Source organism: Glycine soja, chromosome 17 (assembly GCF_004193775.1).
Source record: "Glycine soja cultivar W05 chromosome 17, ASM419377v2, whole genome shotgun sequence".
Taxonomy (NCBI): domain Eukaryota; kingdom Viridiplantae; phylum Streptophyta; class Magnoliopsida; order Fabales; family Fabaceae; genus Glycine; species Glycine soja.
Genome location: NC_041018.1, coordinates 11,419,328 through 11,544,439, shown reverse-complemented (window position 1 = coordinate 11,544,439; position 125,112 = coordinate 11,419,328). Strand labels below are relative to the sequence as shown.

The following is a 125,112-nucleotide window of genomic DNA, read 5'->3' as shown; positions in this document are numbered from 1 at the left end:
CCTTCATGTGTCCTATAAAAAGTGCAAAATAAACCGTTAAATATACGAAGCGAATGAAAATATCCCTACATTTGAAATAGTGCATTATTTCATATTGTCTGTTCCTAATATATATAGTTCATGATTTGCATAATCTCATATCTTTTTGGGTTTTCTTATTTATGACACTTTTTGTAATTTGTTATGTTATTTTGAAAGTAAATACTTAACTGAAAAGCGGTTTTAAACATCAATTCTGTTATTATATGTCTTGTTTTTCTATTTCTTATAATTCTGTTTTTTATGTGCTTTTTTCCTGTTTCTTATTTACGCGTTTATCAAATTAGTCAAGCATTAGTCAATATACAAAAAGTCATATTGGAGGACGTTTGCATTAGTTTGATTATATTAATCATTCCATGAAGAAAAAAAAATCTAATTTATGCATTAACTAAGTATTAGCTTATGGAAAATAAAAATCATAATAAGTTAAAATTAGTTTATTTATAAATAAATAAAATTTCTCTCCATTAACGTCTTTAAAAGCTTATTTCTAATTTATGCATTAACTTAGTATTAACTTGTGGAAAAACTTGTTTTACATGTCCTTATTTTCTTCTCTTAAATATATTTATGGAGAACTTTATTCAATATATCCTAATTCTATTTTCTTTTGGTTCGATTCTATGGTCAATCCCGTCACCAATACGGATTTCCCTCCTGGACTCCAATTTCGTATTTATTATTGCAATCTAATGTTTTTTTTGTTTTTGGTCTCTGCAGTGCCGATAAATTTCATTTATAAGTTGTCTTATATATATATCAAGATGTGGATCCTCTCAACTTTAAGTGACTTTAAACTTATAATTTCATCCGGGTAATTACATCCAAAGGCTGAAAATGATGCTGGAGAGAACTGGAGAGGTAAGCTGCAGGAGAGGATCCAATTTCTATATATCATGAATATCCAATACAATTTGATAATGTATAAGCTCAATGTGGAAGACACCATTATATTGCCTCAAAATTGCATTCTACTCAGTTCAGAATGTATAAATACTTCATTTAGAAGCAAGAAATTTTCTTTTTCAAAATAAAAGAAAAAAAAGACGCAAGATACTTTATCGCCTAAAATACAGTTTGAATCGTACAAATGAATTGTGAAGTCCCTTATATCTGCAAGGTCTAAAACTCAGCCGAGCCAGGAGTTCGAGGAAAAGGAATAACATCCCTTATATTGTCCATTCCAGTTGCAAATTGGACAAGTCTTTCAAACCCCAAACCAAAGCCTGCATGAGGTACTGCATTCAAGAAGACACTGTATCATGTCATATCATGAGTCAAAAAAAGTACAAATAAGAACAAGAATGGCATCACCCATTAGTCTTTTGAAGATTTCTATCAACAAATTAATTCCTCATAGAAATGTTTGTCCTTGCGAAAGACACCAACATTAGTATGAATTCTGTAACTGTTTTATATACTCTAACTTGATGATAATATTGTAGAGGATTTGGGAAATGAGATTTTTTTTAATTAAATGACATAATTTTAGACTAGGGCAAAAGACCCAAAAGATGGAATGAGACCGTTGAAATTAAAAGAGAAACAAAGCTGGTTAGCAAAAGAATGGGCGATCTATTGTTTTGAAAATGTTTTTTGTCTTATACACAATGTGGTTCAAATAGGAAAAGAGGCTCAAAGGGGAAGACATCTGACCTGAACCATATCGACGCAAATCAAGATACCACCAATATGCATCCTTGTTCAGCTTTAAATCATCTAAACGAGCTTCTAGATACTCAAGCCTTTCTTCTCTTTGGCTTCCACCAATAAGTTCACCAATCTAACAAAGCGACAAACACATCATAAGGACATATACACAAGTATGCATTGTCCATAAATAAGAACATAATACCGGTATATAATCACAAGGCTTAACCCCAAATCAAAGAGCTATATACCATGGAACTCCCATGTTATCCTATCAGGCAAACATGCCAGGCCCCAGCTTAATAACATTCTGACACAAATAAGGTTCTTTTTTTATGTAATATCAAACCTAAATCACTATTCTTTTGGATAGTACTGAAAATTTGATATTCTCAAACACTACTTGATGCCTATAGTAAAGGAGATATCTTATAGATTACCCCTGGAACCAACATGTCCATGGCTGCAACTGTCCTTCCATCATCATTCTGTCGCATATAGAATGCTTTAATATCCTGAAAAAAATAAAAGTCAATAACTTCATTTCATTTGGTTCAATATATGTGTGTGGAGCATATTTAGTAAGAGTGTCAATAAATCTTGACGGTTGGTTCATTTCATACTACTTAAGTGTGTGGTGGTGACCTTAGTAAAAAGATGACAAACCGAAGGTAAAATTTTGCATTTTTTTTCCTTTATAGTTTTTGAGCAGGGAAAGGAGAAGGGGTGTAAGTTGAGCAGAAGAAAAAAAGTTTAGAAGAATGTTACTTCTACTCTATTTTCTCAGCCACTTCTTTCAGATTTTGTGGATTGTATATCTTGCCTCCAAGGTCAAAAGTTGTTGGTCTTTCTTTTACACTGACACTCTTTTTAAAAAATAGGCTTAATATGTTTTAGGTCCCTGATAAATGATCGATTTTTATTTTAGGTATCTAATAAATTTTTCCATTACATTGGATCCCTAATACATCAAATTTTTTGTTGAGTCTGTACCGTCAATTAAGTGATGATGTGACACCATTTGAACCACTGATTATATTGAAAAAATTTATTCACAAGGTGTCACATCATCACTTAATTAACGACACAGATTCAAAACAAAAGTTTTGATATATAAGGGATCCAATGCAATGAAAAAATTTATAAGGGACCTAAAACAAAACAGTCATTTATGAGGGACCTAAAAAATAATTACAATGCCATCCTCTAATGTCTTCCATATGCCATATCCAAAAGATGAGGGGAAAAGTAGCATGCCTTTGGATAGTCTCTAATTATCACAGGGCATCCACTGAATACCTCTTCAGTTATATAACGCTCATGTTCACTCTGAAGATCACTACCCCATTTCACCTGTGTATGCAAGTAGAAAATATGTCAAATACTGACAAGCTTATATGTTGAAAGAAAGACGTGAAAGGAATGCATCTGAATTGTATTTTTTACTTGTGTTTACAGAGATTACATATGATATTTATAGACTTTATCTCACCTAGTCAAGGAAATAAAAGAATAAAAATTATACAAATCAAATCAAATCACATCAAATTTTCCTAATTTTAGGAAATGCAAATCATCCTAAATCTTTGGGCTAATTACAAGAATGATCTTCAGCTTAATTATAGGAATTTTTCCTGATTACATTTCAACATTATACAACAATGACAACAAAACTTGAGTCACATTAGTTAGAGCCAGATACAAGGATCAATGAACAACATTGGGAATAATAATTTTAGCAGATAACACATTCTGAATGAAATGCAGATTAGAATTGGAAGGGGAATGTCCAAGGGTTGGTGGGTAGCAACAAAAGAGAAGTTACAAGACATCCTCTTGGTGTGTTTGATTTGCTAAACAATAAACACTACAGCACAAAAAAATACTTGTTTCATGTTTGATTTTAAAAAATGGTCATGGGATAGAATAAAGCAAAAGCACTGTACAAAAGTAACTGCACATTCATCAGGATTACTGAAAATGATAAAAAAATCTATATTAGTGAGTTACCGGGAATTCAAATTTCTTATTTGCTCCTGACAGCAGATCTATCGCTTCAGTGTAGGTTATTTGCACAACATCTTTATCTGCTACATCCTTTTTTATAATAACATCAAAATAATATGAAGAGATCAAACTGATGATTAAAATTAATATGCCCTAGTATAAATCAGATAAAGGACAGCAATATGATGGTTACACTGAGAACTCATACACTCAAGCGATCAATGATTCCTTTATTAATCCATGCATCGAAAAACTCCATGTCTTCCTTGCAGTTATCGAGAACATGTCTTATCTTCAAGAAACAAATAAATGAAGCGCACAAACTTTAATACGAAGAAATAAATCATAATATAAAATTAAGCTTTGCAGAAATAATCCAAAGGCCATAACAACTTTGTAGTATTTGTGGAATGTAACATACTACAAACTGGAGATAAGCAGTTGCACAAGCCATGTCATCATTTAGATCAGCAAATGCAAGCTCCGGTTCAATCATCTGAACAAACAATGTGATATATGTCCTTTAATTATTGTTCCATTACGATTACACATGCATAACAACAACCAATAAGAAAGACAGAGTAGCTTAGAAACAAAAAGGGATGCCAACACCAGCTTCCTGTTTATTCAAATTGAACACGTAAGAAAAAAAGAAATCACTGACCCAAAATTCAGCCAAGTGCCTAGAAGTGTTAGAATTTTCTGCTCGGAATGTAGGACCAAATGTATACACCTTCATAAGTACAAGATTCAAAGTTTATTTCAATTATCAATTTTAAAATACTAGATTCTAAAGAAGACAAAAACAACTACTAAAATTTAGAGAGAGAAGATGACTATGTACATCAGAGAGAGCAGTGGCATAAGTTTCACCATTGAGTTGACCTGAAACAGTCAAGAATGCTGGTTTTCCAAAGAAGTCCTGATGCACAGAATGCTTCAGATTAGTACATAAAATACAATAACCAACTTGCACACTAATTGAACATTGACAACTTGTATCAAAATAGTAGGGACATTGATCTTACTCACTTGTGACCAGTCAATTAATCCATCATTTGTTTTTGGAATAGCATCAACAGGAGAATCATTAGTTTCATGAGAACTTGGTATCTGTAAATTGAAGAGAGAAAAATCTAAAACTAAATGCTTAACAAGACAAGAAATCGGTGCTTAACAGACTTATGAGTTACAACACTATCATTGCACCATTTTTGAATTACGGAAACGAACTTCCTTTGTTGAGGGGAAAAAATTATCAAAGGACCAATAGTAGTGAGTTGTGACTACTGAGTACTGACTAAACAAAGTAATAACTCTGCATGTCCTCTGTAGAATTTAAAGATTAAAGTTCAAAAACTAGATGTATTAAAGAATTCAAATAAAATCTGACCATATAAGATTTGTTAATTTTGAATTTTTTTTTAAGTATTGAGAATATTTTCCAGACAAGAGTGACTACATAAATGAAAAAATTAGGAAAAACCATTCAAAAGGCTTTGCTCCAAATAGTTTTACTAAAAAAATTGTTTATGAGGGAGTTCAATGATGTTGATTGACACATGTGGCTGATTGCACATAATGAGATTTGGTTGTTGTTGCTAAATTAATATTAACAAGTGTTCTTCAATAAGCCAAAGAGCAGCACCCCATAGGCCATAGGTCCCCTCCTACTCCAGAATCTAGCCTAAAACCAAACCTTAGTAAAGGACAATATAATATTCTCTTTTAAAGATTTAGTTTGCTCTATAATGTGAATTGCATGAGTTATTTCTTCTATTTCATAGTAATTTGGGATGCAGGACTTCTTCCCCCGCAACCATTTGTTTTGTAACAAATTTCCCACTAATGAGATTTTTTGGTGGGACAGGGAAGAGGAGGGAAAAACTGAGCCCTTAAGTATTCAAAGTGCATCAATAACATAAAATTTGATAAAAAAATATTAATATAAAAAGTAAGCAGCTCGTAAAATTGTGAATACCAAGGTAGTAACGCAGAACTGTTCACCCGCACCCTCGCAATCTGATGCCGTGATGATAGGACTGGAGACCCATACAAACCCATTTTCTTGGAAGAACTTATGTGTAGCATATGCCAATGCATTCCTAACCCTTGCAACCTGAATACATTTTGCATCACAAAAAGAAAATGATAATAGTAAAAATATAAAATAAGGTAACTTCCTAGAAGAAAATAGTAACAGAACTTATATGAGTTAATACCCAGTCAGACTTTTATGCATAAAGTACATTAAACATCAAAACATTATATGTAATAAAAAAATATGGGGAAGGAAATTAACAACCAGCACCTAAAAACTCATTGCCACTGTACGAATTTTCTTCATGAACATATGAAGATTATGTAAACTGATTGAGTACCCTCTTGGTAGATAAATTGCAAAAACTACTAAGTAGCTGCAATGAATTTAATTGATAAGGTACAAATTGAAGAGACAACATAACTAGTTAGGTCAGACTATTTTTTGCACTCCACATGAAGCATGATCAACATCAATGGCATCCCACCAGTAAATAGAATGCATCAAATTTTTGGAGATGCCTACCCCACCCCCACCCTCAAACAATTTTTGCTCGTAAAGAAATTCTTCATGATGAATGACAGGAAACCAGCTGCATACTCAATCATCTAGAAATTGGCATCACATAATAGGATAGATGAAAAACAAGAATATTTGAAGAATTTTAAGACAAATTTAAACTAAAGAAGATTAAGGAATTGTTCCTTTTTACATAATGAAGTAAAGGTGTAACTAAGCAAGCAGGTTAAGGTATAAATATGCCAAAAAAAGGGAAACCATACTGCACCAAAAGTATTTGTCCTCGCACGAAGATGTGCTTTTGTTCTTAGAAATTCTCTGCTGGCTCTTTTCTTTTGGATGGGAAAGGAGGGATCGCTTTTGCCAATCTGAAAATATAACCATACATGGCAATTTCTGATTAGTTGACGGCGCAAAAACTGCATTTACTACTTACTCTATGTTAAAAGACTGTTAAGAATGAAGGAGAACTAACCAGTACTATTTTGTTGACCTTCAATTCAACTTTCTGTTTCGATCCTTGACTCTTCACCACAACTCCTTGCACCCACACTGAAGCACCAGTGGTAACCAAGCCAGATTCTACCTAATAACAACCTCCAAACCTTCAATTCAAGAGAGACAGTAATAAATAAAAATCCACAAACAACAACATAGCAAAAAGCAAGCATACCTGATCGTAACCTTCAGCCTCCGAATTCAACACACATTGCATGTTAGAAAGGCAAGAACCATCGTTAATCTACACACAATCAACAAATTACCACTCAATCAGTAATTACGATGTAAGTATGAATGCCAACTGCGATAGAAATTCATTTGCCTAATAATGCCTTGCCTCGAGGAAGGTGACGCTACTCTGAATGCGAAGCGTGCGGACCCAGCCCTGCACGACTAGGTTGCGGCCGAGCACGTCGGCGCCGTCGCCTTCTTTGATTTCGGAAACCCTAAGCTTCCTGCGGAACTGTTGCACTCTGTTGTCGGAGGTGCGAAGCGTCGCGGCGCAAAAAGCGCGGCGAGAGGAGAAGGGAGAGGAATGAGGGAGGAAGAGAGGTTTGTGGAGTGAAAGAAGAGCAAGTGCTGTTGTTGTTGCTGCTGCGTAAGGTTTTGTTCGGAGGTGCCTAACTGCTATTGCGATTGATATGGCTTTTGCGGCGCCAACGCCAATGGTAGCAGCCATTTGCTTGTTGGTGGTGGTGGTGCCTCGCCGACCACACCCTACTCACTCTCCGACAAGTCGTCTTATCCCCCCGTTTAGTTGTTTTCACTGTGTAAAACCAACTCTTTTTTCAGGTCCTCGCCTTGTTTTTGTAATAATTAAATAATTATTAATGTTTTTTTAGTCTGAATTGTGAGATAGTGGGATATTTCTAACCAGATTTATAATCAGGATGTGAACCGCTATTGATAAATAAATAAATATTATTGTTGATTGTTTGCATAAGAAATTAATTAATTGATATTAGTATGAATAAATAGTTTTTTAATATATGAATTAAATTATAATTTATAATAAGTAAATAACTTTGATTATATAAAATATGTTTTAGATTTTGAATAAATAATTTAAATTGAGAGAATTTGATGAGAAGATGAGGCAATATTACACAATTGAGAAGTGTGAAAATCCTCTTAAATTTTATGAATAAAGATAAAGATACAAGTGCAACATAATGTCTAAGTCGAAGAACTAGTTTGAATAATGACATATTTAAATAATGACTCATTTGAATACTGACTACTTTGATTAATATCATTATATCATGCGATTCCATATTTTTCTCTAATTGACTTACATATCTTCTCATAATCTTGCAGTTGCCTCTCCGTTAGCTTGGATGTATCTTTGCAAAGGAGCTTCAACTCAAACTCCATCTCCTTTATCTTCAACTCTCTCTCCTTCATCAAGTTCATCTCCTTCATCATCAGCTCATGCCTCTTCAATCTCAACTCTCTCTCCCTCAACTTGATTTCTAGCATTGCAGTTTTCTCAACAATAGTAGAAGAAGATGCTTCATTTACTTTTGATTTTCTCTTTCTTTTTCCTGCCTTTTGCTCTACATTAGCATCTGGTGATGTGTTCGGATGAAAAGATGGTAAATATGGATGGTCATCATTTATTAAATCTTCGATGAGTTTCCACTCAAGCGTTTCTTCAGGGTCTGAATCACTAGAGTCCATTGTGGAAGGATACTTGGAAACTTAGCCTGGTTTAAATGAATGAAAGAGGTGTGAAAGTGAAAAGTAGTGAAATATTTAAATTTAAGTAAATTGTAGAGGTGAAAGTTTTAAACCAAACACTACCTTTGAGTTTTGAAAGAATTTGATAAGAAATGAAATAAGATTGCACACTAGTTTGAATAACAGTTAGTTTGACTAACAGATATTTGAACAGTAGCCAATTTGACTATCGACTAGTTTAAATGACGACTAATTTGACTAACAATCAATGTTAATAATGACTAATTTGAATGACGGTTAGTTTGAATAGCGCCTAATTTAACTAAAAGTTAGTTTAAATAATGACTAATTTGACTAATGACTAGTTGTTTAGTTTTAACAATGACTAGTTTAAAGTTTGAATAATGGTTAATTTAACTAACATCATTACATTACATAGATTCATAGTTTTAACAATGAATAATTTTAGTTGTTTCTTCGTATCTTGATTATATCCTTGATGATGGATTTGCTCAACAATTGAGTTTGATCGAGTTCCGACCCAAAATTGTCCATCCAACCACAATAATTCCATACCTAGCTAATTCCAGGTGTTTGGCCTTCAACTAAGGCAAGTTTCAAATCAAATCTTTTGAGTTGTGTGGGTTAGTTGATTTGCTTCAAAACAAGTTGGACCTTTATTGGGTCAGGATTATCGGGCCTAAAACAGTTTTTTAACAGCTTCTTATGTTTTTGTTTACTTTTTTCAAAGTTCATTTAATTTTACACACACTTTGTTCTTGTTTAAAGACCACGCGAGACAAAATTCTTTGATAAGCTTAATAGAAACTCAGCCCAAATCATAAGCTTGATAGCAACAATCTAAAATTCATCAAGATCAAATTGAACTGAAAACATGCGCAACTGAGAGACAATTTTCTGGAATAAATGTATCCTTATTTGCTTTTATTTTTCTCCATAATTAATAAGTCAGCAATAAAAGGAACATGATGAATTTTACCAATTGAAATTAAAATATGCAATGCAATGATCTAGCTCATAAGGACATTATCACACGATTAACAGTAAAGATTTTATGAAATGATTTGGCCAAACAATGTTTTCCAACACTAACTATCTCCGTAGTAACAATGGTTTTATGGAGTACTGTATAGAAAAGTGCAATGAAGGAAAGTGAAGCATAAAACATAACTAACCGTGCTTACAGTTGTTTGTTCAGTGATTGTCAATGAGTTCTCTGAAGGCCTCCAGTATTCTCATGTTCTGATAGTTCAAACGTGTAAAATCTTGAATTTAAAGGGTATGAACTCTCCTGCATATATAAAAATGGAAAAAATTTATGCTTTTTACTTGAATACAATGAATCTTTCTAGTAGCCTTCCATTAAAAATGAAGGGACAAAAACAAAGTTTCTGATCAAATAATGAAACACAACTACAGGATATATATGTACATTGAAAAAGAAAGAAAATAAACAGAACAATTTGTATCAAATAAAGGCTTATCTAAAAAAAAATTAAACAATGTATAGATGACACTCTTTTTGTCAGAAACCTGAGCATGTGAAGCACAAAAAAAAATGAAGCTGAATGTTCCTAGTGTAGGTGAGACCTTAAAAATATTCAATAAAGCTTCCTACTGTATTATAAGGATAGTTATTAGTTAATGTTGTTGTAGTGAAACTCAATGTGTAGGTTCCAACTCTCACTTTGATTCCATTCTATCAAACAACTGAACAAGCTACTCTAGAGTCTGCATAGTGAGTTGAAAGCAAATTAAATAACAAGAATCAGTGCAAAGTCGATGAAGCACACAAACACAAAACACAAGCTTCTCAACACTAATATCAATCTACATACAAATCTTTTTAAATCTCGAGAGAACTTTGAATCCAAACTTCAACAGAGCTCACTGTTCCTCCATAATTATGAACACTGATAAAAATAAAGCATAATAACTTACAAAAAATGGAGGCCTTAGAGCACGAAGCGAAGGCAAGCCGAAAGAGATGGAAAGACCGAAGCCAACAGTGGTGGTGTTTTGTTGGAGATGGAAGGAGTGGAGTTAATGAAGTGAGCGAAAAAGATTAATGAGAGGGAAATTTGGACTCAAAGTTCAAAGGACACAGTGTGGAGTAAGACAAGAAACGAGTGAGTGCGTGCGGCACTAGCCGTTGTGCTACCAGATTAATCCGTTAGTGTTTGCTTGTTTGGCGGTGAAAAAGAAATTACTATTCATGAGTAACTTAAAAAAAATTGTGGTTTTGGACTTTTTTTTCTGATTTATTTCAAATAATTGTTCTCCATTCTTTTCCGTTTTTTTTTTCACTACCACAAAAACAAACTCACTCTTAATTTTAGTGAGGTTGTTTGAAACTTGAAAGATCTCAACCCACCAAGTTGTTAATTTCATGTTGTTTTAACTGGTTAAAAAAAAAAAGGCAGTTCATGTGGATCGAGCCGACCTATCAGACTTTTATTATTTTGTACATATTCATATAAATAAAAATTATTAACCACAAAATAATACTAATTATTTTTAATTAATTTGCATGTCTTTAAATTATTTGACAATTTTTTTAAACAAGTCTATGAATTAATTTTTTTTCAACAACTTTTATTTCTTTTTTTTCAATTAGGTCTCCGTCATCAATGACCTTTTATTAATTTATGAAAAAATTATAAATTTGGTCCTTCTATTTGTTTCAGAATTTAATTTTGGTCCCCTTATAATTTAATTTACGAATTTAGTCCCTCATTTTTTGTAATTTCATTATTTCAGTCACCAATCCCAAAATTGGACTTTTGTTAATTACTTACCTTGACTACCACGTATTGTGTTTTTATTGGACGTTGACTTTCACATATCACGATTTTATTGGAGGTTAACATTAATTAAGTACACGAAATTAATGTTCAATAAACGCGTAACACATGACAGTCAATGTCTAATAAAAGTACAACACATGATAGTCAACCTCCAAAATTAATGTCAGGACTGAAATAATGGAATTACAAAAAAATTGGGGGACTAAATTCCTTAATTAAATTATAGGGGGATCAAAATAGAATTCTAAGACAAATAGGCAACTAAATTTGCAATTTTGCCTTAATTTATTCATATTTATATAAGATTAAATCGATTTGAAGGTTGCCATACTTTCACATATTTTCTAATTAGGTCCTTGAACTTTTTTTAATTGGACCATTTTGTTTAATTGTCATTTTAGAAAATCAACCACATACATCTAATTATAAGTACAGACACAAAAACGATCATTTGATGCTTATGGAAAGTGTTATAAGCACAACTAAATTAATTATGAGAAATTTTTGCAGAGTTTCAATCTTTACATGTCAATTCCACCTAAGTATTATATTACAAGACTCTTATAATTGTTTGACTCTAGAAGAGATTGAAACTCTACATAAACTCTCACAATTGACTCAATTATGCTTATGACACTTAAGGGTATCATTCCATTGTTTTCACCTCTGAATTTGTGTTTATGGTGAATTATTTGAAATGATAAACATCTTTATATAAATAAGAATTGTAATAAATAAATATTTTTTTAATATAAATTATATTCTTTCAAATTAATAATAAATAAATATTTTAAATATGTAAATTATACTTTAAATTTATAATAAATAATTAAAATTATGATATGAGAATATTTTTATTTAGTGAATTTTTTAAAATATATTAAAATTAATTTATAGATAAAGGGTAAAAAAATAATAAATTAAAACAATTAAGCACTCGAGAAGGTATATTATGATAAAAATTATAAAAGAAGTAGTTTTGGATGCCTGAGACTCTAAGAGAGACATTTCCAAAAAAAACTAGTTGAGAAAAATTTATTGAGTTTTTTTTTGTCAACAAAAGTTTATTAAATATTAATCATCTTTTTATCAATAATGTTAGTTTGGTTTGAACGTTATTTTTTTGTTTGCAAAGGAAATTGAACTTGCCATCCTTTTTTTTTTGGTTCTCTTTTAATCACCAAACTCATCTTGTATTTCAAATATTAATAATAGGTGAAATAAAATGCACATTTTTTAAAAGAAAAAGCCACTCATTAATATATAATTTGTGTACGGTATAGAAAGGACATATCATATGAATATAAATATTTTATGTGAAAATGAGAATAATTAATCTCAATTATTAAATTAAAATAAAATATCAAGATTAACACATTTTCAATTAAAATTAAAAATTATAAGAGATAGGATTACCTCTATCCTTGTTTCTCCATGATGAGTTTTTTCTTATCGCACCAAAAGAGTATAGGAAGAACCACTAGCTCCATCGTTCGATATTCTTGGAACCCTAATACCAAGTTCACCCTCCATCCCTGCTTTGTGATGGATTTCTTGGAAGAAAGATGAACCAGCTTGCGAATTACCTTCATCTCTACTTCGTGATGAAGAGTTTCTTGTTGTCACACCAAGCCAGCAAAGGAATAACCACCAACACCATTTTGCGACATTCTTGGAACCCTAATACTAGGTTCATCTTCTGTCCCTATTTTGTGGTGATGGGTTTCTTGGAAGTAAGATGAACCAACTTACAAAATTACCTTTGTCTCTCCTTCGTGATAATGAGTTTCTTGTTGTTGTACCAAAACAACAGAGGAAGAACCACCAACTCCATTGTTTGACATTCATGGAACCCTTATGCCAGGTTCATCCTCCGTCCCTGCTTCGTGGTGATGAGTTTCTTGGAAGAAAGATGAACCAACTTGCAAAATTACCTATGTCTTCGTGATGATGAGTTTCTTATTGCACCAAAACAACAAAGGAAGAGCCACCATACCATACAAGCTACAATATTAATATAAAACATATTTTAAAAGGAAAATAAAGCATTTATAATATTTAAAGTATGCCCCTCAACTAGAAAAATTATTAGCATCTAAGATCATCATCAATAATCTTGATCGGTGATATATACATAATTTAATATTTTAAATTGATAAATTCCTTAAATTAAAGAATAACACATTTTATTTTTGTTAGATGATTAATGAATATTTTTAATTTAGTGAATATATTTTTTATTGTTCACACATCAAATAATTATTATGAGGGATCGTGAATAATATAATAATCTTTAACCATCTAATAATTTTTTTGATAGATATATCTTAAAAGTTTAAAATAGTAATAAAAAGGAAAAAAATCTAAAGAAATTAAATAAAAATATTAATATGAATATGGATGAGAACCCAGAAGCAGCATTGCATAGGGAGGGATTATTTTATTCCCTCCATTGGCCGTAGTAGCAGCGTTGTGTGGCGGTGACAACCATGGCCGACTCATCTCAAGACCTTGACCAACTCCTCGATAGTACGCTCTTTCTTCCCTACTCTCTATTTTTTAATCATTTTTTTTATCTCTATCTGAGATTGCTCCATTCGATAATTTCAGGTGCTTTGGATGATTTTCAGTCCTTCAACCTCAATCCTCCCCCTCCAAGGTTTTCCCCCTTTGTCCCTGCAATTTTATCATTATTATTATCATACTGAATTTTGAAGGTCGTTGTTTAATTATTATGTGATGTTTTGGTAGTGGGGAAGCAAGTGCGAACAAGAAGAAGGAGAGTCCTTCTTTGGCGTCGGGGGTGCAAGGATTGGGCATGGGTTTACCCGATTTGAGAACGAAGAAAAAGGGGAAACAGAAGGCTGCTTCCAAAGACAGCCACGTGTCGGAGGCGCTCAACAAGCTCAGGGAGCAGACCAAAGAGGCTGTTAAAGGGCTGGAGTCTATTTCCACACCCACTGCCGATGATTTGGGGAAGGATGCCTTGATGGAGGATTGGGTGAAACAGTTTGAGCAGCTTGCTGGCTCTCAGGTATTCTTTTTTTAACTTCTTCTAACCAATTTGTTCTTGAATTTGATATCAGTTATTAATTATTTCTCTTGTCAAAGCGCTTTAAGTTTGTTATCTATTTGTTTTTATCGGCAAATGTTAGTGGTTAGAATGTCAGTTTTGTTAGGAGAGGGGATCAAACCCACAACCTTTCTCCCCTATCTTTCTCTATTAACCATCCAACTCGCCTTATATCTCCATGTTATCTATTAACCATCCAACTCGCCTTATATCTCCATGTTATCTAGTTGTGAGGTGAATATCGGTTGTGGATTTAACGGGCAGTTGATTGTGTTTTGCATATTCTCATGGGGTCTTACAGTTTGAGAATGTTGTGTTAGATAACAAAAATTAGAAAACCAAAACAGCAAGCATAGCAGTATTATTTAACAATATTAACAATAGTAACCAGAATTCTAAAGAGAATGAGAGAAAGCACATGCACACATGCAAACACAAGAGATTTAACAAGGTTCGGGAAGTATGTCTACGTCCTTAGGAGCAAAATAACTGTTTCTATTTCTTATTCATAAATAGTAAAGTTACATCACAGTATATAATATCACGCATACCATGGGCTTTACCCATACCCCAACCTGCTTCGTAATCCAACAAAAGGTGGCCCTTACGCTCCACTCCAATATTTGTCCGACCCATAAAATATGAGCCATACACAACACACAGAGAATCAAACACACAAGGAATGCTTATAATAACAATCAATTAATACATAGGATAAATATAACAGAGGAAGAGTTTAGATTAGCTTGGGTTGAAGTGCGCAATGTATTGTCCTTAGATAGAAAACACCTCACTGAGCTAGTAGAAAAAAATGTTTTCCGCTCCTCTCCCAGGAGATTAGTCTCTCACCTATTGGGTGGGGATACTCTGGAAAATTGGAACAAGATTAAATTTTGACAATAGTGTCATTTGTTGTGTTGTACTTGTGGTAATTAATTTGCCTGCTGCTGCATTGGACAATCGTGAACTGTGGCCTGGTTGGCATGTTCTGTTTGTGATAGAAGTGTGTGTTTTGTTAAGTATGGATTGGTGGTGAAGAGATGGTTATTAAGGGACTTCATCTAAGATGCACTGATACGATACAGGTATTAGATGCATATCTATCTGGTGAGAGGAGTGTCTTATTGTGAGAGGTGAGATCATTAAATAGATATGTGGTTGAGATGTAATTTCTTAACAAAATTCCTTGTCTTTCAGTCCAAAATCTTTTGATTCACCTAAGACTGCATTAGCAACCTTCGTAACATTCTTAGGCATCTCATCCCAAATGAGGTTAGTACTACCTTGTTGTCCCCAATTACCTTCAATCATTTTCTAAAAGTTAAATGTTGATCACTCTTGAGCAACCACCACTTGATTCTTGGATTTGTATCTTGTCGAGTTTGATGTTTATGATGCTTTAAATGAACATCAAGGATTAAAACCATATGTTGTACTGTGACATTCTTTCTTACTCATATTAGAATTCCACTTTTATAAGTGATTGTTCTTCCGCTTATTAAAACATGCGTTTATGCATATCTTAAAATATTAACTTGCAATGTTGGTATATTTAGGGTGAGATGTGGGGTGGGGGAGGGCAAAACAAAAAAAAGAACTTAACCATTAATAGCTCTGGTATTTTGGAGTGGTCCACCTATGAGGTGCTTTTGAACTGATGCTTGCTAGAACCTACTTTATTAAGGAAATGGATTGCTCATATATAGCCTTTATTCTATTATGCTCTCTGTTTATATTTAAATTGAAAATTGGGTTATTACTTATTTTTTATGTAATGACAAAATCTGAGTGCTAATACTTTACAAAGCTTTGGTACTACCATTGTGATGGCTTACTACGTTTTGTATTTTCTGAGTTTGTATGCCTTGTGAAATTATGCATTCAGTTCATCCTAGATTTTGGCACATATTTTGGGGATGTCAAGTTTTTCTCTAATGGAATGCAGTGATCTTATTTCTTAATGTAATACCTCTGCTTCATATATTACATTCAGATGGGTGTCTGTCATCATGATTGCAAATTATTTTATTTGTTTTTTATATTCAATTTATAACTTCCATTTTTCTTAAAGATGTCCAAAAATATATGAAGAATTCAAGTTGGAATCTATTAATTAGGAGAATGAAAATTAAGAGAAATTTGGACCGTATGAACTTTGATGTGACTTTTTCTGGGGTTCGCATGGAAAAGTGATTAGTGATTGATGATAGTTGAGCAGAGCAACCAATACCATTGGGGCCTCAAATACTGCTTTCATTTACAAACTTGGCATCTATTATATCTTCTGTGAAATGAGATGAGGGATAAGTGAATTAAACTAAACCAAAATAATTCGCCAAGTTTGGTTATAGATTTTTACTATGATGAAGCAAGTGATTAAGGTCATCAAAGATATTTTAACTACTTATGGTGCTATTTTAAAATTCTTCATGATGGGAAGACCATGTCTTGACTTCCTTCCCTGGATTTAATGCTAACAATGTTATCAATTTGTTAGGACATGGAATCTATTGTGGAGACCATGATGCAGCAACTTCTGTCCAAGGAGATTCTTCATGAACCAATGAAGGAAATAGCAGAGAAGTATCCTAAGTGGTTGGAAGAGCACAAATCCAGCTTAAGCAAAGAAGAGTATGATCGCTATTCACACCAATATGAACTGATACGAAATCTTAATGAAGTTTACGATAATGATCCCGGAAACTTCAACAAGATTGTTGAGCTTATGCAAAAAATGCAAGAATGTGGACAACCACCAAATGATATCGTCCAGGAGCTTGCTCCTGATTTTGATTTAGCCAGTCTTGGCCAGTTGTAAGTCCCCTTGGAATCTTGAATATGCAAGCTTAGGGCATGTGCTGTTGTTTATTACCCTATGTATGTAACATTAATCTTTATTTATTTATCTTGAAATAAGACCCTCATTAGAAAATATGCATTGTTTATTTTTAGCTCCCTAAATACTCAAGTAAATGATTTGTCTTGCATTAATAAGAGTTATAAGTTAACTGTAGAGCTGCTGTTTATAGGTGAAGCTTATTATATCATATCAGTTGAAACTTATAGTTGATAATCAGTACTCACCCAAATAAAATGGCTACTTACAATCTGTAAATTTTTTTTTTTTTTTTTTGGGGGGGGCGGGGGGTAGGGTAGCATTATATGTCACATAAATGCAGTAGGAATTCAGTAATCTAACTTGGGAGGAATTACTACTGCTGAAATGGGTATTAAATCATCATATAAAAGCTACAATTTCATGCAGGATTGACTAGACCCTAGTTGAGGAATGAACCACCAACATTAAACGTTTGATCCTCCACTGGGCAGCATGCATTGTCATTCTATTCTTTTAGCTTTTCTGGAAACTTACTTTTTTAATATATATATATATATCATGTAGTTTTCAACTACATTATTGTATCTGCATCAACTGAAAGGAACATTTTCTTTTGCAGATCTCCAGAGATGCTTGAAACTCAGCCAAATTGTTGCATAATGTGAAGCTATTTCTTCCCTTTTACTATGTTGCAGCTGCTGGTTTACAGTTTTTTAGGAATATTTAATTTTCACTTGTCAGAATAAAATAGTTTTATGCGCTACAATGTTTTTTCCTACTTACTATAAGGTTATGAGGAATCCACAATTAAAGCCTCTTTTTAAGGTTGTATATGATGAGTGCTTGTCTATCAATATTTTCTCTGGAAGCTAATAGATTACGAGTTGCAAACGAAATTTGCTTTCTGATATTTTGAGAATCATTTCCTATCATTCCCGAGATCCCTGAATCCTTGAATATGATGATGTCCATAATAAGTAACATAAGCTATTTGATTATAAGGCACTAATTGGTGATCATAAGAGTATCTTTACTGTATGATCTTGGAGTGGGTTCTTGCACACAAGAATGGTTCTTCCCAAGAACCAGCAATAGAGAGTGATGCAGGTTCTACACTGTGTAAGAACTGATCCTGAAGAAGAACCCCGAAGAATCTCATTGTTTTTTTTTTTTTAAAAAGTATTTTTTAATGTCCATTGTTTAATGACTTCTAGAGGGAAACGACTAACTCAAGAGCCAAAGAAAGAACACCAGATCAAAATCAAATACAGTCCAGGCAACAAGAACAATTCATCCAACAACAACAATCAAAATGATAAATAATAAAAAAGAAAAGACAAATCTAATGCACGAACAGGTTTTCCCCCAAACTGTCATTCCTTGACAGAGGAGGTCCGATGATCTTGATTCCAGAAATAGAGTAGGGTGGGGCAACAGAGGTAATTGTGTGGGAATGAAAGAAAAAAAAAAAAAAGTGGAGGAGGAGGAAGAGGAGGGCTCATGTGGGAATTGGGGGGGAAAAAAATAAAAGAAAGTGGAGGAGGAAGGTAAAGTGTCATTGTGAAATGTGTAGTTGCTTGTCACTCAGATAACCAGAGTAGGTGAAGAAGAGAATGTTACAAAAATCTACACTTTACTCATAAAATTTAATCGTTTGTTATTAGGGCATCTGATCAGTATTGTGTATTTTCTCTTTCTTATTAAAATATTATAAAAGTAGATACCAACTTAATCCTATAAATTGAGAAGATTGGTGATCACATGTATCCCAACTATTATTCTCATTCTCATTCTTAATTTCTCAAACTCAATTTTTTCTAATCTCATTCTCTTGTTTTAGTTTCATTTTCACAATCTATATCTCAATTCATTTTTTCCCTCTAAATGGATCCTCATGAGTTCAATTCACACCCTCATCAATCTAGAAGAGCAAGCGAAAAGAAGTTACAACATCTTCTAAATTCTAATAATATCAATTTGTGTGGTACGGAACAATAAAAATGACCGAGACAAAATAGATAGAGAACATAATGATGTTATATGATATCCTAATGAAGGATACATTTATCATGTGTGGAAGTCAACGATTAAACTATAAATTGTATATTAGGTGTAAGTTAAGTAATTAATTTAATGTTGTAATTTTTTTTTTAATTTCCCTATCTCTCTCAAGGTTATGTATTTCTAATTTCTAATCAATTTAATTTTTAATGATAAATAAAAAAATATAATATTAATTTTTTATTTGTTGTTTGATAATTAAAATGTTATATAAATAACTATTTAAATTTAAAATAAAACTATAAAAATGTAAAATCTATTGTGGGACTAAAAAAAAATAATTTAAGTACTCAACATAGGTTCTACCGTTATAGAAAGATGAAGATACTAAGGGCTTGTCTATCAATATTTTCTGAAAGCAATTACATTACGAGTTACTGCTAGTTGCAAACAAAATTTTCTTCTAGTTTTTGCCTTGTGGCCTTTATTTTCATTCTCATAAAAAAAAGTTGCTTTCTGATTTTTTGACAAACATTTCCTATCATTCTCGAGATCCCTGAATATGAAAGTGATAAGAGAATGTATTGAATTAAGATAAACACAACGAAAAAGTTTATTCATGTAAGAATTAAGAATTTATTGCATTTGAAAGTGATCAAAGAATAATCAATATATCCATAAAAAATAAAAAAGAATAATCAATATAAAATCCAGGCCATCGAGTATATTTGTCAGTTACCTAACAAGAAGAAATATCTCTTATTAAATATTGAATGAATGAATTTCCTATGGTTAAACCCAGAAAAAAAGGAGATAATGACATCAATAGTATTGGATAGACTGTAACTGTGCAATTTCCTATGGAGTTTTTTTTTTTTTCTTTGGTTGATTGGAATATTATCAGTTAACTAAGCATCAGAGGGTGCAATCCAGTGTCTTCCATTGACAAAACTCTTGACAAGGAATGGATGTGCAGATTCGAAATCTAGCTCTTGGGCCAATGGGACTCCACGTATAGCCGCTGCTCCTGGTCCCCAGCATTTGTACACTCCAAAGAACACAGTCCTGAGGCAGTGGAATTCAATATTAGCCCAAATCATAATAAAATACCATAATTAGTAAAGTGATTAATTATATGTATAGTATGAACACGTACAAAGAAGTGTGCTATGAATTATAGCCAAAAGAAAATTTGCATGATCTAACACGATTAGTAATATTCTCTAGCTTATAATAAAAAAAAGGTTGGTAAAAGTTAGGTCTTACTTGTTATTGTTGGAAGTGTTCCAATCAATATCATCCCAACCACCATGTGCAACTATGCCGTCAAAGTAAGTGTAGGCATAGACAATCCTGGAGTACTGGCCCATTGCACGGCCCACGTAAATTGGGCCTGTTCCTGTCACCTTGCACCGTACGAATGAGAAGCCCGTCTTCTCGTATGGGAATTGCCTGTCTTGGGCTGCTATTGACCCAAACCTCGTCGCAATTGAGTGTAGCCTGCAATCCTGGACCAATCTATACTCTCAGTTACCCCAACAACTAACTAAAGGCTTGTTTAGATTATAATAACCCAAACATGTTACTCTATCAACTTTATATTTAGATTATGGTTTAGAAAGTATTTTTTTACAAATTTCAATTTACAATAAGGAATTCCAATGTATTAAATAAAGAAGAAAAAAAAAATTAGGCTTATATGAGTACATCTTACAATTGAGCATAAATGAAAGTCACGTGTGCAAGCAGGTAAGAAAATTCAAAAAGAGTTTACAAGACTCTTTCCCAAAGAGCCAAGGGCGATGGAGCATTCCAAATATCAAAAGCCACAGACATTATGAAACCAAAAGCCAAAACAGTAAAGCTGTAGAAGTTAGAAATCTGCACCCGGCTTAAAAAAAATGACAAAAGAATCTAAAGTGCGTGACACATTGACATTTTGATAAGTGATGAGTCTTCTGAAACAAAGGTTAAAGGTACATTAATATATGTCAAATTGGCAAAAAGCTCATACCCTTTTTCATGCAACCATGTCGTGCCCCACTAACACCCTAGCCAATTTAAAACTACTGATCTTACCCAAATGGATAAAAAAGATGGAACAATAATTTATTGAAATGTTTGTTTCATTATATATAAATATATAAGAATAGTGTGACGAAAATAATTTTCTGCAGACAATAAAATAAAAATAAAGAAGTAAAATAGTATATAAATACACAAACACCAGTGAAATTGATTAATGAATTACCTTGTACATGGACCTGCCATTGCCAAAGATGAAATCTATGGAGCCCTCGATGTAACATTCTTTGAAATAATGGCGGCCAGCGTCGTCGCAAAGAGTGTCTTGTGCACCGTAGAATCCACAGCCGGAGAAATAGGCTTTGTCTCCGGATATGCGAAACGCCGCCGCTTGCCACCCCTCCATTCCCGGCATGGGTGCCGGTGCTGTGTTCTGCACCATTTGATATTAATTTATTGATTAATTGCTTCTAAAGTTTTGGCGGAAAAGGAATCGCACTCTACATATTCAAAGTTCATAATAGTATGAAGTAGTGATTCATGGAAATGGACCCATCTATGACTTAATTATTGACTTTATGATATCATCTTAGCTATACCGCAACTCAAGCTTTGCACATTAAACTCCACATTTATCCAGAAGAAAAAAAATATATTAATACGGAACCCTAGCTACTTTTAAAAAGACGCAACAAGGGAATGTTTTTCTCTTCTGTTCTTTACAAATAGCTAGGAAAATGATTTTTGTACAATTATTCTGTGTATAACAGTTCCTTTGATTTTTGTGAAATATTTTTTTGATATACATGTTTATGAAAAAATAAAATTTAAGTGAGAAATAAAAAAAAAATCATATATGATAATGAGATAGGATCGAAGTTTAAAATTTGATGAAACCTTAACCGCAGTGTTAGTAGTAAAAAGAATCTTTACACATGCAACAAAAAGTCGCTAACTGCTAATAAATATATCGATGGTGACAAGACATAGAGTACAGGCTTTGGGGTTGTTAGTTAAAACATGCTTCACATGACGTAGTAATTACAAAAAGACATATTGAAGAAGAATAAGAGTGTCATTTTAAGGAATTCGATCATTTCAAAAAATATTTTTGGACATCTAAAAACCTATTTGACAGCTAAAGAGAGAATAAATAAGCATGATAATTAGTAATAATGTGACTAAGAATAGAAATAATGTAGTGTTAAAAAATGACAGCTGAATTGATTTTACCTTGAAGCTGATATTCCTGGCAGAGAAATAATTGGCAAAAACAGTAACAGAAGCAGTTCTGTAAGTACGCAGTTGTTGGCCGTTGGGACCAGGGTCACTAGCCCTATCATGCCATTCTATCACCGTCACATCCCTTCCCGCACCTTGAAACGTAATGTACGGCTTCGTCACGGGCACTACCACCTTCTCTCTACACCCACAAAACCCAACAGCAAAACTTATTATTAGTTACTAATTATATCATTAATTGTCAGAATTATTATTAGTGAAGAGTGAGCTAATAACACTGAAATAATTAAACAACTTTCTAGTGTAAACACTTTGCGCTCATACACTGTGGAAACAATCTATTTAATGAAAATCGTTGGGACCAACGATCATGAGAGTATTACGAGCAGAATTAATCTATGGTAGATGCCGACCAAAAAATAAGTTGTAATGTGTATTAATTAATTAGTGGAAGAATAATAGTACATGTAATATCCGGCGCTTATTTGAATAAGGACGTTCATTCTGTTGTTCTCCGGGACAGCATTGACGGCGGCTTTGACTGAGCGGAAATGGGCTCCGCCGTTAACGTCAACGGTGATTACTCGGTGTCCGATGGGCCCCACCCACTTAGAGGAGTTTGTAGAAGGCACTGTTTTGGGGGTGCTGTCGTGGTAAGTTGTGCATGTGACATGCAATAATATGCAAGTGAAAACCAGAAGAAGCATTTGCATTGAGATGAAGAGAGGAGCCATAAGGTAGGTAGGGAACACTATAATAGCATCGATCGAAAGCGCGCGCGGAGAATATACAGAGGTTGTGTGTAGCTAGAGAGAGAATGAAAGATAGCTATAGTAGAAGAAAAAACACACCAGATGCAATGTGGAAGTGGAAGTACAAATTAAAACAGATCAATTGGCGAGAGGGGTATTGAAATTTATAGCCTGAGGCTATTTGGGTACCTTGTGGCTAGCTGATTAATACGATCACTGCAGTGTTAGTGTTACTCTATATATCTCTATATATATAATATAATTTTCTATTTTAAGAACATATATAGACGAAGATATATCCTCGTCTTTCCAACGGTCACTTTTTGTTAGGGTGTATGTTGTTTCGACACACAAACAATTCCATTTTTTTTATTCATAATAATAAATTATTACATTTAATTATTGTAATAAAGGTGTTTACAATATATATATAAATATGAGGAGATATCATCATTTTTTTCAATATATCTTAAAAAAATAAATGATAAAGATGAAAAATAACTCTAAAATAATTACTTTTGAAATAAATGAATCTCTTTTCTACATATATTATGATTACATTAACAATTTAATCCATTAAATTTTAAATTGTTTTCTATTATAATAAATAAATAATAATAATTCAATTAGCCTAATTACACATTTCTTAATTATTTTGTTCAATTACTATAACAAAAATAGAAAATTACAATTTAAAATTTCTGACGCTAATTGTATATATTAGTATTTAGTAATAAATATTTTATTCATTAAGTTGTGTCTAATAGGTGTATATCAATTCCTTTTTATTTTTTTATTCATAATAACAAATAATTATTACATGTAATTATAGTTATTAAGATGTGTATATAATAATTCATATATATATTATGATTGCATTAACAAATCAATCCGTTAAATCTATCATGATAAATAAAAAATAATTATTCAATTAGTCTAATGTAATCAAGAAAAATATATTTAATAATAAATATTTTATTGAAAGTTCTATTGTTATTTACTAATAAATATTTTACTTTATTAGCATGCATGTAGTAATAAATAGAATAAACTTAAATATTCTATTAATAATTATACTAATTATATTCACAGTTATTCTATTATAAAATAATAAATATTTTATTATATTAACGGATATAAACCGGACCCCTGCTTGCATCAGAACAAAAAACAATAGTTCCCTCCATTGATTTTACTTACATAGTTACAAACGGATAGATAACGTGTTTTTGGTCTAATGACATGCTTAGCACTAGCTTAATTAGAGAATTTGAGATTTGAGAACGTTGATTGGGGTGGCAGTGCGTACAAAGTCTAATACCCTAAGACATGTGGGTCATCTCCTCCCAGCCTCAGGTACTGTCGTCATGTCCTTAAAGTCCAACTATTATTAACCCGTGACTCTATTTGATAAATTCCCCATTTCACTCTCCACTCTTGGCATTTGTAAATTGCAATTCTGGCCATTAGGCTAATTGTACTATACACATTAATACAAAATATTACTTCTAAACTTTCCTATAAATCTTTCTATTGTTTTATGAAAATATTAAATGAGAATAAATATATTTGATGGGATAGAAATCTAAAACGTATTCAACATTTATTGTAAAATATAAGAAATTAATATAAAAGTATTTATAACTATTCTACATCAACTTTTCACAAAAGAATTTTGATAACTAAATTTTCACTATTAGTGGTTAGTAGTGGTCTTCACTTCAAATCCTTAAAAAAAAAACAGTTGAATAAAAATTTGGCAAGGAAAATTGTATTTTATTATCCGTAAGAAAAATGTATTATTTATAATAATTTTATTTAATTAAAATTGAATTGCTTAAATATTTAACGTGATAGTTTAAATACACATAACATTTTATATATAAAAAATAAAAATTAGTTTTAAAAACATTACTTGATGCAACTTAATTAATACTCGAGTTACTTAAAGAAAGTCCAAGTCTAAAGATTCATTATTCATCACCGTTGTGATATTAATTAATATTCTTAATAAAATTCTTTCAAAATATAATCCTTTTTATAAAATCAATATTATATTAAATATTTTTTTCAAAATTACCCTTAATCAATACTTCACACATTAATATAATAGTCTTTTTAAGTCTATGTGAATTCTTTTTTCTAAGTCATTAATATTTACTTATACATTTATATCATTAATTAATTCCAAAAGTTACTTGTTTTTCACTAGTAACACCAAATACAATAAATACTTTTTAATTAATTAGGTGAGGTGAAAAGTTCTTAATCCATCAAATTTGTATATGAATTTGTCATTAATAATGAAAATTTTGTATAATGAAAATAAATGAGTAAAAATACTATTTAATTAGAGATAAAAATATATATTAAAAAAATTACTGATATTTGTTTATGGAATTCAACAGATTAATTATTTTTTAATAGTATTTTCCTTGTCCACGTCGAATGAAGTTGCCAATTGCCAATGTCGTAAAGCATGTGTTTTTGTGCTTCAAACGGTCATTTGGAGTAGTGTGTGCATAACACATGCATGATATGGTCCCAGCATTATGAATAGTAGTATTTTTTGGTATCCTTCCATAAAACCTAAAGAAAGTGATGAACAAACCTTTTTATCTTTCTGGGCAGACAAGTTGGCCCCCACTTAACAATATTTTCGAACGTTGAAAGTTGGAAACAGAACCACAGTCTACGATCCTCGATTTGGGTAATTGGGTTAATGATAATATTTATGATTCTTTGCCTAAAGTTTTCTAGAATCACTTTTAAGACAAAAAAAAAATGAATTTCTTTCTAAATTGTAATTAGTTCTTTATTAGTTAATCATAATTAATTTATAGATATTATTTCATTTTTTTAGAAAAATTATATGAGTGACATTTTACAACAAATTAGTTAATAAAAAATTAATTTAAGTTATGAAAAAAAATTCATTTCATTTTTTTATTTTAAAAATACTTCTAAAAAAAACTTACTCAAACACACATTATACTACATACTTTGTAGTGTTTTGCTGTCGGAGAAAATAGATGTAAATTTCGTTGTGTATATATGCTTAATTTAAAAGTGAAATGGGCAGCAGAGGTCAATGACATTCGACAGTGATCATGGAAATAAAAACAAAAAAAATTAAATAAATGATTGTAGTTTCATCATTTCATGGAAGCAGTTTCGAAAATACTAGTGGCTTTTGGCTGTTAACAACAAGTATTATTCTAGTAAGACTTGAAACTGTTGTAAATCTTGATACCATATTTAATTTATATTTAATTCTTTCGGATAAAAAAATATTATTCTTAATCTATAATCACGATTTCAGGTAAACATTCTAAAATGAAATGTTGACAGGTTTGGAATTTACACCATATATATAGCATTAGGTTATCAAGATTTTATGGATTTCGATAAACATATGAATTTATTGTAATTGATTGTATAAACTATTGCAAAATCACCCTAACAATATCCAATCAGGTACCAGAGGTGATTTGTGATTTTCTTCACTAAATCACATTAGTTTTTCAGTGGGATCGACGTTTCTCTTCTTAACGAGGAATATAAAAATAATATTTAGCTTTTTCTTTTTTTAAAAAAAGAGGATTATAAAAATACGATGTTATTTGTATAGGGTTCTTATAATCTGTTAACGAGTTAATATTGATAATTTATTCATTAAACCACACATTAATTTTGGAACTTTATGGAATTACTAAATTAGACTACTTAAAATCAAATAGAAACTAATCAATCAATTCAAAGATCCTTTCTGTGAAATTGAAGGTCTCATTACTAGATGCAAAACTAAAATAATGAAAGAGATTTTGCAAGGCTTAATTGTGGAGATAATTAAGGAAAGTTAAAATCAAAGTAGATTAAAGGCTACAATAATGAATAACTTTGATACAAGTTGACTATGATTAGAGTCCAACTTGAAGGCAACATCAAAAATTTAAATTCACATTATCAAAGTGGATTAGAGGTTACACTACTAAATCACTTTTATACAAATTGATGACGATTTGAGTTCAACTATCACTTTTATACAAGTTGATGACGATTTGAGTTCAAAACAACATGAAAAATTTAAATTCATATGATCAAGAAGTATTCACATGATCAAAGTGGATTAGAGGCTACACTGGATCACTCTTATACAAGTTCATGATTATTTAATCTCAACTTGAAGACAACATGAAAAATTTGAATTCACATTATTATCAAGAAACATTCATGGGTTGGAGTTTAATTAGTTTTTTAGTTGAATAGTTAGTTCCAGTTTCTTATTTTTAATGTAATTTTGCACTTATTTTTCTTGTAATAAGTTCATATGCCTTTTTAATTATTCCATTCCTAAATATAAGATATTTTTTGAAATATTTTTATTCTTTTATATAGGACAAATTCAACACTACTTACTAAATTAATGAACTTTTTTAATAGCTGTAAATTAATTATAAGTATATTATATTTAAGGATGGGTGTGAAGTATTTTTTTCCTAGGTTAGTTTTACTATTTTTAGGCTTCCTAAACCATCACGATGGTTAGGGAGTCTTAATGAATCATTGTAATGGTTAATTAGTAAGAAATTATTTCTAGTGAGAAATAAACGTCTAGTATGATGCTTAGTAATAAGTCATTGCTAGTAAAAAATTAATTTCTAGCTAGTAGAGTGTTAATATAAATTTATTTCTTGTCCTTCAAGAGGTGCTTAGTATAGCCTATAAATAGTAAAAATCGTGAGAACGGTAATATTCACTTGCACATATTACCTCATTTTTTTTCATTATAAATAAATAAATAAATAACTGTATTATGCTCTACAATGACAACAAAAAAAACTATAAATATGGTTTAAGTATAGTTTGAAGTAATATTAGCATCTAAATAATTAGCTTAAATACGTTTCTGTTTTCTATAAGTCTATTATTCTTTTAGTTTTAATTCATATAAAAATGTTATTCTTTTTTTAGTCTATTCAATAATTAATGTGTTGTTAGTCTTTCATTTGAAATAAAAAACGTACATGATTTTACAGTTCAAAGATTAAAAACATTTTTTTTAGTAAAAGCTGATGTAAAAGTATCAGTTTAGAAATTAAAAAGATTTAAATATATTTTGATCTTTGATTTCACTTTTTAGTTTTACTCCCATTTTTTTTTTGGTATTACAACTTTTATTTATTTTAGTGTCCATAGTTTTGGATCCTTTTCTTTTTAATTTGCACTTGATAGTACAGAAGTAGTCGATAGGAACTAAAAAAAATCAAAATCACAGAGATTAAAATAAAAAATGTGAACGACTAAAAACGGAAAAGATCAAATTAGATGAATCATAAAAAAGTTTAAGCCAATTAAAAACTTATTTAAGCTTAGAATTGTTTAACAGAACGTCTATACCACTGCTATGCTGCAATATTAAAATTTAGGCCCATTAATTTATTTCAGGTCTTGAGGCCTAATTGGACGCGTCTTTGGGCTCCCTCGTCCTATGGCACCTTTTCTTCCATCTCAGCTAGTACTCTATCATTTTTTTGTTGCTGTTGAATAACAAGTAGTCTAGCACACAATAGATAACCAATTAACGATTGCCAAAAAGTCAATCAAATAATGACCGGAAAACAGTTTTATAAAAAACCCTAATAACACACGTTTATTTGTGATTGAATTATTGTATAAAATTGTTCTATAACAGTACTTAGATATTAAACTTTTTTACATAAAGTAAAAAAATTATGCATTGACAGTGTAAAATAATGTACACTGTCATCCAATTACAACTCAAACAATGATTTATGATGACTGAATAATAGTATAAAATTATTTTACATTAAACTCTTTTATATATGGCTAAATTGCAATTTGAAGAGAGGTTGAGTGAAAGAGGTCAGGATTAATAGTCTTTGATTTTTTTTTTGCATAGAATAAAAAAATACTAAAACCATAAATTTTAAAAATTAGGAAGATTAAAATTACAGTTTAGCATGTATTTTTAAGTAAATTTTCTTATTGATTATATTTCTACTAATAACGAGTATTTAATATGATTCATGAAATTTTAAGTTAGTTTTAGTTTATAAGAGTATTTATTTTGGTACACCATTCCTCTTCTTCTTCTTCTTTTTCTAACATACCATTCCTCTTTTTTGTAAAGCATAAAATCCTGGTTTCACTATTAAAGAGTCAGTTTGGACATTGAAGCTGTTGCGTTATGAATTCGTTCGTCCATTAGTTCATGCGTGCATGAGTATGATCCTTAAGTTCCCCTAAGTTTGCCTCTGTAATCAACATTGACCTTTAAGGCTTGATGCAAATATTTATTATGCGTTATCAAGATAAAATTCCAATTCTAATTGGAGAAGCGTACTCGGAGGACGCATGAAAGTACATCTAACTTTTGTCCAATATTAATATGTTTTCATGACTGTGATACATAATTGAGACGAGTTTTCTTCAGTTTTTACTAAGAGTGCCAATAATATAGCAAAGAAATTCATTGGTTGTTACTAATTTTACTAATGCAGAACTCTCTCATCTTATTTAACTATCTAATAACAATTTTAAAAATTTGAATACAAGAACCAATCGTGCAATAATTGATACAGATGTATGCGAAAAAATTGCAAAACAATCTATGTACACACTAAGTCCCCGATGTTCCTCCTCCTAGTAAGTGCAGCATGGCCATCTCACTCCAAAAGAATGTATATAATTTCAACCGTAACATCATAAAGGTGCTAAATCCATGGCACTTCCTCCCCTTCAATTTCCAATGAGCTTCTCAATTGTCATCCATGTCCCCAAGCATTCAATCATGCTCAATTAGACAACTCAGTACAACTTGTTAAACCAAGAAGGTGGTGAGGATTCTCCTAATCTTGGCAAAAAAGCTTCCCTTTCTAGAGACTGATGAAGCCCTGCCATTATCCTAGTCATAGAAGCCCACACAAACGGTGCAGCACAGAATGCATAACCAAAAACACACAATGCTCTCACCACCCCATCTGAATACCAAGGAAAAGCCATGACAATCAAGGCACCGGCGATCCCGAGCCATGGCATCAGAACCGGCAACATTGGCAGCAGAAAGGCATTGACCGTAATTGAGCACAATGCAAAGACACCAAGCAAGTAGAGAGGCCATCCCAACAAAGGGTGAACCGTGGGAGGAATGATGAAGAAGGGTGTTGTGTAAGCCGCAAGAATGCTCCACAGTGCCACAAATTTGAGGATGTTCTGCACCAAGTTGATGCTCTTGTCGGAACGCCTATAGCATAGCTTTGAGAGACTTGGCCTTGCAAAACGTTTCATTGCTATTATTCCCAAGTATATTGCTGATTGAATGAGTATCACAGCCATCTCCGCACCATACCTGTAGTAAATTATAGACCAATTGTTACAATGACTTAATATTTGAGGGGAAGATCATTTTAAAAGGGTTAAAAATTAACTCAAATTATGTGACAGAAATCAAAGTGCTACTATATAAAATAAAATAAACATAATAATCTGTGGATTTATCTATGTGTTTATAGAAATTGGTCTTGCTTGAATAAACTTTTCAATAAACACTTAGAGGATAATTTAGTTTCCTAACTTATACACTTCAACTTTTATTGCAGTTTTCTCGTTTAACTTCTTCAAAAGTTGATTTTAACTTATAATAAGCTAATTTTAACTTACCAAAAGAAGTTTAATTTATTTTCTTTTCTTGTAAGTGTCTGTTTATTGAAAAGTTTATTAAAACAGGATCCTATTCTGAAATTCAGTGTTTTCAAGTTAAAATGTACTAGTAAATCACAAAAGATCACCATCACTATTTGTTTGCAAAAAAACAAAATGCATCCAATATCGACCTTACCCCAAAGTTTGGCGACGTTTTTCGTGCCACTGGAGGCCTAATGGCAGAACAGGCCAGGACCACCAATACCATGGCTTCAACCATGGTGCCCCTGGGAATGTGATCACACTATTTGGTCCACAGGGTATGCTCCAGCGAAGTTTAAGATCTGAAGAAGTTATAGGACTCATATTAGCATGAACTGGGTTGATCAGAATTGCATTAAGCATTCAAAAGTGCAGCTTCAAAAACTAAGGTATATACTTACAATAGTAAGATGCATCCATCTGATAACCTAAAGGAAGCCTATATGTTCCATCAAGCTTGGTGGCATTAGGTGGTGGGTGAAACATTGGCTTATCAAGCAACTCTGGGAAATAGCTAGCTATGAAACCCTGGTCTGCACCATCAGGATTTTCTCTCCCATTCCGTAATTCATGAACCATGTCCTTGAACACGGCCATTGATGGCTGCAAATATCAAATAATTAGAAACTATAAAATAGAGATAATCAAGTGTGTGTTTGGTTTCATGTGTAATTGCTTTTAATATGATTTTAGATAAATGTTCTCATGTTTAATTTTATATTGAATAATTTTTTTTTCTTATGACATATTCAACAATTAATTTTGATTCAGAATTAATTTTAAATTAAAATAATTTCGATAACTTTTATATTTATACTAAAATAAAAATATACAAATATAGATAACATCACTTTCAAAATTAATTTTATAAAATTAATTCATTCAGAATCGAAACTCCCCGAAACATTTAACACAAAAAAGTGTGTCATGCTAGTTAAGGAGTAGCATTTAATATACTTTACTTTATAGATATCTACCACAGATATTCGCCAACGGTATAAAAAAAAAGAAGAAGAAGATATTTGCCAACTGACATGTGATCTATTAAATGCTATCAAATCAATCAAGACTGAAATAATTTTCTTAGTATAATAATTTTATTTAATTGAATACAGTATTTTCTTATTTTCCTGACGAGTCTCCTAAGTCCTAAGAGCACCTATCAACAAAACATTTTCCTTTTTTCAAAGCACTGATAATATTACTTTCTTCAGCTTATACTATTATTTATCTTTTGAGGTAATATACACTATTAAAACGATTAATCAAATCCATCCAAAAGGGAGTCAATATTTTCCTTCCCCGTATATGAATCACCTTAATTAGAATATTGATTTATTAAGCTGCTTTACACCATAGAGAAGGACAATATTGAAGCATTAATTTAACACGATTTAAAGGTAGCAATAATTTATGTGAAATTTGGAGCTATATTGCAGTTTAGTAGATAGTTAAATTGTAGGGTTTTTCTTTGGAAAAATGAAATGGTATGTACCTTCAAGACGAAGAGTCCTGTGTGAAAGACACAAGGATTGATAAAGACCGCACAGAATTGTCCACATTGAAACAACTCGTCCGTGTTTTGGAGGAAGAGGTTATCAGCGTCCAACATCACCACCCTGTCATAGTCCACTAAGCTCCACGCGTAGAGTTTGTTCAACGATAACTTGAATCTCTTGTCAAAATTATCTTGATGCTTGTAAGGATTGTCCAGATTTTCCACTCTTACTACTTTCGCACCATCTTCCTTTTCACTACACGATCCACCAATAAAAAACATCAAGGCTAGTCAATTATCAATTCATCAAATTAATGCCAATAACACGTCCATACACGCGACGCAATTATGTCCAATGTACAAAATAGTAAAAGGCAATTATACTTCAAGTTGTGCACTGTCAGACTCAGGGGTACTCCAACAAATTGGTTTTCTTGCTGATTTTGATGTGTCCAATATTTATAATCGTCCTTTTCTTCTTCTCTCATTATTTTTCATTGAGTGATTAGCTTTTGTTTTCAACAAAGTCGCTTGAGTGACAAATTGTTCTGATAACTAATATTATAATGTAATGACTTCCAAGTGTAAAACTAGATGTTGAGAGTTCCACTAGCCAAGGGACTAGGGATCAAATCAAAATATGATTAGTCATTCATTAGTACTTGTTAGCTAAAGTTGTGAAAATTCAGATAAGACAAATAGCCGGCAATCAAATTAGGCACCATGCTCGTCTTCATGATTCCTCCATGCTTTGGACTTTGGAGTAATTGATTAAACTAAATGATGAGTAAGCCTGTTCTCAAAGATTAAAGAACCCTTGTTAGCACATCTAAGAAGGAGCAGTCTCGTACTCTACAAACAAGTGTGGAGATGTCCCCACAAAATTTTCATCTACTATCTAATTAATTATGGCATGAAATTAGGGACCACTGCACACGACCGTCTACAGCCCTAGCCATCAATTTCATTAAACCTGTCACAACTCATTATGAAGCCTCATTAATAGTAATATTATTAATTAGTAAGCACGTTATTACTCCTATCTAACATCTTTAATATTTCTTACGTCCCTAAACTAGAGATATTTTAGCATTTTTTATTTATTCAAAATTATTAATTTTTACAATTTAAGATTAAATTTATAACTTCTTTCACCTATTTTTTTTTTTATGCTGAATGAAATAAATTTCTTTCAGCTATACTTCAACTACACCTTTACTTATCAATTATTTGATTTTTATTGCTATCTAAATTAGACATTAGTACCCAATCCAAATGTTCACTTATGTTATCTTCAACAAGTCATTTCAATTGGTTTCTATTTTTTTATTAGTTAAAAGTTTATTTAATTATTTGATAAATAAATATTTTTAATAACTTTTAACATTTTTAGAAGACTATTTAAAATAATGTCTTTTAAAATATTAATTTCTAATTTTTAAATTTTTACATTTTAAATTTTTATCCTTAAAATATTTATTAATTTTTTATTATCCTTTTCTAAATAAAACAAGGTTTTCGAACAATTTTATATTAGACAATTTATTTTCACTATTACATTAATTAACATAATAAAAATAAAATGAAACTCTGCAAAAAAATATCTACTTAAATGTATGTTTTCTTTATTTTATTTTAAACTTGATTAAAAATAATTTAAAAAATAATAGTTGAAACTAAAAATACAATGAAAATAATTTATCCATAAAAAATATAAGATTTTAAAATTATAACACCTCATAATATATTTTTATCTATAAAATAAAATTAAAATTTACATAGAAATATCATAAAATATGTTCATTTAATTTATTTTATATTTTTCAGCTGGTTCAATTTACAAACACTTTAATTTAATAAAATAACTTAATAACTTTTGACAAAGTTTTTCAACTTTAAACTTTTTTTTTTCAATTTTAACCTAATTTTTTTAACTTTTAACTAAATTTTTAGAAACTTTCTATTTTTTTTTTGTCTCGGGAACTTCCAATTTCTTTTTCTCCATAGTGTATATATATCTTAAAAGAACGTCAAACAATTTTCTTAATAAAATAATTGATTAAAAATTGTGAAGTAATAAAAGAAAAATTTAAATATAGTTTATTATATTATTTTCATTTAAAATTTACTTTAATAACTTATATTGATTTATAATGTTTTTTAATACATAAACTATTAAAATAAAATTTCAAAATTCTAATTAGATTGACGTACCAAAACATATTTGGACTAAGTTTTATCCTATTAAAATTCAATGCATTTTTTTGTTGACAGAGTAGTACTTGCCGGCCGCAAGAAACAATAACCAAACAGGAACAAGACACGAAAGAACCTTGAACAACCATCCCATTTCTCAAGGACGTTGAAACCATCGTCAAACACTCTTCACTCTTGAACTTCACGCGCAATCCTAAAGTCCCTAAGAACACCATCGCCCCTCACAACAAACAACACATAACACTTGATGTGACAACTTACACTTAAAAAAGGAAGGAAAAAAAATACTAACTTATTATATTAAATTTTTTTAATATTTTTTTATCTAATCATCTAATTAAAAATTATCATATATAATAACAAAATTATAGATAACTACTTGATAATACATTTTCATAATAATAATGTCATTTTTTAACTAATTTAAAAATTAAACAACCTGATATAATTCTTCATTTATTGATGAATAGTGTACAAATTTTAGACAATCCATATAAGAGGAGTGTAACAGCATACACGGCAAGACACTCTTACTATCATTGGATAATTGACTACAAAATTAAGAGAAATATTCATTAGTCAAAATGACAAAAATTAAGAGTGTGTTTTCTGTAAAAATAAAATAAATTATTATGAGTGTGTTTATAATATTTTTCATTAATAGAAATTATCATTTCAAATTGACTTGAGTGGGGGCAAGACTCTTACGTGGAAAAGAGGGACTAAATTTACAATTTTTTTTTAAAAAATTAAGAATTATCTGTATTGTTTGCCTTGCATATCTCAAAGGATGAAAAGAAATCCATAGAAATTAAACTCCATTGAAAATCCGATCCTAGCTCTACCCTAACACAGAAAGTGAGCGTGGAGCCAGGCAAAGTAGTTAACGGGACTTGAAAATTTTCAAATCGGACTAGGACATCAGCATCTATGCCCATAAATCCTTTAAGGCATTAACATTATGGGTTGTCACTAGTCACTACACAGTCAAATCGACCCAAACCGAACTAAGGGTCCCAATTCCCCAACCAGATCCTCATTTTTTATGATATGAACTCCTTTTCATTTTCCTATTATTTTTCCTCCTTTTATTCAATCTCTATCCTTGGCGAGGGACAAAGATTTTAAGTTTTTAAGTGATTGTTCCTCAGTTTGATAAAGGTAAAAGAGAGCTGAAAAAAATTAAATGAAATAAACACTTAAATAAAGTGGAAAAGTAATTTAAACCGAAATTTAAACTTCTTTAAGATAAAACTTGGTGTTTGTGGATATTTTAGTTGAAAGATTTTAAAATTCAAGAAATTTTAAACAAAAATTTCAATTGATTAAAATTAAGGAATTCTAAATTCTAACTAAAAGGAAAGAATTTGAAAATTCTTGTTATTCTCGTTCGCTCTTTCCTCTTTCCTGTGACCTTTCCTCAAACTCTTGCTCGACTTTCTCTCACTCTCTCGCTCGACCCTCACATTCACTATTACTTTCACAATTCCGTTGCTCTCTGGTTCGTTAATTTCTTATCTTTGTTTTTTTTTCCTTCTCTAATCTATGATTAACATGGCTCTTCCTCTTCGCAGATCGATCCGGTGCCGACAGTGGTGCTGCATTGACGAGCAAAGACAACATCAGATTTCACTCCATTGTTTACTTAGTGAAAACCATTCTCTTCATCTTCAAAACCCAAATCCAATGAAACTCACTCCAGATCTCTCGTAGATCTTGCAACCTCAAAAAGGACAAGCATGCTGAAGTTGACATGCCGGCTGCACCAGAAGCTGCTGAGCTCCCATCCTCGAATCGAAGTCAAATGAACTCGTAAGCCGCGGATTTAGTCATGGAGGCAAAATCAAGTGCGGTGAAGGAGCAAGATAGTTACAAGGAGGTGGCAAACCTTTTGATGACAAAGGAGACCCACATAAAGGAAATTGTGAACCCCATGCAGCTTTGCAACTAGATTAACAAGGGGCTGTGACATGGACTTTTTTTTTGTTAATTTTGTTTGTATAGAGGAGATGTTTGTGTTGTGCTTGCAAACGCATGAATGATGAATCGTATTGTGCAGACTACTTGCACAGGTTAGTTTGAATTTGATTCAAGTTTGAGGGTTGCGTTGTTACCAAACAAATATAATGTTTGTGCTTAAGAAATATTACTAATCGAATGTGCACTTGAAGTTATATTTTTTGTGCTTAAGAAATTCAATTAACATTTTCAAATAAAATATTTCTTAAGCACAAACATTATATATTTTTGCCATACACAATATTTACTGATTCATGGTGGCAATTAGTACTTTTTTAGTTAAAAATAAACAAATTTAATTTTTTTTATCTAAATACAAAATTTTAAAAATAAAAGAATTTCAGTTAAAATATTTAAAATTTAATTTCTTTACTCAAACACACTGAGAATATATGAAGAATTTTAATAATAATTAAGTTAGTATTCCTAAAATCTTTTTCCTTATTTTTCAAAAATAAAATCCTACGAGAAAGTCAAATGATCTTTGTAAGAATACTTCGAAGTCCTACAATAATGGCAAAGTTCTTAATTACTACTAAATAAATCTCTTTCCTTCTTTTTCAAAAATAATAAAATCAACCAAATTCCGGGGTGAATAATAAAGCAACACATATCCGAAACCAAATGCAAACACAGGTTACAAATAATAATATAATAAAAGTAAATAAAAATAAAGTGGCAAATGATGGGGAAGGAGTGGGACTTACAGAGCTCGAATCCATCGAGGAGGAACATCAAGGGAAGCAATGACAACAAGATCGGCTTGAGCGTCGAGCGTAGCCAGCGATTTGAGAAGCACGCGTATGGCTATGTAGAATTCGTAGTCCCTCGGCGTACCTACGTACATCATCGTCGCGTAAGCATTTCTTTTTCCTTCTTTCACACCGGAAACACACCAAAACCCCGATAGCAACACCAACAACACCACCACCAACGTTCTCATAAACCCTGCATTTTTTGAGTCACCTCGCTTATTCGCCCACGCCATCAACCACCAAAAAAATCAGAGGAAAACAACGAAAGGAAGTGTTAATTGAAGCGATGATGAAAAGAGAGGTGGTGGAATAGGGTTATATGTAGGAAGTGAAAATATCTATTTGCAGTAGTGGAACTCTTGTTTTAATTTGAGCGTGTCGAAAAGTAGTGAGAAGGTGGAGGAATAGTCTTGGAATTAGTCAGTTTTGGGAGGAAACCGAGGGAAAAAAGGATTGAATGAAGAGAAAGGAGGAAGGCAGCTTTTAAATGCTACCCAAGATGCTATTGCTACCCCCATACGAAAAGGAATCTACTCTTATAAGTCATAGTTTACTTTTAATGTTTTTTTTTTATAGATAAACCTTCATATTTTAGATTAAAATTGTGTCAGATTTTCTTGGATTATTATTCATGATTCATTCATCTAAATTTTTTCAATATTTAACCCTCTCGTCATTCACAATACATTATTTAATTTTTAATACTCTATATGTAAAACAAAGTAAAAAAATAGGAAAAATTATAATTTTAGCCTTTTATTTTATTATTTTATTTTAACAATTTTGGTTCTATTTAGTCCTTTCTTCAATTTATCACATATGGTTTCTTGAATCATAAAATTAATTGAGATTATGTAGACAATGCATTCTAATCAAAATTTACTATAATTTGTAACAAATGGATGCATAAACGAAAAGAATTGAGCTTGTCACGTTAATTCGTACTATTGAAAACAAGTTTCTCTAAACCAAAAAAATTGACCCATTTTGTTTTTTTTTTCATTCATTCTTGATTGAAATGAAACAAGTTGAATAGATATAAATTCATTTTTTTGTATTCATATGGTTGATTTTTAAATAAAAATATATATTTCTCTATTTCATATAATCAGCGTTTACTGATAAAAAATATATATGCTCAGCGTTTAGATTAAAAATCAAACCAACTAAAGTTAATCTAGTAGTTAAAAGTTTAGATAATATTTAAGGTTCAAATTTTGTTGCAGTCATTGTATATGGGAAAATATTTGTTAATGAAAAAAAAAATATAGGAAAAAATTAAAAGACATTGAATGTCTCTCTTAATTCTTAAATATCTTATCTTATTTGTTAAAAAGTAAATATTACCTGAAATAAATGTTTTTTATAGGAAAATAAATGCTTTTTTAAGTATACTTTTTATAGCTTTTATTTAATAAATGCTTTTTTAAGTACAATTTTTTACAGCTTTTATTTAATAAATGCTCTTTTAGGTTTAAGTTTTTTTAAATAGTTTTTATTTAATAAATACTTTTTAAGTATAAGTGTTTTTTTTAGCCAACGCAATTGGTGCCTGTAATAAAGAAAAACTTCCTAAAAATATTTGAAGTCCGTACAACTGTGTTATCTAGCAAAATTCACCATGTGGTGTCCTAATGCCCCGTTTGGTCGATCCGGCCTGAACAAGCAAGAAACAAATTCAACTTATCATTGTTGCCTACTTAACAATGACAATTATTATTATCATTATAAAAAATGATAATTATTATTATTAATATACAACCGTACATTTTATAGTAGAATTAAATTAAAAATAATTTAAAATATGAAATATATCAGTTTATATTTTTTAAAATTAATAGATAAATATTATTATAAAAAATTTAATCAAATATAAGACTAAAATATACTTTTAGTAAAAAAATAATTTATCTATAAATAGATATAAAAAACATTTAGTATTAATAATCATAATGAACTTGAAAAATGAATTTTTTTTATTACGGTAGGGTAAATATTGTATATCCTATTTTAACATGAAATTTTATAAGCTGATCTTAACTCTTGTTATAAAGAGAATATACGTGATTTTTACTTTTATTATGGAAAAAGTATTATTAATAATTTTTCATTTTAACAAAAAAATTAAGGGTTGAAGCCTGAAGGGAGGAGGTGGAGAAGAGAAATTGTGAGTTCAGATTCTCTTACGATCCAATCGTGCTGTGAGTCATTACAAAATGGAAGAATTTGTATCCAAAAATTAAACTGATGAGATGCTACACGTATTGCAAAAAGAGAAATTTATGTACGGTTTTTGTTTCCAAATTGATTGTTGACGTTATTTGCAAACGGTTTCAAATTACAGCTTTTCGCATTTGGATTTACGAACTTTCGCCCAAAATTCAACTTGTCCTCCATGTGAGAAACGTTGCATCAACTACTAATACAATGTTATATGAATTGTTAATTTATAATACGTTACTTTCGGTTATATAAAAGCTAAATCTGTTAGTTTATAATACGTTACTTGAATTAAGCATTATTGCCTCCTCAGTTGCAATATTTAATTGGAATAAATCAGAGACTTCTTCCCATTCTTATTTTCATGTTTATCTATTCGATTTTGCGCGCATATAGCATTTTAAAATGAGTACACTAGATAACGCCCTCATGGGATAGGGCTAGAACTAGAAGAACACGAACTATACGAGAGGCAAAACCACAAGGTATTTGACTGAGACGTGAAATACGATTTCCTTACTTAGTCCTACCTCAGACACCCCTCCCACCAAAGATAATTAAATATTGAAACTAGCAGGATTTTGAGGAGAGAATTTAGATTTATTTTTATATCAATAAATTTATACGAAACTTGTCGCCTTAGAACTAAGAAAAAACTGCTTCATGTAATGAATTTAAAATAATGTTTAATTAACAATAGCAAGGGAATTAGAAAATGTAGTTGATCTGGAAGTAGAATATCTGTATCGGACGAAACCAAGTTATGCAAACCAATCATATTGTTTCAACATAATGCATAAGTGAGTAACTTCTATAAAGAAATCACCAACTTGAAGACAACTATTCTAAAAATAAAATGAAATCTCGATATCATACGAATCGAGATATTTTGGATAACTTGGATCATGAAAATCTAGGGTTAGTTCATCCTCATAAAGATGGTCTACTCTCAAAACATTGTAATCCAATCCAAAGGGAGAGATTCGACTAAACCTAGAAGATACTCATGTTAGACACATTATATCCCCTTTGAGGCAGACGTCCCATGTGATGTCAACTGAATAACTGAATTTTTACCATAGGTATAATATGAAAACATCAAACATTAGTATGATAACTAACTTTAATTCCATTATTGCACCTTAAACTCTTCCTGATTTGAGCGTCAGAGTCTATGCAGACACTCCAATGCTACTGTGCGATTTCCTCATCATCGTCGTGCTCTATCATTAGAGTTGCCCCAATTCTATCTTAGGATTGTTTCCTACATCGAATCTCTTCCTCCTTAACCGAACAATATTAAATAATTTTCCCGTCAAAGAAATTGTCAATCTTCATCAGAGGAGAAATGTTACTTTTCATAGTCAAAGTTTACAATAATTTTGAGGAAATGTGTTTTATCAAGATGATGTTTGATTGTAAATAATGACTGGACTTAGCATGTAAAATTTGTAAAAATGTTTTTTTATAAGATCATATGTATCCTTTATAAAAGACAAAAAAAGAGACCTAAACTAATAAAAAGAGATGAAATTAAATTTGGTAGAAAAAAATAAGTTTTAAATTAGGATTACTAAACTTGATTGTGATTTAGGTAGAAACTTCCTCAGGTATTAGATACACAAGTGTGTTTTTAAGTGGTTTAGTAGCTTATAAGCTACTTTAATTAACTTATAAGTTAGTTTGAATTTTAACTATGCTTATACACTCTTATTTTTACCTCTTGGATATACTGTCTTGTTAACTTTAAGTATTAAATATTTCACAAGTGTGTTATCAAAAGAAGAAAAAAAAAGATTTCACAAGTGATTTATCAAAAAAAAAATCACAACCGAACGTACCCCAAGCGCTGTCATTGTAGTTCACTTCTGCTACATAAAATTGCTATTGCTCTTATGCATCACAACCTAAAAGTCCATTATGACATTGTAAATCCCTTGATCAACTGCAACTTCAATCAATATAGTCTTTATTTGCTCCACCATTGATTTTGCCCTTAAGTGAAGTGAACAATTCATCATCGAAGGTTCAACCTTGAACATTAGTGTCATATGAGGTGGGGAAAACCTTTATCTTTCTTTCTTGTTCATCAAAGAATTCCATGTCCATTCATGTTCCTGATCACTTTGCATCACTGTGTTAATCTTTAATCTTTTTATCTACAAGCAGGGCGGAAAATATTCACAAGAATGTTTTGCATCAGTAATTACACATCAACATTGGCTCCACTGCTCATTAAAAGCAGAGAAATGACTAAGAAATCCAACACTGAAAGTTTCTTGCCTTGCCTTTTACCACAACTAATCTTGAAGTCTCAGTAGCTCCTCCCCAACCAAGCTTGCATGCTTCCCAATGGTCTTAATCTCAAGTGTTAAGAGTTGTTGGGCCTAACAAGCTCAACTCATCTAGAGGAAGAACACAAAAAATTAGGAAAAGTTGTATTTTTATTCTTTATACTTTCAACATGGTTAATATTCTTATATTTATAATTTTGGTCATCAAATTTTAAAAACATATGAATTTTGTTCTTCTAGTTCTTCTAATTGTAAAGTGGATATAATTGACTTGAATTTTAGCTTACCTACTTCTCATCACACTTAGCTCATATGTACATAATTTATAAAGTTTCTTCTTCTTTTTTTTTGTTGAATGAAGGGGTAAAACGACCCACAAGAAATCATTAAAACCCACGAGAAAAAGAAGTAGATTTTTTACATCAACTATAACAACACAAATAATTAAAGGCAAAACAAAATCATAAACTCTCAAATATTCAACTAGAGACATTCCATGGTTGGCTAACTTATATGCTACTTAATTTGTTTCTCTCATGACATGTGACCGTTCTAAAATGTCTTCCGAGCCATTAAAAAACATAATACTCTTGACAAGGCCAAAAACTTATAAAATCCCTTCTTTAAACCAAATAAACCATTAATTTTGATACATTTTTTTTAAATTACCAAGCAAATAATCAAAATTGATGTAACTTGTAAGAATTATTTTGTACCATTTTCTGCAAGAGAGTATAAGTTTTTTTTAATAGATTAAATATTGATTGGTATATTCGATTAATATAAACAGACATGCCTTTGTTTATTTATGTTGCCATCAAATGAAAGATTAGTTTGGAGATCGATGCATTTACTGAAAGTCTGAAGGATATGCTATATATCTAGAGATAAAAGAATAATAGATTATGACCTCATGCCGGTGACAATGATATAAATATTTATCTCAGAATCATATTAGTTTATTAATCGCTAAATGCTTCAATATCAAAAGTGGAAAAAAAAATATAACATTTTTCTTCATTGTATGATGGCATATTAATATTAATATAAACATATAACACTTGTTTAGTCAGCATCAGTGTGTATTTTCGTACAAAACATTAATTAATTTCTGAATTCACACTTGCATATACATGCTAAGCGGGTATAATTGACTTGAATTTTAGCTTACCCACTTCACATTGATCACATGTAGCTTTACTACTAGACAAAAGGTTTTCTACATCGATTAAAAAATCTATTTGATGTCGATTATTAACGGTTATCGATCATAGGTAACGTCGTAAGAAGTTTTCACTTTCTACGATGGTTCCATAAAAAACGGACTTAGAAAAATGTACATTTCTAATATTGTTTTTAGCTAAAAACAATCTTAAAATGATACTTTCTTAAGATGATTTTCGTCTTAAAATATATATATGTTTTTTTAAAAAATTAAAATATATTGAAGATTTTAAGATGATTTTCGTCTTAAAATGTATACATTATAAGACCGCTTTTCAGATAATAATCTTAGAATATATATTTTTAAAAAAAAATTTAATATTTTGAGGATTCTAAAACAGTTTTCCCAAAAAATTGACTTAGAATGTAAACATTCTAAGACGTTTTTTCAGATAACCGTCTTAAAATGTGTTTTTTTAAAATAAAATTTTCATATACATTTCTTACAATCAATCTTAGATTTCTATTCCTAGCCATATGTTATTTCAATTTCATATATTGTGAAATAATAATAATAATAATAATAATAATAATAATATCAGGATAAAATTATTAAGACAAATTGATATAAAGAAGCGGGGATATACTCTTTGCTTGACTGCTTGCTCCAATAATAATAATAATAATATCATGATAAAATTATTAAGACAAATTAACATAAAGAAATATGAGCACAAGCAAATGCCCTTGATCCACTAAACAACAAGAAGAAATATGAGCACAAGCAAATGCCCCATGAGATAAATCCTATTACATAGTGACAAAAGAAAGGAAAAGTTAAATCTCATAGTTGAATGTCTAAATATATGATGAAAAGGAATCTTGTATCATAGCAACACACCACCTATTAGATGCTAAATCTCATATGGAAATTCCCCGAGAAGATTAAGATATCAATTACAAAAATGCTAATACTAAATGTGATGTTTTGTATTTTTAACTTATAAAAAAATAACAAAGAACTCAATTAAGATATACACCACTAGACACCATTAAGGACTTAATTATAACAAATTTACAAGATCAAGGACTCAATTACAATCTTTTTTAGTTTAGGACCTAAGTAAAAATTCCCATATAGTCTAGGGACCTACTTGTTAATTTAACCAATTTTGAAACTATGGAAACAAGAAGGTAAGAAGCCTTATATACTTTGTTATATATTTGTTCCGTCCTAAGTTTGATTCAAAATGCACAAGAGCATTAAGCTCACCTTTTTTTTTGAACCAAAACTTGCGCTTTGGGCAATCCTTCTGGAAGTGTCCAGATTTCCCACAGAAATTGCAATTATTGCCCTTTAATTCCTTCTTCTAGATTTGCACAAGACCATCATTGATCTTTAATGGTCCTTTGCCTTTATCATGCTTCTTCACTAATTTCTTTCCAGTTCTTTGATTTCCTTGGTGACTTACATAATGAACTAAGTGACTTACTTGATTCTTAAGCCCTATTTCTTTTTGAACTAACATATTGTGCAATTCATGCACATTCCATTTATCTTTCATGGTATTATAGCTTATTTGGAACGGACCATACTCAGACGGTAATGAGTTTAAAATAAACTGAACAAGAAAATTCTCATTCACAGTCATTCCCAAGGTCTTAAGTCTTATTGCAATATTTGTCATCTCAATGACATGTTCATGCATAATACGCAAACCATCAAACTTCATGGTGGTCAATATACTCATTAATGTCCCAACAAGAGACTTATCAACTATTTGAGAGCGCTCTCCCACTAATCCCATAAACTCTTTAGCATTATCGGTCTTAAGGAGAGTTGTCTTAATATTGTCTGCAACAGTCATTCTTATGAACATTAGGCTTAGTCTGATAGATCTTTTCGAAGCTTCATAGTGGACTTTCTCTCCACAATATTCACATAAGTGTTTTGAGACATAAAACACATGTCATACATATGATTCATTCAGATAACAGTCAATGTATAATATGCACCAATTAGTAGTACCTATTTCCTTTGGGTATATAAATAAAACTAATGATACACACAAATCGCCTACAATTATATTCATTAATTATAAGAATAACTAATCAACCTTTGGGCGATCCGTAAATGCTTATAACAATGAATTTCAATTACCCATACACCAATAATCATATAATTTAACATCCATTATTTTATGAGTAATTGAAATAATCATTAATTTGGAATTAAATAACCTTGTAAATTTGACCACTTTGGTGACTAACAAATTCATCATACATTTAATTCCAACCAAATATATGGCTTGCACATACTTATTGTTATTAACAATTCATAGCCATTTTATTAATTTCATTCCAGGCCATAAAATAATATTCACATTTATTTGTCTTTTGCATTCAAACACATTCAAGCAAATATGTAATATATACATATTTATTGCTACCGACAATTTCAAAGAATTCATGTTAATTTAATTTTAGAACATAAACTTTCAATCCTTTAATCACGTTTAATGATAATATTAAAAAAACAAGTGGGATTGAAAATAGCAAAAGGTGGGCTACAAATAGCAATTCCTAGAATTCCATCATGGGATGAACGTGCAGCAACGCTTTCTTTCTCCGCGTTCAAAACAATCTGTGTACTTTCTTCATTCCAAATAAATGTTTAACGTGCGTACATGACGGCAACAGAAGCTTTTAATGTATTTGTGCATTAATGAAAGCAAGCAATACAAAATTCACTTCTTTTTCCAATATTATACTTTCTCGAAAAAAAATCAAAATCTCCCTTTTTTATTTACAAAATACCATATTTACAGCGGAAAAATAAAATTCTTAAATTTTATAATTAGGATTCATGGATGATTGAGAGAAAATAATTCATTCTTAGAGAATCACAAATTTCATAACACATGCTTTGATATCACATATAAATTTTTTTAAGGGTTTCCTAGATTAATAATTATAGGAAACCAACAAGATCTTGAAACTTATGATTCTCACAAATAATAAATAAACAATGCGTACCTTTCTCCATAATGAGGCTTCTTTCCGATGCACTTTGATTGATTTCTTGGAAGATGAGAGAAACAAGATTCCAAATTTCACTCCCTTGACTATTGTTTTTGTCTCTCTATGTTTGTGATAGCCAGATATTAGATAAAACACTTTACTATCAGGAAGGGGACCTCGTTTCACGTTAGTGGATATTAACTCCTTTTATAACCACTACTTCCATCAAGTATTAGTTACCTTTAGAAACTTTTCCTATTTAACTCAATTACAATTTAGTCCTTAATTATTAATTATTTATTTATTAGTTCTTACATAAGTCACATGCTTCTCACATGAGACATTAATTCTAACAGTTTTCACACACATTTTATCAATGTCCAAATAGAAAACGACAAGAGGAAACGATAAAAGAGATATTAGAGAGTGAGACTCACTTCAACGGTTGGATTTCCACAGCTGTCAAAGATCTAGCGAGCTTTCATGACCTTGATCGTTGCCATTGTTCGTAGTGGTTTTTACTTTTTTCACAATTTCTAGTTTTTTTTAGCGTCGTTGTGAGGAGAAAGTGAAAATGCCCTAGTTCGATTGATTATTATATAGAAGGGTTTAGTATTTGGTCATCACGAAAGACAAAGGGCAAAACTGTGAAAGAAAAAAATCTCAAGACACAATACGAAGTTAAGAAGCAAAGAGACAAAACCGTGAGAATAACAAAGGCTTGGATCGAAAAGGCAATGGGAACAAAATGCATATTTAGATTACTATTTAATAAAAAAAAAGGGTAAAATAAACAAAGCAAAGGCTAGGCAATAAAGGGTTTTGGAGTAACAGTGAGGAATTGAAGAAAAAAGAGTACATATTCGTAGAGAAGTTGAAGATCGTCTTCGAGAAGATGCTGACCATCTTTGACCTTCAAGATCCACTGGTCCAAATCCATGTTTACCACTAATGGTTTCTATTTCGGTAACAAGAGGAACCCAAAAAAGGACAGAGCCATAACCACGGGTATGAAGCGCTGATATAATAAATTAGGGCATCGGAGAAGTGAGAATACAGAGAAGCACAAGAGACTAGAGGGAGACATTAAAAACAATCCAAAATCTTTTGAGACGGTGTTGCAAAATCGTCTAGAATGACATCCTTCTAAAGCAACCTTAAAAAAATATTGACATGTTCCACTGAAATTAAAATCTGAATTTAACAATAGCTTACACGGTTCATAAAGAAAATCTGCATATATATTATAGAATAATCATATATAAATATCCATATAATCATACTTTTTAAACATATCTATCATATATTCATAATTTCTCTTAATCATTTTTTTTCATGAGACATCATATTATCTACAATACATATTTTTTTCTTTTATTATTTTCTAAGTGTTTAATGACACATTGGATATCCATCAATAATTTTACTAAATTATATTATCTCTATTAATTATTAATTATTTATTTATTAGTTCTTACATAAGTCACATGCTTCTCACATGAGACATTAATTCTAACAGTTTTCACACACATTTTATCAATGTCCAAATAGAAAACGACAAGAGGAAACGATAAAAGAGATATTAGAGAGTGAGACTCACTTCAACGGTTGGATTTCCACAGCTGTCAAAGATCTAGCGAGCTTTCATGACCTTGATCGTTGCCATTGTTCGTAGTGGTTTTTACTTTTTTCACAATTTCTAGTTTTTTTTAGCGTCGTTGTGAGGAGAAAGTGAAAATGCCCTAGTTCGATTGATTATTATATAGAAGGGTTTAGTATTTGGTCATCACGAAAGACAAAGGGCAAAACTGTGAAAGAAAAAAATCTCAAGACACAATACGAAGTTAAGAAGCAAAGAGACAAAACCGTGAGAATAACAAAGGCTTGGATCGAAAAGGCAATGGGAACAAAATGCATATTTAGATTACTATTTAATAAAAAAAAAGGGTAAAATAAACAAAGCAAAGGCTAGGCAATAAAGGGTTTTGGAGTAACAGTGAGGAATTGAAGAAAAAAGAGTACATATTCGTAGAGAAGTTGAAGATCGTCTTCGAGAAGATGCTGACCATCTTTGACCTTCAAGATCCACTGGTCCAAATCCATGTTTACCACTAATGGTTTCTATTTCGGTAACAAGAGGAACCCAAAAAAGGACAGAGCCATAACCACGGGTATGAAGCGCTGATATAATAAATTAGGGCATCGGAGAAGTGAGAATACAGAGAAGCACAAGAGACTAGAGGGAGACATTAAAAACAATCCAAAATCTTTTGAGACGGTGTTGCAAAATCGTCTAGAATGACATCCTTCTAAAGCAACCTTAAAAAAATATTGACATGTTCCACTGAAATTAAAATCTGAATTTAACAATAGCTTACACGGTTCATAAAGAAAATCTGCATATATATTATAGAATAATCATATATAAATATCCATATAATCATACTTTTTAAACATATCTATCATATATTCATAATTTCTCTTAATCATTTTTTTTCATGAGACATCATATTATCTACAATACATATTTTTTTCTTTTATTATTTTCTAAGTGTTTAATGACACATTGGATATCCATCAATAATTTTACTAAATTATATTATCTCTATTTAATTTGTTTTCTTGATACTCCCATTTTTCTTAATTAAAAGACACATCATAGTTGATTAGTTTATATTTATTAAGAAATTTAATTAATTTAATTATTAGTATTAATATTATATATAATTATAACATTTTTCTAAATTTATCCTTAATTTTAACGAAATTTATTCATCTTCTCAAATTTTTATAGGAGAGAAATATAGAATTTAAAGTATTTTAGTAAAAAAATTAATTAATGCATAAGAGTGATAAAATGAAATTTTATTATAAGAAAAAAACTATTAATTATATCTTATAAATAAAGATAAGTGACTATTTATAAAAAAAATTTAGGTAAAATATGTTTTTGTCCTTATATTCACCAACATTTATTTTTGAACTTTTTTACATTGGTTATTATTAAAACCGATGTAAAAATTCCTCAATTCTTCTCGGTTCCCATGCCATCACCGGAGACATCAACAACCACCAACAATAGTCATTTCTCAAACATTGAATTTCAAGACCCATCAACGACAACTCAACCCCAAATCCGTTCTCTCTCGCTCAGATCCGCTCTATCTCTGTCGCACGCGCATGCCCACACACCGAATCTTTGATTTTTTCAGATCTGGGAGTGTTGGTGGTTTGCGCTAGTGGTTCTTCTCTCTGTCATCGGCGTTAGACAACAACTGTACCGCACGTCGCCGCATGCACCATTGGCCCCGAGGACCTAGGTCCTCTTCCGGGCGCAACTTTTCCCGCACCAGATCTGTCACGCCCTCCCACCATCAACATCAAACTACCGCGACACCCCAACCTCCCTCCGTTGTTGCATTGCCACCCCACCACCCCTAGTCTAGTCCGTGTCGCACACAACCTTGACCCTGACCTCTAATTGGCTAATGCGTCAAATTAAGTGGACAATAAATCGAATCTAACTCCAGATAAAAAAAAAAGAAGAAATAAAAAACCCACAAAAGTGTTGTAAAATCGTATTTCAAACATTTCAAATATTTATAGTAAAAAAACATATTTTGATTTTATTTTTTTCGGTGGGGTCGTTGAAAAAGTCTATGCTGATTCTACTTTTCTTCATTTTCCCAATGACCTAGAATGGGGTTAGACATTGTGGAGATGAGAAGCGGACAGTGGACACATGTGATCAATTGTAGTTTGAAAAATGTTATATGGACATTCATTATATTATTTAACCTCTTGAGAAAAAAAAAGAAATATAATTATGATATGATTATGGAGTGATAGGAAGAAAAAGATAAAAATAAATAAATAAAATATTAGAAAAATGTTTAAAATGGTGAGATGTGTATGTCTTATTATTTATTGGGGACATTGTTTATATATGTATAATTTATGAATAATTTTAAATTCTCTTTTTTTAATGCTTTTTTTAAAAATATCTTCTTACATATAAATATTTCTGCTTCTTAAGTAAAAAAGAATTCAACTTTTTTAATTACTTTTTAAAGATTCTAAATATATTTATTTTTATTTGATGTTTATTTAACAATATTAAAACTTAACCAGAAAATCCCGTAGAAGAAACAAGAAAGTAGCATTAAAAATTAACCATGATGTCATGCTAGTAAGCTCCTCTAATGTACTATATGTTAATATAGAGAGAAAGAAGTTGATGGTATTTTCATCTTTATAAAAAATTTATATTTTTATTTTAGACTAATTTTTTTCTTGGTTTTAGTGCTTTATTTATATTCTCTGGAATTTTTATTCCTTAATTATTATTTATGACAATGGAGGCAGAAACTGTTTCAGTAGCATTATTTTGGTCTTACCCCAAAAAAAAACATTATTTTAGTCTAGATGAACTCTTCCTTTAATTTTAAATAATTTCTCATTGATTAAGGGATTTATCTTAGTTGATTGAATATAACGTATAAATATTATACATCTCCTTATACCGTATTCAAAACTTACATATCAAAGACAAATCCCCATTAATTATATATACACATTGGTATAAAATTAAATAAATATAATAAAAATAATGCATGGATAATGTAACATTTTTATAATGTAATCCAATGATGTGTTATGAATAAAATTATTAATTTTTATAATAATTATCTTAAAAATTATATCAATTAGCAACAATTTCTAATGTAAATTTTTACACTAATAATATATAAAAGTTAGAGATAAATATAAATTAATGCATATAAAAAAAGTGTCACACCAATAAGAAAGTGGGAATTTTTTTTTGAAGCAAATCGTTTTAACGTGGGGGTCAAACCGTATAATAGTCCCCAAAACAAAGATATTTATCAGTTATCTTGTTATGTATTTCATGAATATTTTTTAAAAAAAGAAAAACTTCAGAAAGGTACGACAAAAGAAGATCTTATATAAGGGTCCATAAGTCCTTTAAAGAAAGAATAGAACAACAATCCTTTTTGCTTGTCAAGTATATCCAGCACTTTCGCTTTGCTTGCCAATTGCCACGCTTGCTTTGGATTTTAGATAAAGACATATCAAAAGTTTGGATATTGGCACTTTCATTAGCACTAAAAACTGAAAAAGATGCTACAAATTCACAAAAAAAAAAAGTTTGTGAGAAGAGATAAAAGAAAAAATATACTTTTTTTTAAGATAAAAAGAAAAAGATACCTGATTGTTGTTTGGATATGGCACTTTTATCATCTACATATATTTTAAATGTAATTAAATACTAGAATCTTATCCGGCAACGTTGCGGAACTTATGAAATAATAAATAACAAAGTATGTTTATATTTAACTTAATTTGGACAAAAATTGTGAATATATGCATATTTAAAATTGCTATTGTAATTTACTATTGAATATTATACTTAAATATCAACTTCTTGGTTTGACGATTATTACTACCACTCACTAAAAGTTGCACAAAAACGCCAAGTTGCCGCATGTCCTGCTCCTGCATATATTGCATAACATGTAAAACAAAGTACATTGTAAAAAAACAAATACAAAAAATATCATAAAAAATAGTAAAACTTGCACACACTCTATTGATCACCACGTCTCCTTTTTTTTTCTTTCAGAAAATCTAATTTCCTTTTTCATATTCGGTTGACAATAAACCACTCAAATATAATTCAAAATCTAACTCAACAATTAACTCCTTAAACTTAATTCATGTATCTAATAAGTGGAATTTGAGTTAAAAAGTTAAACTCATTAAACAAACAAGTTGACTTTGAGTTATATATAACTTATTTAATTTATTCATGAACCAACTTGATATATATATATATATATATATATAATTTATATTATTGAATTTTCATATAATTTTTTAATTAATTTAATAGTATTATTTTTATATGAAACGAATAAATAAATAAAAACATGTATAATAATTATAATTTTAATATATACATATATATATATATATATTAAATTAATATAATTAATTTTGTATTAATTTTATTTCTGCATAAAATAAATAAATAAAAATATATAAAATAAATATAATTTTAAATTGAGTTTAGGTGACAGACTAAATCAAGTTGTTTGCGAATTTCAATCGAGTCAAATTCAAACTACTAAAAATTAATGTTCATGTTAAGCTCCAATCAAGCTACAAATTAAACAATTTCTTATTGAGTCAAGTTAACTTTAACCGAGTTCGAGTGATTTTCAATTTTATTCGCAACTATCATCTATCTATATATATTTAACCCCTCCACCTCCTCCCGAATGTATATTTCACCAAATCTGGAAAGTTTTTGTATGTCTAAGATTACAGAATGCCCTTTTTAAACTTAAAAAAATATATAAAATTTAAGAACAGTTTTTTTCAAGACTCCCCAACGTTCACCGTAATCAAACAAATTTATTTCTCGAGTAGCCACAATACTCGATAGGATCATGGAAAAAGTTCAGCAAGGTAGTTTAAGTAACATTATCAATAATTCCAAGTAAAATGTTATGTAATAGGAGCCTCTCTTTAACGAATTTAATTTATGTCACATTAATTTTCAACTATTCAATTGCTTTTTTTCCGATGGATATTTTATCATCAACTTATTTAATTCATAAATATTTTATTTTTCTTCTATATTTAATGTAAAGTTAAATAATTTATGAAAAATACTACTTATATAAAAAAGTATTTCTAATTTTAAATAACTCAATATCACATATGACATTAAAATATTTTTTTTAAACAACTCCCATTAAAGTTGCTTTAAGCCACCTCTTATTCCAAACATATATAGCTATGCGCTAAGATTTAGCAAATTTAGTTGCTTAAATAAAATAAAATAAAATATGTCCAAAAATACACTCAAGCGAACTGAAGTGCAGCAGATATTTGATTCTGATTGTAATTTTGTGTAACATTTTACAATTAGTTTCCCTATTTGGACGATAAAACGTCAAAACCCAATTAAAGACAAAACCCCAAAATCCTAACGAAAGGAATTATGGGTTGATTTGGATACATCATATTCTTCTAAAGGTGGGTAAGAGGATTATTAACATACAAATAAATTTCCTGTGGGAGAGGGAATGAGGGAAAAAAGAAAATATCTTGGATAAGATAGAAAAAAGTGTGCACACCAAAACAATGTGGAGATTAAGTGTGAAAGACATTTTTATTTTTAATAAAGCTCCTCTTACAAACTGGAGATGAGAACTTTTTCATAATGACTTATTGGGAGATTTTGGGGTCTAAATATGGTGGTTGCAGAAGTCTTTTGGAGGGGGAGGAAAGGAATGATGAGTCTATGTGGCGGAGACACATTAGAAAAATATGTGGAAGACAAAGTGAAGAGAATTGGTTTAATAAATTCATTAAGTGGAAAATGGGTGATGGACAAAATATTAGATTTTGGGAAGATTCTTGGTTAGGAGAGCAATCTTTGGCCAATAGATTTCCTAGATTGTATCTTAATTCTAATAAATAAAAAAATAGAAGTTGTGGGTAAGATGGGGAGTTGGGTTGAGGGTGTATGGAGGTGGGAGCTTTCTTGGAGAAGGGAGTGATTTGTGTGGGAAAAGAATTTATTGGATAAGTTTTTTCAATCATTTCATTGTATCTCTATCCAACATGAGGAGAGGGATTTGGATTTGGTTGATGGACCAATCCGGATTATACTTGGTGAAGTTAGCAAATGAAGTCATAATCACACATAACGTTGATTGTCAAAGGGTGGAGATTTTAGATAACATTTGGAATCTAAAATTATCGGAAGTGAATTTCTTTTTATGAAGGGTCTTCATCAATAGACTACCTTCAATTGGATAATTTGCTTGGGGGGGGGGATGAAGCCCTTTGTACCAGGACATGGTTAAAAGGCTTTAAAAAGGAATTTAATGTACCATCGGTGCAATGGCTCTCAAACTTGCTGCACGTATAAAGGAAGGACCAATTTAACGTAATAGGGGCTGCATGTTTGGTCTACATGCATATGTGTAATAATCAATTATGTGAGAAGCTTGTTAGAGTGGATTTAGTAGGTGTTGATGACCCTTGAGTTACTTAATATTTGCATTCATTCTGTAAATATAGTGTAACCTGTGGGTATGACAGTTTTAATGTTAATTGGTTGATCATAGGAATTTTTAGACTGAGTTGTGATTGATTTTGTAATTATAGAACTTATTATAATGGTCCCAAGATGATAATGGTCTCAACTCTCAACAACATATTATAGAACTTATTATAAACTTTATAATATAACCCATCCCCCCACAAAAAAAAAAAAAAATTATTAAAAATATTAAACTGTAATGTCTCTATCCGTATTCTCCAAGTGCAAGCTCCCAAGATGATAAACTTATTATTAAACACTTTCTAATGTAAGCCCAAAAAATATTCGACGAGATGTAATTAGAAATATTGAACTGTAATGTCTATTCGCATTTTTAAGTGCAAGGTCCCAAAATGATAATGGTCTAAACTTACAAAAGACTTTCTAATTAATGTCCCCCCAAAAATAATAAGATGTAATTAGAAATGATAAACTGTAATGTCTCTCTCCATCTTCATGGATAAAGAGAGAGAATGAATAGAAAATGGATAAATTTTTAGAATGTTTAGATTGGATGAAAAGAATAATTTTTTCTTTTAAGAATAATTTTAGAATGTTTAGAAAGAAAGGAATGTGGAGAAAGGATATTTTTTTTCTTTTAAAAACATATTCACTCATGGATCTTGGGAGATAATGAAGAAATAACAACGTTAACATAATAAATTTATGTTTATCCCACAATTTTTTCTTTCTTCTCTTTTCCTCTCACCAACGGAGAGAATTTTTTTAGATGGGTTCCACACAAATATTTTCTGCTTTTTCTCCTCTCTTTAACCAAAAATAAAATTACTTTTTCTCTTCCACTTCTCTCTCTTCAGTATCTCTTCCCGATTTCTATCGAACAAAGGGCAAGTGCGAGTTCCCAAGATAACAATTTTTAACAAACTAAAAACTTTGTAATAATGTAAACGCATAAAAATGGAACAATGAGATGTAATTACAAATATTAATATTAAACTGTAATGGTCTATCCACATTTTTTAGATGCAATGTCTCAAAGACGATAACGGTCTCATCTCAACAACACGCAAGGATCATAAACCCACACCACTCAGAAATCAAAACACTACTTCAGAAACTACTTTAAAAAATGTTTGAACAAGGTAAAAATGTGTTGCAACTTGAGAATATGAGTTGAAAAAATAGGTTGGGAGTGGGAAATCTTAAAATATTGACTGCCAAATAACGAGTGGTGGCTGGCTTAATTTTCTTGCAATGGCGATAATAGATATGCACCAGGTAAATTGTAACCAACTACCATACCAGGCCAATTAAATGATTGATCCAACGAGTGAATAGAATTATAGAACAGCGAATAGTATAGGGTGAGAGAGAGACAACCTCACTGAATGTTATTTTAAGGTCTGACTCTTAAACCCAGTTGGCATTAACAAGCATACACCATGTTACAGCAACTATGATTAGCATGTTAAAAAGCGTTATAAGAGGAAACAATATATCCATCAACATTGAATCATACATTTAGATACAAACTGCAAATTAATAAGTTCTGTTGAGTCCAAAGTCCAAACAACTCAGACTTCTGGCACAAGGACTTACTTCATGTATTTTTGCAGGAATTTTCTATGGAAATCATTCCTGATGGTGTCATTAATGAATCGCTTAGCTGTTTTGGTTTCACCACGGGCTTGGTTCTTAAACACCACATCATCATCCCACCTAAACAAAACAAGTGCATGCAAAACCCAAAAAATTGAGATCGAGACAGTAAATCAATAGAGTTAACAGAAGAAAAAACTGACATTTTGGTTTGGCAAGCAGTTTGAAAAGTATCTAGAGTCAAACCTTCTTTTCACATTGAAAGATGCTGTTGGATTATTTAGCAGTGGGTTTCCGCGCAGAAGCTCTGCCTCCTTTACTTTGAGCTCCTCCTCTTGTTGTTGTCGTTCCTGAAAAAGATTTACATTTTTTAATTTTTTGTACACGAGGGCAATTCACATTTACTTGCAATTTACAACTAACATCATCAGAACCACTTCGCAACCAAGGTATAAGTTGCTAAAAAGGGATAGAGATGTATTTTCACCAAGATCCAAATGAATTACAGGAGGGAGGGGGAAAGGCAACTGTATCCACCCACCTTCCCTCCCCCATCCACCTTTACTCAAAACAAAGTTCAGTAACAATAATAGTAGAGAGATTTATAGTGTACAGAGCAGTTCAAGATCAAAGCTTTAATAGCATAACATAAACAAAGCTAAGAAGAGTAAAAGAAGGAATAAGACCTTGCGTAGCTTTTCCTCTGTTCTTTCCTTCTTTATTTGTTCAAGCTCAGCCAGCAATGCTTCAGTATCATCCTCGTCATCCTCGTCATCATCACTGAGAAAGTTAAGGAAACTTTAGTATATACTGCCATTAACTAGTCAAGAACTTGTTTGACTACAAAATTTGATGTACGGAATTTGATTTCAAAAAAATAATTCCAAATGCACCCAGAGACAGGAGAGAACAGGTATAATGTTAAACCACTTGTTCCCCCATCCAGAATATCACACACATCTTCCAACAAAACCAACTCCCCCACTGCCAAACTTTCACACAAAACTAATAACACAGAAAAATGCCAGCTGAAAAAAAAAACATCAATGAAGTGTACAAAAATTATTAAAAAGAAAAAGCAGCTTCATCAAAACCAAATTATATCCGATGCCAAAAAGTTGTGCTGCACACTTACACATGCCATTACATTACATACCTAAGTATCAACAAAAGACTGACTATGCTGAATTGCTGAAAAAAATAGCATGCATATTGATGCACATGAAGGGCCAATACATTTTTAAGTTGCCTAAATAAAACAATAAGCCCTATTTGTTTTGAGAAAACCTAAATAATACATGTGTACATAATAACTTGGATTATATTCGTATAACTGTAATAACTATACAAGTTTTGATTATTATATATGCTTGTGCTGTTGTGCACTTGCGCTTTTATATAATATTGAGTTCAATTCAATTGCATGTATATACGAACTATACATTAAATAAACATTTGATAGAGTTAAACATAAAGTTCATGCCAAATTATCAACCTGTCATCATCACTTTTGACTTCAACATCAGAATCATCTGCATCAACACTACGTGGAACAATGTGATCTTCCATTTCTCTCTTCGATCCTGTCAAGATAAAGGACCTATCAATCAACAATACTGAATATAGAAAACAATTATGGTTTCTTTCCTTATCTTATTTTTTCACCTCTTTTAGATGGAAGGCCATTGCAAAGTATTTTAGTTAGGAGATAGAATACCTTCCAAAAACAGATGGCTACCCTTTCCATGATCCCTGTCATCTGCCAAAAAATAGAATAGAATTGAACAGTTACAAATTACAATTAAAAACAGGGAAAAAATATCCATCTGACAAGAATGATGCAATTCAAATGCTACAAATAGAAATATAGAGAAACGTTAAACACTGATAACTTTACCATAAGATTTATTTTTTGATGAGAAATGCCTCCTTTCACGATCTTCCAGTTCATCACGTAGGTTTCTTCTCTTTAATTCATCCTGTGTGTCCTGCCCTTCCTTCCTGGCAAGGTAGAACTACAAGTATTAGCAAGGAAAAATACACCACTTGTATAAGCAAAACTGCATACCAATATGAAGTATATAGCAGTGTAGCTTCTTAATCATTTCACTAGAGAATGATAGCAAAATATGGAAATGAAAGCATTTCAATCATGTCAGGACACAATTTAATTTAAAGTTTAAGCATGGGGTACAATGAAACACTGGATATACATATATCAGCCACCACCCAATTAGTCTCAGCTGTTAGTACAGTTGGCAACTCCTTGTAATAGCCCTCACTTTCACTCTCTATATACAAGTATCTTTCCTCACAATTTAATCAATCAATAAGATCTGAAATTATTCCTTGCTCTCATTTTCCAAGTTTCTCAAACATAAATTTCCAATATGGTATCAAGATCTTGTTCTTGATCCAAACAATTCCAACGATCTCCCACCATTGATGAACTCTTCTGCTGCTATCTTTTTCTCTCATGAAGTTTTTGAAAAGTTTAACAATTACAACTTCCTTTTATGAAAGCAACACATCATACCAGGGATCAAAGGTCACAGATTATATATCTTTGATGTAAATCTGATTATTCCTACACAATTCTCGGGGAAAGATTATTCTGATAAAGGCAAAGTGAATGAAGCATATGATGTTAGGGAGCAGCAAGATCAACTCCTTTAGTCATGGCTTCAATCTTCTCTTTCAAGATCCATCCTCACTCATGTCATAAGGTATTGTGTTCATCCCTAGGAGTTGTGAGAATAAATCCACAACCACTTCCCAGATCAGATTTGCACAAAAGCTTGACAACTCTGAACTGAGTTGCACAATACCAACCTTAAATATTGTACTATTGAGTTTCTCACTTTCTGCTTATCAAGGCTACTGTTCATTTTCTTTTTCGCTGTCAGTGATCCTATCTCGGTTCAAGAGCAATTGGGATGTCATTTTCAAAGGGTAACCAGAAGAGTATGAAACCATTGTCACTATCATTGATAATAAGTTTGAATCTCTTAGCATTGAGGAGATTGAGACACTTTTACTAGTGCAAGAAGCTCACATTACTGAGTATGAGAACAACATAATGTCGCTCACAATCCTTATCCCTTCAATGGAGGGAGGAAAGAAAAATGATAACATTTTGCATCCAGCCAGATTACAGATTTAAATAAATAAATATGATGAATATGTATCATTACAATAACTAAATGAATTAATTGAGATGCCTATTCCATGTTGATGATGTACGATCATTCACCCATAAAAAATATTGGCTCGAAAACAACTAATAAACTAGATTTAACACAGAGAATTTTCCATGATAAAAACTGTTAAAGTTTTGTGTATTGTAGCTGTATTGTGTCAGTGTAAACAGTTATCTCCCTCCTTTTTGTACCCTATATACATATATATATATATATATATATATATATATATATATATATAGTGTAAAATGGAAAGTAGATTGAATGTGTGAGAATACACACAAAAATTCAAATCTCAAGTTGGTATCAGAGCGGGTAACCGTTCTGATCGTTGTCCGCAGCCGGCCGCCGCCGTCTCCGGCAACCTTATCTTCCGATGAACCCAAGGTTGGGTGTGCCTTGAGGAGCACGACTCACCCCAAGAAGTCGCGTGGCCAGAATATCAGCCACACGCCTCCACGCGCCGCCACCAACCCACGCCAAATCCGGCGCGTGAAGTCCACGCGCCGCCCTCCGACCACCAGAAGCTCCACGCGCTGCCACCAAAATCAAATTCCTCACTCAATTATTTTTCCTCATGATCCATTATTTCACGTATCTCCTAGGGTGTTTGGTTGTACTTGTTTTGTCCATGATCTCTCTCTTGGTTTAGACAAACTTTCTGCTAAGGCCATTAAATGTGTCTTTTTGGGATATTCTCGTCTTAAAAAGGATTACAAGTGTTACTCTCCAACTACAAGACGGTACTACATTTCTGCTGATGTTACTTTTTTTTAGGACACATTTTTCTTCTCGCCCTCCATAGACTAGACTATCCTTCTTCCCTTCTGCAAGTTCTTCCAGTCCCATCTCCTAGTCCATTGGGTAATTCCAACCACAATGTTAGTGGAATCCCATCTCATCCACCAAGTTCAGCTGAAGTTGCTCCTCCACCTCTTATTACATATCAACGCAGGACACGGCAAGTTAGTTCGATCCTCCTCCAACAGATCCTCAAACCATGGATCCTTCCTCCTCCACTTCTTCTCATAACTCTGATTCAGACTGGCCTATTGCCCTCAGGAAAGGTACTCAATCTACTCGTAATTCTCATCCTATTTATAATTTCTTGAGTTATCATTGGTTGTCTCCTTCATACTATTCTTTTGTTTTCTCATTGTCTTCTCTTACAGTTCCTAACAATATTCATGAGGCACTTGATCATCTTGGATGACGATAGGCCATGATTGATGAAATGCAGGCTCTTGAAAACAATGGTACTTGGGAACTTGTCTCTCTTCCTCCTGACAAGAAAATTGTTGGCTGTAGATGGGTCTATACTATTAAGGCTGGGCCCAGTGGTGAGGTTGATCGGCTTAAGGCACGGTTAGTAGCTAAAGGATACACTCAGATCTATGGCCTTGATTATTGTGATACTTTCTCTCCTGTAGCTAAAATCACCACTGTTCGCCTATTTCCTGCTATGGCTACCATGCGTCATTGGCCTCTCCATCAACTTGACATTAAAAATGCCTTCCTTCATGGTGATCTTGAGGAGGAAATTTATCTAGAGCAACCTCCTGGATTTGTTGCTCAGGGGGAGTATGGCCTGGTGTGCAAGCTACACCGATCTCTCTATGGGTTGAAGCAATCTCCTCGAGCTTGGTTTGGTAAATTCAGCCATATTGTGCAACTTTTTGGGCTGAAACAAAGTGAAGCAGACCATTATGTTTTTTATTGTCATACATCTCCTGGAAAGTGTCTTTATCTAATGGTCTATTTTGATGATATAGTGATTACAGAAAATGATGCTATTAAGATCTCGTAGCTAAAAGAGCACTCATTCAACCATTTCCAGACCAAAGACCTGGGATATTTGAAGTACTTTCTAGGTATTGAGGTGGCTCAATCAAGAGATGGTGTTGTGATTGCACAGAGAAAGTATGCTCTTGATATACTGGAGGAAACATGCATGCAAAATTGTAGGCCTGTTGATAGCCCTACGGATCCAAATCTGAAGCTCATGGCAGATCAAAGTGGAGTTTACCCTAACCCCGAGAGATATAGGAGACTTGTGGGAAAATTCATTTATCTCACCATTACAAGACCTGATATTTCTTTTGTTGTTGGAGTGGTTAGCCTATTTATGCAAAATCCTCATGTTGATCATTGGAATGCTGTCATGCGTATTCTTAGATATGTAAAGAAGGCTCCAGGACAAGGATTGTTGTATGAAGACAAGGGTAACACTCAAGTCTCTGGATATTGTGATGCAGATTGGACTGGTTGTCCCATAGACAAGAGATCTACTTCAAGATATTGTGTTTTTATTGGAAGAAATGTTATCTCTTGGAAGAGCAAGAAACAAATTGTTGTTGTTCGATCCAGTGCAGAGGCTGAATATCGATCTATGGCTAAGGTTACATGCGAACTTATGTAGATTAAACAATTTCTACAAGAGTTGAGATTTTGTGAAGTGGTGCAGATGAAGTTATACTGTGACAATCAGGCAACTCTTCACATTGTCTCAAATCTAGTCTTTCATGAGAGGACTAAACACATAGAGATTGATTGTTATTTCATTCGAGATAAACTATTGTCCAAGGAGATTATCACTGAGTTCATCAATTCTAATGACCAGCCAACAGATATTTTAACTAAGTCCTTAAGAGGAACTAGGATTCAGTCTATATGTTCCAAGCTTGATGCATATGATTTGTATGCTCCAGCTTGAGGGGGAGTGTTAAAGTTTTGTGTATTGTAGCTATTTGTAGCTAGCTTTATTATGGAGACAGCTGTATTGTGTCTGTGTAAATAGCTGTCTCCCTCCTTTTTGTACCCTATATATATATATATATATATATATATATAAAATAGTGAGCAATGGAAAGTAGATTGAACGTGTGAGAATACACACAAAAATTCAAATCTCAAGTAAAACTATACAGGATTACAGAAGGGGGAGGTAAAAGGCAACACTTTTTCTCATCATTGGAATGACATACTTCAACAGGGTTTGATATTGAAAATTGCAATTCCATTCAATTGCCAGAATGAAAAATCCAGCAACAAACTTATCAACAGGCATAGATTATAACCAATATAACAATTTGGAAACAGAAAAATCTCAAAGTACAACAGAGTTTCCAGAAACTGCACCTTACGAGTTAGGACCCGTAAACTTAACATAACCAAGACAAGTCAACGATCTTGATAAGTACAAAATAAATATCGAGGCCCCACTAACCTAAACTAGAATGAAATGACCAAGCAACAAGCACCAAGAGCTACATGTAAATATGTTAATATTGCGATTGCCCCGTACAAGATAGCCCCAAACAGACCCTAATTAATATCATCACGATAACCTAAATTCCATTGTAAATTTCAACTACGTGATGTTCCATTCGTAAGAAAACCTAAACCCAGCTAGTCTTCCAGCCAAAAAGCAAAATATGAAAAAAAAAAACTGGGAAAAAAAAGATTACGAAGAAAAAAGAATCATACCTGGGCTTGAGAGTGGTGTGCGATGCGATGTCCCTAGAAGAGTACTTTTGTGAGGGACCGAAAATTCGAGTACCACCTTGTTCGTTGCCACCTTTAGCAGGTGCCCATGTGGGTCTTGCAGCGGTCGTCATCGGATTTCACGATTTGGGGATCGAGATTGCTTGTTGCTTTTCTGTCACCGATTTCGTTCGCCGGTAATGGAAGAAGGGTTTCGGTGAAAGAGATTAGAGAGAGAGAGTGCCAGAAGCGCTTAATGAAAGTTTATATGTGGGCTTTTTAACTAAGTGGGCTTATTCATTCCAAACTGTGGCGGGCGCGCCTGTTGTACACCAACCATTTGGTTTTGACTATAGCTGTTGCTAAGCGCACCTAGTATAATTGCTGGTAACCCGGCAAATCAGTGTGCTTCCCGTTTTACCCTTTCTTAAAATTGATATGGATTGAACACTCCGTAAGCTTCATAAGAGGACAAAAATCACAGATTAAGAAGACTAAAATTATTATTTATTCTATTAAAAAAATATGATAATTCATTTTTTAAGTTTTTAAAATATATACATACGTATATTATTATATTTTTATGAGGTCACTATAAAAATTGAGCACTAGGGATAGGCTTTCGGTGAGATATACGTCTTGAGCTGACTTGCTTTGGAGTATATACTAGAATTTACACTTTTCATTTTTTTTATTTATCGATTCTAAATAATAATATCCTATAGTTAAAATTTATTAAAAATTATGAATTTTACTCCTTAATTAATAAATTTTACCCATAACTTTGTATTTTTTTTAATAAATTTGAACCATTAAAAAAAAGAGTGTGTTAGATAATATATTGTTACTAGTCCTCTATCAGTATTTCTTTTATTTTTATGATAATTGTTTTCTTTTTTCTAACTTTAGAGGCTAAAGCTTTTAGTGTATAAAGTATTTAAAAATTATATAAAAAATATAATTAAAAATAATAGCAATTAATGTTATACTATTAGAGAAAAAACATTATGTACTGAGGACAATGTAATAAATGGTGGATTATGATTGAATAACATGATATTTTTATACTATTAGTGCATAAACATTAAATTCATATTATGATTGGATAAGGGTGTCTCACAATGGAATTGAGGACTAGGGGTGGGTAAACGGGTCAATGTCCATGGACTGGCTTGCGGGGTCGCGGTCCGTGCGGGTTACAAATCAATTTTTTTAAACGGTTTATGGTTATGTCATATTTTTGGATCCGTCCCACTTAACCCGCGGATTATGCGGATTTGGCCCGTGGGATTCGCTGTTCGCAATAGGTTTGATTTGTGTTAGTCTGACCCAATTATATTAGGTTTGATTTTCTCTTTTTCACTTTAAACTTTTTTTTAAAATAAGATAAAAAAGATAAGTGATAACATGTTAAAAATCTTCCTTTTTGATATTTTCTTGATCTTTTTATCTTTTAATTTATTCTTTTCATATTTGCAAGCCATAAATAATAAAAATATCAATTCTTATCATTTAAACCAAAAATAATTATTAAATAAATATTTTTAAACATTTTTCAATATATTTTTATTATAAAAAATAACTCACATCATATTTAGCCATTATCATTATAGCAGACTAAGAACACTTTATTCTAATATTTATTATTATTTTGAGTTATAGGAAAAGAAGATGAAGATGTAGAGATGGAGAATGCTCAAGCTACTTTAAATATGAAATCATTTGTTGTTGGAGATGTTTAAATTTCATATTTTAGATTTATTGTTTGGATTTTCATTTGTTAAGACATTATTTATTTTATTGATGTAATTCATTAATTATTGAGATTTTATTTACATTTGTATTGAATTTAATTTAATTGTATTGTATTTTTATTAAAATTGAAATTCTTTTAAAATTAGGCTCGTAAACTTTGATCCGCGAGGTCCGCGAGACGGGAACGAATTAATTTATTTGATCCGTATAAGAAACAAAACGGAGTGACTCGGTCCGCTGCCAATACGTGTGGACCGATTCGTTTACCCACCTCTATCGAGGACTCCTTTTATAGACATAAAATTGAACGATAGCTACAATATAGATTACGATAAATATATTACTACAGAAATGGTAAATGCTGAATTAATCATCATCTAAAGAAATATTAAAATAATTATCCTCATTTTGATAAAATACATCATCATTATCCGAAGAATTGGTGGAATTGGTGTCTTCTTTCTTTTGAGGAACAAAGAAGGTTCTTCATCTTTCTGAAGTAATTACAAGACTTTCAATTTTAGCCACAGATAAACATACGAATTATATTTCAACCACCGGCGAGGTCGTGAATAAAACAAACAAACAAACCGCTACCACGAAAAAGTAGAAATAAACGGCGATATGAGACCATCTTAATCTCATCATTAATACCTTTTCATTCATCCGACAAAGTTTGTCATACAGAAAATTCAAATTGCGTTATGCAAAATTATTGCAAGCTGTAAGATTAATTAGACACACAGTACCACAAACAACCTCTGTCCAACATGTCTCATGAAAATTAACCTAATTCATAGGACAAAGCCGAAACATACATCAATTTCAGATTCCAAACAGCAACAATAGTAAAAAGTGGTTAATATTAATATACAAGAAACAACAAGGATGATAAAGTAGTAACCGGAAACGACTAACCGGAGGTGGAATGATGGAAGTAGAGGATACGTTCCGCGTTGATTTAACTTTTTTCTTTGTTTCTTTCACCGCAAAGAAACCCAAAGTGAGTGGTGACTAGAGCGAAAGCATAGAAAGGTCATGGAGGCTCTGTTGAGTGACTTGGGAATTATCGGTGGTGGATGAAGGAGAAGGAGTGAGTGTTCTCCAAATTAACCTGAGAGCACGTTCCATTCTGGCCACGTTGGAGACTCGGGCTTCGGTGTTGAACGCAATTTGACCCAATTGGAAAAGGAAGAGTCTTGACTGGTGAAGCGCGTTGTCTCGGAAGATCCTGAAGCCCATCAAGAACTTGAGGAGCAGTGGGAACGCGAACCCAACCACCGCGGGTCTCGTGGCTTGTAAGTGGAGATTCGCCAGAGGCACCAAATGCAACACCATCTTAGGAACCAGAGAAAGCCAAGTAAAGGCTATGAGCCTATGAGTCTTCAAATCCTTCACGGATCATGTAAATCCCACCAATGAAGGGTCAAACATCTTCTAATATTTTTATTTAATAAAATTAAATATCTTTTTACTTTTTGTCACTGAGTATATTTTATTTTATTTTTTTAAATGTTTTTAATCCTTGCTTAATTTATTTTTAGTTCTTAAAACGATTTAAACAGAACAGTAAGAAAAAATATTTACAATGTTCTAGGGACAAAACATAATTTGTAAGAAGAAAAATAAAAAAAAGTACAAGAATGAAAAGAAAAAAAATATTAAATTACAAACAATAAAAAAAGTATTTACACCAATTTTTTTTATAAATACTGCTCTCACTGAAGAATGTTGTTGTAACCTGATTTGCTTTTCCACTCCACCGCGACCCAATTGTATTGTAATTGCCATCGTGATTATTAATGATGGTTTAATTGAAACTTGAAAGGACCACCTTGAAAAAATGTGTATTTTATTGTCGTTCAATGATAGACATGCTGGGATATTTTTTTTTAAGAAAAAATTATGCATTATTAATATAAAAATGAGAGAGATTTACTTATTCCAATAATCATTTATTTTTTTATATAATAATTATAATAAATAATTAATCTTAATTATTAGATCTCAAGAAAATAAATAATAAAATAAAAAATAATTCTATTGGAATAAGTGAATTTTTCTATTACAAATATTTATATTATCAATTAACTCGAATTCACTGTTAGAATAAATTTTAGATACTCATTATTATGAAAAGTTAATAAATTTATTATATAATTGAATGATAATATAAATTATTTTTATTTTAATGTTGTCAATGTCGTGACTTATTTTTTTATTTAAAATAAATGACTTTTGAGAATAGTTTAAGGGAAACCTACGGATGCAATTTGCCTTTAGTGTCCAAAACAGTGAGTCCTGTTTCTTATTGGAAGAGATTTACATAATAATAACGAACGTGCTATAAAATATGGTGCCATAATTTCTCTTGCCTCTTCACTACTCTCAAAGGTTAAGAAATCACAAATGATATAAGTGCACGTAGGCCGTGGGCCGTTTAAAGGACAAACCTCTATCCTCCTACTACCGACAACCAAAAATAGTTGCTTTGAACACCTAATATTTTAAGTGAAACACCTAACAATATAATGAAAGGGTTAAAATATCTTTCACTTTTTCTATAAATAGGTGATTTATATTATTCATATGAATTGACGATCTGTATGAGTTTTTTTTAACTCATGGATTATTGATCTGTATGAATTATTTTCTAATTTATTTTAAAAAATAATAAAAAATTAAAAAAAACTCATACAAATTGTTGATTCATATGAGTTTTTTTAACTCATACAGATTGTTGATCCGTATGAATTTTTTTTTTAATTTTTAAAAACAAATAAGAAAACAAAAAAAACTCATATAGATCAACAATTTATATGGATCATACGGATTATCAATATAATCATACGGATTATCAATCCAAAAATTTTAATTTTAAAAAATTTATTTTTTTAGAAATTTTTTATTCATTTATTTTATTTACAAAATTTTATAATTTAACAAATTTGATATTTAATTGAATGATGTATTTAAATGTTTATTATAATTTATTTACTAAAGCCGCACTATTGTATATTTGATGAGAACATTCTTTTTCTAACGAAAAAGGCGATCATCGTGTGTTGTAATGGAGTGGAAAAATGTAAGAACAAAATAAAAGTTTGCAGTTATGAATTAATTGACACAGAATTATCCGATTTAATCAGAAGCTATTAAGTATGGAAGAAAAAAAAACTGATATATATCATGGACTAATTAAGTAGCCACGTTTTACATTTTTTTTTTTAGGGTGGATGCATCTTAAAATTCCGTCCTTTTGGGACCCAATCATACGAAGAGCTTTGGTTTTCTGTTGGTTGGGTATTAGTATTACTACTGGCCTTAACATCATTTATACTGTAACATAAACTAGGGGGGTGTTTAGATTTAATCCAATTTAAAATAAAACTGTAAATTGATTAAAAAAGCAAAAATTGATGAAAAATGATTTTTTTCATAGATTTTTTTGGATAACGGATCAAATGGGATTGAATTTCAAATGATGTTTCAAAATGAAACGGATCCAAATGGAACCAATATTTTATTTTTTTAAAGCAAAGAACCAATATTTTTATTTTCTTGTTTTTATATTCTTTGCACGAGTAACTATATTTTGGGATTTAGTAGATATTTTTTTATGAAAATAATGCCTGTTTGCGTTTCTACTGATTTGCCAAATTTCATTCAAAATTGCAGTAAACAATGATCGTATCATTACTCTGTAAGTAAAATTGTGCTATAAGTCATTTTCAGCATTCTTCGCCACAAAGGTGTTCAGTAAGATTACCAGCCTGTCCTATGAGAATTTCATAAAATCCCACCAGACCTTAGTATAGCATCAACCGCGTATCATATCAGCATCAATCCTATGATATAAAAGTCAGTGAAATTAGTTCCACTGAAAAGAACAAAGAACAGAGTTCACCATGCATGCAGAACATGCTTGGACATTTATTGATCTTTGAGGTCCTACTGTTCTAGGTGTTCCAAGAAGCTTTACTCCCTGTTTCCAATATCTCCTATATGCAATCTTAAAATGGAAAGAATAAGCAATAGCTCATAGTATTGTTCTAGATCCTTTATAAGATATGAGTTTTGTCTTGGGTCTTGATTTAGTCTTTCATCTATAATTTTTGCCACAGGTGTTGAATGGAAGAGTGAGGCTTCATAGCTTTAGTTAATGTTGGAAAGGGAAATGAGTGACCTGGACCAGTTGATATCACAACAGAATTTTGCAAATCCATCACCCAGTTAATCCACAGCACAAATCCATGACATACCCCGGTCTTGGTGAACTTAACCTGCAACATACAATTTTCAATATTCATTATGTATGAAGAATTGCATTTGCAAATTACTATTCTGTAAGATATGAAGGCAGATATGATGAAAGAATTGCCTATGCAATCTTTCTGTTAATAACTGGTTAATAGTTAGGTCAAGTTTTTCCCATGTGATGTTGAAGCTAATAATAACTCAATTCAGTTAGTAAGCTACACCAGAGACAAACTGTTGTGCAGTATAATCATTTAGACATCATAGTCCCTGACAACACTAAGTACCAAGCCTGCTGATCATGCAAATGCATCCAAAACATACATGATGTATCATAATACCTGGGATTTTCCTTGACATTGGCATATTTGTTTTGAAAAATCAAACTCCATCACATCAAATGTCTCACTAAGCACCTGAAACATTGTACATAATAAGGCCAAATAGATACTAGTGCACTATTGTTATTGGATAAGTGGGAATTTTCTTTCTTCTTCATTGAGGAAACCAGTTTATTGCAAAATGTGAATTGTAAATAGATTAATTACATCAAATTCTCCACATTGCCAGACAAAAAAAGGCAGACAAGGACCCTCTTCTAAATCAGGTAGATGACCACAGGCTCCCAATGTAGCATTTACCACTGAATGGTCAAAACCTTCAACATTACTCAAGCAACAACGACTTTTCCAAAGATCCTGCAAATTGTATGTCCCATTAATCCATGTATACAGCCCAACTACCAACCATAAAACAGTAGTTATGCTCTCTTAGTCCATTGCATAAATAAAAGAAAAATTCCCAAGCTACAAAATATATGTGACCTTTGCTTAATCCACAGTAACTTACTGGAAGAGAGACGGCACATGCTCTCAATATTCCTTTACAAGGAATTATCAGAGCATCTTCAGAGAGAATATCACTAAGTGTTGTACGATCCTTCCTAAAATGAATAAAAGTAACTTGAGAATGTTAGGTGCCAAATTAAAATCATATATCATTGATACTTTATAACCATTAAAGCACAACTGATATGATGCAGAAAGTCAAATTGATCATTGCAAGAGTAGTTAGTGCGAAATATACCAAAACCGCAGGTTCTGCCATGGAAGCATGCCATCATGCCCTACATAGAAAGGTTCTGCTAACAACAGATCAACCTACAGATAAAAAAGCATATGCATAGATATTTAACACAAATCAAAAAAGATAAATGACTTAAACATTCAAGAAAAAGGAATTAATGTCACATGTACAACATAGATATTATTTTCTACTGAACGCAACATACAGTTAAACACAATACCTTCTTAAAATGTAGTGAATATATTCCAAGTATAAATAATATTAAAAGAATAGGAAAGGTTTTGAGTAGGATAATCCAAGAGTATCCTTGACAGGGTGTTTCCTTGAAAAACCTAGAGTAATCCTCTTGGACGGAGTGTTCCTCCAACTCAAGTATCGAATACACTCTACAACAACAAAAGCCTTATCTCACTAAATGAGGTTGACTGCATGAATCACACGACACTCTTAGACTAGGTTAAAGACCAAATCCCCTTACCATGAGATCCATTTTAACAACTTCCTCCAACATCCTCCAACTCAAATATCAAATAATCTTTAAATGAAAGATATTCAATATCATATATTAATCAACTAAATCAAGAGAGTCTTATGCTTACACTAAAGATCTAGTTATAGACCCAGCATAGCCAAACACCCAAATAAGTTATTCATACTCTAAGCTGGAATATCATAATGTGAAATGGAATAAAATCCCTAGATAACAAATAACAATAAATAATCCCAAATAAAACCCTAAATAATAAAGAAAGTAGTAGCCCAATTTACTTCAGTTTTATTACTTGGAAGAAACACAATCAAATATATATGCAATAATCTGAAAAAAGCATTTGTAAATAAAATTTATGCATTTACTATTATTTTACAAAGGTGAATAATTCTTCACGAGTTCAATATAAGTAATAAAGTTCCATAGAAAATATAGGAAACAAAGTAAAAAAAAAAATATTTGCTTAATTAATTTGTTCAATTTCACAGCTTCCAAGCCTCACCATTCATGTGCAAAGTCATTTAAATTTTGGATTTATGCTTCATAGACATAAGTGCAGTGATCTATGCTATAGGTTTCTAACTGAATACAAAGTAAATCCACCAAGCAACTGGAATCAGGAAAATTCAACCTTTTTCTGGTGTAAGCTTTTGTCGTGGCGAGGAGGGGTTGGTGGAAATTATGGGAGAAGCTTTCGTCGTTATCGTTGTCTTCGATAACGACCCATTCAGAGGTACCGGCTATTGGGTCAAGCTTGAGCTGGAACATGCCCTGGGAGCTCATGGTTCTAATGGCGATTAGTTTGGGAGTGTGTATTCGAGGTCAGGTTCGGGAAAGGAAACGAGTGGCAATGAGGGTTTTGGGGAACACAGAAATCATGGGAGACCAAGAAGGTGTTTCAATGACGTGCTGGATGAAGTTGAAAATGTATCATAAACAATACTAAGCATTTGAATTTTTAATCGCACTCTATGTTAAATGATAATTACTAATACTAATTAAGATAAAATGGTCACTTGAATAGTTGAATGTCTTACTCATTCGAACTAGGAATGGTATTATCATTAAACAATTTATCTACAGATTAATTTATTACACTTTTATTCATGGATTAAGTTTAAAATTTTCATCTCAGGAATCAATTTATCCGCGTCTCACGTCTTGATGAACGAATTTGGCGTACTCATTTCAAATGTGTACACTGCACCATTGGACTTCTCAAATGTTATATGTTTTACTGGAATTTGTTAATTATCGGTTCATGTTCTGTTCAGGTACAAGACTACTTCAGCGATTCAGCCTTGGCCCAAAGTGCACCCTTCCATTATCACCTGAGTTTGCCTCCTTAATCCCACAAACAGTCGGAACTTGGATCACCCAATTCCACGCCTATATTAGGATTAAGGAAGGAGGTACCTATTCGAACCATATAACACCCACTTTAGTGTTGTTGTTACATTTGTTTTCACTTTTCAAGTTGCCTTGGTACGGATTCTACTACACACATAGGCATACCAACATCGCTCATTATGATAGGCTATTACTAATATAACTAATTGGCATCTCTTTTTTTGGTTTTTGTTCTTTTAACATGGTGGTATAGTATCTGTGACTCCATGATAGGTTGATAATCTATGTGCTATGTTGACCCAGTTTATGTTTGTTGTAAAGAATGAAGAATGCAAGCTAAATTAATGATTAAAAAAATGTAATTAACTTGATAAAAGAATAAGTGTTTTTATTTCCTACTTTTGAAAAATTTCACATCACATGTCTTAATTCTAGAGGTTCAGCTAATACATATATTATATATTTATTAGACAACTTTGTTTAATGTCAATTATACTATTTTACACAATTTCATTTAATATCAATTAATTTTGAAAGAAAAATAAAAATATAAGATGGAATGAAATGAAATAAGATGGACTTTAGTATATTTCACCTCATTTCATTTTATTTTAAACAATAATAATTAATATAAGTTTATGTCGTTTTTCTTCCTTTCGTCTCTTACTCTCTTTTCATTTGAACAATAATAACTAATATCAATTTTTTGAAGATTAATGTGTGTTGGAGACAACCGCACTATGCTTCTATTCTGCTGCAATTGAAAGTCCAAACTGTGACTGAAAAATTCCATTACCTATAACTTGACCGTGCATTCAGATTTATTGTGGTCGAGTCGTAGCTGTTGGTATATAACTTTGAAAAGAAAAACCGTGCTCCTTTGCATTTTATCAAGCATAAATGTTTTGTTTTTTGTCAAATCTAGCTACTAGCATACCATCTATGTGGATGCACTTTGTTTTGCTACATACATATATATATATATATATATATATATATATATATATATATATATATATATATATATATATATATATGGACCATAATTATCTTTATCCAATTTTTACAGGTACATGTATAAGAATATATTAAGGAGATTGGTGGGCTTAATAACCTTTATGGACCAATTACGCTGGGATTATTTTAATTAGATTTTTGCTACTGCATATGCTAGTGAAGCATGTACTGCTAAATATTAATAAATGGCATCAACGTGGACAAGAATGTGTACAGTACAGAGCATAAATAAATAGGTTGACTCAACTTCAAGTCAATTGCACACTTAAGCATGGCCATCTGATTCTTTTAGTTACTTATTTCTAACATATTTGGCTTTGAATTTATTTCATCACCGTTGACTGAGTGAGAACTATTAACCACTTACTACATCTCCTTTGTTATGCACCCACGTAACCTCTTCATCCTTCTTGACTACTGGCATGCCTAAGTTTACAACTACAAGCTGTGAGTTATGTCGGGAACTTATAGTTCGTGAATTTCAGATTATTGAATGCAAATCAAAAGCATGGGATAACGGGATGTCCAGTACAGTGAGCGACATTGCATTCGTCACTATGACGCTAACTTGGTAACATTTTCACCTCCATTATATATATGAGTTCCCTTTATGGTGAAATAAAAAATATAATATTCTTTTTATACATAAGAATTTAGTGAATTGGATCCAAAAACTTGTTAAGATGAAAACATATCTCAAGGTTTAAAGAGGGTTTACATTGAGGCACTTACTTGCAAACAAGATTCTTATATAACTAATGAGGTTCAAATTCGTATTCTTGTGAAATATGAATCTAATGTTTAACAACTGGACTTGTAAAGAATCATATAATTGAGTTCAAAATTATTTTACGTGGGATATATGATTCTAGCTGGTAGGAAAACTATATAGACATTACGAGAGACAGTACAGTGAATGAAATCTTTGGCACTTGGGAAAAGGACAAAAGAAGAAAAGAAAAAGTATTGGATATAATTTCTAATATCTTGCAATGGACGTTGATGTGTGGAACTGCGGAGGCAATCAATGGAATTTATATGGCTGTGACAGCAAACCACACAGATCCTGAATTACTTTCACTTCTTTAACCAATTTTAGAAGAGAAATTGTTGATTATTCTTAGAGTTGTGTGTTGGGTCTAGATTCCAAAGTAAATGTTTTTATAAAGATTTTAAGCAACAACATACAATGTACGTAAACTTATAAGTCAGTAACGTACAAGGCTATTGAATTTGCAAGTTCATGTGAACTTCTTTTATATAAAAAAATTGTTGATATGACTTGCTCATAAATAGGAGGGTGGGGTGTAAAGACTCTTTATATCACAATAAATCTAACTCAGAAATTTCTCTTTTCATCATTGGAGATTTTGTAAAAGTAAACCATAAGGTCAGAAATATGAGAGTTCATTTTTAGGACAATGAATGAGTTTGATAATTGGGAGCAAAGGCTCCATAGATGGTATTGGTGGGCTTGAACTAATTTGGTCCCCTATTGAATGCTTGTGTTTTTGGGAGAGCATGTGCGAAGATATTTGCAGTGGCAATCAGACAAACCTTTAGCACCAAAATCTCACGAGCATCCCCACAAAAAAGATTGTAAGTAGGACGGCTATGCCAGTTTTTGATTCACAAGAAAGAGGGCACTAATAAACATTTTATGTTCATGGATTTGAGAAGTGGAATTATGAATAATAGATGATCCAATCTGAAAATTAAATTAGTAGTTAAGACATCTTATATCTGGCCTTATAATTTTTATATGCAAACAAAAGATGAAATCAGCAACAAAAAAGGATTTGGTCCACACAATTTAATGTTTGACTTAAAGAACATGGAAATGACTTAATGAATTGGATTTTCGGGGTTGGTCTAACATAAGAATCATGGACATAGATGATATCCATAATGAAGTTTAGTAGTTAAAACATCTTTTATTTAGTCCAATAACGTTGTATTATTCATGAATCATTTTTCTTTCTATTGTTCTCCGTCGCATCATCTTATCTTATTCTTTTCTCTTTTTTTGTTGTACAAAATTTGTATAAAATAAAAATGTTATACAAATACAATTTCTCTTACTTATGTAAACACATGAATGAAACCGGGAACACAAAAATGATTTGGTCCACACAATTTAAAGTATGCATGAATTAGTAACATACAAATGAGTGGATGAATTGGATTTTCCGGGTTGGCCTACATGAGAATTGATTGGTTCATAAGACTGATAGTAGCGTCTGAATTGTCAAATATTAGGTGCATGGCCAATCTTGTTTTTATCTTCTTTCTGGCCACCGCCTACAACTCATGGAAGCATTATAATTTATAATACATAATAATAGCTTTATAAGAACCAGACAGTACATACTACTTTATAGGATTGGTGTTCCATGATCCAGCCATTAGGTACCACAGAGTCAACAGACAGTATATGACTTTCACTTGGGTTTTCCGAGGCAATTAATCTCATACTTTTGTCATATTGCTGACCATATTAATAATAACAATCACAATAAGTGTGTTTTAAATAATAAAGAAAACAGATTATCCAAATTGTGTTCACTTGAACTTTAGTGAAACCTGTCATAAGCAATGTTGGCGAGGAAAACCCCAAACTCATTTTCTTCTTCTTCCAAATTCGTTGGACTTAAGTTGTTACTTGCAAGACCCAATTACCTACTGCCCGAAAGTGGGCCAAAGCCACAACCAGCAAAATATTTTTGTAAAAAGTTACTACTCTTGCTAAAGAAGATAATCATGTCCTAAAATGTGTCCGCCATGGCTACTACCAAATCACACAAAGTGGAAACTCCGTACTCTTTGCCCAGCTGTCACTCCCCGTCCCCTTTATAAACCCCCATTAATTGACCACTCCTTCCTACTCTCAACAAATTCAAAACCTCTGTTTTCTCTCTCCACACTCTGCCTCTAACTTGAAAAAAAAACTCAAACACTCTGTTCTCGTCGCATGCACATAAACAATAACAAATGGCTTCCACAACTATGTTGTTGCTGGTCGTGTTCATGATTCTATGTATATCACACCCCTCATTTCAAATGGTTCTTGTGCCTTTAACACACACACTTTCCAAAGCCCAATTCAACAGCACCCACCACCTTCTCAAATCCACTTCCACCCGTTCCGCAAAACGCTTCCGCCGCCAACTCTCCCTCCCACTCTCCCCGGGCAGCGACTACACTCTCTCCTTCAACCTGGGCCCGCAGGCCCAGGCCCAGCCCATTACGCTCTACATGGACACTGGCAGCGACTTAGTCTGGTTCCCCTGCGCCCCTTTTAAATGCATACTCTGCGAGGGAAAGCCCAACGAGCCCAACGCCTCTCCCCCAACCAACATCACTCAAAGCGTCGCCGTTTCGTGCAAGTCCCCCGCGTGCTCCGCAGCGCACAACTTAGCCCCTCCCTCCGATCTCTGCGCCGCCGCTCGTTGTCCTCTCGAATCAATCGAAACCTCCGATTGCGCAAATTTCAAGTGTCCACCGTTTTATTATGCTTACGGTGATGGAAGCTTAATCGCGCGTCTCTATCGTGACACGCTTTCTCTCTCTTCTTTGTTTCTCAGAAATTTCACGTTCGGTTGCGCTCACACTACCCTCGCCGAACCTACTGGAGTCGCCGGATTCGGTCGTGGTTTGCTCTCTCTCCCGGCGCAGCTGGCCACGTTATCTCCTCAACTCGGAAACCGGTTTTCGTATTGTTTGGTTTCTCACTCGTTCGATTCGGAGCGAGTGAGAAAACCGAGTCCACTAATTCTTGGACGCTACGAGGAGAAGGAGAAGGAGAAGATTGGTGGTGGAGTGGCGGAGTTTGTTTACACGTCTATGCTTGAAAACCCTAAGCATCCTTATTTTTATACCGTTAGCTTAATCGGAATCGCCGTCGGGAAAAGGACTATTCCGGCGCCGGAGATGCTACGGCGGGTGAACAATCGAGGTGACGGCGGCGTGGTTGTGGATTCCGGCACGACGTTCACGATGTTGCCGGCGGGGTTTTATAACTCGGTGGTGGACGAGTTTGACCGCCGAGTCGGGCGAGACAACAAGCGCGCGCGTAAGATTGAAGAGAAAACGGGACTCGCGCCGTGCTATTATTTGAACTCCGTGGCGGACGTACCAGCTCTGACGCTGCGTTTTGCTGGGGGAAAGAATTCGAGTGTGGTGCTTCCTAGGAAGAACTATTTCTACGAGTTTTCGGACGGTAGTGATGGAGCGAAGGGGAAGAGGAAGGTGGGGTGCTTGATGCTGATGAACGGTGGGGATGAAGCGGATTTGAGTGGTGGGCCCGGGGCCACACTCGGGAATTACCAACAGCAAGGGTTTGAGGTTGAGTATGACTTGGAAGAGAAGCGCGTGGGGTTCGCAAGGAGGCAGTGCGCGTTGCTTTGGGAGAGACTCAATCGCGACAAAAACTAGCGTAAGGTATCGTGCACTGAACATACTAGATTCCCTCCCCTGCTTTCTGTCACGGGTCGGGTTCTTTCTGTAAATTTTGAAATAAGGCGGGCTTTCGGGCCATGCGCTTGTATGTCTACTAATAGTAAGGAAAGCTGTACACTATCTTTTTTAAAAAAAAAAAAGAAGAAGCCTGAATTGTATTGTAAGAATTGTAAGTAAACGTAAATGATTGAAAATAATATTTTTTTTAGGGCTCGAATTGATGTAGTACTTTCTTACTTTTTTTGAATGGTAAGTTCAAGTTGTGTTGGAGTTGATGATGAACAGTGATGTCATGGGATGAAGGAATCTGTCCAAAATTCAGCTGTGACAAACCAGCCATGTAGATAATCCACCGTTCTTTATGGAAGTGGGATTCGATTTCGAACTGCCTGGTTAATTTCTTTTAATTCAGCTTTGGCCATGTCTTTGTAGAAGTTGGGACCATTACTGTTTTTGAGTTTGGCCAGGACAATAAGAAAGATTCTTGTCATCCATGTCATCATCAATCACGGATTCTTCTAGTTTAAATGTAATTTTTATCCATTTAATATAAATAATGTATGAAATACTATGATGTCCCATATGTAAAATATTGGATTTGGTGGTGTTAATAACATACATTACATTATAATCAAAGACCTGAAGCTGTAGTAGTTAAAAATTAGAATTTAACTACGGTAAAAAAAAAATGTAGACAAAGAATGAGCAGGGAAATTCAGAGAGAGCTGATTCATAATTGGATGAAGCGTACTCCATTGGCCAAAGTATTAATGATCAATCAATGGGGACTTCTTTGGCCAGAGAAACATAAAATCACAATGAATGAACTTTTTCTGATGTGATGAGGAGGACACTTTCCACACCACAGGCCACAGCTTGAAGCTTCACGGTTTTTTGGAGCATTCTCAGTTCTGAACTTCAGGTCATCCTCATCTTCGAATCTACGTAAGTGCAGAGCTCCTTAACAAATGGCCTGCGATAGTGCGATGCACGTTGTTTTGATCACGTGCACATAAAAAACAAATGGTTATTGAAAAGAACGAGCCATTCACTGGTTAGGGCTTTACATGTACTTTACGTGAGTATAAAATATATCAAGGGATGTTGTTAACTAATATAAAGAGAGGGAGAAAGGGAGAGTTTAATTTAAGAGAAATATAAAAGAAATAAAAAAAAGACCATTATGAAATTGTTTGATATGAAAGAAAAAAATATTAAATTATTAAAAAAGTCTCATTCTATTTTATTTTTAACATATAAAATCTGAAATTTTTTTGTCTCATACAATGGATTATATATAGATGCATGTAGCGCATGTTTACATATATATATATATAGATAGAATTGGTTTACAATATATTTTTATATATTTAATTTCACGTTATAAAATAATTCATAATTAATTATAGAATTTAAAATTGGTTATGAGTTAAAAATAATTTTAACTAATTTTTACATTGAATTCAAAATACTATACTAAATTTTACTTTTAATTTAATTTTATTATAAAAACATATATCACATTATTTTAAAATCAATTTTAATTAAAATTAGTTTTACATAACCAATTTTATTAAAAAATTAATTTTATCAATAATTATGAAACACACTGTACACATGCATAATTGAAATTTTTTGCCTTTCTTTAACTAATTTTAAAAAAGTTGCACATAATTTTTAAAAATCTTGAAATCCCCTAGAAGACATGTAAGATGGTACTATAGTCCTGTTTCTCATCTCTTATTTGTTCCATTCCTAGCTAATCTCATGTAAATTTTTGGCGAGTGAGGGCTGTAAAGGTCCAAGTCCCGATAAGCTGACGAGGTGCTGACTACCGCTGTTTGAAAGTCTGGATACAGCTAGCTTCGCTGTCCCCAATCCCCACACGTGTGCGTGCTTCTAGATACTTCGCGCGTGACGCTTTTTCTCAGATGAATATCATGACGCTTTTAAAATTGTTTACTCCATGGGGGAGGTGTGGCTTGTGTGTGTGATGGGCCTCAAGAAACAAATAGGGCCTATGGGCCAACGGGCCTCACTTTCGGTTCTCTGCTCCATGGTGCATGTACACCAACTTTGACATTTGGTCCTAGCTTGCTCAAGAACCACTTTCTTGTCGCATTACTTCCCAACAAACAAAACAGGGACCACCCTATTCTTAAACACCTCTTAGATGTCTATACATTTAATTGATAATATAATGTGATATTGCGATGATAAAATAATAAAGAAAAACTGAAAGTATTGATGAAATGTTTATTATACTAGAATATTCAAATATTATCACCACAGAAAACTACCAATGCTTTACTCATCTCACTTAACGCCCACCGAAAGGTAATTTTGGACTCGCCCCGAAATGCCAAAGTCCAGGCTGTTATATATATATATATATATAGTTGGCATGAATGCAGCCGTACCATCTTAATCATAAATATAAGTTTAGAAGGATAAGATCAAAGTTTGCCCCCAAACCCCAAGGGGTATAGCACCTAGATATTTTAGACAATATTTCATGGACAAATTGATGATGTCATCTTTATCCATATCTTTGAACATTGCATTACCCACGTTTTGTCTGTATATATGTGTATAAAAAATAATTATAAAAGATGATCTAGATATAATTTTTCTTTTTGCCGATTGCCAAATGTTATTAGTTAAGCTTTTCTTAATATTATAAGTTACAACAATAACACTACCATTAATTTGTATATTTTTCTTTTTGCATATTTAATTTGAAATATAAAATAAAAGAATTGCATATATAGCTATAACTTGCAGTTGGTCTCCACCAGACCACCATCATTCACATTCGTGTTTAGTTGAGATCTCAATATGCTTATGTGACTTCTGTTTGTGTAGGAAAAATATACTTCATGCTTGCTGCACCTCTCTCCTCTTTTGCATGGTGGAACTAGGAATAAAATAATTAAAATTTGAATTTTAGTTCTATCAATATTTATTATTAATTTTTTAAAATAAAAATCACATTTATTAACCAAAAAACCTCACGTATCACTATTTTTTTAAAAGTATTTTTTTCTCTCAATTTTTACTTTAAATCTTACATTCTATTGAACCGCCCTTACTCCTTTGTAAAGTGATTGCATATCAAACGTCTTGCTTTTTGTCATTGACCTTGATATGCAGAATGACATGTAAGTATTTGACCATAATCTCACGGTTAGTTTGATTTGTTAAAATTTATGATCAGACAAATATTTTTCTTTATAATTGGAGAGAAAAAATATATATTCAAAATAAAATAACTATAAAAAAAAACTCATCAATTTATTTGAATAATAAAATTTATAAGTAAATGTAAATAATTATTTTATTTTGAATAAAATATTTAATAAATGAAAGAAAATTAGTTATTTATTCAAATGCAAAATTTTAGAAGGAATTTGATTATTTTATCTAATTTCTTTATCTAGACACAATATTTGGAAGATGAAGGATATTATTTTTTTATCCAAACAAGAAAGTTTAAAAATAGAGAAATTTCAATTTAAGGAATTGACATTCTTATAATTTAAAATTGTTTAAAATTCTAAAATCATCCATCCAAACACACCATAAATATATTTGGATAGGTGGGCAGTTATTTTTTTTTTTTAATGAAGGAACCCTGTGTCATTTTGTATAACGGAAAAGAGAAAAACACATGAAAAAGAAATCAAATTTAAGCTCATTTTGTAATTTCAGTTCTTCATCAATTGGGCCATGAACATAAAAAAAAACTCGTCATTGATGGATCTCAGCCCACGTGCGAACATGAAGTTGGGCCACGGCAAGACCTCACAGTAAAGAAGAAGAAAAACTCCCTTTGTTTTCGTAGTTTTGTTGGAACTTGGAAGGCATGCCACACTGCCACAACTGCTCTTGAATTTGATTCATAATAATAATAACAAAGAGGGAGTGAAAATTCAAGAAGTGCACAACAGCAAACAAACTATTGCTATCCTCGTGCATGGCACGTGCATAGTTGATTGATTTATATCATTGCTTTTAGTTTTGGTCATGTAATTGTTGAAATTTTTTATTCCAATAATTAATTTGAGTTAATATTATAAGACAATTATATTAGTTATTTATCATTAGTGAATTTTATTTTATATGATCAAATTAAGTGAGTCTGTTAGACAACAACTAAATCAAATGACATGAACTTAAACTAACAGATGTCAGTGTTGATCCATAAGAGGATAATAGAAACCCTATTAGGATAAGGCTATGGGCCCGAATATACCTAATCGTCACATGTAGTTTCTCTTATCCTGTTACTTTTAAGGAATAAAGAGATTTCGGTTGAGAAAGAACTATGAAGCCAATATTTACCTACAGATTTAGATTTTGCTTGGATTTGTTTGATCAATCATTATAGATTCAGATATTCCTAAACTCTTTATGATAATTTAACATAATATGTTTTGGATAATTATTGGTATTTTATAAGAATCCCTTAAAATTTCTAATATGTAATAACGAGAGAAAAAGATACATATTATAGTTTTATAGTATGACCTATCATTGCTTGTATCCTTCATTTTTGTTTTTATTTCTCTCTCATAACATTATTATGTTACTATTTGCTAACATGAGACATCCAAATCCATACTTTAAGAAGCTCTAGTCCACTTTAATATGTATATATGCACATGCACATATATTATTTTATTCAATCCATACTATCTCCTGCTTGTATCACTCTGAATTCGAAGTCCCTAATCCCTATTTATGTTGAACATAAATGCAAGATTGCTGCTCAAGGTGTTGGATTCTAATTATCTGAGTGTGCTGCTTGAGGTTGAGGCTACAAATATTAGGTAAAATGACTTCACTTATAGGAACTGGTTCCAACGGATGGTGACAAAAGGGTCGTGTGAACTTCAGGCCTAAAGTTCAAAACGTGAATGAGCTAGGTAAGCATAATTATAGCATATGGGACATGTTCATATTCGCGACAAACGAACACAAAAACCCTAATGCTTATAACTTTATGTCTAATGTTCGCAACAGAAGTGAAATAAGATTACAACATAATAGGTAATATTGTTTGCAACCGATGGTGGCAGAAGGAAGGCCTAAAATTCTGATGCATGTAATTGCATTTTAGATTATAAATTTAGTAAAACGGTAGAATCTTCTATTTTCTGCTTTATGATTTGTTGTCATTGAATAAAATAATATGCAAGTGAATGTTTCTGAACGGTACTGCATATTTTATAATGAAGGTAGTAGATTTGATTGTCTGATTATTCTCAACAATTTGACAAATTTTCTGGGTGGTAAACGTGTTCTGATTATATATGGAGGCTCCTGATGAGAGATAGAGGGCTTGGAACAATCTAGAAGTGTTAGAAATGGTTTTGGTCAACTAAGGCACATTTACCTTATACGAATGACACGGTTTTGAATGCAACTGGTTTCTATATTTTCATTTGTAGTCTAGAAATTGTTTACAGAAGTTATTTAATCTGGGAGGCCATTTCAGATGGAATTGTTCATTTTTGGAGGTGTATACACTATACACAACCTGTATTCTACTTATTATCTGGGCACCATTGCCTGACGTAATGAAATGGATATGATGTAGACATCCAAAACAAATGAGTATATGACTTTGGTATAAGTTTAATTTGAGACAACAAACACGGAAACACACTTTGCTTTTAAGCTAGCATTACAAAAAAAAAAAAATCGATTTAGAAGCTGCTCTTGGAGACATCAAGGTGTGTTTTCATTTAATTCCTTCAATTTTAAAGAAAGTGTTACATCTGGTATGTAAATTCGGATTAAGTTATGAAAATCAAATTTGGATGGAATTACTTAAAGACGAATGGAGCAAATCCTTCAAAAACAAGCAAAATAGAGAAAAATTATAAAAGTTTGATTATACCATAGAAAGAACTTATTTCAATTGGAATTGTTTATTTTGATAATTTCATTCACACATGTGAGATTGGAAAGCGCTAAAGATTAAATTATTTTTTGATAAATCAAAGTACCAAAGTTAACGTAGTTGTGGAGAAGTTACGCGAAAAGACATTAGACCATTGTATATAGGAATGTCTTTGTACATGTGTCGAAATCATATAATTCAATCATTAGTCTTGTAAATCTATAAATAAAACTACCGACCGATAATTTTGAGAAATTAATGCACAATCACTTAATTCTTTAAAACACCAACACGCCTACCATCAAAATTGAAAAAGTTTCAGGAGATCATCGTATATGTATTCAATTTTTCAACTTTTATAAATTCATGTTTATTTATTTTACTACACATTTCTAAATCTTATTTTTTCTAATCCTCATTTCTTCTCAAAACTTGACTTTTTCAATTCCTATTTCTTATTATTATCAAAATTACTTACAAACTAATTACTAAATCGAAAATACTTTTATTAAAATTTATTCTATTATCTTATGAATTACAACCTTATTATAATTCAAATGAACATATTTATTGAAATTATGATTATGATTTACATTAAATATTAAACAATTATTTATTAAATTGAAAATTATGAACTTGATTGTTTAACAAAAACAACTCATGATCGAAAATGGATTATATGTCTCACTTTAAATATTTATTTGTTAATTAAATCATTCAGTAAATTTTTTATTATTATCTTCAAATTATTTTTCTTTCGAGAAATAGATACAATTTTCACAATTAAAATAAAACAATAAAAAATGCTTTATGCTTGATGCCAAGATGTTGAGCTCAACAATATAATAAAATAATATTGCGAAATTCTTTCCCCTTTTCCTTTCTCTTTATGGTGGCTGTTCAGAAAGAAAAATAATAATAATAATAAGCACAGGTTTTATAGAAGAAGATTGACTCTATGGACTAACTAAGAAAAGAAAAAGAGAAAGACAAAAAGTGGCTTTGTGGCGCATAATAAGCAACATAATGTTAGGGGGAGGGGGGGGGGGGGGGGGGGTGGGGAGTGCTATTGTTACAGAAACGGATCATGATTTTTTTTTAAAGAGAGAGACTTAAATCCGGTACATCATATAATGTTGAAAGAGTCATTTTCATAATGTTTAAAGAAAGCTAAAATAATGTCGTATGGAATGTCCTTAGGCTGATAGTCTAGTTCACATCACACAATTGCCAAAGACATAAAAGTTACTTATAAAACAGTTCCTCTTGAAAAATTTTGTGTGGTATCCGCAACCCCACCTGTTCCTTAATTTGGCAGAATATGGATCATTGATCCTGTGATCTAATCTATTTTGTGATTTTATATATCTTTCCAGATTTCCCATGTTTTTTAATCAACCGTTCAATATGCTTGGTTGGTTAAATCCTTAGTACTGTCCAAAACAAAAGAAAAATGTGAAAAGAAGCCAAAGAGATAGTATAACCTTTCTTCTTGTCGCTTGTTATGACCATATATATACCCTTGGTATTTAGGCATTATTCTTTTGGAAGAGACTAAGAGAGAGTACATTAACACGTGGAAATTGAATCTACTGGTCTAGTTTCTACTTGGTCAAGACTTAATTGAGAGGTTATGTTAAAACCTACCAATGCAATCATTGATCTGCCCGTAGATGCATGCATTATATTATGAAAATTATTGGCCTGGTCCTTAAAGGCTAAAGTATTATAAAAGGAAGAGCAAATTATCCGGTTTATCACTGGTTTTGGTAAAACTTTTACCCCTTTCTTTAATAATAGTACATCATTAAGGTGTCTCCTTACTTTTCTTGGTTTTTCCTTTAATGTTATCTTATAGAGACTCAGTCATCCAGAGCCAGCCCAATCCTTTATTGAGCACTTATTATAATTGAGTTGGGGAAAAAGATGCTTTGTTATTAAGCACTGATAATAACTGACAAATACTTAGATTGATTAATTGTGTGCTTAACAAACAGGTAGCATGATCAAGGAAGTTGGTGTAATGATCAAAGACGTGAATATTTAATCTTCGATTTTTTGGCTTTAAATTCTGAACTTAGAGAATTAGTTGTCCTAAATTATTCTTAGGATGAACTTTGTTGTATCCTAGAGAACTTGCACATCACGTGATGGATAAATCTTTGAAGACAGTGAATTTTTACATCTTAGACAATTTGTTCATAATCATATATATTTATAAATCGTGATTAGTGAATGATTGATTAGTTTATAATTTATTATTGATCGTGATAATCAACAGTGAAACAACATAAAGTACACTGAGAACCAAACGTATTATCAATTTACATTATTATTTTACATACACCCTAATTAATATTCTAATTTTTCACATTTATCTTATTTTAACTACTAAAGATTTAATTGGATTACGTCTTTCAATCAGTAGAAAAAACACAAGAATATTAATATAGCAAATATATGAGATAGATATTCAGCTAAGATAGCCGAGTACCTATCCAACCAAAATAAGGACAAAGCAGTTAAAATCATAGGCAAAGCGTGGAATTAGATGCCTAATCTTATTTGAGAGTTGAATTATTTAGATGAGAATTTACACTTGAAAGCCTAAGGAGTAAGGTCGAATAAGATTTATATAAATAAAAAGAGATGAAAAAGTAAAAACTATTCTTCATTCTATTCTATGTATTTATTATGTTATTTATTACTCAAAATCAAAATTTCATTTAAAAGTTTGGAGTACTTTTTATAAGTACCTCCTCTTAGACACCCCTTCAAACAGATTTTATAGGATAAGCAGAAACAAGGATCCTCTCGACAGAAGAGATAATTTTTTTTCGACTAATACTTTCGTCACAATTAACTTTGTGGGTGAGACTGCGTTTTTTGTACTAATAATAAGTTAATAACGATATTGAGCAGGATTAAAGGTGAATTAATTGTGGCCCCTACCAAACACGTTGGGAACTTCATAAATGCCAAAAGGTTGCTGCAAAGCAGTGGCACCTACAGACTCCAGGTTTTCTAGCAAAGGGAGACGGAGATACCTAAGAAAGCGTGCGAGATTCTCTTGCTAATCCATCCAAGAGCAATAATATTTCCATATATAATGAAATGAAATATTTCTATAAATAAATAAAGACTTAAATAACTTTTGTTTTGAATAAATAAATCAGTCTATTATCGTTTCATACGAGTTCCAAATGATAGAACAAATTAATTTAAGCATATTTTCCTTATTTTGTCGACTAAACTCTAGAATTTGTGATACCTAGTTAGAAGAGAAATTTGAGAGAAAAAAAAAAATAAAGATAACATTATCGTTTCTTGATTGCATGATTTTTATCACAGAGCAGTTTTTTTTTTATTGTACATTGCATTGGTTGTAACATTTACAAACAAGACAAATTAGAGGAAATAATAAATTCAAGAGGTATAGAATTTAAAATTTAGGAAAATTATACAAAAAATTATTTGAATCAAGAAACATAATTTTTATTATGTATATATATATATATATATATATATATATATATTATATAAAAAATTTAAAAAATTAAATTTTATTGCAATTAAATAAATACAATAATGTTAAAATATATATTTTTAAAAATATATTTTAAATTTTTTATATTATATCAAAACTTAAAATATAAGTAAATTTAGATTATAATGCTAAAAAAATAGCATTATTTGTTTAACATAATAAAAACTGAATGAATTAATGAGAAAAAATTATTTTTAAAATATTTTCTTTGAAGAGTGTAATTCAAATTTTTCATACAAAATGAACAACCGATAATCTGAGATTTCATTATAGTTGTTAGATGTTTGATTTTTTTCCTGCTATAAAAAAAGTGAAAGAAAGACCGTACAATAATACTAGTTACAAGTAACTTTATAAGATAAGTTTATTAATTTTTATAATAATTATTTTAAATAAAAATATTTTATATTGTCATATTAACAATAATTTTATGAGTAATTCACATTATAAAATTATTTTACATTACTAATATATAACTATTAAACTAAAAAAAAGTATACATAAACAAAAAAATTCAATCATTATATAATCTGTTTCTGTTTAGTTTATGATTCATCGGAATGGATGCAAATTTTCATCATTATATTTAATTATTCTTAATGATTTAAATTTTCCTTTCTAAAATTAAAGCTTTATCCCATTTAGACCAATTAATATAATTACTCTTAATTATATATTAGATGTTCTTGTGATTATCATCCATCCAGTTTGATTGCATTATGTCAAAGCTGAGATCAAATGTTTTCTAAAATTATTAATTGAGTTCCACCTAGCATATTAGACTATTGACATGACATGTCATTCTCACATTAATTTATATACGAATTTAGATTTATTGAAAATTTTTCCAGTAAACGAATATAGTAAAAGATAACAGGTCATGAATTGACATATATTATTTGAACAGTATAAACAACTGAACTAAACCAGTAAGATATTGTGATTTCTACTAAAGAGGTCTACTCAATTATTTGAGTCTTGTTATAAATTTTTTAATATCGTATTTAATTTAATTCATAGGGGTAAAAAAAATATTGTGATTTCTTATGAATTATGATTTAGACTTGAAATTATAGGAGCATTTGTGAAGGCTGAAAACTATAAATGATGAACATGAATAATACATGAAAAAGAAAAATGGCGTACTGGTACCATAAAGCAGCTTTCTTTGTCTTTAAAGGCCACAACCTATTTAATTAATATTTATCTACTTATAGTTCATTTCGAAAACTCTGCACTCTGGCTGCTGAGTCGTCAAGTTTTTTTTTCAAACTTACACTTTTGGAAATCGAATTCATCACCTTCGATTTATTATTGAAGGGTCAATATGAAAGTTTTGCAAACGAATTGTCAAAATCATGTTAATTTAATTATAATTACTTTTTTTTGGTACATTTTTTTGTTGGCACATCTTATTAAATAAAGGAAAAAAACCATTATTTAAAGAAAAAAATTGTATTTGATTTTTGTCGTACGTAAAATTTTCTTGACGACAATTACAAATAGGATTAGTTTCTAATCTTGTGGATTGAAGCCAGCCATGAATAATAAGATGCGTACATTTAATATATAGACAAAACTAAAAGAGAACCAACAAGAATAAATGGTGAGATATATATTTTAGGTCCACAAAATAGTGAAAGAAGGGTAGGGGAAGATATAACATGTTACATGTATACATTGATCATAGATCGTAAAACATCAATTATATATGTGTTCTTACCAAAATCTGGAGCTAGTACCGTTAGGGGGGATGAGGCCGAAATGGGCTCCTGGACTTCACACACTAGTTTCGAGAGGTGCCTTTGTCAAGAGGACAAAATGTAGGACATGCAGAACGAGACCGAAATGGGCTCCTGGACTTCACAACTAGTTTCGAGAGGTGCCTTTGTCAAGAGGACAAGATGTGGGACATGCAGAACAAATGATTCTGATGCTCAAGTAAGAATATGAGTTTGGAGAAATAAGCAAGTATATGCATATGAGAGCAAGTATGCGTAAGCTCGAGATGTGAGCAAATGTATTTGAGAATTTGATGAAACCTGGTATTTATAGGAGTGAAGCATAATTGCGAGTTGTTTGTAGGGATTATTATAGCCTTTGCAGATGTAAATGGTAGCTTATAGATAAAAGTTAGCTTATATATAAAAGCTAGAAGATAATTATACCTTATAAATAATGTGCAACTTTGTAGATAATTAGTTACCTGCCAATAAATAAAAATATTCAAATATATTTGAATATTAATAGGTTAGAATAACCTGTTAATTGGGGGAGTGCGACCGCTAATGGATCTAGTATCTGCACTCCTGTTGCAAGACTGACGTGGAAGATTAACATGTATCGTCTTGGAGTGTGATGTAGGATGTCACATATATTTTATGGGTCTTGGAAAGTATATTATGATTTAAACAAGTTTTTTATATCTAAAAAATTAATCATTTTTAAATTATTACTTAAAATGAAAAACGACTAATGACATGTGGTAATAAGATGAAACTGAATTTTTTAAAAATATTTGATTAGAAAAAAATAAATATTAAATAATAGCCTAAAAATAAACTATATTTTAAGTCAGCAAAAACTTAATTAAAAATTTTTAATTTTATATATTTGTATAGGTTTGGTAGCGAGTAGAGTGGGTACTGAATTCCAAAACTCTTTGTTATTCGGTGTGTGCGTGTCCAACTTTGAACGCACTTTGATACTGCCACTTTCTCCACCACAAAGAGAAAAAAGAGAGAAGAAAAGCGAATCCCCTGTGATCTCTCACACAATTCCAATTCCTCTGGATCTCGTCTCGATCGATAGATCTCGAACATGAGCACTGGGGAGCTTCTCAACATCGAACCTCTCGAACTCAAGTTCCCCTGTGAGTTTCCATTTTCCCTTCTCTTCTTCTTTTATTCTAATTCTAGGGTTTCCATCGCACCTCTCTCATTTCCATATTTTATTCTTCTTTTAGTTGAGCTGAAGAAGCAGATCTCATGTTCTCTTCAATTGTCCAATAAGACCGATAGCTATGTAGCCTTCAAGGTAATTTTGGTTTCCTAATTCTCTCTTTTGCGCCTTTGTTTTTAATTAGTTCGATCGTGGATTTTGTTTTTCTGCTTCTGTTTTGAGATCTGGTGATTTTTCATTTAACCGTGTCAAGTTAGCGTAATGTAGGATTGAAACGGCACTTTTTTTTTGCAGTGTTTGTGAGATAAGTTTGGAAAATTTTGCGTGTTTGTTTTTCAGGTGAAAACAACCAATCCGAAGAAGTATTGTGTTCGTCCGAACACTGGGGTTGTCACGCCTCGATCTACGTGTGATGTTATCGGTACTAATATGGTTATTCTGAATCCATTTTTCTACCTTTTTTTTTTTTAAAAAAAAATTGGTAGTTATGCTTTATGGCCGAGTAATGAATTGGGGACTTTTTTTGTGTGTGTGAATGGAAGTTACCATGCAAGCGCAAAAAGAGGCTCCTGCTGATATGCAATGCAAGGATAAGTTTCTTCTTCAGAGTGTAAAAACTGTTGATGGTACCAGTCCGAAGGATATCACTGCAGACATGGTATATGTGTTGTGCTACTTGCTTTTGCGTTTTCATTTGATTTGTGTTTGTTGTACGAAATTATAAAGATTTTTTGTGCAATTGGTATTGTTGTCTAGTTCAACAAGGAGGCAGGGCATGTGGTTGAGGAGTGCAAATTGAGAGTGCTGTATGTTTCTCCACCTCAACCACCGTCTCCAGTCCCAGAAGGTTCGGAGGAAGGATCCTCACCTAGAGGTTCTGTTTCAGAGAATGGAAATGCCAATGGTTCTGACTTCACACAAGTGGGTTCTTAAATTATTCTGTTTTAGGAAAACCTTCGTCTTACCCCTTAAAATTCTGAGGATATAAATTGGGATGCTTTTGCTTGTGTATTTCAGGCGGCAAGAGGATTTACTGAGCGACCTGAATCTCAAGACAGATCTGCAGAGGTAAAGTAGAAAGTTCTAGACTTTTTTTAATATAAGTTATTACAAAACCAATATCATGGTCTCACTTGGAGCCATATCAGTTAGAAGAAAATTCTAATGCCAAGAGTTGTATTTAAGGGTTTGCAATGCCTTTTTTGTAAATTGAAGGTTTTAACAACTGTAGTAAATTGAGGCTTTAGAGATTTCTTGCTCTTACACAGATTCATTGGTTGGTAGTAAATTGTTTTTTTGATAGAGTTTCAAAAAACCTTATTTTCTTATTTTCATCTGAAGCTATTCACAGTTTTTATTGATTTTGAACTTTCGAAGCAAACCATTTAATATGAAGGAACATAGATACATAATGCAAACCATTCAATGCTGATGGATATGTTTTCGAGTGTTAACAAGAATGACTTTTAATTTAATGCATGACTTATCAATCTTAGATTGACAAAAAAGAAATGACAAACAAAAGGAGAAGATATTTGTGTTTATTATTTTTCTTTTAATGATAGGGGTGCTGATCTATTCTAGAATTGATCAGAAGTGACTGAGAGTGGCATGTCATTGATGAATAAATAGAATAAAATTAAGGATTAAATGATAAATATTTTATTTTAAAAATTCAATTAATAAAAAATAAAACCATTTTTATCCCTCCTCCTCAAGCTTCTTTCTAATCCTAGGATGTCTTTCACACCTTCCCCCATGCGTTCCATTGAGGATACTCAAAGAAATTTACCACTGGGATGGCTCCAGTATGTCATGAATAACAAATTTGAACAACAAAGTGGCAGTTTTTATTGTTACAACTCAAAGCCCAGTGCTATATTTTAACTGAACATGTTTTCATTCTTTCTGAGGGCGAGCCCTGGTGCAGCGGTAAAGTTGTGCCTTGGTGACTTGTTGGTCATGGGTTCGAATCCGGAAACAGCCTCTTTGCATATGCAAGGGTAAGGCTGCGTACAATATCCCTCCCTCATACCTTCGCATAGCGAAGAGCCTCTGGGCAATGGGGTACGCTAGTAGTATGTTTTCATTCTTTCTACTTTTGTTATCTTTAGTTGAAATTACCAGTGATTGGATCATGCAATTCTAGCTTCTATTTGAATCTGAAATAATATAACTACAAATATAGAAGTGATCAGGCTTATAGTTTTTGCAACTAAAATGAGAAACAACTTAAAATGCAATCCAAGACACAAATCTTAAATTATTATTACTCCCTACTCCATAATGTGGTGTTTATGTGTGTGTATATATTCATTAACAACATGCCACTCTCATTCCCTTCTAATTCACTACAAAATGGACCCATTGTATTTAAACTCTTCTTTTTGGTTCATGTGCTGTAACTTTGCTCCAGCCTGTAACTTCTAGAGTTGGTATTGTTTTACAACTTATTTGATTATAGTTGCTTGCAAAAATGAGAAACAACTTAAAATGCAATCCAAGACACAAATCTTAAATTATTATTACTCCCTACTCCGTAATGTGGTGTTTATGTGTGTGTATATATTCGTTAACAACATGCCACTCTCATTCCCTTCTAATCCATTACAAAATGGACCCATTGTATTTAAACTCTTCTTTTTGGTTCATGCGCTGTAACTTTGCTCCAGCCTGTAACTTCTAGAGTTGGTATTGTTTTGCAACTTTATTTTGATTATAGTTGCTTTGTTGCAGGCTAGAGCTCTTATCTCAAGGCTGACTGAAGAAAAGAATAATGCAATTCAACAAAATAGCAAGCTCTGCCAGGAACTGGTGAGAATTTACAGTATGTCATTGATAATTTTATTTACTTATTTGTCTAATCTATATTTATTTTCCTTTTGGTGATGGAGGATTTTAATCTGGAATATGAGCTCCCTTCTATAGAAAGAGAATGATTCTGCTTCTAATTGTGGTGGTTGCCTTGGATATTATGTTTTTATATTGTCTCAGTCTCTGAAACATCATCGGATATACTTTCTAAATATTTATTTTGAAATCGTGCTTGAACTAAAAAGTAACTGCAAACAAATGATTTTCTGTGTTAGATGTGGGGAAAAAGTGTCAGGTCTTCTCAAGGTAACTTGAGGAGAATGACTTAAATAGAACCATGCTCTTGTTTTCTTTGTGAAAAATATTTTTTGGGTATTCAATATGTCTTGTTCTTTTTCATGACATTGGTTGGTGTTTGTGAGGTTCAATTATTTGGTGTTAGGAAAGCTGATGAACGTAGATTTTCTGCATCAGCATGTGAGTTCAGTTTTATGAACATTTGTGATGGACATGATTGTTATTTGTGTTTCATGTTGTTTCATATTAATTCATAGCTAAGACTACCCTAGGTTGTGTTAAATAGTTCTTTTCTCCTCTGCAATCTGCTAGAAATGCAACTCTTCCTGTCAGTTACTTTCCTATCATTTTATGTTGAAACAACAGTCTTCCAGGATTTTAGCCTGAATTGTGACTGAATGTGTTTTCGTTAGAAAAATGGAGTATGATTTCATTAGTATTAAAGCAAGTGCCTTTTTATATTCTGCAACCGTTGTATTGGATTATATACTATTGTCGGCTTTGGACGTGTAATGGAACACCTAATGCAATAATTTTACTACCTGTAGGAGCTACTGAAGAGGGAAGGCAACAAAAGTCGTGGTGGAGTCTCATTTGTCATTGTCGTATTAATTGGCTTGCTTGGCATAATTATGGGGTATCTCATGAAGACAACCTAAGCATTTCTGCGATTCAATCTTTCACCATAGTTTTCGATCTTAGTTTCTTTGTTCCTGACTATTCAAGCAATTATGAGGAAAGTTAAAATAGATCAATTCAGCAGATGTTGGTTTTTCTTTTTATTTTTGCTATTTCTTTTCTTTGGGTGGATAACATTTTGGAAGTAGAAAACATTAGGGGAAGTTGTGGGTCTGGTGGTTAATCATATTGTGAACTGACTCATACTTTCGTAACATGCATTCTTTTTGTAACTTAAGAGGGGAAGCTTCTTGTTTCTTCTTTTTGTGGTTCGTCTGGTGACTACATGGTAATGTCAAGTTGTCAATGATGACCACGAATAACATCATTCTTCATGGACTCTCTCTCTATCGTCTTTTCATGTCAAGAATGACCTTTAGATGATAGAATATAGTTTTTTGGTCTTTTTTACTAGGGTTTTCTTTCAAGTATTGGCGTGAAACGTATCCTATTTTATAACTGTTATAACGTAGGTTCTTTCGTTACTGTAGATGATCCGCAAAGTTATTATAATGAAATGCTCACACAGCCTTTCGTTTGCGTTATCAGATTTAGATGTGTATATTATCACTCATTTTTTTTAGTGCAGGGTAATTCAGCAATTTAGAATAACATTCATTTTATCTATATATTAATCCATATTAAATTATCTCTAGCAAACACTCTTTGAAAGCATCTTCATCCTTTAACAAGCTGTGTCAACATGTAACTTGGTTCGTTAACAGCAGAATGAGCTGAAAAATATAATTCAATTTGATTGTGTCAAATTTTAGTTATATTTTTCAATAATCTTTTTAGTAAATTTGAATCTGTTTTACCGAGTCTAATTTGACATTGATTTCTTTGAATTTGAATAACTCCTTGAGAAACAAAAAAGTTCACATATAATTATGATCTCAATTTTATCATGGTTACTATCTCGGTCCTCTATAGTAGTCTATACCGCGACCAGTTCTTTCTACTTTCTAATATGTAATAACCAAGCTAAAATTATATTGCCTTAAGTCTAATTAACTAGTGTCAATCTCAGAACAAAGCAAATCCACAATTTGATTGAATGCATCCTCTCTAATTCCCCTCTTATCTATTTGTTATCACTTCTAATAAACCTATTGGAAAAGAGAGCAATTTAGTGCTTATTAGAAACAACCAATTAAAAACTCAAGATACATAAAATAAATTGCCAAAGCCTACAAAATTCTTGTAGAAGTTGTGTTGAGGGGATGTATTGAATTAGAATTTTAAAAAAATTAATATAAAAAAGTCGTGTGAATTTTAAAGATTATATAGAAATATTATAACTTATCAGATTTTTTAACAAGATTTTTATGATAGTTTGGATGAAAGGATTTTATAGATTTATAAGATTTGAAATTATTATATAAATTTTTAAAAATTCATTTAAAATTACAAGAGTTAGTGAAAAAATAATAAAAATGATGAGATTTAGATAAAAAACGTAACAACAAATATTTTTAAATTTTTTTAATAACTATTGATTCTAGCTTTATGTCCTCCTATATTAATTTTTCTTACAATAATATTTTCTCATTCTTATTTTTAGATTTGAACAATAGATTTAAAATTATACATTGGCTTTATGATTTTTTTAATTACTATAATTATTCTATGATAAATTTAATGACATATTCAAATGAGGTGCAACAATAAACATATACTAGAAGGAAGTAGTGAAGGTGAAAAATGAGTTACTAACTTATGTGGATGACAAAATTAAGAGTGATAGTAATGAAAACAGTGCATCAAGCAAGTAATGGACATAATCAATAAAAGAAAAACATAGTCAATCTTAGCATATAAGACAAACATTCATTTAATTTAGAAAACAAAGGAAAAAGTGAGGGGGGTATATTTGACATTTTTTATTCCAAAACAACAGGAGAAATATATATATATGCCACAAGCATCTTGAAGAATATTAAAAAGAGAAGAAAATGTGTGATGAGAGAAAAGAAAGTCTAATAACCAATAAAAAAAGATAGAAAAAAGTCTAGCAAAATCTGAAAGGTTTGAATGAAATTGTTTGATGTTTTATATTAAAAAGTCTAATGAAATTCATCGAAATCTTTCTTAAAAAATAACTATATATTTTTTAATATCAAAAGATTTTTTATAAGTTATAAAAAGTTCTAATTGAATACCATTAAATTTTGTTGTCTTCAATAGAAAATCTCTAAAATCTCAGTTGAATATCAAAAGACTTATTTATAGTATTTAAAAATCCTGATTAAATACCACAACACTTTTAATGGTATTTTAAATTCTTAATTGGTTGTGTTTAGGAGCATGTGATGGTATAAGGAAAAATCAGTTGAGGCATTTTCTTTCCCTACACAAAAATGGCTAAACTGGAATAAAATAAATGAATTAATCTGGTATCAAGTAGCATAAATTTGAATGCTTAGGCTGCCTCTTCTGTTTCTTTGCGGTATGAAAGAGCCTTATAATTTAAACTTCGTAACTAGGATAAGCCTTTTGTTTGTTTGATTAATGTTCGTCTGAGTGAGTTAAAAACGTAGACAGGGACTTGGGTGGATCGTTCGCACTCTGCAGGGTGTTTCTTCTAATGGTTTCCTTCTGGAAATTGCAATTTGCTATGAAATCTCCTTTAATAGTTACTTCTTTTTTGCGCACATCAACTGTGTACTCTGTCAACCCTGCAAGTAATAGTTTTGTAACACAATGACAATTCATTTTAGTTTAACAATGGATTCTTGAATATTCCTTCGATGACATGGCATAGATATGTTAGTAAAATAGCACACTTTTTTTTTTTTATATTAATGAGTTATAAACAAACCATTTGGTCTTTTGACTTTTGAGATTCATTTAGGAATTAGTTCTTATGTGAAGTTATTCTTTTGAAAATAATTCTAATTAAATCTTTTATAATTTCTAACTAATGCTCTTACTCATTAGATAAAGAAGATATTGTATTGTTTTTATTATAAATTTTCAAGACATTAAATATATTTACTTTTCATTTAATATTTTCTTCGTAAAGTTTGCAAAAGATATGTAGTAAAATCACAACACTTTATTTTTTATATAGAGACTGATTTCTAAACAAGTAACACTTGATCAAATGATTAGTTTACCCCATGTGTGTATATATATATATGTGTGTGTGTGTGGTTAAAAATATGGTTTGACTTTGGTTTGGTTGAAGATAGTTTGAAGCCAATTGGGATGACAATTTTACATTTCTCCACAAAAGACAAGGCAGAGTTCAAAACCTACCAGTTATTTTAGATACAACTCTGGAAACTCTCCCTCTGCACCCATTGCACCCCATATTTGCTGCTATCACTACAACCTGAAACTGTTCATCAACCATTACAAAACAAAGCAGTGAACTTGGCATGTCTACAATCATCTAATTTGTGATTTTTGATATTACAATAATAACTTTTTTTTTTCTTTTGATTAGTAAGAATTGAACTCAGATATAAGAGAGTTTATTACAACAACTCACACACACCGTTCATCTGAGTTAAAACTTTTGATTATGACAATAATAGCTTATTCTGAAAAATTGAAACAATTGTGTGGAATAGAATTGGATTAACAAACATTCATGGAATAGGAACGAACAATCTAATGACAGGAGACAGATATTAAGATTTAGACTGAAACTATGGAGAATGAATTGTATAGTATAATAGTAAACATACCGAAGGGAGTGTCAAGTTCTCTAAGTGTAAAAGGGAACGTTTATTACTTGTGGTAGCCTTCATGCAAATCTCTGTTTTGTTAATGGCCATATGATTGATTATGTGCTTCTCTTACCGAACCATAATGGTTTTCTTCATAAGCTTCTCGTTTTAAAGTTGCCGTACTAGGATTAGTTGAAACTAAAACCTTCTATTCAATTATGTCATGTTTAGATAAACAATTATAGTTTGAATAATTCAATGGTTCCATACGCAAACCCTTTACCAAGCATTTGATTTCACATAAGAGATTGTCTGGCACGTTCCAACAACCAAGTTTAATCAGTCTTTTTTAACAGATAAACTTGTTTTATGATTTTAAATGGAGATAGATTAGTTCAAACTATAGATTACCAATGAAAATTGATTACCTGAGAGAAACCAATGAAGACTAGCATGCATAAAGTTATATTTTATTTACCAATGGGATTCGAAGTCAATTATAGAAACGTTTATCCTTAGACGTCAAATACAACGGGAAAAGACGTTGTAACAGCTTGCCAACGATATACTCCATTTTTATTATGGAGGTGACCATCAAATGTGTAATCTACTGAATAAATCAAATGTGTAAGCATGTACGTTAGACGTTCACGAAATGTCTAACTTGAAAAGGGAAAGGAAAAAAAAAAGTAAAATATTTATATTAATTTAAAAAATATTGTTTCAACCACCAAGTGTGTAGATTAATTGACGCCAGATTATTTCCTCCTAATCAGAAGTTCGAGTCGTAGATAGCTGTGTTATGTTAAATAGCTGTGTTTATAGTGGTTCTTTCCAAAATGGGATTAAGCGCCAATTACAAGGAAATTACATGAGTTTTGTATTAAAAAGCAATTACTTTATGGATAGTTACAGATGAAATAAAAAAAAAAAGACTTGATCAATAGTTATGGAGCAGCTTGCTCATCCGATATCCGTGAGTCCTTAGGGTAATGGGGAAGTTTATTTTATCCATTCTTAATATTAATTTCTCTTCATTAGGATAATGGGAAAGTTTCTACGAATGTTAACCACAAAAATGAATGCAGAGTATACATAAAAGCGATCTGAACATTGACCATTAGCATTAACGTCACGGTTGCTGACCATCACAGGTTTGGAGATTCCTCTCAAATCCAACAATTGCATTATTCTAATAAGGATAATTTCTTCAAATACAAGGCAAAGATCAAAACTTGGCTAGGCATTTGATTCGGCTGATACATGCTTGAAAATCTCTAAATAAAAAACAAATAAATATATAATTTCCTTTTCTTTTTCATAATTGGTTACACAGCAAGGACTTTAAACTATTAGAGATACAAGCTCAAGCAGATTTGTCCAGCACTCAAACTCCAAATTTCACAATATCGTGATATTGTTGAAAAGGGGGAGGGGAATCCCATCCCATGAAAAAAAATCCAGAGTTAAATAATATATGAAGAAGAAGTTTATAAATAAATCCGTAACACTTATCTCCATCATTGCGTGCAAAACAATACAATATGCTATTTCATTAAACAAAGTAATGAAACCTGAGAAACCAGTCCCATTGTTAATCCAAAAAATCAGCCACAGAAATCATTATCAATCTGGTGCAGCATCTTACATTCCACTTCCATAATTCTTATATGTGCAAGTGGGAAACCAGCTTTACATTGATCCAAATCAGTTTATGCATAATTTCTTAGTCATCGATAGTTATTTTTATTTTTGTAATCTTCACAAATTTACTACCTTTTGTCCTCCTCAAATTCAAGCTCGGAGCGCTTAGGTATCTAAAATAGTTCTACATTGTCACTGTGCCAGTAAAACTAGAATGTCGCAACTGAGAATTTTTAACATGTAAAAACTACAGCCAATAATTATAAACAACAATCCCATTTCCACACTATGATACTTCAACACTAAAGAATTTCCCTTTCTACAACATTCCACTAGCTGACAATATTTGATTATACACTTCAGCAAGGAAGAGTACAAAATACTAAGTTCAAAATGTATTACATATGAATATGAATATGAATTTTTAAAGCTCACGTTTCAAATTCAGCTATGGGGTAGGGCCAATAAATCAATCTTAGGAAATGACAGCATTGAAATAGTGACCAATAGTGCAGAAGGTGAACAAAACAAATTCCATAGCAGCCATTTATGGAGGCATATCAGGCATATTCTGAATTATTTTCCGAAAGAAGAAACACAATTATACGAGATGAGGCAAACAAGAGATTTTGAAACCTATAGAGTGGTAATCCACAAAAATCCTTTGCGGTGGAACTAGATGATCTATTCCCAGTGTGATCTAGATGATTTAAAAAAAAAACAAATGAACAAATTAATAAATAAATAATTATAAAAAAGAACAAGGCAAACTTTTTATGCATGAAGAGTGTTGAATTTAGCAGGGGATATTTAGAGGAAGATAGAACAGGAGATTCTAGGGAATGATAATGCCTTATTATTTAAGAGAATGCAGTACATAGGTTCTGCATATCATCCATAAGTTTAGACTTGGAGAATGAGAAACAAACCAAAAATTTGTAAAGACTATGGAGTGTTGGCTAACACAACTGCAATTGTGGCTGCATCATTTGTCCACAATATCAAGAAATACAACAAAGCTGCGAAACCTTGATTGAAAATCATACAAGCATAGACAGACTGCCAGCTAATAGCAACTTCTGCATTGGAATTTTCTCAACAAAGGAATCATCTGTGTATGTATCAATGCATCAGCTCATAAAATAACTTCATGAAAGAAAACCAAACCACTTTGATTAACTATATAAACCTATCTTCCCTTATACAATATACTACTGAATCCAAATTGCATAACTTCCAATTACATGAAACTTCAGAAACAAAAATCAGTTCAGAAAAAGAACACAAAAAACCTATGTTCATCTGGTGAACCTCCTCCTACTGCCATAACCAGAACCATCTCTGTGACTCTGCATCTTCTCGTGTCTCAAAGCCCTCTCCCTATCCTTCTCTTTCCTCTCCCTTTTCAACCTCTCTTCCCTCAATTCCTCCATAGTCTTCCTCTTCTTCTCACCCTTATTTTCTCTCCTATCCACGTCACCACCTTCATCCTTATTATCATCACCGACACCTTCACCATCAGGCTTCCGAAGATACCACGGCAACTGAACCCCCTTCCCCGCAAGCCCATAGCCCAGCCTATACTTCTCATCCTCCGGGCCCACAGAAACTGTGGGCTTGGGCTTGGGTCCTCCTCCCTTCTCAATCTTCTTCCTCCTCTTCGCCCAATCCCTTTCAGCAGCACCGTCCTTCTGAATTGGGTCAAAAATGTTGATCCCCTCGAAGAGGTTGATGTGGCCAGGGTCGGAGGAAGGCACGGGTTCGGAGCGGGAGGAAGGCTGAGGTTCGGATTCGGGAGGCGGCGGAATCGACGGCGCCAAGCCGCGAGCGACGCGGAGTCGGTCGAGGCGGAGCTCGGCGTCGCGCTTCCGGGTCTCTTCACGCTTGAGCTGCTCCTCCCTGGCGGCTTGCTCTTCGTCGCGACGGACCTTCTCTCTGTTGTCGAAATTGTAAACGTTCCATCGCTTTTGGGGGAGAATGTTGAGACCTCCGTGCCCTCCCATTCTCGATTGCTAGCAACTTACTACCACTACAGGGGATTGGGAATTTCAAGGACGATGAAGATTATTGTACAGTGTTGCACGCACTTGACGAGTTCAAAAGATTGAGGAATTTCCCAATTTCTGTTCTCTGCCAAACCCTAACCTCTGATGGAGCAGGGATCACCAAGCCAGCTCAATTCTCCTTTTAACCTATTTTTAACTATTGTTTATAAATTATAAAAGATATTCATTAAATAAGAAGTCATTTTTAAAGATTTATAATTTTCAACAAAATTCACTCAATAATAAAAATTTATTTTATAAAATATATTACGAACATTTTATTAAAGCAAATATGTTATTAGAGGTTAGATTATTTAGTTTCATATAATTAATTTATTGATTTATATTTTTCAGTCATTATAAAAAATAGGTTATATATATATATATATATATATATATATATATATAAATTAAGAATTACAATTTAGATTATCTTAGAATACGTCCCAAGTATAATTTTTTGATGTATTATTTTTTAAAAAAAAATTGTTGATTTATGTTAGGAAATGTTTGTTGGTTAACATAGAGATACTTATATTTTAAAAGAAGCTCATTAACAAGTTATAACTATAATTTTCTTAAAATACACTAAAGTGTAACTTATAAACATTCTATGTCTAAACAAAAGAAGGTATACATTAACATTTTTTATGTGTGTGATGCAAAGGGAGTTTTACATGAAGTTCACATCCCTAACTCTTTTCTTTTACAGAGTGAGGAAAACTTGAATATAAACTCTACTTGGTCAAAATAAATATTCCTATTAACGTCGGGTTGATAGTGAAAAAGTTTTTGCTTCAATGACAAATTATCACGTATAATTTATTAATTTTATAATAATTAGCTTAAAGAATTACACTTATCATAATTTTTAATTAATTGAGAATGATTAGTTGACCTTAAAGAAGAACGAAGAATTGAGCAAGATATTCATCCCATTATCCATTGATCACATATGAAGAGCAATTTCAAAATTTTAATTCAAAACTCTGGAGCAATGTGTTGAACTTGCGAACTTTGATGAATTTGGAACTGGAAAAATTATAGAAATATTGAATTGCAAACTAGTGTTGTGACTAATATATATTACTCAAAGGCTAATTTGGACTGACTAACTTAAGTAAAAAACACTTGCATTGTGTGTTTGGAAACACAATGGCACATTGGATGTGATTTTTCACGTCTTGATTGACTAGGATGGGATAAATCACGTTACCAAATCATTTCCAAATACGTTATTAATAACAATCTAACAGATTAATAAACTTCTAAGCATTTACTAGCTACAAACTTACAAATTTAACTGTTAGTTGCAATGCGAAGGGTTTTCAACCGTCAAAAAATGAAATCACTAAGTTGTGTACGTTTGCCTTTATTACCATCGCTTTTTAAGATGTATGCACTTTCTTCCACATTTGCATTCAAGCAATTCATCCTCTGCCTGGTCAAGGGTACAAGAGAAATTAGTGAGGGGAGCAACATAGAGAAATATGGGCATGAAATAATAGTACGCAACTCAGATGCCAATGTTATGTCTTTACAAAAATATGGTGATGTTAGACCCTAATTCTACTATCTCGTTAAGGTTATATTATAAAAAATATTAAGTGATATCATATCCTAATTCTATTTGGGTCCAAAAAATAAAGAAAAAAAATAAATAAAAAAGAAAAAAGAAAGTAAATGTAAAAGAGAAAGAAGAAAAAAAAACAAAAAAAAAAGACATATAAAAAATGAAAAAGAAAAAAAAGTATTATGAAAAAAAAAAGAAAACTTGAAAAAAAGAAATAAGAAAACATAAAAGAAAAAAATGAAAAGAAAAGAAAAGAAAGAAGAAGAAGAGAACATGTGAAAATTAAATAATAATAATAATAATAAAAGAAAAAATATATATTTTGTGGTCTATTGGACTTTCAAAGAGAGTCCATTAGGTCAAAAGGGGACAATAGTGCATAAAAGAAGAAAGAAGGTATCTAACAAGGATCCCGAGAAGAAAAAAGAAACCAATTCAACGACGCCATTTGATAAGCTTTGTCAATGAAGAAGAGAGGTCATCATGTAACCCCTCATACTCACTCTCTCACCCTCACGTTTCTCCTTCTACTCTTTGTTTCTTGTTTCTTCTTCTTCTTGTTTTTTTTTTCAAATCACACGCAACACTTTCTTTCTGATTACCTTCAAATCACACCATCGCTCTCTTCGATTTTTAGGGTTTTTGCTATTGCCTTGCCTCCGTTCCCCCCTTCTAACAAAAACAATGTATTTTCTCTTGTCCTTCGTATCTATTCTTTGCATTTGGTTTTGGGTTGATTGAAGGCATTCATAGCGTAATTTGTTGCTGCATTTTAATCGATTTATCTAACTAGGACTCAATAGTTCATTGCATGCAACCATAATTTTATTAGGTTTTTTTCTTCTTTGTTTTCAATTAGGTTTTTATGTCGCTCTCCTTCAAACTTCATCTTTCCAAATCTTCTCTTTGCGATTGTGTTCTATTCTGCTTCCTACCGCAATAGTTTCTCTACTGTTAGATGGCCATGGCAGTCTCGCATTGTCGGCCAGTGGCGCCGGGGAAAGGCGCACCACCCTCCATGGTGGTCACCCAGTTCTCGTGCCGTTTTGGGATTTAGGTCATCTAGGGTTATTTCAACCTTGATGCCTAAATGCGGGTTGGGTCGGGTTGCCCTGATCCAGTTTCAACCCAACCGTTAAAAAAATAATTGTTGTTCACACTACCTGTTTAATACATGCACCTTTTTTTGTTTTGACTAGCCCATTTTTGCAAAGTCTGTAATATGGCAAAAAGGCTATTCACACCCTTTTTTTCATACATGCACTCTTTTTTGTTTCGGGACTAGTTCATTTTTGCAGTTTGTAATATGATGGAAAGACTATTCACACCCCATTTTTCATACATGCACTCTTTTTCTTTTGGGCCTAGCCCATTTTTTCAAAATCTGTAATATGACAGGAAGGCTATTTACACCCTATTTTCCACACATGCACCATTCTTATTTTGGGATAAACCCATTTTTTTTGTGAAGTCCAAAATAAAATAAAATTGAAGATCACACTCTTTTCTTTATATGTGCACCCTTGACACTTAGAATAGTGACTAGGCTTGCCATGTCAGCACTCTGTCAGTGTTGATTAAGTCCAAGTCAACCCTTTGACTTTAAAAAAAGAAAAATTAAAATAATTATAAATATTAGTGGATATATTTTTTTTCTCTTATTTCTTTATGGTTTCTATTGTTTATCTTATTCTTCAATGTGATTTTTTTTATCATAGTTAGCTAGTTAGTTTAATTAATAATGCATTGTAGATATCTCGTTATTCATTTTATCTTCTCCCATGTATTAGTTTTGCATCATTAATTACTAAATGTACTCTCCGCATTAGCACTATGTCAACTTTTTTTTACAAATCCGCATTAACATTCTTTAGTACACGCTTACACTATATGCACTCCATGCTGGGTCTCCGACTTGTTTGGTGGTGTTTTAATAAAGTGTGAGTAAATTTTGTGAATGACATGTTGGGTTTCCAACTTGCTCGAGTTCACAAAATTTATCACAAAACCAAAGTCTTTTTCAAAAAAGGTAACATTCTCAAATAAATGATCACTCAATTCTCCTTTTTTCGTGCACTTCATACTGGGTGTCAAACTTGTTTGGCAGTGTTTCAATAAAGTGAGTAAATTTTGTGAATGTCATGTTGGGTCTCTAACTTGCTTGACTTCACAAAGTTTACCACAAAATCAAAACCTTCCAAAATAAAAAAAAAAATCAACTAAACAAGCAATCTTTTTTTTTTACAAAGAACTACGCAAGTTTGATTTTCTCATTGCACTTGGGGATACGTAGGAATGAGGAAAATCCCTTGTTGCAAAAAAAAACACCAAAAAGATAAAATCCTTTTAAAAAAAATTGATTTCCTTTTCTAAAATAAAAAATAATATAACAAAAATATAATTTATGTTTTCAAGAGAAGATAAATAATTAAAAGACACTTTACTTTTGGCACACTCAATTAAAGGTTATTGTCTTCATAGCGGACATGTGGGATGTTAATACTTTTCTCGTAAACGATTCCCGGTTCCTTTTTCTTAAACTGTAGACCATTATTTATCCTTTTTTTTTATTTTCCCGACATTTTCATTAAATAAACGTGGATGGCGACTCCTCAAGTTTTCAATTTTTGGAAAATAATTTATTTATTTTTTTGTCTATATTTTATTTCGTCATCCCATGGTGACCCACATTGCAACAAGTGACAACTTTTATTAATGTTTTCTAAAATTTATGAATTTTAAATAACATTAAAACAAGAAATGTTCTTAAAATTTTTAAATGACATATTAATAAATTAAAGATGCTATGATTATTCTTTTTTTTTTTTGCATCTCTAAAATTGTATAACATAAAAGTTTAAAGTATAAAGGCCAATTTAAATTTCATAAAAAAAATTCAAATTTCAAATTAAAAGTTTTATATGATAAAATTTATTATGTTATTAAAACTCACAGATTTTAAGTGTAACAAATTTTGATACTCTTTTTATTTAAATATTTACCATATACAAAATTAAGAAACAGTACAATAAGGGTAACCAAATACTAATATCTAAGCATCTTGTGCCAGACATCCAAAATTCCAATCTCCTATTTGGGAGTAGTGACAGATACTTACCAGGTGAAATGGTCTTCACAGCATATAGAATCCCATATAATTGCAAGCCCGACTCCTTTCCTTCACATGACAAGCAATAAACAAATTTGTATTAAGCTAAAGAAAGGCAGATAAAAGTTGACAATACATAAAGGATGAACACAGTTAAATATTGAGCAACTGATATTTCGATCCTATGAAAGTCAAAGTTAGTCTCAGGAGTTGGTATTTATAGTCCAAAAGTAAATTATTGACCATAAATGCTCTCCACCTTCAAAATTCTTCAAGGAAAAGAAATAAAAAGCGACAAAAAGTTCAAAACTTGAAGCGTGATTGGGTATTACAATCCAATCCAGATATACGTCTATATAATCACATTGTTTCAGTAGATTAAGAAACAGGGTAATGATATGACAAATCGAAGATACCTACCATGTTGCAGTATACATATCATAGAACTTTTCTAAGGCTTTATCAAAGCAATAATGGCAAACCAAGAGATCCTTGATGTCAGTGACCTTGCATGCTGACTAGCAGCATTTAACCTATGTTAACACAGATTGAAATAAACTGACAAGCATATAGTATGAAACTAAATTGTTATTAAAAAATGTCATATGAAATACATATATGCACACATGACATGATACATTCTTGATGACATCCTTGGGTCACACGATTCAACTTTGGTCTACTAGTAAGTCCATCCATCCCCCACTACTTGTTTGGTTCTTCACAAGTTTATGCAATTTAAACAATTCACTAATAATTTTCTTCTAAATACATGACTTGCAAAAAAAACACATGGAAAATGCAGAAAAAATGAACTGGAGGGGGAAAAAAAGGTGACGGGGGACTGTACGAATCAAATTATCATATCTTCCATTAAATTTCAGAGTTATATTTGATGGTCAAGAGTGATACAAGGTTTAGCTCCAACACCAACGATGTTCAATACTCGTGTCAAAATACATTCATATCATATAGAAGAAAGGGAGACTTTAACCTTAATTCATTCAAAGCATGGTAAAGTAAACAAAGAAAACTCACCAGACGTTTAAGCTTGTGTGAATAATATTTTTGATGGGAAGGGTGTGTGTTAGGCTACCTTTAAAGCAAGTGTATGAAGGAAGGACTCATGGCAAGTATAAGCTGAAGCCAGAGCAGCAGCCAAAACCAGAGTTAACTGTAGCTGACTAGGATCAGTTACAGTTTAGTAATTAGTCTTATAACTGATTTAGGTCAATTACAGGTAGTTATTTAGCTAGTCTGTAGCTATAAATAGATACTAACCACCTATAATTACTCATTCGGTAATCATGGTGGTTGGTTAGGGAGGCTAGGCTCTAATCCCTAGATGTATCCTTGCATCATGAGATTACTAAAACGAGAATTTTGACCAGTTTTATCATCCCTAATTCTATATCCTTAAAGCTACACTCAGATTGCATCATGTTTGGTTTTCTTTGAAAGTAATTTTTACCAATATTTCATCTACACTGAGTTTCAATTAGAAACAATATACTGGTTGTGACACTCTTAAAATGTGTAAAATGAAAAAGAAAAAAAAGAGAAGGTAATGATATATGGATATTCATATGTCATAAACACTTATTCTTTTTCTTTATCTCTTTTTTATTATCAAATTATATCATCTATTATATTTATATTTTTTTTCCTCTTTCTCTCTCACATGGTAGTCACAATAACTAGAAATTCTAAACCAATCTAAAAAAAGGAAATTTTGGATTGGGTTTAATAATTAGTTCAAATTAGATTGAAAAATTACAAATCTAATGAGTTTGGATCGGATTTCATATTTCGCTATTGAAAATCCAATCCACTTGATTACATAGTATGTTTTTTTTTAACCTTTAGAGTTTGGGATTTTTAGCCCCCAGTTTGATTGTATTTTATTTTATTTTTTCATTTTAAGGCTACTAATAAATTATCACTATAATTATTATAATATATGATATGATTTAATTTTTAACTTAGAACGAAACATATTTCATATTAGACCAGTAATTAAAAATAATTTTTAAGTTAAATATATTAAATTACATACTATTTGAATACTTTCCTGATATTTTTTTAAAATAATCATTATTATTATTATAATAATAAATCTGATGAGAAATCAAATATAATTTAATTGGTTTAGATTTAATTGTAAACTTAAACAGATAAAATCCTATGAGAATCAATCGAATTAAAATTTGTTGGATCAGATAAAACAATGTCACAATCCAATCCAATGGTACCACCCTGAGTATTGAGTGTCCATGAATCTTTATTTAAAAGAAAAATAAGTAAAAATTAATGTTAGTACTTACGACACTCTTAACATGCATAAAAAAAAGGAGAGAATTTAATTTTGTTGGTTGAAAAAAATATGAGTATTATAAACTCCTATGATATGTTACTGTTTTTAATTTATACGGAAAAAAAAGGAACATGCGTAAAAAGTAAAAAAGCAAAAAAAAGTTTGAGTTGGAGATGCTCTAAATTTTGAGGACATCATCATACACGCAAGTTTCATTGTCTTCTGCATTAAATTTCCAGCAGACAAGTTGAAAAAGGAACCAAGGTAGATAAGGCCAACCGCCGTCAACCAACGCCCTAGAATATTAATTTCTCAATTGCCAAAGCATCCGTGTCAATTTGTAATTTATCTGATGATGACTTTTAGCTACCTAATTTATTTGATGCTCTAAAGGGGTAAATAAGATTAAAATTTTAAAAAATTATTTTAGTATAAAAAAATCATAAATTTTAAAAATTAAATAAAAGTATTATTTCTTATCAGAATAAAAAATTTGAATATTAATAGATTTATATTATAAGAATTTAATAGATTTGAAAGAATTTTATAGATTATAAGATTTATTTATTTTTTGAATTTTTAAAAACATGATTAAAATTAGAAGAGTCAGTAAAAAAATAATAAAAAATATTGAGATTTAAATAAAAAATAAAATTAATATAATTTTTTAATAGTTATATTAATTTTATCTTTATATCTTCATGTAGTAACCTTTCTTATAATAATAATTTTTTATTTTTACTTTTAGATTTAAACAATAAATTTAAAATAATAAATTGATTTTTTGATTTTTTAATTTTTATAATTATTTTATGATAAATCTAATACTATATAGTATTATCTTTCTTAAAAAAATTAATTGAATAACATAAAATTTATTTTAAAAATCCTGATTAAATATCATAAAATTTTATTATAAAATTTTTTTAATTTTTTTTTTAAAACCCCAATCCATTACATTCCTGATGATTCCCAGAGTTGACAATTTTGGACTAGTTTGTGATCCAGATTGTTTGGAGCAAAAGACACACACTGTTGCAAAACCTAGAAACATCCTTAGATGCTTGTGCTTGATGAATAACATAGCTCAGCATTAGTATGATCTAATATATAATATAAGCCACAACAGAAGCATCATCTGACCCCAAAAAGATGGCAATAATCGGTTGCAGCAGTGATGGACACATGGATGACACAAAGTTCAGCAAACCGATGCCATGGATTGGCATATACATAGCAGCAGCATCTCTTGCCTGTCTCATAGCAATGGCAGCAGATCTCATACACGGAATTCGCGGTCGCAAACTTTGGTTCCCTTGCAAATTCTTCTGCCTAAACGCCACTTCCTTGGCCATAATAGCTGTTGCAGTGAAGTTATCAGTGGATCTCAACACCCCCATGCCTCACCGCCACGATCAGCTATCGAAACTCAGCAGCAGCGCCTTGATCTGCACAATAATGGCCAATTCCATGCCAACTCTTGGCATCACAGAGAACAAGGACACCATGATGAACTTCATGGCCATGGCCATACTTGTGATCACCATGATTGTGAACATCTGCATACAGTTTGTCACTGGTGTTATTTATTTGTTCTGGGTGGAACATGCTGTCATCATGCTCATCATGCTAATTTTGTTGATGACCATGGCCTCCTCAGCCATAAGTCTTCCAAAGATGAAACACTACTTTGAGCTGAAGTATAAGATGAATGAAGAGGCACTTAAAGAGGGTTCAAAACTACTTGGTGAGGAAGGGAATCAAATGGTCAACAGACTCAGAGATCAGCTCATGAAAATTTGGATGATGGCTCACACAAGTAGTCCTCAATTTGTTCTTGGAAGGTCAGTGACTGGTACTGCTTCTGGTGCCTTTTGTCTTCTCAGTACCTTAACTTTAGTAGAGGCTATGCTTCGATCTTACTTGATGCCATGGTCGTTTGATTTTTGCACTGGTGACACTGACTACAAGTGGTCCATAATCTTAATTCTCATAGTTCAGGTTGCTGCAGTGGTGGTGGGTACTATAGCTCCTGCTTTTAGATGGTTCATTGCCATAACTTATAAGTGTCCCAATGTGAGGAAAAAGAGATGCAAGAGAAGGTTCCATGTAGAAGGGTACTGGACTACCAAGCTATTGTTGATTAAAGAAAGCCCTCTTGGTTTTCGAATTCATAATAGGCAGTACAGAAAACTTGCCCATGATGCAAAACTTGTTCTATTGTGTTTCTGTGTTAAACTGCAGGTGGGGATTGTGCTAATGTGTAAAGTCACCCAATACGTTTCAATATACCTCATGTACTTGATCTTGACATGTTGTGATCATTGCAAGAAGGTGAAATCCAAGTTTGTTTCTAGCGCCTCAAGCGTTAGCAGCTCGGCAACTACAGAATCAAGGCCTGGACCAAAGCTAGACCTGAGACGTTTTGTCTTGCATCTTGAAGGTGAGGAAGAGTTAGTTGAGGTGATGTTGAAACAGAACCGTGATGCCACTATTCACTGGGTTCAAGTGGGAGAAAAGAAGCAGCCAAAACTTCTCATTGAGTTATTGGAGCAGAAATGTTCTTTCTTGCAAGGATTCAAGGGAGTGGAGACATTTGACAGTGACCAAGTTCTTTCTCTACATTGTGTAGAAGCTGCATATAGTTGGTCACTTCCTTTGGTGACACTAGCTAGCGTTGTAGTATCGCTTCCAAACATCAATAGGGATTCAGTCAAAAAATTGATAAGTACTCTAAATGAAGGACTCCACTTTGTAAAGTTCATAGAAAATAACTTGGACAAAGAACGAGAATTGTTTAGACTCAGGACTGCTGCAGAAATTGTGTGGCTTGGAGTTGATCTATATGATAAGTGGCTAGATGTGGATCTTCATGAGCTATCGCTTCAAGACAAGAGCCCCAAAGAGACACTTGAGAAACTAGCTGATGCTGCAAAAATCAGGTATGAGAAATTTAGAGCCAAATATAACCACATATGCATAAAGGAAAGCCCTTCCTTATGGCCCATCAAAGTGTCCGCATCTCACACTATGTACAGAATATGTAAAACTGCTCTCTTAAATCATGAACTCTTAAGAGACAATTCAAGTGAGAGGTTGTTTGAAGCGCTTACAGTGATGATTTCTGATATATTGGGTGCATGTCTCACCAACTTGCCCCTTGTTATATCCAACAAGTGTTTGAATAGCACCATTGAAGAGAGGGAGGATACTGTCAGACATGCAGTTTACATTCTTGGTAAGACCAAGAAGATTATAGAAATGCTAGAAAAGAGAGCGTTTCCCCGCGTGAATTTCTGCCAAGGGACCTTCATTGAAGATTGGCGTTCAATGCATAAGCAAAACAGTTTTTTGCACTTTGTTCCATCTTCACTGGAGAATGACACTCATACAGATCCTCTCAAATCAAATGATCTTTACCTAAATGTTGACTAAGAGCTAGAGGTAATGGTTATTTACAATTTTGTACATTATTGCTGGAAAAGCTTTCAGATTTTGCTTGATATATAAAATTAGAAACTTAGGTGTAACAGGAATATTAGAAAATTGCACTGTAAATCACTAGTTTTTGCTTGAGTAACGTTTATAAGTGTTGAGCATATCTTCCAACAAGTAGGACAAACTTATAAATAAATACATATATGCCCTGAAATCACTTCATTCCGTGTTTCTTTTGTGTTGATTTAGTTCAATATGGCAAAACATAACCGCATATGCATTGCTCACGTTGCTTCAATAACATATTTGTTCCCTGGTTTACTCTGACTAGAATTACTCATAGTATTTCCCTTCAACAGTAAAAAACTTCATGGAACCGAACATGATTAGTTAACCACCATATCAACATTTCATCTTGCAAACTGGTTACAACAATGTCTAGCATAATCCATGTTTGCTTTCATGTTAAACTGTTACGGAAAGTACACTAATTAACACTTGGGTATAGGTAGCAGAGGCAACAGCAAACTACACAAGTTCTATATTAGAATCAGGCAGAGAAAACCTTAAAAAATACTACTACATATTAAACAGATTCACCCGCTAGAAAGCCCACACAGGAAACAATTAGTAATGACATTAGCCTTATCATTTATCAACTTACCTAAGGTATACTTTTCTTTACAAATGTTAGTTTGGTTAGAAAGGACAGTTAGTGAGAAGATTTGAATCCGCGACTTCTTCTCCCTCCCTTCATCCTTAAGCCCATCCTTTCCAACCACTAAGCCACCTTATATCTCCTACCTACCGTAGGTATACTTGAGAAAATATAAGAGAGATTTTCAATTAAGTGATAGAAGATTACTACCTGCAACAGTGGTGCTATGTTGCCATTCCTAAGGAGAGGTGGGGATTACTACTGCAACAGTGGTGCTATGTTGCCATGACTTTTTCCTCCTTCTCTTTTCCTTTAATCGTCCGACCCACCTTATATCTCTATGGTGTCTCCTCGTGTTTGCGGGTTACTAGATGCATTACTTTTTTCACTAATCTAGATCGATGCTCCTTTGAGCGGCAACAAATTGTCATTAATTTCTTACTGCATTGCAATTGCAAATGCATTTTACAGTAATGTAGCCAGTCTCAGTGTAGGCTTAATGCAAGATAACTTACAGATTCGGTGAGTGATGCATGGAATTGAAATTGTCACACTGACATGTATGTAATCAAACTCTTAAAACATAGATCCTGTCAAGTATAGTTTTCCTACTAAAAAAGAACCTTCCAATTTTCCTATAACAGGTGCAAAGATCCTATCAAAATTTGTCAAATCTTTCATCACTTATTATTTTTTAATAACTATAACTGATCTAATTCTCAAGGGTTAACTTGACCCGACTCTGGTTTGTTAAGGTATACATTTTTATAACAATTCTCACGCCATAACTTTTGTTCCCCATTAATTTTTAGAGCACTGTTATATTAAAAAATAACAATTAGATTCGATTATTTTAAAAATGAATAAAAATAAAATAATAGGGCGTATGTTTCATGTAATCCTTTTATACTCCTGAGAATATAAAGTGCGAATATTTATCCTCATTATTGTTAAAAAGGTCATGAAAAGAGACACAATATATACACAATAACTCATATCTCTTTATATCGATTATTAAGATTATATGGTAACTTGTTTGTAAAAAAAAGAAGATTATATAGTAATTCCTTAAAAAAACTATATATATAGTAATAAATTAATAATAATATTACTAGTATAATAGTAATCAATTATTTTTTTATCAACAATTACAAATACTTATTTGACCAACTAAAACAAATTATTTACTTTAAATGATCCGCTAAATTGCAGATAAATAAGGAGTGTTCAGATGACCCAATAAAAAAAATTATAACAGAATATAACTATTATTCAAAAACTCATATCCTTCTCTCTCATACTTTCGCTTTGATGAGGTTGCAGTTGCCCGGTGGAGTTCACTACTCACCAATGCAATGAATAACGCTAATTAGTTTTTGGATAAATAGTTATTTTTGTTTTTAATTTGTGTAATTTACTGAAAATTTAGAGTCTTTCAAAGTGTAAAAATACAAAATTTAGAATATCAGAAATGTAAAAAATAAGACAAATATATCTTGTTATTAACTTTCGTCTGTCACCATTAATAAAACAACCTACGTGGTATAGAGAGACCAATTTATCATTGAAATTATTAGTAACGTGTTCATCTCTAATTGCCAATCTAGGAACATATTTATCATATAATATTTTTTTGACTTTTCGTCTCCTTACCCCGCTAACAAATGCTGAAAGATGAAAATACAACATTTAGTTTTCGAACGTGTAAAAAGTGTGACAAATATATCCAAACGTTAACTGTAGTGAAAAATTATTATAATTTGAAAAAAATTATAATGATTGTGACAATTTTTTTCAACAAACTCGTAAATTAAATTGAGTTTGGAAGAAAAAAGAATACTCGTATTATAAACTACAAATAATTTTTTTACACTCTCATGCTTGATGAAAGGTTCAAGTAAAAAAATATTTATTATAAAGCATTATAGTTAAATTAAGTTCATGAATAATTTTTAGGAAAAATTACAATTACAATGACACTTTTAATTTGTAAAAAACACTCACTTCCTTTGGAATGCTTTTTTTAAGGTTATGATTTTTTAAATGATCAGTCAATAAAAAATAATTGTATATGATTTAAAAACATTAAAAATCAACAAACTTTTATTATAATTTGTAATTTGTAATTTGATATCATTGCATATACTAATAGACATTCATATTTTATTATGAAAAATTTATAAAAAAAACAATTTAAAAATAGTGTTTGATTAAACAAACACAATGATTTTCTTATTGTTTTACGTAAAATTTCTTTCTCTATGTTGATAGCATTTATTCAAGAGTTAACAACCAAAAGATTGATTTTTTTGTAGTTGAAGAAAAGTAAGAAGAATTCGCCAAAGCAATAAAAATTCACTTCCACTTGTAATATTTTATGCATGTCTCAACCATTGATGAAATTTAAAAATTATATAACAGAAACATATACTTACTGGTATGATATAGCTCTCTCGAAATTTTGTTGGAGTCATTATAAATTTTTTAAAATTATAATAATTAGTTACAATCTATTATTAACATTCGGATATATTTGTCGTACTTTTTATACTTCCGGAAACTAAATTTTGCATTTTCATCTTTGAGGTATTTGTCAGCGGAGTGGACAAATGAAAAGTCAACAAAATGTTATGACAAATAGGTCCGTAGGCTGACAATTAGAGATGATCACGTTAATCATCATTTCAGTGACAACTTTTTCCCTTTGTGCCATGCAGGCTTTTTTATTAACGGTGATGAATGAAAGTTAACCTCGGATATATTTATCATACTTTTAAAACTTCTAAGGATTAAATTTTATATTTTCATCCTTCAAGAAGATGTATTTGTTAACGAATTACATGTTGAAGGACAAAACTAAATATTTATCCTTAATTTTTTCTTCCTCTTTCGCATTAAAAATAAAGTTTTCTTCTTCTTCTTTTAGAGTGATCATTAGCTTTTTAAATTTATGAAAAATGATATTTTACACATCAATTCTTATATAATAAAATAAAATTTTCACTTTTCTCAATTTCTAAAAAAATATTATCAACATTGTTTTTCTTTTAGAATTGACTTAAAAACATATCTCTCCCAATCATCTCAAAACACAATATATTTATTTGATTTTCTTAGCCATCTATTCATTTTTATTTATATATTTTTAAAAAATTGTTTATTATAAATTTTAATCATATAAAATAAACATTAAAAAAATATATAAGAAAATTTTTGTATAAATATTTTATTGAAAAATATAAATTTTCCATGAATTTAATTCGTTTCAAAGTTTATTGTTAAACAAACAAATACGTATCACATAAAAAATTTAAAAATAATATAGTTATTCATTTATGAAATTAAGGCAGAACAATCTGTAGTCTGTACTATCCAATAAGATATTTTACGGCATTAATATATAATATTATAACATGAATTAAACTCTTAAAAAAAGTACAAAATGAATTAATAGGAAATCCATAAATATATGACTTAAAAATAATTATTATAAAAAATATAATATTTGATTATTAATAGTTAAATACGAATATAAAAGAAATGACCTTTTTGATACGTATACATATTAAATTTTTTATAATATTTATATTTTCGAATTAAATTAAATTTTGATAAAAATATATTTCCATTTTATGATGGCTGATGTGTGCCATGCACATGCCCATAGCTACTGATTGAATAATGCTAATTTAAATGTTGTATACAATTAATTAATAATTTAATGATAGCAGATGAGGTAGGTTGGTGCCCGTGGCCGGTGGGCATAGACATTGAGTGTTTCTGAAAATTTAATATTTTCATATTTATATATGCAATTAATTTCTCTTCTCAACAATACTTTATCAAAGAAGAATAAAGATAATATGATTTAATTGTTATTCTAGTTGCTGGTCAAAAACTTCGATAGTCATATAGCACATTTGTTAAAATATATAGTATAATTTTAAAAAATAAGCTCCTCTATTATTTGAAAGCTAATTTGAATGTTAAAATTTTAAAAAATATATATTATAATTTTTTTTGGATAAGTTTTAGTAATAAAAAAGATTTCGTTTCATTTACTTAAATACTTGTCATGAAAAAAGTACATATATAATAGAATTGATTAAACTTAAAAGTTAACTTTAGTTTCTATATAATATTAATTAATAAAAAATCATAATAGATATAATTTTTAAAATAATTATTTTAAAAATTAATAAAATTATCATATTTTCCAATTGTGATTAAATGAAAGTATTAGAATTCAATATTATTTACTGTTATAATAAGTATATCCAACCTCGTAAAAAAATATCAAAATTAAATGACGATATGAATACTTGTAGAAAGAGTAATAAAGCAAAGCAGCAATATATTTATTATTTTGTTGAAGCAAACACGGCCTTGTTGGAGTTGTTCGCAAGAAACCGGAGCGTTGATTTTCTTCTATTTCTCGATCGTCTTCACGAGGTTTAGTTTTCTGAACTATATACCATCAAATTCGTAAACCTTGAGGTTTGAGTTTCGAAAAAATTATTAATCGCCCAGCAAATTTCCTTCGCCGATAAAAAGTAAATTGTCGCAACCGTCTTGTATCTCTTTCCCTGTTTTTTAAGGAAAGATTGTCTGCAATCAGAGGTTTTTCTTTTTTCCTTGATTCCGTTGCTTGGAAGAGTTGATCGGAAATTCCATAATAAAATTTTCTTTTTAATTTTATATAACGAAGATTAATGTTCTGTTGCATACTCTTTTTGTTAAATAAGAATTTTAGGTGTAGGTCCATCTTCAATCTTCATCTTGTTTTTTTGTGATTATTGCTGGGTACTTGTTTTTTTTTTTTTTTTTTGCTGTTTCTCAATGATGCCCCCCTTTTTTTTTATTTCTAAAACTTAGTATTTTTTATTTTATTTCGAGTGATTAACGAATTATTTGTCCTTTGTTGGAAGAATGGACGATGCATCATCTTAGTTTTGATTGACTTTTGTTTTATGCTAATTCCAGGAAGAATGGCAAAGAGTTACTTCAAACAAGAGCATGATCTTGGTATATGCTGTATTTTTCTTTATATTGTTCTTGGTTGGTGAAATATAATTTTATGGAAAGCTGAATAACGTAAAAATAAATGGTTCATTTTGTCTGCAGAGAAGAGAAGAGCTGAGGCTGCTAGGATTAGAGAGAAATACCCAGACCGTATCCCGGTGAGAACTAGTTCTGACTTTTTCTCTACAACTATCTGTTAATGATGCAATCTATGTTGTTCTCTTATCTGTTTTGCCTGTTGAGGAACAATGCTTTTCAATCTATGTGACTCTTTTTCAACCCTATAAATGTGTTCCGATGTTTAAATGTTGTCTTTTGTGTTTTCTCTTTCATGTCATAATTTGGCAGCATAGATAGCTGACTAGCACTTGACCCTTGTGTCGGAATATTACTGGATGTGGGATCTAGATGCTTTATTTGCAACCTTCCATGTTAATAGTGATAAATGCAGGTCACTGGGTTGCATAATTAGTTAATTACAGATTTGATATTCATCAGGATTTAGTGTTGTGTTGTGCTGTTGTTGAGAAATTGTAGGTTCATGGTTTGACCACTTCTACCAGACTGGCCGGCCTAGTTTGGTTTTTGAAACATTTTGGAAATATACCGCATGCTAAATTATTGCAACTTGTGTTGCCAATTTTTTACCAATTTTGATTATCTCCGTGGAAATCCTTTATTGGAGGTTAAATTACCAATTACAGAGTCCATTGAATTATAGAATGAATTCAACTCATGGAAGAATGTTCAAATGATTTTTACTCATGAAACTGCATTTGTGACCTAGGCCTTTAACCAAGGTTGTATACAGTAATGCAAGTATGAAGTATCTTATGCCCTCAAGCTATTTTATTTGCATCTTAGAACTAGTTCTTCTTCATTCTATCTGTCATTTAAGGGCAATTCATGTTCACGTATGCTTCTACTTGCTGCCTGCTGTATGTGTGATACTTGAAAATGTACATCAGTGATATCTCTAGTTATTGTGCTAAATTTTCTCTCGATGTGCTTGAAGGTGATTGTGGAGAAGGCAGAAAGAAGTGATATCCCAAGTATTGACAAGAAGAAGTAAGATTTTGTCAATACTTTTCATATAATCTGGAAACGTCACATTATTTGTTTCTGCTCATGTTCATATCTTCAAAAGGAAAGGAAAATGGAATTTTTGGTATTGTATTTAAACTAGATCGTAATCAACAATAACATATTTTAAAAACAGAGGTCATTAGGCAAAGTAAGTGGAAGGCGAGAAATCATGGATTTTTTTTTCCTAATAGCAAAAAATTCTGGATCTTCAGGAATTTTTTTCTATTTGTCAATAAATTGCTGCAACCATTACAAGTAAGTTTGTAGGTGTAGAAGCTTACTCCAATAAATATGTTCCATTAGATGAACTCTTAACAAAATCCACATTGGATTGAAAGTGTGTATAATGAAAGTCATGCTTATAAAGTTTTGCATAAAATTAAAACTTTTACCCTCCATCCATTGTTTTTAAATTAACATACGGCATACCTTTCAAAGAAAAGATAATTCAAGCATTTGATTACATTCCTGTTTTTGTTTAAATTTTCTAAAATTTTATATGAAAATTTACATGCTAAGCAATTATTATTCAATAGATTGATCAAGATTACTTTTCTGCAAGTACTTATTGTGTACTAAATTGATCAAAACATTATATTGATTTTGGCTCAATAGACTATTGGCAATAGTTGAGAAATTTGTTGATATTGGTAAGTGATGAATTGTATGAATAACTATCAATTCATTATAATGTGGGTAGCTAAAGCCATAATTGCTACCTCTATTGAAGAACCTTAATTATGAATTAGATAAACAGAATTTGAACTGGATATCTATTTTTAAAAGAATTTGATGTTATATGAGTGTTGGTTCTCGTATAGCTTGGCACCTGGCCGTGATGGATTTGTATTTTGTGCTTGATGATAACGAAGTGATAGAATGGACTAGATATCATTTGCTGCAATATTTCTGTTGTCAAATGACTTTTTGTCGCATGACATTTAAATTTTCTTAGGTGTATAATTGGCAGTAGCAGCCGTATGCCCTTTGTTTTAGTTATCTAACTGAATAAATTAATGTAGGTACCTTGTCCCTGCTGATCTGACAGTTGGACAGTTTGTCTATGTTATCCGCAAAAGGATTAAATTAAGTGCAGAAAAGGCAATCTTTATCTTTGTGGACAACGTCCTTCCACCTACAGGTTAAAACTTCAGAAAATAATATTCTCCTTCAATTTTATTTGATTCGATTTTGCAATATGATTCTTTAGCCTTCTAATAGAGAGTAGCAGTAGCCTATAAGTTTTCTGTGTTTCTCAATTTTTTCAGGAGCAATTATGTCTTCCATATATGATGAGAAGAAGGATGAAGATGGGTTTCTTTATGTTACTTACAGTGGAGAGAACACTTTTGGGGATCTGACTTCCCATTAGCATTATTTTAAAGATTGGCACTATAATATAATTGCTTTCTCATTGGCCAGTCTCATAAATTTGTATCGGTACTCGATATCAAAGAACATTGCTCTCAATACAATGTACAGTTTGTATATAAACTCTAAGAAGAACCTGTTTAATGTTAAAAATGTTTCCTCCTTTTCAGCCTTGCAACTCTTCGAGTAGTTTAGTGTTTGAATTTTCGTAATCCACTTTTCCCCTTCATCTGGATTACATGGTTATTGGGAAGAGGCAAACTCGCATGGAATTGAGTCAGTAATCATTATTTGGTGGAATTTGGCATAATTTTCTACTGGATTGTGGAATTTATATTATTTCAGAGAGCAAAAAGGGCCTGAGGCAGGGAACTAGAGCTTCTAAGAAATCTTAGAATCTTATCTTGGCTTCTCAAGAAAGTCAGCACACACTGGTTGCCTTCACGGAGAGTATGATCAATTTTTACTGTCAACAAACGATCTAGGAGCTCTTTAATAGAAAGCGAAAACACATAAAAGACAACATTATTTTAATCACATTTATCATTTTACAACTGTACTCAACTTTGGTTGATCACACGTCCTCTCTCACATCCAAGTTTTTCAAGGCTTTCCTCAATTCTGAGTACTTGACCCAGTTTCAATATACTAATTTATTTTAATAACTGAATTAAGAATTGGGTTGCAGCACCAGGGGAGAGTGAGTCTGAGATAGCATGAGAAGGAGAAGCCTGTTGCCTTGAGGAGTGTTAGTGGGAAAAAACGATAGCAGATAGGTTTTATTTTAAACTTTTAATAAGTTGACAAAATCTACACAATATACTGTTGCAAACATATACTAGTCTATCCCACCCAACTCATGTAAAACATTTCTCCTTCATGGCTTCACCGAATCATACTCTTATTTAGCAGGGAAACCTCCTTAACCAACTACCTGAAAATCACTTCAATAAAATTATCAATTACAACAACTAAGGTACCCAGACAGAGGTCAATTTCTCATATATACCAACCAATTGGATAGTGTTTGATATGGAAAACAGGAGTCGAGAGGGTCTCACACTGATATTTCCACTACATTCAGTTTAGTCACTACTCATCATTCATCCACAAACACACGGAATTCTCAATGTTCAACTGGAAATTCATTCAACGCAGTTATCCATATCCTCAAAAAAGAAAAACTCAATACACATTAATTTAAAGACAATCACTCAGGAGCTGCACAAAAAAAAAAAAGAGAGTGCAAAACAAAATAGCTTAGGATGCGTTTGGTTTCTATTTTTAAAAACTGGTTTTAGTTTTCAAAATGCAACTAAATAAGGTTGCTAGCAGGCGGAGAGTGGTATAAGGCACAAAACAGAATGTGCAATTGAACAAGATGAAAACAGAAGACATGAAAAAACATCTCCTAGTTATCTTTTTTTTTTTTTTTTAACATTTGTTTTGGAAGCAGTTTTCATAATTTAAAGACTTTGGACAATGAAATTGATTGTTCATTGTTGAGTAGTATGGAAGTGTTATAGAAAACAGATGCTAAAACCAAATGGGATCTTACTGTTGAATTTCTTTTTCGCGATACTTCCATTGTTGAGCGAGTATATAAAATTCTTGACAGCCTCAGCGTTGAAGCGGGCGGTGTACTGCCAAAAAAAAAAAAAAACCGAATCCGTAAGAGCAATCCGCGAAGGAGTTAAGTTAACGAGATAGCGAGAGAGAGAGAGAGAGAGAGAGAGAGAGAGAGAACCTGAACGACAACGACATAGTATTTGGAATTCTTGCGGTCGCTGCAATCGACGACGTTGGCGGGGGCTTGCGTGTTAACGAGAACGATGCTTTTGCAGAGATGGTGGACGGAGGCGGCGGAGAATGGCGTCGCACCGGGCTTCGAGGGGCCAGTCGTAGTAATCGGAAGGGACTCTCTTGAAGGAAAAATTGGGAACGCCGTTGCTGCGCAGAATGGAGGAGAGGCGAGTCACGGTGTCGGTGGCAGTGTCTTCGACGGTGTCGTTCTGGGAAGCGGGTGATGCAAGATGCGAATGCTCCAGTTTCGATATGCGTTGCAGGAGCTGGGTTTGGACTCGCTCCAGCTCCGCAAGGGCTTCCTCCATTCTCATTTCGCGCCGGGTGTTCTGCTTCAACTATGGTCACATTGTGGAGCATCTTCTCCCATACACCCCTCTAAAATTATGTATATTTTATCAAATTTATTTTTTATTGATAAAAATCCAAGAAGATATTAAGGAGTTTCCAACCCTTAGACTTATAGTCTTTTGCTATATACATGAATAACTCAATTGATACCATTAAAATTTTAGAGACTAAAATCGTATATTTATGATATTTGAGGCAATAGTAGTGCAATTAAACCTTTTATTGTAGGTTTTATGAGCAAAGGTGGTTAGTTGCAATGAAATAAAGATATACTCTATTTGTTTTTATTATAATACCCAAGTATGAAGTGGTACATATTTTTTTTATAAAATTCAATATATAATGTTTCATGGATTAATTATTTTAGATTAAAAATATCTCATTAAAAGAAGAGAGATAATATATTGATAAAAGATTAGAAAAGATAAGTGTATTAATGACAAGGAAAGTTTTGAAAAAATTTATAAAACTTAAGAAAAATTTATTGTTATCAACTAAATTAATCATTTTTCTTAATTATGATGAAATAGGTAATTGAGTCTATTATATAGGAGCGGAGGGAGTAGTATATATAGGTTATGTGGTTGTTGTAGTGAAAAGAGAATACATCCTACAAGCAAAGTATTCATAGTTTTGTGAATATTGTTTGTTGTAATGAAGAGATAATATGACTTATATAAACTTAGTGCTCATAATATGCTTGGGTTTCTTTAAACAACTAGGGGTTGGGTCAATTATTTAATTGAAAATATTGAGCATGTGTTTCAATCCTTTTTTTAGAAACAAGTGGGCCATTTATTTGCAAAATTATGCTCATTCACATGTGTCAATTTTGTCAAGATTTCTTCATTAATCAGGGGAAGAATATGCACAAATCGGATTCTCAGAGGTATACGTTAAGAGATAATTGAATTTGGTTAGACAATGTGTGATTAGTAAATAAGGATGAATTTTTTAGCCAAGTACACAATGTATCATCAACTATTCAATGACTCGACAAGATCTAGCCAATTGAAAGGATCTTATGATAATTGGATAAGTATTGCTCGCCATAATAAAGAGATGGTGTAGTGTATGAAAACATAGTATGATGATACATTGGGCGAGGCAAAACCCACAACTTATGATATGCATGATTTATGACAATGAATTTAGATTACTTCTTGTTTTGCATTGATATAGTTCTTTGAATGTAATGTACTACCACTATAAGAAATTGGTCATATAGCAATGAAAAGCTACACTCTTATGACATCGACACTACTAGTATTGGTCTAGCATCAATCAAATTGACATTATGAGACCTCATTTTTTTGTAAAAGAAATATTTTTTTTGTCAAGTTAGCATAAACCTATGTGACATTAAGGACTGATAATAATGTTTATATCAGTCATAGTGTTGGTTAAGTCAACATTTATGTCGTAGAATAAAAATTTGGTTGATGTTTCTTTAAAAGGAAGGAACCCTTCCTCTACACAATTTGCAAACTCTAAATCCCAAATAGAACTTTCGTCAATTCCCATGACCTTTATCTTCATTTTGAACATTTAAGGTTGTGCCGACATTACCAAAGCTTAATAAAAATGTATATGGTAAAGACAATGACTCAAATATGGAGGGCCACAATTCAAACCCTCGTTGATGACTAATCCCAAATGAATAGACAAAACATGTGTCATGCACACAACACCATTTAGGTTGAGGCTTGAAAAAATGGAACTTGATTTCATTAGTTCGGGAAAACATGACCCTCACCCTTGATTAAAGCAAGTTTTCCATCAAAATCGAGGAAAGTTGGATGAGTACTTGCTAAGTCGAATTAAGTTGTCATGCCTAACCACAACATATATGATAGAAGAATCCCATAATAGCCAAAAGCCACTAAAGAAACCAAGGGTGTCAACTTTGAACCAATAGTCTAGTCTTAAATGACTTAAAATAATATCAGCTTTATTGTCATTGATAGGGGTGGGAATAGGCTAGGCCGGCCTACAGGGGCCTACGACCTAGCCTACATAAAGTCTGGCCTGGCCTGACCTATTTAATTAAAAGGCTAGGCTCAGGCTTTTTTAAAAGCCTATTAAATTAAACAGGCTAGGCTTAGGCTTATTAAAAAGCCTTATAAGCCTGATAGGCCGGCCTATATATATATTATTTTTTGGGTACAATTAATATTATTTTTTAAAACAACTAGCAGATTCCATTCATATAATTAAGTAAAATTTTAATTACAAGGTGTGAGTTTCTTTATATTTCTCATTATTTTTATTAGTTTTCTTATTTCTGTTAATAATTCTTTTTCTATTCCTATTAGGTTTCCTTTTTCTTTTATTAGGTTACTATATTCTAGAGCAAATAAAAATCATATCCTATCATATCCTACGTTCCTATACAAAAATCATATCTTATCATATCCTATTATGTTCCTATACAAAAATCATATCTTATCATATCCTATTACGTTCATATACAAAAATCAATCATATCCTATCATATCTTATCTTATGGTGAATATGGAGGAGCTAATGATGAAATGACGTTACTATTAATTTTATTGGTAGATATTTTATGCACTGTTCAAATAGAATGGAGATGTAGACTTTATTTTTTTGTTGTAATAATTAATATGTTGGTTTGATAGACTTGGATGAGGTTTAGATTATTTTATATCATTTGGTGATTTCTGTTTATATTATTAATATATTTTTAGGACTACCAACTAAATTAACGTTAGATTAAAAATTAAGGCAAATTATATATTAAGGCCTTGTTTAGCCTATTATAGAAGGTGTGTTATTTTTTTTTTTGGTAAAAACAACTAGGAATATTAAAGATTTAATGTGAAGAAGATTTTTAAATAGGCTTTTAAATAGGCTACCAGGCCAGGCTAGGCTTTTAAAAAGGCCAGGCCGAGCCAAAATAAAAGCCTTTGATAGGCTATAGGTCAGGCTCAAGCCTCAAAAATTAATCGTAGGCTAGGCTCAGGCCTTTTAAAGCCTGGCCTGGCCTGACCTATTCCCACCCCTAGTCATTGACTTTAGTTTCAAATAACGCCATGAGATCAATATGGTACTTAATAATCAAATCCTTAATCAGACAATACATTGTTCACCCAACCACCCTTCTAATATTCCATGCTAGAATGTTTATCATACAACCATCTAATAATAAAACTAGGAACTCTCCAAAACCCTGATTCAAGACCCCAAAGTTTCATTTCAATATTGTCTTGAGGCCTAAGAAGCTCAATCCAAGTTAGTCACCCCCTAATCTATGCACATTTTTCATCATAATAAGATCTTCTGATGTAGGGCCACTACTACCATCACCCCCTTGATTGAGTGACCCAACATCCTTTTTATGACAAGTGAATGAACCCATGTGGTCCAAAGCCATTTTTCGGTACATGTTATACTAAAAATATAAGTAGCTCTTACTAGCCAAAATGCTTTCATCTACACCGCCCTTAGGATCATACACCATTTCCATTGCCTTTTCAATACTCGAGCACCTGTTGCCTTTAACAGACTCACCATGCACACCAATGATTTACCAAAATGATACATATTTTTTAATTATAAAATCAATTATTAAGACTAATAAGTGGTTGGTCTGAGAGACATTAAAATCAATATTCGTAAACATATGGTTTGAGGTTTGAATTCTAACTAGTGTGTAATGTGAAGAGATAATCCATTTATGAGTGCCAACGTATCTTCCAAAAGAGATTAAAAGTAACTGATCGAAATAGTTCTTTATAACCTGTTTGGTATAGAGGAATTAGGGGGAGAAGGGAAGATGAAAATGATGTTTGGAAGAGGAGAAATAAGGTGAAAACAATTTAAAAAATGATGGAACACATTGTATTATTTTTCACATATTCTTATTCATTTCTCTACTCATTTATTCTATATTTCTCTTCTACCAAATACCTTTTAATTTTTATTTTATTTTTCGTCAATTTTAACTTGTTCTTTTTATTTC

The 125,112-nt window shown here is 31.7% G+C and overlaps 13 protein-coding genes, 1 long non-coding RNA gene and 1 pseudogene across 17 annotated transcripts; 6 read left to right on the top strand and 9 right to left on the bottom strand.

The window, feature by feature from the left end:
• Window positions 1–904: 904 nt before the first annotated feature.
• Window positions 905–7,621, bottom strand: LOC114393942 (asparagine--tRNA ligase, chloroplastic/mitochondrial-like). The gene is made up of 15 exons (XM_028355458.1): window positions 7,098–7,621; window positions 6,933–7,001; window positions 6,735–6,845; window positions 6,523–6,627; window positions 5,681–5,818; window positions 4,732–4,812; window positions 4,544–4,621; window positions 4,364–4,432; window positions 4,121–4,195; window positions 3,908–3,991; window positions 3,703–3,789; window positions 2,950–3,045; window positions 2,133–2,207; window positions 1,699–1,825; window positions 905–1,280 (listed from the first exon to the last, which is right to left on the bottom strand). The coding sequence occupies exons 1-15, from the start codon at window positions 7,437–7,439 to the stop codon at window positions 1,165–1,167; spliced, it is 1,653 nt and encodes a 550-aa protein (XP_028211259.1). The 5' UTR covers window positions 7,440–7,621; the 3' UTR covers window positions 905–1,164.
• Window positions 7,622–13,665: 6,044 nt separating this feature from the next.
• Window positions 13,666–18,076, top strand: LOC114391882 (peroxisome biogenesis protein 19-2-like). Its single transcript, XM_028352881.1, has 5 exons — window positions 13,666–13,797; window positions 13,879–13,927; window positions 14,020–14,302; window positions 16,839–17,155; window positions 17,800–18,076. The coding sequence occupies exons 1-5, from the start codon at window positions 13,758–13,760 to the stop codon at window positions 17,843–17,845; spliced, it is 735 nt and encodes a 244-aa protein (XP_028208682.1). The 5' UTR covers window positions 13,666–13,757; the 3' UTR covers window positions 17,846–18,076.
• A 1,785-nt stretch (window positions 18,077–19,861) lies between these two features.
• LOC114392949 (probable pectinesterase 68) lies at window positions 19,862–23,431 on the bottom strand. Its single transcript, XM_028354212.1, has 5 exons — window positions 22,914–23,431; window positions 22,440–22,629; window positions 21,433–21,639; window positions 20,448–20,689; window positions 19,862–20,246 (listed from the first exon to the last, which is right to left on the bottom strand). Exons 1-5 carry the CDS (start codon window positions 23,180–23,182, stop codon window positions 20,090–20,092), a joined length of 1,065 nt encoding a protein of 354 aa, XP_028210013.1. The 5' UTR covers window positions 23,183–23,431; the 3' UTR covers window positions 19,862–20,089.
• Window positions 23,432–29,718: 6,287 nt separating this feature from the next.
• On the bottom strand, window positions 29,719–37,919 carry LOC114391888 (putative glucuronosyltransferase PGSIP7). The gene is made up of 5 exons (XM_028352888.1): window positions 37,349–37,919; window positions 32,403–32,661; window positions 31,309–31,510; window positions 31,062–31,209; window positions 29,719–30,572 (listed from the first exon to the last, which is right to left on the bottom strand). The coding sequence occupies exons 1-5, from the start codon at window positions 37,627–37,629 to the stop codon at window positions 30,032–30,034; spliced, it is 1,431 nt and encodes a 476-aa protein (XP_028208689.1). The 5' UTR covers window positions 37,630–37,919; the 3' UTR covers window positions 29,719–30,031.
• LOC114391889 lies at window positions 35,915–36,775 on the top strand. Its single transcript, XR_003662190.1, has 2 exons — window positions 35,915–36,123; window positions 36,197–36,775. It is a non-coding gene; the product is annotated as an uncharacterized LOC114391889 (long non-coding RNA).
• A 17,637-nt stretch (window positions 37,920–55,556) lies between the features above and the next one.
• LOC114394168 (protein CWC15 homolog) lies at window positions 55,557–62,731 on the bottom strand. The gene is made up of 7 exons (XM_028355789.1): window positions 62,482–62,731; window positions 57,693–57,796; window positions 57,513–57,554; window positions 57,291–57,378; window positions 56,482–56,575; window positions 56,042–56,145; window positions 55,557–55,915 (listed from the first exon to the last, which is right to left on the bottom strand). Exons 1-7 carry the CDS (start codon window positions 62,610–62,612, stop codon window positions 55,792–55,794), a joined length of 687 nt encoding a protein of 228 aa, XP_028211590.1. The 5' UTR covers window positions 62,613–62,731; the 3' UTR covers window positions 55,557–55,791.
• Window positions 62,732–64,848: 2,117 nt separating this feature from the next.
• LOC114391922 lies at window positions 64,849–65,660 on the bottom strand. Its single transcript, XM_028352935.1, has one exon. The coding sequence runs from the start codon at window positions 65,569–65,571 to the stop codon at window positions 65,248–65,250; it is 324 nt and encodes a 107-aa protein (XP_028208736.1). The 5' UTR covers window positions 65,572–65,660; the 3' UTR covers window positions 64,849–65,247.
• Window positions 65,661–68,178: 2,518 nt separating this feature from the next.
• LOC114393230 (protein arginine N-methyltransferase 1.6-like) lies at window positions 68,179–71,155 on the bottom strand. Its single transcript, XM_028354501.1, has 6 exons — window positions 70,698–71,155; window positions 69,577–69,650; window positions 69,340–69,433; window positions 69,039–69,188; window positions 68,832–68,906; window positions 68,179–68,516 (listed from the first exon to the last, which is right to left on the bottom strand). The coding sequence occupies exons 2-6, from the start codon at window positions 69,603–69,605 to the stop codon at window positions 68,340–68,342; spliced, it is 525 nt and encodes a 174-aa protein (XP_028210302.1). The 5' UTR covers window positions 69,606–69,650; window positions 70,698–71,155; the 3' UTR covers window positions 68,179–68,339.
• A 3,953-nt stretch (window positions 71,156–75,108) lies between these two features.
• On the top strand, window positions 75,109–77,462 carry LOC114393773 (probable aspartyl protease At4g16563). The gene has a single exon (XM_028355210.1). It carries the CDS (start codon window positions 75,425–75,427, stop codon window positions 76,865–76,867), a length of 1,443 nt encoding a protein of 480 aa, XP_028211011.1. The 5' UTR covers window positions 75,109–75,424; the 3' UTR covers window positions 76,868–77,462.
• Window positions 77,463–88,983: 11,521 nt separating this feature from the next.
• Window positions 88,984–93,420, top strand: LOC114393649 (vesicle-associated protein 1-2-like). The gene is made up of 8 exons (XM_028355021.1): window positions 88,984–89,218; window positions 89,312–89,382; window positions 89,587–89,668; window positions 89,790–89,905; window positions 90,004–90,168; window positions 90,265–90,315; window positions 91,984–92,061; window positions 92,907–93,420. Exons 1-8 carry the CDS (start codon window positions 89,167–89,169, stop codon window positions 93,015–93,017), a joined length of 726 nt encoding a protein of 241 aa, XP_028210822.1. The 5' UTR covers window positions 88,984–89,166; the 3' UTR covers window positions 93,018–93,420.
• Window positions 93,421–95,242: 1,822 nt separating this feature from the next.
• LOC114393650 lies at window positions 95,243–97,143 on the bottom strand. 2 transcript variants are annotated; one of them, XM_028355022.1, is made up of 3 exons: window positions 96,732–97,143; window positions 96,298–96,379; window positions 95,243–95,714 (listed from the first exon to the last, which is right to left on the bottom strand). In XM_028355022.1, exons 1-3 carry the CDS (start codon window positions 96,819–96,821, stop codon window positions 95,545–95,547), a joined length of 342 nt encoding a protein of 113 aa, XP_028210823.1. In that variant the 5' UTR covers window positions 96,822–97,143; the 3' UTR covers window positions 95,243–95,544. The 2 variants fall into 2 exon arrangements, with proteins under 2 accessions (XP_028210823.1, XP_028210824.1); XM_028355023.1 differs by having other exon boundaries at window positions 96,298–96,373; window positions 96,732–96,917.
• A 2,174-nt stretch (window positions 97,144–99,317) lies between these two features.
• On the bottom strand, window positions 99,318–100,557 carry LOC114394270 (leukocyte receptor cluster member 1 homolog). Its single transcript, XM_028355950.1, has one exon. It carries the CDS (start codon window positions 100,358–100,360, stop codon window positions 99,656–99,658), a length of 705 nt encoding a protein of 234 aa, XP_028211751.1. The 5' UTR covers window positions 100,361–100,557; the 3' UTR covers window positions 99,318–99,655.
• Window positions 100,558–108,366: 7,809 nt separating this feature from the next.
• Window positions 108,367–111,058, top strand: LOC114394237. Its single transcript, XM_028355909.1, has one exon. It carries the CDS (start codon window positions 108,551–108,553, stop codon window positions 110,831–110,833), a length of 2,283 nt encoding a protein of 760 aa, XP_028211710.1. The 5' UTR covers window positions 108,367–108,550; the 3' UTR covers window positions 110,834–111,058.
• Window positions 111,059–115,805: 4,747 nt separating this feature from the next.
• On the top strand, window positions 115,806–119,151 carry LOC114392049 (autophagy-related protein 8f). Of its 3 annotated transcripts, none has more exons than XM_028353083.1 (6): window positions 115,806–115,946; window positions 116,478–116,519; window positions 116,619–116,674; window positions 117,532–117,584; window positions 118,625–118,743; window positions 118,871–119,151. In XM_028353083.1, exons 2-6 carry the CDS (start codon window positions 116,483–116,485, stop codon window positions 118,972–118,974), a joined length of 369 nt encoding a protein of 122 aa, XP_028208884.1. In that variant the 5' UTR covers window positions 115,806–115,946; window positions 116,478–116,482; the 3' UTR covers window positions 118,975–119,151. The 3 variants fall into 3 exon arrangements, with proteins under 3 accessions (XP_028208884.1, XP_028208886.1, XP_028208885.1); XM_028353085.1 differs by having other exon boundaries at window positions 115,849–116,047; window positions 118,871–119,142; XM_028353084.1 differs by lacking the exon at window positions 115,806–115,946 and adding an exon at window positions 115,968–116,114.
• A 329-nt stretch (window positions 119,152–119,480) lies between these two features.
• On the bottom strand, window positions 119,481–121,201 carry LOC114392048 (annotated as a pseudogene).
• Window positions 121,202–125,112: the final 3,911 nt, after the last annotated feature.

Coding starts and splice junctions, on each gene's coding strand:
- LOC114394168 (XM_028355789.1), bottom strand. CDS start 62,612: ATGACGACCGCTGCAAGACCCACATGGGCACCTGCTAAAGGTGGCAAC. Junction 57,797..62,481: donor CACACCACTCTCAAGCCCAG/GTATGATTCTTT, acceptor CTACCTTGCCAG/GAAGGAAGGGCAGGACACAC. Junction 57,555..57,692: donor ATCAAAAAATAAATCTTATG/GTAAAGTTATCA, acceptor ATTTTTTGGCAG/ATGACAGGGATCATGGAAAG.
- LOC114392049 (XM_028353083.1), top strand. CDS start 116,483: ATGGCAAAGAGTTACTTCAAACAAGAGCATGATCTTG. Junction 116,675..117,531: donor AATACCCAGACCGTATCCCG/GTGAGAACTAGT, acceptor ATGTGCTTGAAG/GTGATTGTGGAGAAGGCAGA. Junction 117,585..118,624: donor CCAAGTATTGACAAGAAGAA/GTAAGATTTTGT, acceptor AAATTAATGTAG/GTACCTTGTCCCTGCTGATC.
- LOC114391888 (XM_028352888.1), bottom strand. CDS start 37,629: ATGGCGTGGGCGAATAAGCGAGGTGACTCAAAAAATGCAGGGTTTATG. Junction 31,511..32,402: donor CAGGACTCTTCGTCTTGAAG/GTACATACCATT, acceptor TGATATTTGCAG/CCATCAATGGCCGTGTTCAA. Junction 31,210..31,308: donor GATGGATGCATCTTACTATT/GTAAGTATATAC, acceptor TAACTTCTTCAG/ATCTTAAACTTCGCTGGAGC.
- LOC114391882 (XM_028352881.1), top strand. CDS start 13,758: ATGGCCGACTCATCTCAAGACCTTGACCAACTCCTCGATA. Junction 13,928..14,019: donor CTCAATCCTCCCCCTCCAAG/GTTTTCCCCCTT, acceptor ATGTTTTGGTAG/TGGGGAAGCAAGTGCGAACA. Junction 17,156..17,799: donor TTAGCCAGTCTTGGCCAGTT/GTAAGTCCCCTT, acceptor TTTCTTTTGCAG/ATCTCCAGAGATGCTTGAAA.
- LOC114391922 (XM_028352935.1), bottom strand. CDS start 65,571: ATGGTGTTGCATTTGGTGCCTCTGGCGAATCTCCACTTACAAGCCACG.
- LOC114394270 (XM_028355950.1), bottom strand. CDS start 100,360: ATGGGAGGGCACGGAGGTCTCAACATTCTCCCCCAAAAGCGATGGAAC.
- LOC114393942 (XM_028355458.1), bottom strand. CDS start 7,439: ATGGCTGCTACCATTGGCGTTGGCGCCGCAAAAGCCATATCAATCGCA. Junction 3,046..3,702: donor ATAAGAAATTTGAATTCCCG/GTAACTCACTAA, acceptor TTGCATACACAG/GTGAAATGGGGTAGTGATCT. Junction 1,826..2,132: donor TGGACATGTTGGTTCCAGGG/GTAATCTATAAG, acceptor TCGCTTTGTTAG/ATTGGTGAACTTATTGGTGG.
- LOC114394237 (XM_028355909.1), top strand. CDS start 108,551: ATGGCAATAATCGGTTGCAGCAGTGATGGACACATGGATGACACAAAG.
- LOC114392949 (XM_028354212.1), bottom strand. CDS start 23,182: ATGGCTCCTCTCTTCATCTCAATGCAAATGCTTCTTCTGGTTTTCACT. Junction 20,690..21,432: donor ATGGCAGGTCCATGTACAAG/GTAATTCATTAA, acceptor AGATTGGTCCAG/GATTGCAGGCTACACTCAAT. Junction 20,247..20,447: donor AACACTTCCAACAATAACAA/GTAAGACCTAAC, acceptor CCACTGCCTCAG/GACTGTGTTCTTTGGAGTGT.
- LOC114393230 (XM_028354501.1), bottom strand. CDS start 69,605: ATGCTTCCATGGCAGAACCTGCGGTTTTG. Junction 69,434..69,576: donor TGGCAGAACCTGCGGTTTTG/GTATATTTCGCA, acceptor TATTCATTTTAG/GAAGGATCGTACAACACTTA. Junction 69,189..69,339: donor CATGTGCCGTCTCTCTTCCA/GTAAGTTACTGT, acceptor TACAATTTGCAG/GATCTTTGGAAAAGTCGTTG.
- LOC114393773 (XM_028355210.1), top strand. CDS start 75,425: ATGGCTTCCACAACTATGTTGTTGCTGGTCGTGTTCATGATTCTATGT.
- LOC114393649 (XM_028355021.1), top strand. CDS start 89,167: ATGAGCACTGGGGAGCTTCTCAACATCGAACCTCTCGAACTCAAGTTC. Junction 89,669..89,789: donor ATCTACGTGTGATGTTATCG/GTACTAATATGG, acceptor TGTGAATGGAAG/TTACCATGCAAGCGCAAAAA. Junction 90,316..91,983: donor CTCAAGACAGATCTGCAGAG/GTAAAGTAGAAA, acceptor GCTTTGTTGCAG/GCTAGAGCTCTTATCTCAAG.
- LOC114393650 (XM_028355022.1), bottom strand. CDS start 96,821: ATGGCCATTAACAAAACAGAGATTTGCATGAAGGCTACCACAAGTAAT. Junction 96,380..96,731: donor AGAACTTGACACTCCCTTCG/GTATGTTTACTA, acceptor GTTGATGAACAG/TTTCAGGTTGTAGTGATAGC. Junction 95,715..96,297: donor AGTTGTATCTAAAATAACTG/GTAGGTTTTGAA, acceptor TATTACTTGCAG/GGTTGACAGAGTACACAGTT.